Source organism: Saccopteryx bilineata, chromosome 4, assembly GCF_036850765.1.
Source record: "Saccopteryx bilineata isolate mSacBil1 chromosome 4, mSacBil1_pri_phased_curated, whole genome shotgun sequence".
NCBI classification, from domain to species: domain Eukaryota; kingdom Metazoa; phylum Chordata; class Mammalia; order Chiroptera; family Emballonuridae; genus Saccopteryx; species Saccopteryx bilineata.
This window is the reverse complement of record NC_089493.1, coordinates 198701299-198839335: the sequence shown is the minus strand read 5'-3', so window position 1 is coordinate 198839335 and position 138037 is coordinate 198701299. Positions and strand designations below refer to the sequence as shown.

General features: G+C 61.7%; 2 protein-coding genes across 6 annotated transcripts; both read right to left on the bottom strand.

Moving 5' to 3' along the window:
• Nucleotides 1-78523: 78523 nt before the first annotated feature.
• On the bottom strand, nucleotides 78524-98329 carry MICALL2 (MICAL like 2). Of its 4 annotated transcripts, none has more exons than XM_066273518.1 (17): nucleotides 98095-98329; nucleotides 90826-90874; nucleotides 89985-90126; nucleotides 89102-89289; nucleotides 88647-88759; nucleotides 87051-87839; nucleotides 85454-85710; nucleotides 85171-85264; nucleotides 84178-84323; nucleotides 83576-83731; nucleotides 83351-83415; nucleotides 83151-83274; nucleotides 82934-83024; nucleotides 82736-82809; nucleotides 82059-82173; nucleotides 80992-81038; nucleotides 78524-80608 (listed from the first exon to the last, which is right to left on the bottom strand). In XM_066273518.1, the coding sequence occupies exons 1-17, from the start codon at nucleotides 98235-98237 to the stop codon at nucleotides 80532-80534; spliced, it is 2670 nt and encodes an 889-aa protein (XP_066129615.1). In that variant the 5' UTR covers nucleotides 98238-98329; the 3' UTR covers nucleotides 78524-80531. The 4 variants fall into 4 exon arrangements, with proteins under 4 accessions (XP_066129615.1, XP_066129617.1, XP_066129618.1 ...); XM_066273520.1 differs by having other exon boundaries at nucleotides 89985-90054; XM_066273521.1 differs by having other exon boundaries at nucleotides 89985-90157; nucleotides 98095-98234.
• Nucleotides 98330-106304: 7975 nt separating this feature from the next.
• On the bottom strand, nucleotides 106305-132982 carry INTS1 (integrator complex subunit 1). 2 transcript variants are annotated; one of them, XM_066273516.1, is made up of 46 exons: nucleotides 132648-132982; nucleotides 131938-132219; nucleotides 131039-131235; nucleotides 130763-130900; nucleotides 130297-130456; nucleotides 130037-130142; nucleotides 129633-129819; nucleotides 129402-129547; nucleotides 129174-129315; nucleotides 128160-128336; nucleotides 126237-126345; nucleotides 125968-126088; nucleotides 124623-124700; nucleotides 123932-124089; nucleotides 123395-123491; nucleotides 122776-122867; nucleotides 122521-122581; nucleotides 121412-121609; nucleotides 120947-121076; nucleotides 120527-120706; nucleotides 120304-120453; nucleotides 119720-120004; nucleotides 118836-119003; nucleotides 118634-118745; nucleotides 117929-118090; nucleotides 117334-117480; nucleotides 116869-116967; nucleotides 116546-116670; nucleotides 115158-115412; nucleotides 114532-114691; nucleotides 114112-114252; nucleotides 113628-113802; nucleotides 113431-113554; nucleotides 112534-112664; nucleotides 111902-111989; nucleotides 111586-111812; nucleotides 111349-111472; nucleotides 110308-110441; nucleotides 109765-109957; nucleotides 108824-108951; nucleotides 108524-108636; nucleotides 107743-107856; nucleotides 107421-107491; nucleotides 106936-107027; nucleotides 106736-106845; nucleotides 106305-106646 (listed from the first exon to the last, which is right to left on the bottom strand). In XM_066273516.1, exons 1-46 carry the CDS (start codon nucleotides 132703-132705, stop codon nucleotides 106531-106533), a joined length of 6561 nt encoding a protein of 2186 aa, XP_066129613.1. In that variant the 5' UTR covers nucleotides 132706-132982; the 3' UTR covers nucleotides 106305-106530. The 2 variants fall into 2 exon arrangements, with proteins under 2 accessions (XP_066129613.1, XP_066129614.1); XM_066273517.1 differs by lacking the exons at nucleotides 130297-130456; nucleotides 130763-130900; nucleotides 131039-131235; nucleotides 131938-132219; nucleotides 132648-132982 and having other exon boundaries at nucleotides 130031-130139.
• Between the last annotated feature and the right edge of the window lie 5055 nt (nucleotides 132983-138037).

Genomic DNA, 138037 nt, shown 5'->3' with positions numbered 1-138037 from the left:
GCCCATTCCTTTTTTCTATTTTGAATTCTGTTAACTGACAATTTAACCTAAAAATCCTCTGTATTTCCAGCTTGTACAGCTGTAAATAGAGACTGACAGTTTATTTTCACGTCCCCGGCTTGAGGGGGTGGCGCGGGGTGGGGGGGAACCCATTTGAAATAAATACTTGCGGGTCCCTGACAGACTCCAGACGGCCGTCGACGCCGGCTGGCAATCTCGGGGACCTGTCACACTCCGTGATCGGTCTTTTTTACAAACACAAACGCCGCTGATTTCTTATCAAATGTAAAACCGGCCCGGGCTCTTTCTTAAATGGTTACCACGAGCATGAAATTGACATTGTGAATCACATGTGACATGGGCTTGTCTGCGCTGTAATTGATCGGTGCTTAGGAGCGGGCTGCTCGGCGCCCCCCACCCGGCCCCGCCCCCCACCCGCTGCCCGTCCGCCCACCCGCTGCCCGCCAGCCCCTGGCCCCCCAGTCCTGGCCCCACGTTTGGGTGTTTGTGGGAGAGGACTCCGAAAGAAATGCTCGATCGGTGTACCTTATGGTCTCACTCCACGAGCCTCCAAGGTGTCAATTCCAATTTCCACGGCTTCATCATTACGCACATCAAGCAGCTTTAATTGGCTGCTACAGAAATTTATCCTCCAAAAGGGGTGGGGGGTGGAAGCAGAGGAGGGAGCTCCGAGGACGGGAATTGGTGACAGTAATGAGATTTTTGGAAGCCGCAGAGCCGTCCCTGAGGTTGGCAGGGAGGAGAGGAGAGGCTGGCATGCGCGCCGGGTGGCGTTGGTGTCGGGTGGCGTTGGTGTTGACGCTGGCGGGGTGTGGGTGTCACGCAGCCCGACGCAAACACGCAGCCCCGTTCCAGGAACAGCCGCGGCTTCCCCCGCCTGGTCGCCACAGTTACTGTGGGCCGCAGCCCCGGGCCCCTCCCCCCACCCTAGGGTTTGCGCAGCTGGAGGTCCCCGTTCCCAGTCTCTGGGTGCTGATTGCTTTTCCAGAAATCACATGTTTTACAGGAGGGGAAACTGAGGCGGGGCGGTTTCACCAGCAGGGCTTCCTCCTCTGAGACTTTGCGGGCAATGATCACGGGGCCCCTCTGCTGGGAGTGACCTCCACCCGAGCCCAGCCTCCCTCTCTCCTCACCCCAGGGGCTGCCCGCCCCTTTGTCTGGTAGGGGCAGCCTCCCTGAGGCTGGTCTGGAAACCAGGATTGGTTTTTCAGGCCATGGATTTTTCTGGGCCTCCTGGGGAGAGCAAGTCAGGGAAGACACAGAGCGAAGGCCCCGCAGGGCCCTCCCCGCCCAGAGCTCAGCTGGCACTGCCCAGCCGGGGCTCACTCAGCCTCTGACCCCACGGCTGGGCCCACGTGGGCCCCTGGGCCCCTGCACCGCCCCCGCTGAAGGCACCCACACTCGCCTCCTCAGGGCCCGCGTGTGGTCCAGCGGCTCCCTGGGCGAGCGTATTTATGTCTCTGTTTTTCCGTTTGGATTTTGTGAATGATGAAATAATGATACTGAATTACACGCACAGCGGCTGTGCCTCGCAGCAGGCACGCCGGGCCTCCTGGCTCACGGCCACACGGCCCTCCTCCCCGGCTCTGCACACGCAGCTGGAGTGCCGCCTGGCTCCAGAGGGGGAGGCTGAGGCCCAGCGCCCAGCAGACCAGTCCCCGGGTCGGGCGCGGATGCTCAGGGTGCCTGGAGCGTCTTCAGAAATCCACTTTGGGGAGCAGTGGCTGAAAGACCCCCCCAGGCACCCCTGGATGGAAGAGCCACAGCCCTCCCGACCGCCTGGTTTGTTTCTCTTATGGGCGTTGCCATGGATACACTGCAATGGAGTGTGTTTCCCCTTTTTGCCTTGGCCCCTAGGAAGCTCAAAGTGAAACCACAGCCCGTCTAACTTTGCAGCCGGCAGGCGTGCACTTCTGAATGCTGACCTGACCTCTAGCCTGTCTCCACAGTCGCTCAGTAGAGCTCTGTGTCTTTTCCTTACTGTTTCAAATCCTCAGGGGAGTGACCTGACCCAAGTTAGTGAAGGCTAGAGCACCCCTGGGCAGAGCTGGTGTTGGGGGGCCTCTGTGAGGGGTATGTGCCCATCCCCTCCTTCCTCTTCTTAGTTGCTAGACGCCCACACTGTGGGCTCTCTATGGAGCCTATCAGGGGCTGGCACCAGGGTGGGTGCTTTGACAAGGGGAGACATTGGGTGTTGCTGGTGTCGGGCAGAAGGAGGCGTGGAAGGGAGGCTCTCGGGAAGGGGTGACCTCTCTGGTGGTATCACTCCGGGTGGCTCCCAGGGAAACTGAGGGGTGAGTAAGTTCAGAGTCAGCAAACACGTCTCATTTATTTTGCCATTTTTGATGGAGAACGGCATCCTCGAGCTCTGTGTTAAGAAGGATCTCGCCCTGGCCAGTTGGCTCAGTGGTAGAGCGTTGGCCTGGCGTGCAGGAGTCCCGGGTTCGATTCCCAGCCAGGGCACACAGGAGAAGCACACATCTGCTTCTCCACCCCTCCTCTTCTCTGTCTCTCTCTTCCCCTCCCGCAGCCAAGGCTCCATTGGAGCCAAGTTGGCCCAGGCACTGAGGATGGCTCTGTGGCCTCTGCCTTAGGCACTAGAATGACTCTGGTTGCAACGGAGCAACACCCCAGATGGGCAGAGCATCGCCCCCTGGTGGGCATGCCGGGTGGATCCCGGTAGGGCGTATGCGGGAGTCTGTCTGACTGCCTCTCTGTTTCCAACTTCAGAAAAATACAAAAAAAAAAAAAAAAAAAAAAAAAAGGATCCCGTGTCCTGTGTGTGAGAGAGAGATGTGCTCGATCGGGGCTGTCTGTGAGGGGGGCGGTGGCTCCAGCCTCAGGACCCGTGGGAGGGACCATTCCACCCAGTTGCTCCAGTCCCTGTCCCGCGTGATCTCCTGGGGTACCTCATGTCAGGGGGCTCACAGGTGAGACTAGCCTGTCCGTACCTCACCACTGAATGTCCACGGGAGGACTTCCGCGTCCGGGCAGAGAAGGGAGGCGATGCACCTGTGGAGCTGGCAGCCGGGCCCTGCCCAGCGAGCTTTCCCGGCCTGGCCAGTGTGGCCACGGAGCGGCGGCCGGGGCCGGGTCAGCCCTGGGTGGAGCAGCCGTCCCAGAGATGCTGTATCTTTTCTGGGCCGCCAGACTGGCTCCTCCACCTCTCAGGGTCTTGGCGTCTTCCAAACACAGTTTCTGCCTGTCCCGAGGCTCAAACTTGGGGGGCAGGTGCAGGACTTGGCAGAGCCTGTGAGTGATCCCTTGCTCTCCTGGTGGAGGCAGAGGCCAGAGAGGGGCAGCCTCGCCCACTGCTGCAGAGCGAGAGCCTCCTGGGTGGGCGAGGGGGACAGTGGGCCCCCTGGGTGCGGGCACCAGGGCTGGGCAGGGCAGCTGCCCCCTGGATAAACCAGTCCTGGGCGGCCAGGCCTCTCTGACCTCCTGCTCTTTCCTCTTTTTCTCCCCACCCTTCAACAGCATGACCTACTTATGAGATCAGGGCTGGCGTGCGTGCAGAAAACGTCCCGCCCCTCCTTCCATGACTGTGGAAACTGAGGCACAGGGAGCCAGGCTCGGGTGCTGAGCCCACTTCCCGGCTCCCTACCTGCCCTGCACGTGGCCCCTTCCCTCTACAGGTGCCGGCTGCCCACGAGGCCTGGAGACGCCCAGGTCCTCTGCTGGGCGGTGGGCTGCCTCACGCTCAGACCCAAGTGGCAGGGTCCTCGGGTGGCTGGGCCGGGCCGCCCTCTGCTCCCTGCAGAGCCATCCTGGGATGGGCAAGGCCCGATGGCATCTCTGAGTACACAGGGAAAGGGAGGGGAAAGCCAAAACTTGAGGGTATATGAACTGTGAAATTAAATCGAAATACTCAAATAAGGAGTCACATAACAACATAGCAAAGATGTTTACCAGGGCTTGAAGTTAAATACAGATTTTTTTTCATAAACGCAAACACAAAATGCAATAAAGTTCTGTGGGATGTTAAATATAATTTACAGCAGAAAGAATGCTCCCGCCCTCATCAACCTGCACTCTCCGGTGCTGGGAAGCCTGGTCCCGCGGGCCGCATGGCTGGGCCTGGCACAGGTTGGCCAGGCATCCCCAGGGGGCCCACCGGGAGGGATGCCGGCCCAGAGACTGGAGGTGGGTGGTGCCGGTGGGTCTGGAGCTGGCTGGAGCTTTCAAATTTGTCCTACACTGGCCCTGGCCGGTTGGCTTAGCGGTAGAGCGTCGGCCTGGCGTTCAGGAGTCCCGGGTTCGATTCCCGGCCAGGGCACATAGGAGAAGCGCCCATTTGCTTCTCCACCCCTCCCCCTCTCCTTCCTCTCTGTCTCTCTCTTCCCCTCCCGCAGCCAAGGCTCCATTGGAGCAAGGATGGCCCGGGCGCTGGGGATGGCTCCTTGGCCTCTGCCCCAGGCGCTAGAGTGGCTCTGGTCGCGGCAGAGCGACCCCCCCGGAGGAGCAGAGCATCGCCCCCTGGTGGGCAGAGCGTCACCCCCTGGTGGGCGTGCCAGGTGGATCCCGGTCGGGCGCATGCGGGAGTCTGTCTGACTGTCTCTCCCCGTTTCCAGCTTCAGAAAAAAAAAAAAAAATTAAAAAATTAAAAATTAAAAAAAATTTGTCCTGCACTTGGACACTGTGGTGAGACTCAGATTGGACCCAAGTCTGGGGAGGAATCATCTGCAAACAGAAAAGCAGGCAGTGAGTGGCCACCCAGGTGCTGACCAGGTCCTGGCCCTGCCTGGTTGGCCCCTCCCATCCCCATGGCCAGGTACAATACAGGTACTGGAGAACTCCCCACCTGGAGATAAGTCCAGTGCACTCTTTCCGCTTCCCTCCCCCGGTCAAAGCCGTTAGAGGAAGCTAGCCCTTGGTAGTCATTTACACCGTAGTAAGAATGAGCTCCTTTGTTGTACCCCCTTCCCGAGGACAGTTGCCTTGTCTCTGTCTGTGGAGTGTGAAAGAGGAGACTTTGTTGACCCTGGAAATGCACTGGTCAGGAGGGCTTAGAAAGGAGGAGGCAGCACACACTTCAGTCTGGGAAGAGCCCTTGGTATTGGAGTTCTTGGCTGGGAAGATCAGTCCAGAGCAGCAACCCCACTGGCCAGAATCGTAGCCTGCATATCTGGGTGTGTGTGTGGGGGTGTTTGTGTGTCTTTGTGAATATAAGTACACCTGTGTATCACTTGGTTGTGTCCTGGGCAGCCATGGACCCTGCCTGCTGAGCCGTGAGGCGGCTGCCTGCCTGCAGGGGCCGGAGCACATGGGCTGGAGAAGGGACACCTTCCCCTGGCACCCTGCACTGGGGACACTACACCAAGAGTGGGGCGTAGTCTCCCACCCCAGGGTGCCCCGTCTGCCCAGGAGCCTCGGCATAAGGGTTTTGGCTCATGGGGTAGGGAACCTTTGTGGTCAGTTCAGTGTGACCTGGAGGCTCTGCCTCTCCCCCAGGCCAGCCTTGGGCAAGAATCTTGAACACTACAGCTGAGGCTGCCCCTACCTGGGTGTGTAGGTAGGTGGGTGGGTCGGTGGGAAGGGTCCCTGGTCATCAGCAGTGTGACCATACCTGTTCCCACACTGAGCTGTCCGCCCAGGTGGCTTTGCCATCAGCACCTCCTCCAGCCCCACTGTGGGGTGAGGTGTGCCCTCCTCCCACCTGGCAGAGGGCACTGGAGGGCCAGTCGTGCATGGGCTGCCTGCCACTGACCACCACCCCTCCACTCCAAGCCTGCCTCCAAGGGCAAGCAGGTAGGCGTGCATCCCTCCACCCACTTACCAACTTGTACTGAGTGACCACAACATGCCAGGCCCCGAGCTGGGGAGCTGGGGGCTGGGAGCACAGGACCAGACACGGGCCCTGCCCTCTGGGAGGTGGGGCAGGGAGGCGGTCACAGCCAGTGTGGCCAATCGATGTCTGTCCTCATCAGCCAGGTCCCGGGGAAGGGCTCGGGCCCAAGATGGGCCACCTGGGTCCCTGGGCGTGGGGAGATCTCTGGGGCAGCCACCCCGCCCCTCGCAGTGTCCTGCCCTCCGCTGTCTGTCCCAGGACCCCGCTCTCAGCCTGCCTACGAGCTGCCCAGTCACTATTAAATTCGCAGGCCTGTGGCTGTTTCCCCAGAACCCAGCCACCCTAATTTATGGGCTGCTGCTGTGGGGGTGTTTTCTCTACAAACAGGATGGATGTGAGAAGAACAACAACGCCCCAGAACCACACTTAATGGGTGGGTCGCTGGCTCGTTAGCGCTGAATAATCGGGCTTCAACCACACCGACAGGAAACAAAAATAAACAGACACAAGCCGCTGGCTCCGGGACAGGCTTCCCGTCCACGCGGGGCTGGGCACACTCAGCACCCAGGGTCCCGGGTCCCGATGTGGCAGGGGCTCGAGCTCGCCTCCCCCCCCCCTTTGCCCCAGACCCGGGCGCCTCTGCCGGGCACCCACCTCAGGAAAGGTCACTGGAGGTGGCCCTTCCTGGGGACAAGCCCCCCAGCCCCTCCCAGGGAGGAAACCCTTTGTGTGGAACCGAAGTCCTGCTCGGTAATTTAAGCTTGCTTCCTCCTGCTCTGGGCCTCAGAAAAGACGGAGAGCAGCTGGTCACCTCTCTCCCTAATAAATCCCAACCGAGCGCCCTGCCAGGGACAGACCCGCCCGCCACACGGGCCCAGAGAAGGGCCAGCTCTCCATCGGCCCTGGGCTCTGGAAGTCGGGAGGGGAGATCCCAATGGGGACCCCGAGGGCCTGCCACCCCCACCCCCACTAGCTGCAGCCTTTGTGCGGGGGCGGGGCCACGCCGCACTGGGGTGTGGGTGGGGGGCCACGCCGCACGGGCCGGAGGGTCGGGGGTCAGGGTGGGAGGGGGCGCGGCATCGAGTCCTTTGTGCGGCCAAGTTCCAGGAGCATTGTGTACGGGGCCGAAGTTTAGCTCACAATTTGGGATTAGAGCAAATCCGAGTGTTTTTCTGCATGCCTGCCCGCTCCCGGGCGCCCAGAGCCTGCTGGGTAACTGCCTATTATCCGCCGGTTCCACTCCAGTGCCCTCCCCAATAAAACTTTTCATATCCTTATAAACGAACTCGATTGCCGTGTTATAAACATTTACACTGTGCTAACAGATCATCTCCGCACATCAGAATTGGCTAAATTCCCTTTTCCAGATGAATATATTGAAGGAGATTAGAGATATGATAGCTTTTCAGATTGCTGAACCCAGAGAAATTAGTTTAGTGAGCATTTACAGAGGCTAAATTGGAACCATTAAATAGTGGATTAAATTGATGGCACTTTCATTGTCTGTCCTTCGGTACCGCTGTAAAATCAATTAGCCGTCACCAGCCCATTCTCCATACAGCGGAGGTTGTCATCTTCCCTGGAAGCTGATGCAAAACCTCCCGGTGGCGGCCCGTGGCCGTGGCGAGGGGTGTGAAACACACCTAGTAAAGTGGCTCAGCGTGAAACAGGCTGCGGGAGGGGCCGCCCGCCACCTCGCTCCTCCGTGGGCTCTCCCTAGCGGTTTTGAGGGCTTTGAGCAGCAGGTAGGTCCCCCTCGGAGGCGGCAGGGACCCTGTTCTCTGCCAGAGGGTGGCGCCCTGGACGTCTGACCAAGGGTGGCCCATGTCTGCAGAGAGGCAGCAGCAGGCACGGAGAATGCCGGGATGAGGGGGGTGGGCACCAGGGTTGGTCTGGGGACCGACTGTGAGTGAGTCTTGCCCTCACAGCCCTGGGCAGGGAGCAGGGACTGAACTGTCAGCCACAGCGCGAGGGCTTTATATATATATATATATATATATATATATATATATATATATATATATATATATATATTTTTTTTTTTCTGAAGCTGGAAACGGGGAGAGACAGTCAGACAGACTCCCGCATGCGCCCGACCGGGATCCACCCGGCACGCCCACCAGGGGCGACGCTCTGCCCACCAGGGGGCGATGCTCTGCTGCGACCAGAGCCACTCCAGCGCCCGGGGCAGAGGCCAAGGAGCCATCCCCAGCGCCCGGGCCATCTTTGCTCCAGTGGAGCCTCAGCTGCGGGAGGGGAAGAGAGAGACAGAGAGGAAGGAGAGGGGGAGGGGTGGAGAAGCAGATGGGCGCTTCTCCTGTGTGCCCTGGCCGGGAATCGAACCCGGGACCTCTGCACGCCAGGCCGACGCTCCACCACTGAACCAACCGGCCAGGGCCACACAGCGCGAGGGCTCTGAGCGTGAGAGCCTGTTGAATCATCCTCATCCCCACAGCCCCGGGAGGCATTTCACAAAGGAGGAAACTGAGGCTCACTCAGCCAACTAGCTGCCTGGAGCAGCCGTCCTGGGCTGAGGACCTTGGGCCATGCTGAGTTCTGGAGGGAGAATGGGCCAGCCCCACTGAAGGGTGCCCCCCTGGAGTGACCCCCAGGACACAGAGGCAAGGTCTGGGGGGGGATCTGCTTGCTGTGGGACGGTCCACAGCGAGGAGCGCCTGGGGGAAGAGGGGCAGGGAGCACTCTGTCTTGCACAAGAGCTCGGGTCAGGGGATCCACCTCACCTTGTCCTGGTGTGGAAGTGGGCCCCCGGGGAGGGAGGGAGTCGCATGCTGGTGGCCGGGCGGGCGCTCCTGGCCCAATCCTGGGTGATAGACTGGGTATGTGGCCAGTCCAGTTTGACTTAGCTGGTGTCGATGCATCGTCCTGGGCCCCACACAAGCCAGGGGCTGAGGGGCCAGAAGGAACCCACCCCAAACACACTCTGCTCACACCTACAAGCAGGAGGACAGGGAGTAGGCGGCGGGCCGGGGGGTGGGCTGTGAGGCGTCACACCCCAACACAGCGCCTGGGAGGCGTCTCAGGCTGAGGACTCCGTCTGCTGGGGCACAGCTGGGACTGAGTGCTGGGTCCTACCCAGGATTCTATGGCGACCTTCGCCCTGCTGAGCACTGTGTCGGGGACCCTTAGCTAGTAGGTCACCTCCTTCAGGGAAGCTGCTCTGACCCTTCAACCGCCTCCATCGGGTCCAGAGCCCCTCTCCTGCCTCCCACGGGCTGTTGGGCTTCCCCATGTCATGGCGGTTGTAATGCTGGGTAGAAGGCGCTGTCTTCAGGGAGCCTGCCTCCCCATCCACTCTGGACCCTGGGAGATGGGGGATGAGTCCAGCTGGGCTGATGCCCTGGCCACCAGGCAGGTCAATGAGAACATGAAAGGTGGGGAGCCCCCCGAAGAGCCTTGTCTTTCCTTCACCCAAGCCCAGGAGAGGGGGAGAGGGGAAGGAGCTGCCCCGGACAGCAGAGGCGTGGTGCAGCAGTGGGCTCCTGCCTGCTCAGGCCAGAGCCCTTCCACAGACATCCCCACAGCACCCGGCAGTCTCTATAGCGCGTTCCCTCCTTCCTGTCAGCCGGGAGGGCCGGCCGCTCCGTGTGTAGATGAGGCAGCAGGGGCGGCTGGGGGGTGGGCCGGGTCACAGCAGGGCAGAGGGGCTGGGCTTCCACCCCGGGACTCAGTTACCCCTCTAGCCACACATGTGGGGGCCCCGACCTGGCCTGGCCCCAGCTAGGCCCCAAGGTGTGCTGGCCATTGGAACCGTGCCCAGCAAGGAGGCCGGTGGACGAACCCTTCTGTGCAACTTGGAGAGGACCCAGGTGCGGCCAAGACAGACACGAGTCCTACAGACACGAGCAGGGCACCTCCGGGCTGGGCGGGGCCTCCCCTGAGGTCTGTGGATGTGCGTGGGGGCCACAGGGGCTAAGAATGTGGAGCAGACAGGTGGGGGAACCTCCTAGCTGTCCCCACCCCTGGGTGAGACGCCCCTTAGCTGTCTCCTTCAGAGGGTGAGGAGGACACACCGCTGGGTGGGGTGCTGAGTGGCCCGTCCTGGGAAGGGAGCGAGCCCTGTTGGGGAGGGGGAAACAGAAGGAGCTCAGCCTGGAGCTGCCTGGGAGATGGGGTGCCAGGTGACACCCCCTTGCACCGTGCTGGGCACACAGTCTCCAGACGCTTGCTCCTAGCCCCTGCGGGGACACGGCACCCTCCTTGTCCTCACCTTGCTGACCCCTGACCTCTGGCTGCTCTGAGAACTGGCAGCCCTCAGGCTGGTCAAGAGGCCCCTGTTACACCAGATTAGCACCCCCCCCAAAAAAAAAACATGTGGCAAACTTCATCTGAGCCCAGCAGGTGGGCGGGAGGCCTCAGGACAGAGAAGCCCCAGACAGCTGGGGAGGGGCTGTGGGGGGCACTGCACGGGTCAGGTGACACGCTGGCGTGGAGACAGTGGCTCTGGAGTCCGTGGGAATCCCGGTCGGAGGCCCCTCTGGAAGGCAGGAACTCCCCCCCAGGCCGGGTGGTCCCTAGGAGTTTACAGACCCCTGCTTCTGCGATGATCCCTGTTTACAGACCCCTGCTTCTGCGATGACCCCTGAGGCCCAGGAAAGGACTTCTTGTCCCATTTTACGAGGCCCAGCTGAGGGGGCAGTGTGCCCAGGTCTGAGACAACAACCAGCGGCCCCTCTGGGGTCCGAACCCCAGGTGCTGGTTTGAACTGTCCACCCTCAGGCCACACCTCACTTTGCAGATGGTCACTCGGGAAGCTGGTGTCAGCAGAGCCAAGGCCTCGCGGCTCCTTGCGGGGCCCCTGCAGGCCCTCCACACCCGAGCCCATGCCTGTGTCCAGGCAGCCGCCCTGGCCTGGACAGATAAGGTTTCTGGCCAGCTGGGGGGGTGGGTGCCCTGCGGTCAGGTGCAGGAGTCGGGGAGGGTGGGGGAGGGTGACAGAGGCAAGTGAGAAGGCCGGCTACAGGAAGTTCTCACGAATAAATTGGGTGACCGGGCTGCCCGGGGCCACCTGCCTGCCGGCCACTGACAACTATTATTTAGAGTAGTTGGCCGTCAAAGCACATGGGGCCCAGGGACACGGGTAAGGTCCTGCCTGGGGCGGGCACTGGGGTCCTTGTGCTTGGAGCTCCTGCCTGCACAGTGGGCTCCATCTCTGGGGACACCCAGAGCTTCCAGGCCAGGGTCTGGGGTCCCTCAGTTCACTCCCACGGAATGGGGGGCTGGCCCAGCAGTCTGGAAGGAGGACCCTGCAGGATCCCAGCAGGGTTGTCTGGGCTCTGCCCCTCCCCCTCCCCCAGGGCCGCTGGGACCAGAGCGAGCCAGGATCCGGCCGTCCAGCGAAGATGAGAATACAAGGTGTGTTGTGGTTGTCACGCTTGTCACAGAGGCAGTTTCATGCTGGGGAGGGGACAGGGACGCGGGGTCCTTTCATCACCTGGGCCTCCGGCTCCCCGCCCTGGACAGCACTCATCGGGCCGTGATGAACGGCTTTGGTTCAGAGACCAGGGAGAGACCAGACGGAGGCTCAGACGCCGGGTGGAGAGAGAGCTGCCCCCTTGAAGGGCCACTAGCCCGTCCGGGTGTCTCCCTGTCCAGGCCGTGGGCCTCTGCCCCTGCAGCGGACGTGCAGGAATAACACGGGAGAGGGCTGTCAGGACACGTTCTATTTTATCTTTTTTTTTTTTTATTTTTTACAGAGACAGAGAGAGAGAGTTAGAGAGGGATAGACAGGGACAGACAGACAGGAACGGAGAGAGAGATGAGAAGCATCAATCATCAGTTTTTCATTGTGACACAGTTGTTCATTGATTGTTTTCTCATATGTGCCTTGACCACAGGCTTTCAGCAGAATGAGTAACCCCTGGCTAGAGACAGCAACCTTGGGTCCAAGCTGGTGAGCTTTTTGCTCAAACCAGATGAACCTGCGCTCAAGCTGGAGACCTCGGGGTCTCGAACCTGGGTCTTCCGCATCCCAGTCCAACGCTCTATCCACTGCGCCACCGCCTGGTCAGGCAGGACACGTTCTAGAGCTCTGTCTGGACTGAGGGGAGGAGACCCTGGCTGGGCCAGGCTGGCCCCACCCACCGGCCGAGCGAACAGGCCACCAGGGCTGAAGCTGGTCCCGGGGTGGCAGACCTGGGCAGTGCCCTGAGGCTTCGGGCAGCCCCCCCCCCCTAGGTGGACATGTCCTGGGTGGAGCAGGGACAGGGGTTGAGGAAGCACCCTCCCTGCCTGTGGGGTCACACCCAGAGGTCTGTCTGCACGGCTCCTTCTTCCTCTCGTCAGCAAGACATTTATGTCTGGTGGCCAGGCTCCAGGACAAGCCCTAAGGAATCCAGTGTCTCCAAGGACCTCCCCACAAGACACTCCTCAGTTTTATTTCTTACCCCTTGGAGATAAAATATCCGTAACATTTACCATTTAACCACTTGTAAGTGGCATTAAGCACGTCCACACTGTACCATCGCCACCAGCCACCTCCGGAACGCTCTCGTCCTCCCACCCTGAGCCTGTCCCCGTCAACCCTCTACTCCCCACCCCACCCCCAGCCCCTGGCACGCCCCCTACTTCCTGGCTCTGTGACTCTGGCTCCTCCAGGGACCTCACAGAAGTGGAGTCATACAGCGTTTGTCCTTCTGTGTCTTGTTTCTGTCCTTGAACACAGTGCCCTCAAGGTTCGTTCATGTTGTGGCATGTGTCAGAATCTCCTTTCTCTTTAAGGCTGGATATACTTATCAATGAAAAAGAGAAAAATAGTAACTTCATCCCGGAGAAACCCAACGGGCCTCAGCAAATGGTCAAGTTAACGTCGCCTGTGGTGGGACAGACATCCCCGGTTCCCCCGATGAGAGGCCCTGGGAAGACACAGCGTCACTTCTGTGATGCTCCTGCCCAAATGTAACTCGTCACGAGGAAGCCCCACGAAGCCAAGTCAGGGCAAAATAACTGCATCTTCTGCAAAGTACCTGCCCAGCAACGTCGATGTTGTGAGAGACAAAGATAGAGAAGCTTTCCAGGGGTGCAGGTAGCTAAGGATGTGTGACAATTAAATGCAATGTGAGGTCCTTCCTCCCATTCTTCCTCCCTCCCTCCCTCCCTCCCTCCCCCCCCTCCCTCCCTCCCTCCCTTCCTCTCTTCTTTCCTTCCTTCCTCTCCTTTCCTTCCTTCCTTCCTTCTTTCTTTCCTTCTTTCTCTCCATCCACCTATCCATCCATCCATCTACCATCCACTCATCCATGCATCCATCCAACCATCCAATTATCCACCTACCACTCATCCAACTACCCAACCAATTAGCCATCCATCCATCTGTCTATCCATCCATTCACCCATCCATTCATTCATCTACACACCACCCTTCCAACCACCCATCCATCCACTCATCCACTCGTCTATCCACCGTTTCTCAAGCAACTTCAATGCAGGGCGTTGTGCTAGTTCATTGTTCAGTGATGAGCAAAACAGACAAAGTTCCTGACCTCACAGAGCTCGTAGGCCAACGGGGGAGAAAAGTCAGCATGTATTAAATGGATTAAATATGAAGGGCAGGGCTAAGTATGATGGGGTGCAGCTGAAGAGGGAGGGCGGTCAGTCTAGATGTGACGGGTGAGGCAGGGACGGGCGTATGGGATCTGGGGAGGGTGTCCCAGGCGGAGGGAACAGCGAAGGCCAGGGGGCTGTGAAGAGCGCATGATGTTCATAGAGCAGGAGGAGGCCAGTGTGCTGCCGGGATGGGTCAGTAGGATGGTTCTGTAGGATGGGTCTGTAGGATGGGTCCATAGGGCCGGGATGGGTCTGTAGGATGGGTCTGTAGGGCTGGATGGGTCTGTAGGATGGGTCCATAGGGCCGGGATGGGTCTGTAGGATGGGTCTGTAGGGCCGGGATAGGTCTGTAGGATGGGTCCATAGGGCCGGGATGGGTCTGTAGGATGGGTCCATAGGGCCGGGATGGGTCTGTAGGATGGGTCTGTAGGGCCGGGATGGGTCAGTAGGATGGGTCTGTAGGATGGGTCTGTAGGATGGGTCTGTAGGATGGGTCCATAGGGCCGGGATGGGTCTGTAGGATGGGTCCGTAGGGCCGGGATGGGTCTGTAGGATGGGTCCGTAGGGCCGGGATGGGTCTGTAGGATGGGTCCGTAGGGCCGGGATGGGTCTGTAGGATGGGTCCGTAGGGCTGGGATGGGTCTGTAGGATGGGTCCGTAGGGCCGGGATGGGTCTGTAGGATGGGTCCGTAGGGCCGGGATGGGTCTGTAGGATGGGTCCGTAGGGCCGGGATGGGTCTGTAGGATGGGTCCGTAGGGCCGGGATGGGTCTGTAGGATGGGTCCGTAGGGGTGGGATGGGTCTGTAGGATGGGTCCGTAGGGCCGGGATGGGTCTGTAGGATGGGTCCGTAGGGCCGGGATGGGTCTGTAGGATGGGTCTGTAGGCCGGGATGGGTCAGTAGGATGGGTCAGTAGGGCCGGGATGGGTCAGTAGGATGGGTCTGTAGGATGGGTCTGTAGGGCCGGGATGGGTCAGTAGGATGGGTCAGTAGGGCCGGGATGGGTCAGTAGGATGGGTCAGTAGGATGGGTCTGTAGGCCGGGATGGGTCTGTAGGATGGGTCCGTAGGGCCGGGATGGGTCCATAGGGCTGGGATGGGTCTGTAGGATGGGTCCGTAGGGCCGAGATGGGTCAGTAGGATGGGTCTGTAGGGCCGGGATGGGTCAGTAGGATGGGTCTGTAGGATGGGTCTGTAGGGCCGGGATGGGTCTGTAGGATGGGTCAGTAGGGCTGGGATGGGTCTGTAGGATGGGTCAGTAGGCCGGGATGGGTCCATAGGGCCGGAATGGGTCTGTAGGCCGGGATGGGTCTGTAGGATGAGTCTGTAGGCCGGGATGGGTCTGTAGGCCAGGTTGCGTCCATAGGGCCGGAATGGGTCTGTAGGGCTGGATGGGTCTGTAGGATGGGTCTGTAGGGCTGGGATGGGTCTGTAGGATGAGTCAGTAGGATGGGTCTGTAGGCCGGGATGGGTCTGTAGGGCTGGATGGGTCTGTAGGATGGGTCTGTAGGGCTGGGATGGGTCTGTAGGATGGGTCAGTAGGATGGGTCTGTAGGATGGGTCAGTAGGGCTGGGATGGGTCTGTAGGATGGGTCTGTAGGATGGGTCAGTAGGGCCAGAATGGGTCTGTAGGCCAGGATGGGTCTGTAGGATGAGTCTATAGGATGGGTCAGTAGGGCTGGGATGGGTCTGTAGGATGGGTCTGTAGGATGGGTCAGTAGGGCCAGAATGGGTCTGTAGCGCCGGGATGGGTCTGTAGGCCAGGTTGGGTCCATAGGGCCGGAATGGGTCTGTAGGGCTGGATGGGTCTGTAGGATGGGTCTGTAAGGCTGGGATGGGTCTGTAGGATGGGTCAGTAGGATGGGTCTGTAGGCCGGGATGGGTCAGTAGGGCCAGGATGGGTCAGTAGGATGGGTCAGTAGGATGGGTCAGTAGGATAGGTCTGTAGGCTGGGATGGGTCAGTAGGATGGGTCAGTAGGATGGGTCTGTAGGCCGGGATGGGTCTGTAGGATGGGTCTGTAGGGCCGGGATGGGTTCATAGGGCCGGAATGGGTCTGTAGGCCGGGATGGATCTGTAGGCCAGGTTGGGTCCATAGGGCCAGAATGAGTCCATAGGGCCGGGATGGGTCTGTAGGGCCCAACAGGTCTGGTGAGAAGTGTGAACCATCTTCTAAGCTTAGTGGGAAATGTTGGAAGATTTCCATCCTGGGCGTGATTCACAATGTGCGCCGTGTCTGAAGGAACCCAGGGACGGGGCCCAGTGAGGAGGGTGCTGGAGCTAAGTGTGGGGGTTGCGGGTGAGCCCAGGAGGGGGGACAGGTAGAGCTGTCAGGCATCAGAGAGAGGGAGGGTGGGAGGGAGCCATGCCAGAGCAGCTCCCCAGTTTCTGGCCCAGGTGGCCAGATGACAGTTGGCACGGGAGTGAGGGCCAACACAGAGGGGTGTCAGGGCCTGAGTCAGATCAGCTGGTCTGCAGGAGGCCAGGTGCCCAACGCAGGTCAGGTGGAGGCGGTGGGCCACTAGTTGCAGATGCATTTCTGTGAAAAGGGGGGTGCAGATACAGACAGAAGGTCAGCCCACAGGTGGCCCCAGTGCCCTCCCTAGCTCCATCTGACCCAGGCTCATAGGTCGAGTCGAAGTGAGCTGGGTGGTATTTGATGGGGACCAACGGGAGAGTTGAATGCTGATATCAGGGGGCTGCACACTGCTTCGCAGACAAGCCCTTGATACTGGGATATCCCGGTTCATGGAGACACAGCGAGACGGGGCCCCGATTGCCGGGCAGCCCCGGAAAGTGCTGAAGGAGTGAACAAAGCCCAGTGGAAGTGCTCGGCGCTGTGCCCAGTAATGCCACCTGGGATGCTCTTCTGAGGAGGTCATCCGAAACATGGGGAGGGTGACAGCCCGAAGATATCCACAGCAACATCATTTTTAACGACACGCACACATGGAGGCAGTGGAAATGTCTGACAGGCGGGGAGTAGCTTGGTAAACTGCAGTACACACAGGGCAGGGCACAGTCGGCAGTCATTCAAGTGACCGTGAGGAGATGGGTGGCAGTCTGTGACACACCCACACTGACGTGGAGCGAGGCCGTCAGGCGTAGTGAAGGGTGGGAGGATGTCAACCCGGGCAGCGGCCCCGGGACCGCGTGGTGGTGGCGATGAGTTGGAGAGGGACTGTTTTCTGGCTTTTCTGTAAACTACTGTTATCACATTAGTAATATAGACCACTTAATAAACAGAGTGCATTGCCAGATGGTGGAATTATGGGTGTTTTGTTTCCTCTTGGAGCTTTCTTGGACTTTCCAGATGTTCAGGCCTGTGGTTGGAGGGGAGGTGGGCAGGCCGAGGAGTAATGGAGTGACTGGGGCAATTCCACCTCTCGTGGGGGCATTGCCTCCAGATGGCTGTCCAGGTGGAGGAGCAGATGTGCCCACAGGACCCCGAGGGTGGAGTCCCCATCGCCCAGCAGGAGTCACGGGCTACCCTGTGACTGGAAGGGTGCAGGAAGGGTTCTCAGCTGGGATGAAAGGGGTAACTGGTGTCAGGGTGCAGGAAGGGTTCTCAGCTAGGATGAAAGGGATTACTGGTGTCCAGGGGCTGCCAGGTGCAGCCTTGGGGCACGGGAGGTTAATTAGAGGTTGTTCAGTGCCTACTCTGTGCCCAGTTTTACCTGTTTCACTTCACTTAAGCCTCTGGCAATCCTGTGGAAAGCAAGCTTATAATTCAGAGGGGGAAATAGAGGTTCAGAGACATCGAGTAATATCTCCAGAGTCATACAGTTGGTAGCAGGTGAGCACCACAGGAATGGTTTTCCTGGGATTGTGTAGTCTACACCTTGCACCACCGTCCAGAACCCGCATTGGGATTCAAATCCAGGTCGAACTGAGCTTGGAGTCTGGGCTTTCCCATGTGGCCTCAGGCTCTGTTCTAGAACCATGAGGTTCACAAGATGGGAAGAAGTTGTCCTGGTCATCAGGGAATTCAGAGACTAGAAAGAGAGAAGACGAGAATGACAACCATGAAAATAATAGTGATGGTGAAGATGATGATGATGGTGGTGATGGTGGTGGTGATGGTGATGATGGTGATGGTGATGATGGTGGTGATGGTGATGGTGAAGATGATGGTGATGGTGATGGTGATGATGGTGGTGATGGTGAAGATGATGGTGATGATGATGGTGATGGTGATGATGGTGGTGATGGTGATGGTGAAGATGGTGGTGATGGTGATGGTGAAGATGATGGTGATGATGATGATGATGGTGGTGGTGGTGATAGTGAAGATGGTGGTGATGGTGATGATGGTGATGATGGTGGTGATGGTGGTGATGATGGTGATGGTGGTGATGGTGATGGTAATGATGGTGGTGATGGTGAAGATGGTGATGATGATGGTGGTGGTGATGGTAATGGTGGTGATGGTGATGATCGTGGTGATGATGGTGATGGTGATGATGGTGGTGATGGTGATGGTGATGGTGATGATGGTGGTGATGGTGATGGTGGTGATGGTGATGGTGGTGATGGTGATGATGGTGATGATGGTGGTGATGGTGATGATGGTGATGGTAATGATGGTGGTGACGGTGGTGATGGTGATGATGATGGTAATGGTGGTGATGGTGATAATGGTGGTGATGATGATGGTGGTGATGGTGATGGTAATGATGGTGGTGATGGTGGTGATGATGGTGATGGTGGTGATGGTGGTGATGGTGATGGTAATGATGGTGGTGAGGATGGTGATGGTGATGATGATGGTAATGGTGGTGATGGTGATGATGGTGATGATGGTGGTGATGATGATGGTGATGGTGATGATGGTGGTGATGGTGATGGTGATGGTGGTGATGGTGATGGTGGTGATGGTGATGATGGTGATGATGGTGGTGATGGTGATGATGGTGATGGTAATGATGGTGGTGATGGTGGTGATGGTGAAGATGGTGATGATGATGGTGGTGATGGTGATGATGGTGGTGATGGTGGTGATGATGATGGTGGTGATGATGATGATGATGGTGGTAATGATGGTGATGATGATGGTGGTGATGATGATGGTGGTGATGGTGGTGATGATGGTGATGGTGATGATGGTGGTGATGGTGATGGTGATGGTGATGATGGTGGTGATGGTGGTGATGGTGATGGTGGTGATGGTGATGATGGTGATGATGGTGGTGATGGTGATGATGGTGATGGTAATGATGGTGGTTATGGTGGTGATGGTGAAGATGGTGATGATGGTGATGGTAATGATGGTGATGATGGTGATGATGGTGGTGATGGTGGTGATGATGATGGTGGTGATGATGATGATGATGGTGGTAATGATGGTGATGATGATGAAGGTGATGATGATGGTGACAATAATTATAATTTATTCAGTGCTCTCTATGCACCAGACACTGTACTAAGTCTTTCAGATAAACTATTTGGGTGATGGCTACTATCCTGCCTTGGCTGTTCACCTAGCAAAGGGTAGGACTGATATTTTAACCCAAGCCTATGAGGTTAAAGTGCCTGGGTTGGGCCAAGGCCCACAGGAGGCTAGATGTAAGGGGTAGGACCAGGTTCTGTGCAGTGGGAGCCTGCTCGCCCACCCACAGAAGGAGAGGAGAGCCCACTGGGCAGAGCTGACCCACACCGGTGCGGGTAGGCAGCAGCAGAAGGCACAAAAGGAGCTGGGCAGAGACCCTGGGGTGCGAAAGACTGCATCCGGGTGGGGCCACCTCCTCCCAGTTCCTGTGCTGCAGACAGAAGATATCCTCTGTGTCTTTGATGCACTGACACCTCGGGGCCCTGCTGGCTGGGGAGTAACCGCCCTCCCAGGACAAGCTGGCCCTAGAGACAGTGGACGTCCCCTGTGAGCACTCCTGTCATGTGCAAACCCACAGACGTCCCCTGTGAGTTCACCTGTCATGTGCAAACCCAGCCACCTCCCCCATCAGGCCCTCACACCCCTGGGACTGGTCTGTTCCTGACGCCACCCACCCAGAGCCAGGTATCACGCAACTAGCGACCACCCTTAGCCCATTGTACCCCTAAGCCTGCTGCACCAGGACAACCTCAGTGCAGGCCCTGGGCCACGCCCGCCGCTCCTCCACCTCCTGACCTGCCCAGCTGGCGACGCCCGTGTGGCCCTGCGTGGCCCAGCACGCCCCTCCTCTGGGGGCACGTGACTGCGTGGCCCAGCATGCCCCTCCTCCGGGGGCACGTGACCAGTGGCCCAGCATGCCCCTCCTCCGGGGGCACGTGTCCAGTGGCCCAGCATGCCCCTCCTCCGGGGGCACGTGACCAGTGGCCCAGCATGCCCCTCCTCCGGGGGCACGTGACCAGTGGCCCAGCATGCCCCTCCTCCGGGGGCACGTGACCAGTGGCCCAGCATGCCCCTCCTCCGGGGGCACGTGACCAGTGGCCCAGCATGCCCCTCCTCCGGGGGCACGTGACCAGTGGCCCAGCATGCCCCTCCTCCGGGGGCACGTGACCAGTGGCCCAGCATGCCCCTCCTCCGGGGGCACGTGACCAGTGGCCCAGCATGCCCCTCCTCCGGGGGCACGTGACCAGTGGCCCAGCATGCCCCTCCTCCGGGGGCACGTGACCAGTGGCCCAGCATGCCCCTCCTCCGGAGGCACGTGACCAGCACACCGCCTTGTCAAGGCGGCAGTTTGCGTGTCTGTCTTACCTCCCTGAGTAAGACAGACCTCGGTACAGATGTCAGGGTGGCAGGGGGGGCCCGAGACGCAGGCCTGGCTTCTGGCTCATCACGGAGGTGCTGGAGTCGGTCAAGATTAGGTGCACAAGCATCACCGGGGGCCACTGTGGTCTGTGGGGGCGGGTAGGTATTGGGGCGGGGTGGGGAGACCCAGTCTTCTGGCCTCTGCTTCTCTCCTGCGCTGGGCAGCCGGGCGGCTGGGCGGCTGGGTGGACGCTGCCCGTCTCTGGGCCTCCTCTGGGACGAGGGCAGAAGGACCGTGTTATGAGATCTGGGCCGGGAGACGGCCGCCCGAGCCAAGCTGGCGAGGGCTGCTGAGCGGAGGGCCAGGTCGTGCCCGAGGCCTCGCCCACCCTCACCCCCTGCCCAGTGACGCCACCGCCTTGGCCAGGACCTGCTTGGCAGGGCCCACTGTCAGACCTGGGGTGAGTGGGCCAAGGGCAGTAGCTGGAACTGGGCTGTGGCGCACGGGGGCCCCCTCTGTCCGGGCTGGCAGGGCCCCCGGCCGCGCCGCCTCCTCCCTGCGCCGGCTGGTGCCGCGTCTGGCCCCGGCCCAGCTCCTCTTCATCTGGACTCCGCACTCTCGGTCCAGTGGGCTGTCTCCCCGGTTGTGTCAACCCCTGAGCGCACGGCCGGCCGCGGCCGACCCAGTCCGCCCGACATTAAAACCTCTCTCCCGTAATTGGCAATTTTGTCATATTTATTCACAACAGATCGGATTGTCAGGAGCTCGCTGGGGCTCTCCGGAGGCCCGCCGTGAAATCAGTTTGAAATGGCGTGTCAGGTTTTCTCTCCCCGCTGAAGCGACCATCTGGCTGTTGGACCGGCGGCTGGGCTGATACACTGACCCGGAGAATCACGGCTAAGCCGCGCCCGGGGGCCTGCACGCTGGCGGGCCCGCCCCTCCGGCCGCTCCTGGCTTTCCTCCTGAGCTCTGGGAGCCAGGCTGCTGGGAGAGGTCGGGGCTGGGCTGGGGTGGGCGAGGGGCAGGAGGCTAAGCGCGTCCAGGGGCACCGGGATGGCCTATCCACGCTCGCCAGGGTGGGCGCCTTCCCAGCAGCCCCGCCCCACCCCCCACCCCCAGGCAGACAGAGCTGAGGGTAGCCGGCCCAGAGAGAGAAGCCCCTACCCCACCAGACCCTCTGCCTGGGTGCCAGTTTCCACTGGCTCCGGTGTGCGTGGACACGTGTGATCCTGAGCACACGTGCACGTACCAGCCGTGTGGCTGCCGTGCCAGGTGTGCGAGCACAGGGGGTAGAGACACATCGCTGTGGCAGACACACACCCCCCCCCCCCCGGGTCAGTAGTTTAACCGACAAAGAGTAGCTTTGTGATCATGTCCAACTTCTATCCCGGTTGGCGGGGTCTCTGCTCCACGCCCCCTTCCAGCTCCTGGCCATTTCCTGTGGTTGTGTGAATGGCCTGGACCCACCTAGACGTGTGAATACCAAGAACACTTTCACTGGAGCTGGGAAGAGGGGGCAGGGGAGCCCAAAGAGCAGACCAGGCAGTGCCCAGGCATCAACCAAGCAGAGGCAGGCACCACAGTGTTCTTGCTTAAAAATATATATACTATTTCAAAAACCAAATGGGTCCACATCACACCTGTTAGGATGGCTCTTATTTTAAAAAAAAAAAAGGAGCCTGACCTGTGGTGGCGCAGTGGGATAAGGCGCTGACCTGGAACGCTGAGGTTGCCGGTTCGAAGCCCTGGGCTTGCCTGGTCGAGGTGCATGTGGGAGTTGATGCTTCCTGCTCCTCCCCTTTCTCTCTCTCTCTCTCTCCCTTCTCTAAAAATCAATAAATAAAATATTAAAAAAAAAAAAAAAAAAAAAAAAAAAAAAAAAAAAGAAAATTAATAAAAAAAAAAAAAAAAAAGGAGAACGGCCCTGGCCGGAGAGCTCGGTTGGTTGGAGCGTCGTCCCAAAGCAGGGAGGTGCTGGTTCCACCTCGTCAGGGCACATGCAGGAGCAGATGCTCCTGTCTCTCTCCTGTTTGCTCTCTCCCTCTCTCTCACATCAATAAAGCGAACATTAAAAAAAAAAATTTTTTTTTTTAAACAAAGAACAGGCAATAACAACTGCGTCAGCGAGGATGTGCAGGAACGGGAAGCCGGTGTCCTTGTTAGTGGGAGGACAGGGTGGTACAGCCACAGTGTGGAGGGTCCTCAAGAATGAGACACAGACTTAGTGTCTGACCCAGCAATCCCACTGCCGGTCTGCGCCCCACGGAGCCGGAAGCAGGGCTCAGGTGCCCACACACCCACGCTCACAGCAGCACGGTCCTCAGCAGCCGACAGGGGGACACAGCCCCGTGCCCACCGATGAGCAAGTGGGTGCACATACTGCGGCCCCTCCAGACAACGGAATATTATTCAGCCTTAAAAAGAAAGGGAACTCTTGCCTGACCTGTGGTGGCGCAGTGGATAAAGCGTCGACCTGGAAATACTGAGGTCGCCGGTTCGAAACCCTGGGCTTGCCTGGTCAAGGCACATATGGGAGTTGATGCTTCCTGCTCCTCCCCCCTTCTCTCTCTGTCTCTCTCCTCTCTCTCCCTCTCTCCTTTCTAAAATGAATAAATTAAAAAAAAATTAAAAAGAAAGGGAACTCTAACACCCAAAATACGAGTAAACCTTGAGGAGCTTGTTGTGCTCAGTGAAATAAGCCAGACACGGAAGGACAAACACTGTCTGATTCCACTTGTATGAGGGACCTAGGACTGTCACAGCCACCGAGACGGGAAGTCGAGGGAGGGTGTCGGGGCTGGGGGAGGGTCGTTTCATGGGGACAGGGTCTCGGCTTGGGAAGCTAGGAAGCTCTGGAGACTGACGATGGCGCTGGCTGCACTACAGCGAGCGTAAGCGCGCTCACCGCCGCGGAACGGGGCACTTAGAAGTAAACGAGCGAGGTGTAAATTTTATGTTCGGGGTGTGTGGTTACAGTAAAAACTCAGGTAGGACCAGGAGCGCTGGGAGGATGGGACTGTGGCAAGGCAGACTCACCCTCCTTTTGGGGACCAGGGGGGTGCTTCTTTCCAGGAAGAGGGAACAGGGCTGTGAGCCGGGGAGACCTGACCTTCAGGCCAGAGCCACACACTGGGCCGGGACTTAGGGACTGGGGCTGGCTGGAGCAGGGTGAGCCTGCTGGGGACACCTGGCGGTCTTTAACGCTGACAGCCACATCAGGAATGCCTGTTAGGCAGGGGCAGCGAGAAATTGATTGGTTTTAGAGCAAAGACCAAAAGCCAGGCGCTCAGGAGGTTGTGGGAAAGGCGGGGCAGGTCTGGTTACCCTGCCGTCTCATGTGTGTCTGTCCGTCTGTCCTCTGGAGGAACTGGAATCGGGAGAGTCCAGGAGGCCCCTCCTGTCCTTTAAGGTCACCTGCTGGTCTTCAGGGAAACCCTGGGTGCACAGAGGTCTTCTGTCAGAGGTCTAGTCTGAACGCTGGTCTGGGCCTGTCTCAGGACCCATGTGGAGACCAGCGTGGACCTCCTTCTGTCCCCACCTCCTGTCCGGCCAGAGCAGGGGCTGGGTTGTTGCCAAGGGGAACTGTCTTTGCCTCTCATCCGCCCCCATCCTCCAGAGAGACCAAGTGATGTTGTCAGCCACGCCGGGGCTATAGTCTCAAAGTCTCTCTTCACTGACCAGAGAGCACTGGGCAGCTAAGTGCGTTGTCTCATGAGCGGAGAGCCCAGCCCCCAGGGGAGACTACCGCCCCCTGGCCCTGCTGGAGTGGACCGGACGTCTGCTCCGAAGCCACCACGACAGACAGGGACCCCCAGCCCGTGCACGGCCAGCATGGTGTCATCAGGTGGCCCCTCTGCCCGCGGCCTGGCTGCTGGTCCGTCCAGCGCCAGCCGGCTGCATGCGTGAGCTGTGGGGAGGCCCTGGCGAGAGCAGGGTGGGGCCCAGCTCGGTCCCCGCTGTGTCATCACGCTAAGCGGGAGTTTGCGTGTGTGGAGCTCGAGCCGGCTTTGCTATTTTCCTAAGGATTAGGAGTAGCAGAGGCTGTTTATAGCACACGGCCCCGGCTGAGATGGCGCCCAGGCGAGGGCCCCCCACGCGGGCCCAAGGGGCTGGGCAGGGGCCCTGACACCAGGTAGGGAGTCAGGCTGGCCTGGGGAGTGGGCGTGCCTGGAATCAGGCCTGGCCCTGGGACACTGCCTCCTGCTGGGCCTGAGCCTCAGGGAGCCCCTGCTCTCCCTTAGGGTCATGGGGGGGGGCATTAGTCCTCAAAGTGGGGACCATTCGTGTGGCAGGTGGCATGTCCCCCGTGAGCGGCCACACAGTCTGCTCGCTCCTTCCGACCTTCGATAACAAGCTGCTGTGACGGTGCCACCAGTCCTAGTAGGCAGGATGGGCACGGACGTGTCTTTCTGGGAGCCCAGCCGCTGTGCCCGCTCTGCTTTGCTCAGCCCAGGGGGCAGCAGTGTTTGGACCCTGCATCGCTGCAGGCCAAGGCCACCTGGTCTGTAGGAAGCGTTCAAAAAGGGTCGTGAGCAGGGTTGTCAGCGTGTAGAAGGGGCCCCTCAGTGAACACCCTAAGGAGGCGCTGGCCCCCCACCCCCCACTGAGACTGATCCCCCATAAGCCCAGAGGCAGCCTGGAGCCATCCCCTGGTGGGTGAGGTGTCAGTAAAGGGCTGAGGGGTGAAGGGAGGTTGAAGGTTGTGGAGGTGAGATATGAGGGACCTGGCAGGGACCCTGGGCAGAAAGGACAGAGGAGCAGCCCCAGAATAGGGCCGAATTGGGGCAACAGCTGCAGGTGCAGGAAGGTGGTCGCCTGCCTCTACCACTTCAGTTCTGCCCGCGTGGGGATGAGGGCCCACCTGGTTCTCTTGGGGAGCTGCGTGAACTCGGGTCAGTCAAGGATGGTGGAATAAAGCTGAGTGTAAGGTAGTGAGCTGCCTGTCACTGGGGGTGTGCAAGCCAGAGGTCTAAGAGAAGATTCCTACTCTGCATGTTAGAGTGGACATGCCAGACCTCAGCAGTGTCCCCTGGGGGCCTGCCTGCCCAGCTGAGCATAGCACTAAGGTGGGTGCAAGAAGGCAGGGGTCTTGTCCCCACAGACCCCACCCAAAAGGATAACCAGCAAGTTGGAAGACCCAGCTGGGCTCTTCACTCCTGCTTGGCCTGGGGCTCCCTTGTCTTCATCCCCCAGCCGCCCCATAATCCAGCCGCCCCTCCCGTCCAGCCTGATATCAACCCAGTTCAGCTCCAATCACAAGCAGACACCATAACCCCCTACAGGTCGGGACGTGACTACGCAGAGGACAAGAGGACGGCCAAACCACTCGAAGAACCCCTGCCCCACCCTTCCTGCCTGCCCTCCACTGCCCCACCTCCCCACAGCCAGCCTGGGCCCTGGGGTCCCCTGTACTCCGAACCCCATCAGCCCCCACTCTGGGCAATCCAGGGCCTCTTGTCCCAGCGGGAAGGAAGGGGAAGCCAGGGAGGCACAGAGCCCACAGGCCGCCAGGACGCCCCTGGACACGGCCCCCGGGTGTGTGATGCAGAGCCCGCGGCTGCACCCGTCCAAAGGCTGATCTTTCCGGGCTCGGCCCTCTGCTTCTGACGATGCCAAGCGGGCTGCTTGAAACCGGCGGGTGGGGCGTCCACACCCCAGAAACCGACAAACACGACATCGTCACCCATCTCGCTTCAGTCTCGGCAAGCGTGCCCGCTGCTGTGCCCGCCCATATTCCGGGTGAGGAGACCCAGGCCCAGAGGGGAGCAGGGTCCTGGAACCCCCAGCCCAGCCTTGCAGGACAGAGAGGTGGACGTGGAGCCTTGCTCCCGTCAGCAGGACACAGGGCAGACAGGGCGTGGGTGGTGCCCGGACGTTCCTCGGGCCAGAGCTGCCCACGGCGCCCGCCTTGCCCAGGGCACCCTCGTCGCTCACCGGCCCCGACAGGTGTGCGACCCTCCCCCCCCCCCCCGCGCTCCGCCGGCCCGTAAATCTGCCCGCTAATCTTTCACCGTCGCGGCCTCTCGTGGGGCGTAATGGATGGGCCCCGGCCTCGCCGGCTGCTGGGAAATCACTCAGCGGCCAGACAAGCCCTAAATCTGACGCAGGGAGTGTTGAAAGGAGGAATGTCTGTTTTCATAACCTACCTCAGTTACAATAAATATTTAAAACGCGCATTAACATCCTCTCTCTGCACAATCGGCCTCTGTGGCCCTGGCCGGCAGATTTAATTAGCTCCGGCTTCCCCTGCCGCCGCGCTCACCCGTGGACCCGAGGCCCTGTTTTCCTAAACTCCCTGGCCGCCAGAAATACGGCCTCTCCAGCGGGGGCCGACACAGGGCCTTTGTCTGGCTGCGCTTCCCTCCGAGTGCCCCTGAGCAGGGCGGGCAGGCGGGCCTGGCGGGTCTCCGGGCCCTGGGGTGCACGTGAATAGGGAGGGGGCAGTCTTGGGGTCCTGGCTGCCTGGCCTGTGGGTGAGTGCTGGCCAGAGCCCCAGATGCCCCCCAGTCCCAGAGGGGAGGGAAGATGAGGGCAACTCAGGAACAAAGGCGGAGAGACATGCTCCTGGTAGGAGGCAGTGTCCTGGGAGCCAGGCCGGCCCCAGCAGGTGGCCTGGTGCCCTGCCCTCTCCTCTTCCTGCTGTGTGTACAGCTGACAGGTCTGCCACCCGGTGGGAGCTCCTCACTTGGGCCCCAACACCCTCTGCGCGGCTCAGCTTAGCTCACAGAGGCATCTGGGCAGGTGGACTGACTGCGGAAAAGCCTGGATGCAGGAAAGATGGAGGATGGGCCGGTTTGGGGGGGCAGGGGGGAGGGTGCTGGCCGTGGTTCTAGAGGCCTCGGAAGTGGATGAGACGGTCTGAACTGTCTCCTGTAAGAGAATGGAGATGAGAAGTGGATGGAGGGGTCAGTCAGGGTGGAATGGAGGAAAGCCAGGTGTTCTCCCTGGAGGAGGAGGCTGAGGTGATCCCCACTCGACCAGCCCTCTGTTCACTGGCTCCTCGGGGGGCCTTTCCATGGCTTAAGGCTTGCTCAGCCACCAGTTGGTGCAGGATGGGTTATGTTTTCCACGCCGAATATGAGGCCACCTCACATCTGGCACCTCAGGGTCTAAGTGACGGATGTTTTGAGACAGGAGAGGTTGGCTGGGGACCCCAGGCTGAGGTGGAACTCGGGCTGGGGTTAGGGCTCCTGGCAGCTCATCAAAGGGGCCAGGGCCTGATTCCCTCACCTAACAAGGGGGAAACTGAGGCTGAGAGAGGGCAAGCCCTGGCTCAGGGAGGCCCAGTGCAGCTGTGGCTGTCGAGGGTTGAATTAAGTCCCCAGAAGACACCCCAAGTCTGATCCCTGGTTTCTATCCACGTGACCATATTTGGAAACAAGGTCTTTGCTGATACAATCAGGTGTAGACAAGGTCACACAGGGTCAGGGTGTCCTCATCAGAAGAAAGACATGTGATGGTGGAGGCAGACATTGGAGCGAGGGGGCCACCAGGGGCTGGAGGAGGCAGGAAGAACCCTCCACACCGCTGGTCCAGGCTTGTGGCCCCAGAGAGGAGAGAACGGACTTCCGTCGCTCTGAGTCACCCAGTGGGTGGTGCCTTGTTCCGGCCGTGCCAGGAGGCTGGTTCAGTCAGGCCTGGGGTGCTGGTCCCAGTCCCCTCTCCTCGCCTCTTGTCCCCACGGTGCCATCTTCCCGGGGTGGGCAGCATGTCCGGCAGCACCCGCTTCTGGGGCTCTCAGCCTGTGGACTGGGCACCATGAGCACCCACGCCTGGCCCCACTGCCCAGCTCGTCCAGATGGCCCTGCGGTCCAGGTAGGGACAGCATTCCAGTCCTCCCTGGGGCTGCACGGCCCCAGACCTGGGCCCAGGGAAGCACAAAGGTTGTCCAGGTCACCTGGCTTCCGTAGTGCAGCCCAGCTGGCCTGCGGCCGCTGCCCCCTCCAGTCCAGGGCCAGAGGGTTTGACCAGCACGTGAGGGGCCTCCCCTCCCTGGGCTCCTTGGGCACTCCTTTCTGTCGCCCTGGGTTGACATCACACCATCCCTCTCTCTGCAACATCAGAGAGGACAGACAGGCCGGGTTCCGGTCCAGATGAGGCCCTTGATGGCTGTAAATGTCAGGGCAAGCCCTTTGCTACCAAACTCAGCCCCCTCTCTCCACGCAGGTCACTGGGGGTCTGAGTAGGTAGCCTTGGCCTGCTCACAGCATGAAGGCCAGTCCTGAGGTGGGCCCAGGGGCAGCCACAGTGCCTGTCTGTCCCCTGCAGCTGGAAGTCCCGGACCTCCCTGGCCATGTGCTGTCCATCAGAGAGGGAGAGTGACCTCACGCCTGCTGGCAGACGCATGTGGGATGGGAGATATTGTTGGGCTACGTTTTATTTATTTATTTTTTATTTTTTTATTATTTTGTGTGTGTGTGTGTGTATTTTTCCGAAGCTGGAAACGGGGAGGCAGTCAGACTCCTGCATGCGCCCAACCGGGATCCACCCGGCATGCCCACCAGGGGGCGATGCTCTGCCCATCTGGGGCATCGCTCTGCTGCAATCAGAGCCATTCTAGCGCCTGAGGCAGAGGCCACAGAGCCATCCTCAGCGCCCAGGCCAACTTTGCTCCAATGGAGCCTCGGCTGCAGCTGCGGGAGGGGAAGAGAGAGACAGAGAGGAAGGAGAGGGGGAGGGGTGGAGAAGCAGATGGGCGCTTCCCCTGTGTGCCCTGGCCGGGAATCAAACCCAGGACTCCTGCACGCCAGGCCGATGCTCTACCACTGAGCCAACCTGCCAGGGCTTGGGCTATGTTTTAAAACCACCAGACCTGAAGGATCCAGAAGGATCACCTGGGCTGGGAGCAGGCAGGGGCGGTGAGACCAGAGTCTGGGAGCCTGTTGGCTCTGCTCCTCCTAGCAGACAGAACTGGCCTTTGCTAGAGCAGTCGAGTGTGGGTCGGGGACAGGAGCACCCTGCAGGCAGTGGGCAGGGCCAGGCGGGACTGGGCCCCGCGGTCAGCAAGCAGCGGTCCCTTGGAACAGGAGAGGTCCGAGGGCTTCCTCGAGCAGGGGAACGTTGTCAGGGGCTGAGAAGACTGGACTCTACCGGGGGCAGATCTGCACAGACCCCTTGGGCGGTCTGGACGCCAGGCCCCTGCTGTCTGCCCGTGGATCGGCCCCCCGCGGATGCGTGCGTGTGGGCGCCTGCGTGGGCCCGACAGCCGGCGCTGTGCCGGCGCCCAGCCAGCTCCCCGCTCCCACCCGCGCGTGCCTGTTTATGAAACGGAGGGTAAGTGTTTAATTAGTCGCCTAATTGCCTGGGTAATTGGGAGACGTACTCAGCTCTCCAAGTAATCAGTCGGAACAGGCCTCGAAAATATCTGGCCCAATATTCATTAGTGTGGTTCAATCGTTAAACAGTTACGTGTTTGGTTCCCGACAAGGCCCAGCAAACAGCTGCGCGCTGCAGCCGCCCGCCAGCTCCGGCTGGGCAGGCGGCCCCGCGCACACAGACAGATAGCCGCCCGCGCCCAGGCGCTGCGCGGCCAGGGGCTGCACCTCCCCGGCCTCGGCCCACCCCCTGGCCTGCCCTGCGTCTCCCTGGAGCCCAAGCAGCTCCTCGGGTCAGCACGGCCACCGCCCCCTGCCCTTTCACCCCCAGAGAGCGGCTCCCTGCGCAGTCGCGTTGGGCTGAGTGCCTGGTGCTGGCAGGGGTGGAGGTGGGGACTTCTGGCCCTGCAAAAAACAGCTGTGGTTCATCAGGGTTACCCCCCACCACTATGCACAGCCCTGCAAGGGGAGGACTATAAATGTGCCCATTTTACAGATGGGGAGAGAGGCCGGAAGAGCAAAGCCACCTAGAGCCAGGTGTCCCCAGATCAGCCACTCTTGGGCCTAAGCCCACCTATTCCCACTCAATCACTCAGGTTCTCCGCAACTGACCAGTGGGCGCCTTCCCCTTGCTAGGGTCTATGCAGGGGCTGGGCACAACCGGCCCTGGCAACTTCCTCCCGGGTCCTGTGAGGAGGGAAGTGGTGCTGGGAGGGACCTGAGGGAGGAGTCAGAGTCGACCAGGTGGAGAGGGGAGGGAAAAGCGCTTCCAGTGAGTGGAACAGCGAGTGCAGAGTCCCCGAGGCTGGAGCGGCAGCTATGGGGTGGGCAGGCAGGTGGGCCCAGCCAGCGGTGCCACAGAGTCCTTGACTTCCTCCTGAGAGTTGCGAGAGGACCCGGGGCGGCATCATGGGGCTGACGCATGATGCTGTCTGGTGGACGTTTTAAAAGACCCTCTGTAAGGAGAATGGGCAGGGGTTCGAGGGGGAGCCAACACCAATGCAGGTGTCCAGGTGAGAGGTGGGGGCGCTGTGGACCAGGGAGGGCCACCATGCACCCCTCCACGCCCAGGCTATACCCTTGTCTGTCCTGCCCTGGGCGCTGGAGGGGAGCTGACTTCACCCAGCGGCCCCTGGGCTCTGGTCGGGGGGAGGGGGGATGAGAGAGTTGAAGGTGTGTGTCTCCTCCTCCGAAGGCCACGCCCCTTCCTCCCGCACTCATCTGAACAGTGAGGGTGAAAATAGCCCCCACTGACGGTGGGGAGGGGGCTGTGAGGACAGGAGCTGAGACCCTGGGCGGGGTTGAGAAGGGGGTGACGATGAACAGCCTGTCAGTGGGCCCTGGTGACTACCCAGCCGGGCCTGGGTCTTAGCAAACATCCCAGCCACCTTTTTATTTTTTTATTTTTTTTTATAATGGAGGTAGAATTCATACAACATGAAATGAACCACTAACCGTTTTACAGTAAACAACCGGCGGCACTGAGCACGTCTGCAGTGTTGTCCGACCACCTCCTCTGTCTGCTTTCTCAACCTCGCTCCCCTCAAAGGAGAACCCACACCCGCTGGACGCCACTTCCCTCTTCGCTCGCTGCCCTGCCCCCCAGCCCCGGCCACGCCCCAGCCCCGGCCACGCCCCCAGCCCCGGCCACGCCCACCTGCTTCTGTCTCTGTGGGTTTGCCCATCCCGGACACTTTTAGTGAGAGTGGAATCACACGGCCTGTGGCCTTTTGGGTCTGGCTTCTCTCACTCAGCGCCACCTCCTCCAGGTCCACCCGCGTCACAGTGAGCGTTGGAGCCTCGCTCCTCCATACGGCCGCGGGCATTCCCGCGTGCAGGGGACCAGCCGTCTTTGGAAGCAGGTGTTTTAATGTTCATTTTACAGACGTAGAAACTAAGCATCAGAAACTTTTGTCTCCTGAGCTGAGGGTGTCAGGTTGTAAAATGGTGCGAGTGGTGCGACCCAGCTAAGGGCTGGGTCTCTCCCCATCTCTGTCTCTCTCTGACAGTTTTTTCCATCTTTACTTAAAACTTAGCTATTTTGTATATCATGGCTTTTTTCATTTGTTCCCATTGATTTTTTTTAACTTAAAAAACTTCAATGTAAAAAAAATGTAATTAAACTTTTTTTTTTTTTTGCATTTTTCCGAAGCTGGAAACGGGGAGGCAGTCAGACAGACTCCCGCATGCGCCCGACCGGGATCCACTCGGCATGCCCACCAGGGGGTGATGCTCTGCCCGTCTGAGGTGTTGCTCCATTGCAACTGGAGCCATTCTAGTGCCTAAAGCGGAGGCCATGGAGCCGTCCTCAGTGCCCAGGCCAACTTTGCTCCAGTGGAGCCTTGGCTGCAGGAGGGGAAGAGAGAGACAGAGAGGAAGGAGAGGGGGAGGGGTGGAGAAGCAGATGGATGCTTCTCCTGTGTGCCCTGGCTGGGAATCAAACCCGGGACTCTTGCATGCCAGGCCGACCGGCCAGGGCCTGTAATTAAACTTTTAATGTTTGAGATGTTTGTCGATTCACATGCAGCCACAGAAAATGCCATCACAAATCTTTCTGCCCTGTTTCCCTCGGTGGGGACGTCCTGCAAACTCTAATGTCATACACAGAGCAGCCGGGACGTTGGCACTGACGCTTGTGGACGGTGTTGGCATAAGGACCTTGCTGCCGCTGTTGGGCAACCACCGCTGTGTCTCCCTCGCGGTGTTCAGGATGGTATGAGATACATTCTGCTCACACGTGTTATAAACTCCAGCACACCCTTATCATTTGTGTCAGTCAATTACCATTAAAGTAGATTTAGATAATGATAAAATATCACCTGTTCACCCACATTCAGATTTCAGTGCTTTTCACACACGCGCGTGCACACACACACACACACACACACACCCAGGTAGAGTCGTGTCACATCCTTCCACCTGAAGGATGTCCTTGAACACCTCCCCCTGTGCAGAGCTCCTGGTGCTGAACCCTTGCAGCTTCTGTGCGTCTGAAAACATCTTTGTCTCCCATTCCATCCTGACAGGTGTTTTTTGCAGAGATAGGATTCTAGATTGACGGGGTTTCCGGTACCTTCAAGATGTTGCTCCACTGCCTTCTTGCTTCATTGTTTCCGGGAGAAATCTGCTATCTTTCTCATCTTTGTCCCTATGTGTGTCTTTTTTTCCCCCTCTGGATGCTTTGAAGATTGTTTTTCTCTTTCTTCATCACAGCTTTTTAAGCAGTTTCATTGTGATGTGCCTGTTGTGGTTTCATTTACGTGTCTTACACTTGGGGTATGTTGTTGAGCTTTTATCTATGAGTTTATAGTTTTCATCAAACCTGGTAAACTTTCAGCCAAACTTTTTTTTTTTTTTTGTATTTTTCTGAAGCTGGAAACGGGGAGAGACAGTCAGACAGACTCCCGCATGCGCCCGACCAGGATCCACCCAGCACGCCCACCATGGGGGCGACGCTCTGCCCACCAGGGGGCGATGCTCTGCCCCTCCAGGGGGTCGCTCTGTCGCGACCAGAGCCACTCTAGCGCCTGGGGCAGAGGCCAAGGAGCCATCCCCAGCGCCTGGGCCATCTTTGCTCCAATGGAGCCTTGGCTGCGGGAGGGGAAGAGAGAGACAGAGAGGAAGGAGAGGGGGAGGGGTGGAGAAGCAGATGGGCGCTTCTCCTGTGTGCCCTGGCCAGGAATCGAACCCGGGACCCCTGCATGCCAGGCTGATGCTCCACCACCGAGCCAACCGTCCAGGGCCTCAGCCAAACTTCTTAAAATAGTTTTCTTCTCCCCCACTTCCCGTCAGGAACTCCGAGCATGCATCTATGAGGCCACTAGAAGTTGTCTCACGGATAATCGATGATATATATATATTTTTTTAATTACCAAAACGTGCTTGTTCTCGCTGTTTTTCTCTAGAAGCTCTGGGTAGCTTCTAGAACTAATGCCTTCAAACTGGCAGTCCTCGTGCGCCGGCTGTCGGGCCCACGCACGCGCCCACACGCACGCATCCGCGGGGGGCCGGTCCACGGGCAGACAGCAGGGGCCTGGCGTCCAGACCGCCCAAGGGGTCTGTGCAGATCTGCCCCCGGTAGAGTCCAGTCTTCTCAGCCCCTGACAACGTTCCCCTGCTCGAGGAAGCCCTCGGACCTCTCCTGTTCCAAGGGACCGCTGCTTGCTGACCGCGGGGCCCAGTCCCGCCTGGCCCTGCCCACTGCCTGCAGGGTGCTCCTGTCCCCAACCCACACTCGACTGCTCTAGCAAAGGCCAGTTCTGTCTGCTAGGAGGAGCAGAGCCAACAGGCTCTGTTCTTCGATCATGGATCTAAGCTGCCGTGAATGCCATCTGGTGCGTTTCCCGTATGAAGCATAGTTTTCGAGTCTAAAATGCCCGTCTGGGTCTTTTGCAATGTTTTTCACGTCTCAACTTTTCAAACTCAGGACGTATAGTTCCAATGACTGGTTCGCTGAGTTTGTCTTCTTCTTCTGTTGAATGACATGCGGGTCAGTTACCCTCACCGCGGGTCATGCTTCTCTTGTTCTTTTAATGTCTGATGACCTCCGACTGGATGCCAGACATTGTGCATTTTTGCCTCGTTGGTTGCTGGGTATTTTGTCGTCCCGTCAAGACGCCTGATCTGTATTTTGGGATGCGGTTCAGTTCCCAGGAAGCAGTTTGAACCTTTCCAGTCTTGCAGTTAGTGACTGTGTGCATTCTGGGGCATTTCTTGGTCCAGAGAGAAGTTTTCCCAGTACCAAGGCCAGACCGTCCTGAATATTCCTTCCAAGGCCCCGTGAGTGATGAGTTTTCCATCATGAGTCTGACTGTAGGGAAAGGCTTTCTCCCGGCCGAGGGTGAGAACTGGGCATGGTCCTCGTATCTGTTCGGATGGTTCTTTCCCAGGTCTCAGATGACCCCCCACCTGCATGCAGTAGTCAGAACTCTCCTGAATACTCGCCAGGGACCCTCTGCAGGTCTCCGGAGGCCTTGCTCCCTGGACAGGTCTCTTCTCCCGGGGTGCACTGTCCTCAGATTCCACCTGGGTCTTCCGGTCTCAGCTCTGTCTCAGGGAGTATGCAGCCCACCCCTGGACTCTCCCGTCCGCCTCTCGGTCTGGAAACTCTCTCAACGGCAGGACTCCCTCTCATCTCCTCCGTCTCTCAGGAATCTCTGTCCCTCACAACCTGATAGCCCGTGTCTTGAAAGCCATTGTTTCTTATAGTTTGTCTGTTTGTTTGTTTGTTTGTTTTTTGTATTTTTCTGAAGCTGGAAATGGGGAGAGACAGTCAGACAGAATCCCGCATGCGCCCGACTGGGATCCACCTGGCACGCCCACCATGGGGAGATGCTCTGCCCCTCAGGGGCGTCGCTCTGCCGCAACCAGAGCCACTCTAGCGCCTGGGGCAGAGGCCAAGGAGCCATCCCCAGCGCCCGGGCCATCTTTGCTCCAATGGAGCCTTGGCTGCGGGAGGGGAAGAGAGAGACAGAGAGGAAGGAGAGGGGGAGGGGTGGAGAAGCAAATGGGCGCTTCTCCTATGTGCTCTGGCCGGGAATCAAACCCGGGTCCCCCACACGCCAGGCCGATGCTCTACCGCTGAGCCAGCCAGCCAGGGCTGTTTGTTTGTTTTTTAATAATTGTTTCAGATGGAAAGTTGCACCTAATCCTTGTTACTTTGTCTCGGATGGAAGTGGAAATCCTCAGACAGGTTTTGGAGCCTCAGGGTACACTTACCGCCGCAGGAAAACCAGAGCCCAAAACACATGCTGGTGATGACATCTGAGCCCCTGGATCGTGCCATGCCTGATGCCCGGATCTATCCCAGACAGTTCAGCTCTAGGAGACAACAAACTCCCGCTTTTGTCTGAGCCGGTCAGGCGGGGCTTCCTGCCCCTTGATCCAGGAAGCAAGTGCAAGGCCAGGCAGGGCTGGGACAGGTGTGGAGCTTGGGGGGTGTTTTGTGCTTTTGAAAACCCATCCCGAGTCCTCCCCACAGGCTGGCCCGCGTCAGCCCTCTCTCCTGCCCCGGTCCCCTGCCCCAGCCTGCAGGCGGCCGGCTCATTCCCACCCGAGGGCCTTTGCCCAGCGTGCCAGCTGCCGGGGCCACTTTCCCTCAGTTATCTCGTCTCGGGGCATCTCAGACCCCAGGCAGGGCTGAGTACAGCAAGTTAGCACCGTTCCCCTCCTGGGGACCTTATGCCAGGGAGGGAACCGAAGAGAGGAGAGGAGAGGGGTGGGGTGGGCTGCTCAGAAACCCCTGCAGCCCCAGAGTGTCCCACCTGCCCAGGGCAGGGCAGTGGGGGGGGGGACACGGTGCCCAGACCTCCAAACTGTTCTCCCCTCCCAGCAGAGAGGATCGGGTGCGGGGAGGGAGGAGAAATAATTACTTCTCAGCCTCTAACCTTTCCGGCAAGTGACTTGGTAATAAATAATCCTCACGTCCCTCCAGTACGATCCATCAGCAGGTGCTCCTAATTACTTTAGACTCACTTTGAAGCTGCTTGCAGCCCCACTTTCAAATAAATAAAAAATTAACACGGAGCTGGGGCAGGGACCCCAGAGGTCTGCCTGGGCCAGGCCGGGGTTATGTCCCCGGGAGCCCCCTGCTCGGCCGCCAGGCCGAAGCCCCCAGCAGGGAAGGGAGGAGCCACCCGTCGTGTCACTGACCCTGAACTCAGGACCCACCTGCTGTGCCTTTGCTGGGGGGTGAGGGGGGTGCAGGCCACGGCCTGGGCCTTCCTGTGGTCCTGGGGCACTGTCGTCTCGGGCTCAGGCCCCGGGCCTAGCATGCTTCCTTCCTACCCGCCTGCTCGCCTGAGGCCCCCCCCCTCCAGGCTTCCATCGTGTCTTCCTAAATAATCCAGGGTGAAGAGGTAACCCCTAAATGTTCTTACAGCTCTGGCATCGAGCCCTTGCCCATGGGGGCCTGACCGTCCCTCTGTGCTGGCCTGGGGACCCCAGTGCCCGTGCTGGGTCGGCCTGGCCGCCCAGCCCTTGCCGGTCCCGGCTGCGATGGCGGGTAGGGGGGCCTTCTCTGGCCGTGGCCAGATAGTAGATGGAGAGGCAGGGGCACCGGGCAGTCCCCTCACGCTGTGAGTCTGTCCTGCGCTGAGGGACTGAGGGGACCCCACCTGCGTGACCCACCCACCCCCGCTGGACATGCGCGGACTGACTGGGGGGCTACAGTCCTGGCCTCGTGCACCACAGGCTGCCCGCTGTGGATGGAGAGAGGGCCAGGGAAAGTGCCCGTCAGGCGGCTGAGGATGCTGGGCCGGGTGGGAGGGTGCTCCCACTGGGAGGTGTGGCCAGGGGGCTGGGCCAGTGGGGAACAGGGAGGTGACCCCACCACTCACCTCCTCTGGGTGTCGTGGTCCCGAGGGCCCGTAGAGGGGGTGCCAAGTGGCCAGGGGATGTGGAGGGTGGTGGGGGGCGTACGGGGCGTGAGGGGTCCCTCCGCCAGACCCTCTGCGGGAGAATTAATCAAAGGCATCTCCCTCTGCCACCACCGAGCGATTTCTGCTGACCTCACCAGGCCGATTAATATTTAATTAGCCTTCAGGAGGGAGGGAGAGCACTTATTAACCGTCCACGTCAATCTGTCAGTGCTGGCCTGGGACGGACCACGTGCTGGAGAGGAGGGAGGGTGGTGACCACGCCCGGGCTCCTGAGGCCTCCTGGGCTGGGAGCCGTCACCACCGCCGCCTCCTCCACCCAGACGGGCCCGACCACCGGGGATGGTGTGTCTGGGTGGCACTGAGCCTGCAGAGGGGTGGGGAAGGGCAGAGAGGGTGCCCGTCCCGGCAGGGCCGTCCTGGGGCACCGTTCACGGGTCTGCTTCCAGCCGGGCTCCCTGCTGTTTGACCCGGCCTGGTGCTGACCCGTAGGGGAGGGAACCTGGGGGCCCAGGGTGTAGGGGTGGCTCCACGCCGAGGTCAGAGAGGCTGGGGATTGGGCCAGGCAGGAAGTGCTCGCTGCCAGCCCAAGTGCACGCCCTGGACGGCCACCTCTCAGCCCCGGCTCGAGGCGACCCTCTGGGGACCTGGCCGGGTCTCACCGGAAGCCAGGGAGGCAAGTGCTCCGTGCAGTCTCCTGGTCTTTCTGTTCGATAACGGATTCTGAGAGCTCAAAAGCTGGGCAAGCCGCTTGAAGCCTGTGTGTGGAGTGAGCCACCACCTAGCACCCAGCCACCCTGGCAGACACCGGTCCTAGGTGAGCTCTGGAGCAAGGGCCACACAGGCGGGTGGCGGATGGAAGTGGCGGTCAGCTGGCTCATGAGGGTGGCCACCATGGCCTGTGGCGCCCTCCAGCCTGGTCCCTGCCCACCTTTGCTGCCAAACCCTCGCCAGGCCCCACCCTCACTGTTCACTCCTTAAAAGCCTCAGGACCTTTGCACCTGCTGTGTCTCCACTGAAAGAGTGAGCATATCTGTCTGGTCCTCAGCACGTTCTGGGCAGGCAGGCAGGACTGTAGGTGGAGGAGGGGACCCCAAGATCCTGAAGGGTGACAATCAGGTGGGGCAGGGACACCAGGATGACAGGCAAGGGGGATGCCCGGTTCCCCTCTCTTCCAGCTGGCTCCCCCAAACCTCTCCTGAGTTCAGAGCCAGGCGTATGGGCCAGCTCTGCAAGGACCCCTCTCCCCCACGTCGGCAGGCGGTGATGAAATTTTTAAATAAGGCAAAAAAAAAAAAAAAATTAAAACTCCCCCGAGTTTTATTAAGTAGGGATGCAGTTATGTAATTACAAACTGCCTTAATTAAAACCTGCCCTCAGAAACACTGGTGGGCGGCCCGGCAGGGAAGGATGGCCGCGGCAGAGCGGCTTCCTCGCCCCGAGCCTCGGTTTCCCCAGCCGTAAAGGCAGGACGATGACACTCGCAGCCGACCCGGGAGGGCTGTGGGAATGTGAGACCCAAGAGGGTTCATGTGCTCAGAGAGGCAAAGGGCCCCTCCTGAGTCACACAGCAGCAACCAGCAGGGCTGAACTGGACCCTGGGGAACATGGGGGTTTCTTCCAGGTTGGACCCACTCGGGGTGGCTGCAGAGGGTACCGCACCAAGAATGCAGCAGGGCCACCACCACCGGTCAGTGTGGGAGCTGGGGCCACAGAACTTTCCGATGCAGCCACGCCTGCCTGAGACGGTGGTGCCGGTGGAGCTGGGCCTCCCAGGGTGAGCTGGCTCATTTCCTGAAGGGCGGTCCCAGGGAGGACGCACCCGGTGGTGGACACGGCAGGGCAGGCGCTCGGGGTCTGGGCTCAGTTTCCCCGTCTGTCCAGGGGCCGCCTAGGTTGCTGTAGGTTCAGCGTGAGAACCTACAGCAGGTGTCCTCTCCTGGGGACGCGCCTGCCACCCCTCAGCTCAGCCCCTCAAGGCCGGGGGGTCTCGGGACCCCAGCCCCAGCCCCAAACCTACCCTCCTTCGTTCCGGCTGACGCCCCTGCGGCTCATAAACCCCCGAGCTTTGATCTGTCCTCGTTCCGTCCCTGCCGGAAGAGACGGGGCTCCTCCCAGCTCGGCCCACCCCGCTGCCTCCATTAACCTCTGCACCCTGGCCAGAAGGGGGGGGTGTCAGTGTCCGCCGTTCCCAAGGGGGGACTTGAGGGCCAGTCTGGGAGCAGAGGCTGTGGGGGGGAGCAGGAGACTGCCCCCAGGGCACCCCCCCAAGTGGCCGTCCTGAAGAGCCCAGGCCGTTGGGTACCTGGAGCCAGAAGTCAGAGCGTGTGACCACTGGCAGCCTCAGTCTGGCCCCAGGTCTGTCTTCTAGCCCAGGGTCAGTGGTGGCCTGTTACCCCCCCCCCCCCGCCCCCAGCAGGGGTGACGTTCCTGCGGTCTGAGAGCCTCCCCTGCCCCCGGGGGGTGCTTGGGTGGGAGCCACGAGGGGGTCCATTTCCCACCCACCTCCTGTGACCCCCCCACTGCCTCTTCCGGTCCTGAACACCCCCCTTCAGGGCCGTCTCATCCCAGGCTGCCCGAGAGCAGCACCCCCTCTGGGGCCTCATTACCTGCTCCTGCTGGGGGGCTCCTCATGCTGGCGCACCCCCTCCAGGGTCCTGCCCTTGTCCTCCCCTCTCGCATCCGGTCCCTCGATTCTTTTATTTATTTTATTTTTTACAGAGACAGAGAGTGAGTCAGAGAGAGGGATAGACAGGGACAGACAGACAGGAATGGAGAGAGATGAGAAGCATCAATCATTAGTTTTTCATTGCGCGTTGCAACACCTTAGTTGTTCATTGATTGCTTTCTCATATGTGCCTTGACCGTGGGCCTTCAGCAGACCAAGTGACCCCCTGCTTGAGCCAGAGACCTTGGGTCCAAGCTGGTGAGCTTTGCTCAAACCAGATGAGTCTGCACTCAAGCTGGTGACCTCGGGGTCTCGAACCTGGGTCCTTCCGCATCCCAGTCCGACGCTCTATCCACTGCGCCACCTCCTGGTCAGGCCCGGTCCCTCGATTATGTGCAGCGATGGGCCCTTCCCTTCCCTCCCTCTTCTCATGGTGGTCCTCACGCTGGCCACAGGGGTGTTTCTCATCGCCCCTGCAAGGGTATAGGCCTCACACTCTGGTCACAGCAGCAGGATCACCCCCTGGTTCACTTGGTTCTGTGCCCTGAGCACACACTGTCCACCAAGACCCCACACCCACCACCCACCAGCAACCCGACACCATTAGCCCCCATCCCTGCCGACCCACAGTGGCCGGTTGGCTGGACAAGGGGCAGGAGGTTTTCATGGGCTTCCCACTCCCTGTGTGGCCCCGGTGGGCACGTCACCTCTGCCATCCCCACAGCGTCTGCCAATGATGGGACCATCGTTCACTCCCAAGGCGGACGGGAGGACGCACGTGGGGCTTCCCCGTGCCCTGTTCCTGGGCCCACAGCGCACAGGTACACATGAGCACAGTCAACAGCTCACCTCCTGGAACCCGGGGTCTGGAGGGGCCAACAGACGAGGAAGCAGTGGGCACCGTTGGCATTACATCAGGGATGTGTGTGGAGCTGGGAGCAGAGGTGTGAGGGTCGAGCCGTGGCGTCTGGGGACGGTTGCTCACAGGGAGCCACAGCAGGGGTGTAGGCTCGGAGCCGGGCGGGAATTCCACGTGAGAGAGCCTGGTGCTCGGTGACGGGGCAGGAGGGACAGGAGGCAGGGTCACGGCAGGTGCAGGGCGTGGGACGGCTGGGGATCTCTCCTCTAAAGAAAGTCCCGCTGGCTGCCAGGAGGCCGGGGGAGCAGAGGGGACGAGGGGACGAGGGGACGAGGGGCTCCCAGTTTCAAGCTGCACCTTCCTGCCGTGCCGTGTCCAGTGTGGACAGTGTGGCCCTGGCCAGGCCTCTGTCCCAGCTCACATGGGCTCTGCCCTGCAGACCTGAGGAGTCCTGTCCCTGGCTTCGCCTCTGCGGTGCTGTGTGACTGTGGGCAAGGCCCTGCCCTCTCTGGGCTCTGGCCCCAGCTGGGCCCCCTGTGGGCTGGTGCTGAGAACTCCATGGAAACGGCAGCTCCGCCCGCCTTCTCAGCGGGGTGTCAGAGCCTCCTAACTGGAGGGGACTGCAGCCCCCTCGTCCTCCACCCACCACGACCCTCCGTCTGCCATCGACACATTTCCTTCCCCGAAACGATGCATGTTTTCCCCGTCGGTTTACAAATAACTTAAATTTTACTGTTTTCTTTCCCTAATGAATTCCCTGCAACGTGTTACAAGCTCCCCGGTAATGACCGCGGAGCGGCGGCCGGCAGCTCTGGCCTGGGCGGCCTCCTCCGAGGCGGCTGACTCAGCTCGCGCGCGCCCGGCCTTGTTTAGTGCGGCTGGTGGGAATCCATTATATCGACAGCCTCCATTTGCGCGATTCCTGCATCAGGGTTTCGTGCTCAAACCGCGTCTGAAGAGCTTGGCTGACCCCGATTACCTCGTTAATTGTGCTTAAAAATCCAGATTAGTCCAGAGGCAGAGTCCGCCGCGCCGGGAAGGGGCCTTGCTGGGCCTGGCAGGCAGTCGATGGCCCCGTCTCTGCACGGAGTGGAGGGAGACCCTGTCCAGGGTTGGGGGCCGGGGGCCTGGGCCAGGGGTGAGGGGGACACAGGGCCGGTGCTGCAGTGTCAGCTGCACCACACTCCTCAGCCAGCACTGCTTGTATGACCCCATTTCACAGGTGAGAAAGCTGAGGCCGGCGGTCAGCAAGTGGCTGAGTGTGGGTGAAGCCCAGGCAGCCAGAGCCCCGTCCACCTGCTGCAGCCCCTCCCTGCGGATTCCGGGGTGTTCACCCACAGTGGGGGGGTCGTCGACCTGGAGAGCAGTCCACCCCATGTAGCGTCCTGTGGGCTGAGCGAGGACCCTGGGGTCCGGCTGAGCCAGGTCCAGGGCCTGGGTCCTCCCTGTGACCTGCGTAGACACGTGCCAGCCCCTCTCTGAGCCTCAGTTTCCCCATCTGGACGATGGAGTCCTGGCACAGAGCTGGCAGGTCTGTTGTGCATCTTGGAGATAATGCTCAAAGGTGATGTTCCCCTGCTCTACCCCCTGCTGCTCAGGGCCCGGGGAGGCGGGCAGTGGGGGCCGTGAGGGGCTACACCCCTGTTTCACACCACAGGGCGTCCATCCTCACAGCAATACAGGGCTGAACCGTCCGTTGTGTGGAGGGACCCTGTCTTGTTAACTCCACTCACCAGCTAATGTTTCCAACTGGGGGCTATTATGAATATGCTGCAGTGAACACGCGTGTGCAGATCTTTGTTTTTTTTTTAGCAATGTATTTTTTAAATTATTTATTTATTTACTTTTTTAGATTTTATTTATTCATTTTTATTAGAGAGAGAGGGGAGAGAGAGAGAGAGAAGGGGGAGGAGCAGGAAGCATCAACTCCCCTATGTGCCTTGACCAGGCAAGCCCAGGGTTTTGAACCGGCGACCTCAGCATTCCAGGTTGACGCTTTATCCACTGCGCCACCACAGGTCAGGCCGCGTGTGCAGATCTTTGTGTGGACCCGTGTTTTCCTTTCTCTGGGGCGTGTACCGGGAGGGGCATGGCTGGGTCACCCGGTGGCTCTACGTTGAACCCTTTGAGAAGCCCCCACAGCAGCTGCTCACCAGCTCACCTCTCCCCCAGCAGCGCCCGCGGCTTTCGGCTGGTCCACGCCCTCGCCAGCGCACGTCCCCTGGTTTATTTCAGCCGTCCTCGTGGGTGTGGGGTGGCATCTCGCTGTGGCTGTGATCCGTGCTACCCACGAGGGAATGGGGCGTCTTCCCAGGGGCACATTGGCCGTTTGTATAATCTCTTCTTTGGAAAAAATGTCTGCTGACGTCCTAGGCTCATTTTAAAAACTGTGTTGTCTTTTCGTTTCTATTTTGTAGCTACTGGTCCCTTTTCAGATCTCTGGCTCGCAGAAATTTCCTCCCAGTTTGTGGGTCGTCTCTGCACTTTCTCCGTGGTGTCCTTTTGAAACACAAAAGTTTTACATTTTGATGACCTTCGTGTTATCTGTTTTCTTCCTTCGCTGCTTGTGCTCTTGGTGCCATAGCTGAGAAACCACTGTCTCTAGCCAGTCCTGCAGATTTGCTCCCGTATTTTCTTTTAAGAGTGTTACAGTGTTAACTGTTACATTTAGGTGGTAATACAGTTTGAGCTCATGTTTCTTAAGTTTTGATACAAATGGAGCTAATGTTTCTCTCATCATGTAGATAGAGACCCCACTTTTTTTTTTTACAGAAGATTGTATGTATGTATGTATGTATTTATTTATTTATTTTTACAGAGACAGAGAGAGAGTCAGAGAGAGGGATAGATAGGGACAGACAGACAGGAACAGAGAGAGATGAGAAGCATCAATCATCAGTTTTTCGTTGCGACACCTTAGTTGTTCATTGATTGCTTTCTCATATGTGCCTTGACCGCGGGCCTTCAGCAGACCAAGTAACCCTTTGCTCGAGCCAGTGACCCTGGGTCCAAGCTGGTGAGCTTTTTGCTCAAGCCAGATGAGCCTGCGCTCAAGCTGGCGACCTCGGGATCTTGAACCTGGGTCCTTCCGCATCCCAGTCCGACGCTCTATCCACTGCGCCACCGCCTGGTCAGGTAGGACCCCACTTTTTTATGTGGGTATCCATCCAGCTGTCCTGGCTCTATTTGTTGAAAACAGATGGTCTTGGCCCCTTGTCCAAACTCAGTGGACACTGGATACGAGGGTTTATTCCTGCACCGTAATTCTGGCTCGTTGGTTTCTATGTCCATACTGATGCCCCGGCCACTGTCTTAAGTCCTGTCCCCTTGCAATACATTTTCAAGCCACGACGCACGAGTCCTGCAACTTTGTTCTTTTTTGTCAAGACTGCTTTGGCTGTTTGGGGCCCCTTGCATTTCCATGCGAATTTTAAGATGACCTCTCCCGGGGTTTCCTCGCAACATGGCGTCTGGCTCCCCCCTGAGCAAGTAACCTGGAGAACAGGGGAGGGGCTGCCGTGACCGTAGGACCCAGCCCCAGAACCCACGCGCCACCTCTCTTGCCACAGTGTCTTCCCTGGAGGCAGGTCACCAAGTGCAGCCATGCTCAGGGGAAGGGACTTCATCTCCACCTTTCTGTGGACCTGGTTTTTTTTTTTTCATTTTTCTGAAGCTGGAAACGGGGAGGCAGTCAGACAGACTCCCGCATGCGCCCGACCGGGATCCACCCGGCCCGCCCACCAGGGAGCGATGCTCTGCCCCTCCGGGACGTCGCTCTGCCGCGACCAGAGCCACTCTAGCGCCTGAGGCAGAGGCCAAGGAGCCATCCCCAGTGCCCGGGCCATCTTTGCTCCAATGGAGCCTCGGCTGCGGGAGGGGAAGAGAGAGACAGAGAGGAAGGAGAGGGGGAGGGGTGGAGAAGCAGACGGGCGCTTCTCCTGTGTGCCCTGGCCGGGAATCGAACCCGGGACTCCTGCACACCAGGCCGATGCTCTACCGCTGAGCCAACCAGCCAGGGCCTGTGGACCTGTTTTAAAGCCACCGCAGCAGGCAGCTTTAGGAGGGACCGTGACAACACCATGGCAACTGGAGTCCCCAGCCTCCCTGTTCCAGGCCCTCGGTCCAAAACGCCCAGGCCCAGCAGCTGGAGGAGCAGGAGGGGCCGGAGCGTGGGGACAGAGCGTGGCCTCGGCTGTGCTGGGGTGCCCACCTCTGGCCAGGCTAGTCCAGAGCAGCGAGCAGCTCAACCCCTGGGCTCAGGGCCACCACGTGTTACCAGAGCTACAGCCGTTCACCTTCACACGTGCTCACGGCCCTGGACAGTTTGCAAAGTCCACCGTGTGCCACTGTGGCGACATCCCCATTTCCGTCTAGATGAGCAGCTGAGGCCAAGACGGGGCCCATGCTCTGTCCACGGTTCCACGCGTCACATGGGGCGGCCCCAGGCCCCTGAGGGCTTCTAGCACACTGAGCGGCCTAGACGTCAAGGACGAAGAGTGGGCCTATTGCGGCCTCTGGTCCCTCCTTACAGAGCTCTGAGCCCCTCAGCTCTGCAGTCCCCCAAACGGGCAGCAGTGAGTTTGCCTCTGCACCCCAGAGACCCAAAACCTCTTAGGATTCCCAGAGGAACCCCCCAAATGCCCAACCCACAGTTCTCCCTCACGTTTGTAACCCGAGTTTCAAGTGGGTTCTGACAGCCCTGCCCGCCCCGCTCCCAACTTCCTGGGCCCGTTAATTAAATGGAGGGCTCTGGGCGTCCACCCTCGCCTGGCCGTGGCCTCTGGGGCTGGACCCTGTCTTCGTGCAGAGCAGGAGCTTCTCTGCCAGGAAGCCCCCCTCCCCGAGTTATTTACTTTCCTTAATAACCTTTTATGAGGGCCTCGCCGCGGCCTTCGGGAGCACGGAGGAGCGGCTCCGAGGTCATCCTCAGATGTCATGTGATGAACGTGAAGTCGGGCACGGGCGGGTTAGGCAGCAGCCTCCTCCCCCCAGCTGCTCCGGCCGCCAGCACCCCCAGCTCAGGTGAGACAGTGCCGGCCGGCCGGTGTCACCAACTCCTCCCCACTCTCCACCGTATGTCCGCTGTGGCTATCGCACCCACCAGCAGCACCACCACCACTGGCAGCTTCTAACACATGGCTACCACCTGCCTCTGAGCTGCGTGCCTGGACGTTAAAATTTGATCCATTTCTATCTAATCAATCAACATCGGTCAATTTTATTAATTCTACCAGCCATCTATTGGCGTCGAAGTACGGTTGACACGCCCTGGCGTGCTCCCACTCGGAGCACGCGGCTTGATGAGTCATGACCACTGTGTACACGCGTGAAACGTGGCACGCGGGCAGGATGGGACCGGGCGGCAGGCAGCTCAGGCCACCTGGGCTCCCCAAGTGCCCAACATGTGACCAGGGTTCAGAACCAGGTGTGCTGTGTGTGCGAGATGCACATCGGGGTTCAAGACTTTGTCTTGATAAAAACACACACACACACATACACACACACCAAAAAGGTAGACTGCCTCCCTAAGGATGTCCACAGTGATTACATGTTAAAGGTGACGGAGCTGCCGGGGGTGAGCACGGCATGGCCCGGGTGTGCCGTTTCCCAGCGGGACTCTCCGATTTCACCACCGAGAGAGCTTCCTGTGCTGTCCTGTCCACAGGCACCCCGCCCGCCCCAACCCCTCGTTTAGTGAAGACGATGCTTGGGAAAGACAGCTTGTTCGGGTAGCTGGACTTTCTCCTACGTCCAGCGCTCTTCACCCTAATCCTCTAATAAAAATACTGAAACTAAACAGGACACGCGTGTCGGGTGACTGGGTCGCTGGGGTCTGTGACTCTGTCCCGGTGCAAGAGACCTCAATAGTTTGTCAGTCTGTCTGCAAGAGACTTTGCTAAGAGCGCTGGAAAAACGCTCAGGGCAGCCCTGGGTTTCCTGACCCGCCGTTCCCTCATCTTGTCCCTCGCTCCGTGTCCAGGCCCTGCAGCCACCGGGGAGCCCGTGGCCAGGACACCTGCCCGACTGGAGGGGCTCCTCTCTGTGAGGCCCCGCCTGGCAGGGGGCACACTTCCCGCTTCCAGGCTAGAAGCTGACCCCATGGTTCCCGTCAGACGTTGCCACTGGTCTCCCTCTTCTCGAGACCCTCCCTGCAGTCCTCAGCATGAGGCGGGGTCGTCCCATCACACTAAAGGACCAGAGAGGTGCAAGCACTTTCCTGGGCCTGCTCAGCCTTCGAGGGGCAGTGCATGCCGCCCTCCCGGTTCCTGGCCACCTGGTGGCCACCTCGGGCACCCCTGTCCCACCCTGCGCGCCTGCTGACCCACCACACTGGTCCTGCTTCCTGCCCGTGTGCAGCTATGCCCCCCCCCAAGAAGAGCCACCCCCAGCTATTTACCATAGACTCATTTAAGTTGGTTAATTTTTAATAATGTTGAAATTTTCCTGTGAATAATTCAAGTAAATTATTTATTAAAGTGCAGGATAAAGGGATCAGGAGAATTACCAGTCGACAGTGTTACCTGCAGTGCAGGCAGGGTGGGTGTGAGGCCGGGGCAGCCTGGGGGCCCCCCCAAGAGCTCTCTCAGGGTTGACAGGTGGCGCAGGGATGCATGCCCTCCAACCTGCTCAGAACCCCTCAGCCCCACTGACCACCCAGACGCCTGGTCCTGCCGCTCAGAGCCCCTCGGCCCCCACTGACCACCCAGATGCCTGGTCCTGCCGGGCAGTGGCCCTCGGCCCCCACTGACCACCCAGACGCCTGGTCCAGCCGCTCAGAGCCTCTCGGCCCCCGCTGACCACCCAGATGCCTGGTCCTGCCGTTCAGTGGCCCTCGGCCCCCACTGACCACCCAGACGCCTGGTCCTGCCGCTCAGAGCCCTTCAGCCCCCACTGACCACCCAGACGCCTGGTCCTGCCACTCAGTGGCCCTCAGCCCCCGCTGACCACCCAGACGCCTGGTCCAGCCGCTCAGAGCCTCTCGGCCCCCGCTGACCACCCAGACGCCTGGTCCTGCCGCTCAGTGGCCCTCGGCCCCCACTGACCACTCAGATGCCTGGTCCTGCCGTTCAGTGGCCCTCGGCCCCCACTGACCACCCAGACGCCTGGTCCTGCCGCTCAGAGCCCCTCGGCCCCCACTGACCACCCAGACGCCTGGTCCTGCCGTGCCGTGACCCTCGGCCCCCACTGACCACCCAGACGCCTGGTTCTGCCGCTCAGTGGCCCTCGGCCCCCACTGACCACCCAGACGCCTGGTCCTGCCGCTCAGTGGCCCTCGGCCCCCACTGACCACCCAGATGCCTGGTCCTGCCGCTCAGTGGCCGCAGCTTTTCCCCGGAGCCCCCCTGGCCACCCCAGCCCCTGGAATCTGTTCCTAGCCGCCAGAGGGGACTCTCTGTGCGCAGACTGGATCGTGACACCTCAAGGTAATCCCCACAGCAATGACTTGCGTTGCTTTTAGGATGAGAATTCAGGGAGCCCGGTGAGCCCCTCGGGTCTGGTGGCCTTGCCCCCCCCACACACACAGGTCACCCCAGCCCTGTGCCCACCATTCGGGGAAGGACAGGGTTTCATTGGACCGAACCTGCCCACACCAGGCCAGGGCCGCGTTTTCTCACTTCTGCCCAGCCCCCGCGGGGGGTTCTGGGGTGTGCAGGGCGGAGGCGCCCACAGAGCTGCCTGGACATCTGAAGAGACACCCCCCCCCAATCCAGTGGCTGCAGCCCTGTGTCCGAGAGCTGCCCACACTGCTCTTTCCCTTACACACCTCTGCCATCTGCAGCACCGTCAGCTCCTCCCCTCCTCGGCGGTCACCCACTGGACCGCCTCGGCCTCCTTAGCCATCCCTCCGTTCAAGGCTTCAGCTTGCCAGGACTGTTCGGAAAGGTAACACAGTCGAGTCCCTCTGCTGCTCCACCCCAGGGCTCCCCAGGGCTCCCGGGGTGAAGGCAGGTGTGTTCTTGAGGGACCGACCAGGCTATCTCGGGAGGTCCAGGGTGCCGGGCAGCAGAGCGTCCATCCACCTGCTGAGGTCGGGGGGGCGCTCAGAGAGCCACCGTGAGCTCACAGGCTGCTCCATGCGGTTGTCCAGGCCCCAGGGCCTCGGTCCAGTGAGGGGACGGTGCGCTCATGTCCCCGGGCAGCTCTGAACCTCAGATGCCACAGCTGGTAAGTGAGGATAGGCCCCTGCCCATCTGGGAGCAGCACCCACTCGGGTCTCACTCCGGGAGGGTGCGTTGAGCACCTCCAGAGAGAAGGGCTGTCGGGGCATTGAGTCAGCGGTCAGGCTGGATGGAGCCAGACCACAGGGCTGCATGCTGACTCCACCACCTGCTGACCGGGCCTCTCTGGGTGCCCTCAGTGTCCCCATCTGTGAACAGGGGGTAGCAATGCCTGCCTGCTTGTGTGGGGCTATATGCTGTAACGACCACAACAAGAACGGAGCCCCAGCATGGTCACTGCTGCAGCTGAGCCCAGGCTCAGGCTCACATGGAGGGTCCAGGGCTCCCGGTGTGGGGCTCGCTGTGGGCCCCCGGGCAGTGTCCACGGAGACACCGGAGATACCTTTGGGCTTGATCAGTAGAGGTCCCGCTGACCTGGGACTGAAGGCGGGGCTGGAGGGGGCAGAGCTCCCTGAGACCCACCAGAAAGAAACCATTCTCTGCCTCCTCGCAGGGTGCAGACAATGATCAAACAGCTGGAATCCAGGGTGCTGGACGCTTTGCCGCTTTTCCTCATTGAATTTTCACCCACCCGAGGAGGAAGGCGCCACTAGAGACTGGGACACTGAGGTCGGAGCGGTTAGGGACCCGCCTGAGCTCACACAGCGGTTAGGGACCCGCCTGAGCTCACACAGCCAGCGCTGACTTGAGTAGGTTTGGGGGCAGCCTGCAGTGGCCAGAGGGAAGCTCTCGGGGTGTCAAGGAGGCTCTGACCCCGATAGGGGCTGATGCCAGTCACAGAAGCGTCCCCCACTCGCATCACTGAGGCCCCCTACCTCCCCACTCCAGCTCCCTAACGGCATAGAGTATGGGGGAAACACAGCAGGCCCCCCCCTTTAAAGAAACATCCCTATTTAATCAAGGAGTGCTGGTGTTTGCAAACGGCTACCACCAATAAATGAACAAACAAGTGCTGGCGAGGGTGTGGAGGGAAGGGAACCGGTGTGTGCTTTTGTTGGGAATGCAGACCGGTGCAGCCACTGTGCACGGCATGGAGACGCCTCAAAAAAATTAAAGCTGGAACTGCTCAACTGCTTTATGACCGGGTGACTCCTCTGCTGGGAATACATCGAAAGAAACCCAGAACACTAATTCGAAAGACTAGACGCACCCGTATGTTCACTGCAGTGTTGTTTACAGTAGCCAAGATCCAGAAACAGCCCAGGTAGGTGAGTGGATACAAAAAGCTGTGGTGCATTAACACAGTGGAATACTACTCGGCCTTGAAAAAGAAGGAGAGCTTATCCTTGGCAACAGCATGGCTGGACCTGGCGAGCATTATGCGAAGTGAAAGGAGCCAGGCAGGGAAAGACAAGTACTGTATCATCTCACTGATGTGTGGAGTCTAGTGAACAAAATGAGCTAACAAGCAAAACAGAGACAGACTTGTAGACAGACAGCTGGCTGACAGCTGTCAGAGGGAGGGGGCTGGGGGCTGCAGGGAAGCCAAGAGGGGAGGAGGAGGAGGCCCTGGCTGGTTGGCTCAGTGGTAGAGCATCGGCCTGGCGTGCAGGAGTCCCGGGTTCGATTCCCGGCCAGGGCACACAGGGGAGGCACCCATCTGCTTCTCCACCCCTCCCCTCTCCTTCCTCTCTGTCTCTCTCTTCCCCTCCTGCAGCCGAGGCTCCATTGGAGCAAAGTTGGCCCGGGCACTGAGGATGGCTCCATGGCCTCTGCCTCAGGCGCTAGAATGGCTCTGGATGCAACAGAGCGATGCCCCAGATGGGCAGAGCATCATTCCCTGGTGGGCGTGCCGGGTGGATCCCGGTCGGGCGCATGTGGGAGTCTGTCTGCCTTCCTGCTTCTCCAGAAAAATACAAAAAAAAGAGGAGTGGAGGAGGGAAGGGCACCAGAGGGGGACGCGGTCTGGCTAGGTGGGGATGGGGCATGGGCGGAGGAGGTGGGAGGGCTCCTTCTTCACCGGCAGAGGCAGGGAATGAGAATGAGATAGCCCCGCTGACTCCTCTCTTTCCCTGGACGGTCAGCAGTGTGTTGGGCCCCCCAAAGCTGGGTGAATCGTCCTCACTGGAGTTTCCTCGGGAAGAAGTGTGGCCAGGCTGAGCTGTGTGGTGCCGCGGGGGCCTGAGCCCCGGGGCTGTGATCACCCCGCCGCCTCCCAGCACTCTGTTCTCAGGGCTCCCTCCCAGCAGCCCTACTTCCTGTCTGCCTGCACCAGGACCGGCCAGGGGCCAACCTTGACCCCCACTGTGGCCTGGCCTCTCAGGGTCATCCTGGGGCTGGAGCCCTGATACAAACCTTTTCTCCCTTCTGTGCCCTGTGTCAGGATTGCTGGGTCCCAGAGAAGCCAGGAGGCCGCCTCTGCCGCTGGGCCCCCGCCCCTGCCCCCACGCCAGCCCTCCGTCCTGCCTCCACAGCAGCGTCCAAGTCACACACACAGGCTGCAGATTCTGCCCCCAAACCCGGCCAAGGCCTGTGCGGACCCTTCCAACACACACGCGGCGGGCTTTATTAAACGTCCTTGTTAATTGCACAAGTTAACGCACGAACACACCGGAGTGAGTTTTACACAAATCCCAGACACCGTGTCATTTCCCTCGTAAACTCTTCAGTATACAAATGAGGCTCTGACAACCTGCAGCGGAAACAATGCTGGTGTCCCCTGCGGTCCCCTGTGTGTGTGTGTGTGGGGGGGGTCGTGCACCCTGTCCTCTCACTGCGTCCCGTCACCAAGATCCCCGGGGGCTGCCCCCGCGGTGTGGACGCTGCGCTGACCGCCGCTGTGCTGGGGGCTGTGTGGTTTTTGGATCATTCTCCCAGGGAAGTTCCCAGACCCTGGACTCCACAATCAAAGCTCCCACCCCCAAATGGCTTTCCAAGAAGACATAAACACTGTCAGAACCTCATAAATCACCATGGGTGGGGGCGCCCTCAGTGGTGACTGTGGGGGAAGGTGGCTTGGAGGGTGGGGGCTGCTCTTGGTGGCCCCACTGCCTGGCCCCGGGGCGGCTGGGCATGTCCTTCAGACCCCACTGCATCAGCCTCCGGGTCTGTGGGTCCGTCCGCTGGACGCGGTCTGTGTCGCTGTGCCCATGCCCCAGGAGGCCTCCTGTCCCTGCGCCTCAGGGGAAGCCAACCCCAGAACCCAGAGGGACGCAGTCCCTGTTCTGTGACTGCACCCTCTGGAGGAACTTGGGAGGGGGTGGGCACAGGGCATGGGGTAGGTATCCATCTCTGGGGTGGGGCACAGGGCATGAGATATAGGTACCCTCCCAGGGCAGGAAGGTATTTGCATTAAACCCAGGCAGGAAAGCTGAGATCTCAACCTGGAGACCCACAGACCTCACCTCTTTCCACCTGTTCCTTTCCCAGCTCGGAGAGGGAATGTGATTTGCCCAAGGACACACAGCATCTCTTGCAAAGCTCAGAGCCATACTCATCCCTTCAGGGTTCTGCCCGTTTCCTGGATAACGAGGCTTCCCCCTGACCAGCGTGCCCACCCAACAGCAGCGCTATTATTCCCTGACACCTCGGGGGGCCAGCACCTGGCCAGGCCACCACCTGCGTGAGCCTTGCCTGGGCAGGTGCTCAAAGCGTCCCTGTTTCACAGACCAGCAAACCGAGGCTTGGCTCGGCCAGGCTCCCGCAGGGCACCCAGCCAGCGGCACCTGCCAGGGGCGGGAGGGTGGGCTTGGGGGCTCCCCTGCCCGGGTGTGAGCTGGGATTCCTGTTTGTTTGTTGATACCCTGCCCGCCTGGGTGGGTTCCAGAGAAGGCCCAGATGGGACAAAACACTCCGGGTGGAGGGAAATCGGGGGCGGGGGCGGCAGATGGATGGCACCGCCCCCTGGGGGGTCCAGGGGAGAGAAGGCGGGCGGGCGGGGTGGGCCCTGCAGCCCCCCAGCGCTCTCCCCGAAGCCCGCCCCCCGCAGGCGCAACCCCAGGTGCGCGGCGCGGCCGGTGGCTCCAGCTGTCAGTCGGGCGGTGAATTACACGCTGTAAGAAGGTGTTGACAGGAGCAGCTGGACGCGAGCGAGCGGGTGATGAAAAGAAGCAAATTCGCTGCGATTTCGGGCGCGGGGCCTCGGGAGCGGCGGGGGGCGCCCCCTGGCGGCGGCGCGCGGCACTGCCCCCCACCTTGCCCACGCGTGCAATCCCATTTCACCCGCAAGGACGCGGAGGCCGCAGCCCCGGGAAGGGGGCCTGCGAGAGTCGTGGGGCGGTGGGGGACGAGCACTTGCAGGCTGCGAGGAGGGGGCCCGGCCGCTGGCTTCCCTTCTCTGGGCTGCAGTCTGGTCACTTGTCCACCTGCAGGGTGAGGTCCATTTTGCAGGGCCAGACTTGGCACCCTGGGAGCAGCGAGAAGGCCTTGGTAGAGAGCTGAAATGTGGGTGTGGCTGGGGAGGGGAGGCCTCAGGTCCGGCAGAGACTGCCTGGCTTCCTGGACCCTTCCCCGTTGTTCCTGCTCCCGGATGTGGGGCTCTGGGGATAGAGCCGGAAGACCCACCACCCTCACGGCCAGGCCCCCCACGCAGAGACCCAGTCTCAGGGGTGGAACTTGCAGAGGTAAGTGGGGAAGCCTCCAGTGTTTCAGAGGGAGAGCTCATTGCTTCCTCCCCCCAGAGACAGAGACAGATGGAGACAGAGAGACAGTGGCCGGGAGAGACAGAGACACAGGGAGATGCAAAGAGAAGCTTGGAGCGTCCAGTGGACAGAGAGGGCGAGGAGGGACAGGCACGTGACTGCACCTGCCTGCAAGGGAGGCTGGGAAGTGTGGTCTCGCTGGGCGCCCAGGAGGAGGCCCGGTTTTTGCTGTAAGAGGTCAGTTCGAGACGTTCCAAGTCTGACCAATGGGACAGGACACAACCAGGGCCCAGGAAGAAATGCCAGGTGCTCGGTCACCAACACCTCGCGACCCCACCTCAGTCCCAGCAGGGCGGCTGCCACCAAAAAGAAGTCCCCAGAAAACATGCGTTGGTGAAATGGGAACCCTTGTCCATATAAAATGGCGCAGCTGCTGTGGCAACAGTGGAGACGGTGTGGCGGTTCCTCAGATAATCAAACCTGGGACGACCACGTGACCCAGCCCTGCCAGTCCAGGTATCCGCCCAACGGAATTGAAATCAGGGCCTTGAAGAGACACTTACTTACACACCCGTGTTCACGGCACCATTATTCAGAGTAGCCACCAGGTTGAAGCAAAGCAACCCAGCTGTCCATGGATGGATGAATAGTTAAGCAAAACATGGCCCATCCTCCACACGATGGAATATTCTTCAGCCCTAAAAACAGGAAGGACTAGCCTGACCTGTGGTGGCACAGTGGATAAAGCATCAACCTGGGAACACTGAGGTTGCCGGTTCAAAACCCTGGCTTGCCTCAAGGCACATATGGGAGCTGATGTTTCCTGCTCCTCCCCTTTCTCTCTCTCTCTCTCTCTTTCTCTCTCTCCCCCCCCCAAAATGAATGAATGAATAAATAAATAAATAAATAAATAAATAAAACAGGAAGGACACCCTGAGCCGCAAACCAGGGACGAGCCTCGAGGACGTTGTGCTGAGTGAGATCAGCCCGTCACAGAGGGACGGACGCTGACTCCACTCCTGTGCGGACGCTGCAGAGACAGATTCGTGAGCAGAAAGAAGACGGTGGGCGCCAGGGGCTGGGGGAGGGGAGTGGACAGTCAAGGTTTTAACGGAGACAGTTTCCATTTGGGAAGACGAGAAAGTTCCGGATGGATGCTGGTGACAGTTGCACAACAGTGCGAATGTGCTTAATGTCACTGAACTGTGCACTTGAAGAAATCTCTGGTTGGATGACGTCATTATGCCCCCTTCTTCCACCCAGGGCCACGCCACCCGTCCTGGCCACGCCTCCCGGGTCGGTCCCCTCCTGCTGCCGTAACACATTGCCCTCAAATCAGTAACTTAAACAACAACCTATTTTCTTTTATTTATTTATTTATTATTATTTTTTTTCTGAAGCTGGAAACAGGGAGGCAGTCAGACAGACTCCCGCATGCGCCCGACCAGGATCCACCCGGCACGCCCACCAGGGGGCGACGCTCTGCCCATCCAGGGCAATGCTCTGTCACGACCAGAGCCATTCTAGCGCCTGAGGCAGAGGCCACAGAGCCATCCCCAGCGCCCGGGCCATCTTTGCTCCAATGGAGCCTCGGCTGCGGGAGAGGAAGAGAGAGACAGAGAGGAAGGAGAGAGGGAGGGGTGGAGAAGCAGATGGGCGCCTCTCCTGTGTGCCCTGGCCGGGAATTGAACCTGGGACTCCTGCACGCCAGGCCGATGCTCTACCACTGAGCCAACCGGCCAGGGCCAACATCCTATTTTCTTACATTACGGACGTAAGAACAGAGCTGGCTCCTTCCAGAGGCTCCAGGGGACAGTCTGTCCTCGTGTCTTTTCCAGAGTCCACAGGTCACCTGCATTTCTTGGCTCGTGGCCCCTTCCTCCCTCTTCAAAGCCAGCAGTATCGTGTCTTCTTGCCTCTGTGACCACCTGTCTCCCTGTAAAGACCCTGGTCCTACGTCAGCCCCCCCCAATAGTCGCAACAGCCTTCTGTACTCACAGAGGCACCCCCTTTTGGTCGTGTAGGGCGACCTATTCACAGGTTCTGGGAATTAGGACAGGGGTATCTTGGGGGGCCATTATTCAGCCGCCACACCTGGGTTTGGCCTCAGAATCTTTCTTACCTCTGTGGTCCAGGAAGAACAAGAGACAGAATTGGCCCGTGTGCTGGTCCAGCATCGTGGCAACTATGTCCCTTGATGTAAAATGAAACATTACCAGGAGCTATGAGTCGAGCAAGGGTCTGCAGGCGAAACTTTGTCTGTTCTCGTATACACGGAGTTTTCTAATTTTTTTTTTTTTTTTTTTTTTATTTCTGAAGCTGGAAATGGGGAGAGACAGTCAGACAGACTCCTGCATGCGCCTGACCGGGATCCACCCGGCACGCCCACCAGGGGGCGACGGTCTGCCCACCAGGGGGCGATGCTCTGCCCCTCTGGGGCGTCGCTCTGCCATGACCAGAGCCACTCCAGTGCCTGGGGCAGAGGCCAAGGAGCCATCCCCAGCGCCCGGGCCATCTTTGCTCCAATGGAGCCTTGGCTGCAGGAGGGGAAGAGAGAGACAGAGAGGAAGGAGGGGGTGGGGGTGGAGAAGCAAATGGGCGCTTCTCCTGTGTGCCCTGGCCGGGAATCGAACCCGGGTCCCCCGCACGCCAGGCCGACGCTCTACCGCTGAGCCAACCGGTCAGGGCTGAGTTTTCTAATTTTTACAATGAACATGTACTCTTACAATTAGATAGAGGATAGGTAGAATGATAGGTAGGCAGATAGCTAGATATAGATTTAGATATAGATGACATAGATATAGATAAGTGGATAGATGATAAGTGGATAGATAGATGATGGATGGATGGATGAATGGATGGATAAACAGATGATGGATGGATGGACAGAGAGTAGGTAGGTTTTCTCGGGAGACGCCGGGACACTGGCTGCAGCAGCAGGCTCCATGGGGGCTCAGGTAACCCCTGCAGGGGTGAAGGTGGGGGTACACGTACAGTTAGTGCCCTGCTAGTGGGTCGAAGAGGCAGTGGGGAGAGAAAGGGGTGACCTCTGTGTGCCTGGAGGCCCGCAGGGGCGGCTGAAGGGGACCAAGCAGGAGGAAGGGAGTGGATGGAGGTAGGAGCCAGGCAGGGCGGGGCTCAGTGCGACGGGGGCTCCCCACAAAGCCCAGGATGGAAGGGGGCAGCCTCAGAAAGCACCAGGAAGCCACCAGGGCACTGGGCAGGTCCTTCCCACCGTGTCTGTCTTGATGCTCCCGGCACCTGCGGAGGCATGCGTGGTGACCCTCGCCGCGAGCCCGGGGGCTGTGTGACCGCTCCATCTCACCCAGCTGGACCGAGCCGGCAGTGCCCTGAGCTCTCACCAGATGGGGGCCCAGGCGCGGAGGGACAGGCCACTCCCGAGAGCTGGCCCCGGGGGCCAGAAAGGCAGGTGTGGGGCAGCCCTGCCAGGGCTGGTGGCTGGCAACCAGCCCCAGAATCCAGGGCGGCACCATGCCCGCGGCCACGGTGCCTCCGTTTGTCAGGAATTCAATTAGGTGGGAGAGCCGTTATTAATTTTATGGGCTGTGCTGGTCCGGAGGCTGCGCTGGGGGCGGAATCCGGGGTCAGCCCGCAGAGGGGCACGAAGCCCTCGTGGAGATATTAATGAGATGCCTCTAGGTGCAAATAATAGTTTAATAGGTGCGACTTCACGGGGCGCCGCCTCCCCGGCCACCCCACACCTCCCCGCCTTGTCAGAAGAAGTCATTAGTGTACGAACACTCGCTTTGACACTTTAATAAAGTGTCAGCCGTCACCGATTTGGTATTTAATAAAATAATATTAAATATTTATTACGTTCTTTGTATGTACTGTATTTAAAAAACACACGTGTCCCACACTCCTCACCCCCTGTTGGCTCCCCCAAGGTTCCGATCCCGGGGGACCCCTCATTCCCCCCTCTCAGAAACCCCAGCGTGGCTGAGAAGAGGCTGCTGACAAGGAGATGTGTGAGGAAGAGTGGGGGAGGGGCCCGGGAGGGGTGTGGCCGGGAAGCACCCGCTCAGGTGAGGGAAGAAGGCAGGGGTGGGGCGCTCTGCAGACACCAGCAGGTTCGAAGGCGTTGTTTCTCCGCCTTCCTGTCATTGGGGGGGGGGGGGGGCCGGGACTTATCCAAAAGCCCCATCATCTCCCTCGAACCCGTTTGCAAAATGGCCACTGAGGCCCCTGCTGAGCCAGCCAGTGTGGACAGCAGGTGTTGAGGGCAGTGGAAATGGGACGGCTTCATAGACCCAAAGTGTCCAGAGACCTCAGAATACCTCCAACCTCTACCCTGGTGACCAACGGGCAGGTCCTGAGGACCTGGGGTTTGGGGATCACGCTGTCTGTTCCACGTGTGGTAGAAAGCAGAAAGACCCCCCCATTCCGCCGACCGCACCACCCCAGAACCCCCTCCAGCTAAAGCCTTGATATTCCTCCGCCCCCATACCCACACTCCCACCACAACTATTGAATACAAAAGCATTTTTTCTGATTACAAAAGTAACCCCAGGGAGGTCCAGAAAGGGGAAGGTGGGTGATGTCAGGTGAACCACATCTAGGAAGAAGCCCCAGCCATGTCCAGCAGAAAGCATCGAGCAGGGCAGGAGGGCCGCGTGGTAGCCAGGACAGCCACCAGGACCCACCGTGGGGAGCCACAGGTCCGTGCGCTTGACCAGGAAGCTCAGGACCTCAGGGGCAGCACACACGCCCAGGACAAGGCATGCTCTCAGCCTGTGTGCACCTGAAACGTGGCCAGGAGCAGACTCAGCTGCACCGTTCACGGCGGCCAGAAACAGAAACACCCAAGTGCCCGGCGTCGGAGTTCTACGCAGCAAGGAAGAGGCTCGCCCCACTGAGCGCGTTAGTGTTGATGGAAAGGAGCTGGACGTCACAGTGGGAGCCGCTGGACGGGACGTGCTGGGACAGGCAGGGTGAACGGCTTCCTCCCCCTCCTCTGCTGTGCTGGCCAGGAGCCCCTCCTCAGAGCCGTCCTGGGGGCTGCCCCCCAGCTGGGAGTCCCCAGCTCCCTCCGCAGGCCCCAGACCCAGCGGCCTCCTCAGGCATCACCCCGCCCTGGCAGCGTCGGCTGAGAGGGCAGGTGGACCCTGCGGCGGGTCACCCGCAGAGAAGGGTCCTTGTCTGTGTTCAACTCTCCCATCCCACTGTGACCCACGCCCACCCTCAGCGGGACTCCTCTGTCCCATCGCCAGACCAGACGGACGGTCCCCTCCCAAAGGCCCCAGCGCCAGCCCCTTTCCCAGCCGGCCGTAGCCCGCCGCTGACCGGGGGCCCCGCCTGGGACCTCTGCTGTGCTGGACCTGCTGCCTCTAGGGCTGGACCAGACCTCCCTGGGGTTTAAGGCTGACCCACGGCCACTCCGGGCCACGCCAGAGCCTGAGGCCAAACCACAGAACAGTCACAGCCCTCCTGTCTTTATTTTGCATCTTGATATTCTATTCATCGTAGATTTTTCTGTGTTAATTTTGAATATTTTTAAGTATCGGACTAAACTAACTTGATCTTGGTGGCTGAGTGCGTGCCCCCCCGCCCAGTTCCCCAACATCCATGCCCTGCTAACTCAGGTTGGTCAGCGCTGGAAGCCCAGCTGGAGGCCTGGAGTTGAGGCTCAAGCCCAAGGCCGCTGTCCCCAGCCGGCCGCTGTCCCCAGCCGGCCGCTGTGGGTGAGGACAGCCCCTAGCACACACACGCTGTGTTGTTAACATTGGGCTGTGCCCCCTCATTGTCCGTCTAGGTGGCAAGGGCGGGCAAGCTCTCTTCTGGCCCGACAGGGCAGGGGTCTGGCTCAGAGGTGCAGCTCCGGGGCCTGAACAGACCCCTCCTCACAGGGGGATGTGAGCCTAGCTGGAGATTTTCCCACAATGCCCTGCGGCCCGAGACGCAGCCAGTCGCCGTGCAGAGCCCCCACTCCGTTGTGCCCCCACATCCCTCCTGCTGTCCCCGCGGCCCAGGGCACAGCTAAGGCAAGAGTGAGCGGGTGACCCTGTCTGACCCGAGGGGTCTCTGAGACCACTGCTCTGCCTCCCCCACCCCTGTGCTGGGGGCGGGGCTGCCAGGGTCCAGCCCCAGCCTGTTGTCCCGAAACCCCCAGGACCGCGTTTCCCCCTTCTGTCTCTGCACTGCACCCCCAGGCCCCCAACCCGTGCTCAGACCCGCCCTGAAGGAGCCACCTCCTGGGCACTGGCGGTAGGAGACAAGGTGACATTGCCTCCACCAGCCAGCGGGGGTCAGGGGCGAGGACCATCCCGCCTGAAGCCCACGTGCTGGCGTCAGCCTGGGACTTCCGACACCTGCCTGAGGTGAGGACTGTCAGGGTCCCGGGGCCACCCCAGCCACCCTGCTCTCTGGAGCTTCTCTCTCAGCTTCCAGGCTGTACCAGATAACTCCTCCTGTGCTGGGGGAGCCGGTCCCCAGGGCCACCCTCTTGCCACTGGGATGTCCCTGAGCCCCATTGCCGGGCAACCGCCCGGTGCAACCAGAGCAACCACCATCCCGGTCCCAAAGCCCTGTGTTTCCACTGCGTCGGCGCCTCTGGGCCCCAGGGGCCAGGACCCACGGCCCAGGGCAGTGCCGGCCTCCTGCCCATCACCCGGGGCAGGCAGGGGTGGACGCTCAGTGTCTCCCAGCCTGGCAGCTGGATGTGCACGCTGGTGTCCAGTAGAGGCCCAATGGTGGGCACCCTTCCCCTGTCCATAGGCAGGTGTGACCCCAAGGGCCTTGTGGAGTCCGGCCCAACTCTCAGGCCCTTAGTTGACCGTCAGCCCAGCAAGAGGTGACTTCTGTGTGGCCTTGGGCCTCCCTGCCGGTGACAGTCCCCAGCTCTGCCATCGTCTGGGTGGGCTGGGTGACGGGGGCTTTGCACACCGCAGTGTCCCTGTCTGGTGCCCTCGGCCTGCGGCCCCGGAAGCCCTGTGTGCACAGTCCGGTCGCATCAAAATTAGTTGCAAAGAGCAATTAGCACTTCATTACTAATCAATGAGGAAACCAATTTACACTCGGGGGTTTGGCCTGTGACAGGGAGGGCAGTGGTGCCAGGGGCAGAGAGAATTCCAGAAGTGACCGGGCAGGCGCTGGGGCCCCCCACCCCCCACCCCCGTGCTCCCACAGGGGCGGGCGGGCGTGCAGGCGGGCGTGTGGGCGCACCTGCAAAGGAAGGGAGGGAGGGAGGAATGAGAGGAGCTCTCCCCTGGCGCCCGGAGATGGGATAGCGAGGCTGCCCTTGCTGCGGTGGGACAGGGACCCCGCTGCCCTCACAGGCAGGTCCGAGTGGCTCCCCGGGAGGGTCCTACATCGAGGGGGAGGAGCCTGCTCCTGAAGTGTTGGTGGGCGGCTGAGGGATCCAACCCACTGCTTCTCCCTTTTTTTTTTTTTTTGTATTTTTCTGAAGCTAGAAATGGGGAGAGACAGTCAGACAGACTCCCACATGCGCCCAACAGGGATCCACCCGGCACGCCCACCAGGGGGCGATGCTCTGCCCCTCCGGGACGTCACTCTGCCGCGACCAGAGCCACTCTAGCGCCTGGGGCAGAGGCCAAGGAGCCATCCCCAGCGCCTGGGCCATCTTTGCTCCAATGGAGCCTTGGCTGCGGGAGGGGAAGAGAGAGACAGAGATGAAGGAGAGGGGGAGGGGTGGAGAAGCAGATGGGCGCTTCTCCTGTGTGCCCTGGCCGGGAATCAAACCCGGGACTTCCACATGCAGGCCGATGCTCTACCACTGAGCCAACCGGCCAGGGCTGCTTCTCCCTTAATGAGCATACGAGCCACGTGTCACTCTTCACACAGGTGTCCTTCTGCCCCCACTGGGCCGGAGTGTGGCCTCCTGGCTCCGCGCACAGCGATCCTGCAGGCACCGCGGTGGCCCTTACCTCCCCTCCCCACCGCCCTGTAGGCGTCTCTGGTTAGCAGCCCCTTTCCTGGCTCCTGGCAGACAGAGACTGGCAGGCAGGTGAGGCCTCTGTGGTTTGGGTCAGTCAAGGAGGGCTCCCTGGAGGAGGAGGGGCACAAGTCAGAGGACTCTTCTCCCTTCCTGCCCTCAGACCAGCTGCACCCTCAGGCCCTCTTCTGCTGTAAGGCTTAGCTCAGGTTACCAGGGAGCCTGCTCCAGCCCGCCCCCACTCCACTGTCCTCTCACCCGTCGGAGGTGTCACTGGTCAGAGGTACAGAGCGCTAGCCATACATTGGGTACTCGGTATGTAGGGAGTGACCCTGGGCAGGCAGGGCAGAGGCCAAGAAGAGACCCATGATGAACAGTTAAGATGGCCTCAGAGGGTGGTCAATGTGCTCAGTCCGTGTGTCCCAGGCGTGGGGACGTCCCAGGTGGTTAACGAGGCCCCAGGGTGGGAATATCTGGAGGGAGAGCTCTCCTGGCAAAAGGAACAGCTGTGCAAAGGCCCTGAGGTGGGACAGGAGTGAACGGAGAGAATGAGTCAAAGCGGGAGGAGGGTCAGAGTTGAGAAGGGAGGGCGGGGAGGTTGGCCCAGACAGGGGTCTGCATTTTATTCTGGGTTCTTCAGCAAGAGACAGAGGATGTGGCCTGGGGTGCTTGGGAGGGAACGGGGACAGGGAGCATAAGGAGGGGAGGTCCTGAGGGCAGCTGGGGCCCAGCTGGGGCCCAGGTGGGTGGAATGGGGAGTGGCCGTGCTATCGGGTTCTCAGCGCCCCTGCCCGCGGCTGGCAGGTGGAAGGGGACCCCCAGCTGAGGCCACACAGCACCTCTCGGGTTCCACCCAGGACACGCCCCCCCTCCCGGGCCCCCCCCGCTTGCACCCGCCACCCTCACCGTGAGATTGAATTTACAACGGACACCAACACATTTAAATCCATTTATTGCAAAATTACTTTTCAATAATTACATCACCGTGCCGACTGTGTTGCTTTAATGAAATTAGCATGAGGGATATTAGAGAGAGTATAAAATTATGAGAAATATTGAAACACCCCTTTCCCGTCTGCCTTCATGAGGTCCCACAGCTTAACTGGGAACCAGGGGAGCATCACGGGCGAGGCTGGGAGGCGGGCGGCGCACCGACTGTCGGATAAATTAATTATAACGATTATTGTGGCTTCCCATTATCAGGATGAAATTTCCCCCCACTAGAGCCTATTAGGAGAAAAGGAGACCCCAGCCAGCCAGTGGTCCCCCCCCATCCTCTGAGGTCACAGCATGGAGGAGGCAGGAGGGTCGCATGGACTTCAGGGTCAGGCAGGTCAGGGTTCAAGTCTTGGCCCCGCTGTGTGTCTTCAGCGAAGCCACTTAACTTCTCTGAGCCTGTTAAAAACTGCACCGTCTGGCCCTGGCCGGTTGGCTCAGTGGTAGAGCGTCGGCCTGGCGTGCGGGGGACCTGGGTTCGATTCTCAGCCAGGACACATAGGAGAAGCGCCCATTTGCTTCTCCACCTCCCCCCCTCCTTCCTCTCTGTCTCTCTCTTCCCCTCCCACAGACAAGGCTCCATTGGAGCAAAGATGGCCCAGGCGCTGGGGATGGCTCCTTGGCCTCTGCCCCAGGCGCTAGAGTGGCTCTGGTCCAGCAGAGCGTCGCCCCCTGGTGGGCAGAGCATCGCCCCTGGTGGGCGTGCCGGGTGGATCCGGTCGGGCGCATGCGGGAGTCTGTCTGACTGTCTCTCCCCATTTCCAGCTTCAGAAAAAATAAAAATAAAAAAATAAAATAAAATTTAAAAAACTGCACCGTCGTCTGAGGCTCTGTCACAAGCCGGAGTCTGCTCTCAGCTCCCACAGGCAGGCCCAAAACAGGCAGCCTTCAAGGGGAGTCCTCCTGGCTCACCTCCAGCGCAGGTTCTGCGCATACTCAAGGGGAGGGGACCTCTGGGGCCCAAGGTCACTCAGCAAGGGAGGGTGGAGCCAGAACCCAGCCCCGCTCTGTCCACCCGAGCCCTCCACGCCCCTCCCTTCTCCCCAGGTGGACGTCTGTCTCGGGGAGGGGGTGGAGAAGGCCCTTGCTTGTAGAAACAGAGATGCTCAGAGGTGGAAATCGTTGGGTGAGGTGGTAGGCCATGAGGGGAGGGGGAACCCAGGCCCCAAGAGCCTTGGAAGCCACGCCCAGGTCTGGAAACCACCGCGGGGGAGAGCCGGAGTGGGCTGGGCCATCAGGAGCCTCCACTGTCACGGACGGACGGACGCTGTCCAGCGGGGACAGGCGGCTCAGTGGCAGCATTCTCATACCACCTCGCTAAGACCAGTTCCGAGCATGGCCTCCTCTGTGGAAGAGGGTGGGGGCCCTGCCGGTGACAGCCAGCGCTGTCCCTGCCCGCGATGGCGACGGGTGGGCCTCCAACAGCCACGTGACCGGCTCTGCTGTGTATGGATTCTAACCACCGGATGTGCACGTTCTGAGGGGCTCGGGGTCCTACCTGCACCCCAGGGAGAGGCAGGTTAATAGACGCAGCTGTGTGCTCCCCGCCCACCTGGGAATCCCCCAGGGTTGGTCGTAAACTACTCTTTACCAGATTAGTGGATGAACAGTCTTCCTCTCTCAGCTGGACACCCCCAAGCCTGGGAGGTGGGCGAAGGGGCTTACAGAGCAGGTGGTCAAGGTGCAGCTAGGCTCCGTCGGGGTCCACCTCTCACACGTGGTTCTGCTCAGGAGGGTCGCAGGCCAGAGGACCCTGAGAGCCCTGTGCTAGGGGCTACTGAGAGTATCCTTTAATGCACAGTTTTTAATATCAATGAGTTTATGTTTTTTTTTAATTTTTAAAAATTTTTTTATTGATTGATTTTAGAGAAAGGAGAGAGAGCAGGGGAGGAGTGGGAAGCATCAACTCATAATAGTTACTTCTCGTATGTGCCTTGACCGGGCAAGCCTAGGGTTTCGAACCGGTGACCTCAGCATTTCAGGTCGACACTTTATCCACTGCGCCACCTCAGGTCAGGCTATATATTTTTTCTTTTGCCTGTGATTTTAGGATTCTGTGCAAGAAAGGACAGCCAAATCTATGTCACAGAGGTTTTCCCCTATGTTTTCTTTTAAGAGCTTTACAGTTTCTCCGTTATTTTTAGGTCTTCGACCCGATTTGAGTTACATTTGTGTATGGTGTGAGGTGGGGCTCCAGCTTCACTCCTCTGAGTGTGGACGGACGTCCCAGCTGTCCCTGCACCACAGCTGAGAAGACTGTCTTTTCCCTGTTAGATGGCCTTGGCACCACAGCGGTTTTGATTTGCTATTTAAGTGTCATTTTAAGTTTTTTTTAAAAAATCAAAAATTTGAATTATTTAGCCTGAATTTTACTCTTCACCTTGCGTTGTGCAAAGTCAGTTTTAAATGCAGATTAAAGGACACTCACCTCGCATGCAGAACCACCCCGTCACACGATGCATATGTCCTGTTGTATGTCACGTGTATTTTCTTCGTATGGGGACAGTGACCGCACTTCCCAAGGATGGCTGCCATTCCACACGCTCTGTCCAAACCACCCTCCTCAAAGGTGGAGTCCACGTCCCTCCCCTGAACCCGAGTGGATGTCAATGACTGCCTCCACCAGCAGCAGAAGGGACTCACTCCCAAGGGCAGGGCATGAAAACCCCACACTGCCCCACGTTCTCTTGAGATGCTTGCTGCTGGAGTCCAGCTTACCGTGGTGCGAGGAGGCCCCTCAGCGGCCCACATGGACCTCAGCGGACGGTTCCACCGGCTCCCAGCACAGCCATACACATGGACAGGCTAGCTACAGGCTGAACCGACCACACAGCCCCCCACACCTTCCAGGGCAAAGTAAACGTGTTGTTGTTGGGGGCCACTGAGTTTTGGGGTGGTTTGTTATACAGCATTTGACGGCTGACGACTGATGTTCCGAGGGCTGGACCTGGTCCCTCCAGCATTGCAACTGTGGATGCACTGCTGTCCAGACATGACAGTTGGACCAGGAAGAAATGAGCAGACTCAGGGTGCTCAGGAGTAGGGTGCAGATGGTGGGGACTGGACAGGGGGCAAGGGGCAATCCTGGAGGGCTGCATGCTGAGCTGGGGAACACTGAGAGAGGACCAGACGGGGAGGAGGCATCTGGGGTTCGCTTTGGGGCACCCCCGGGAGCCGCCACCCGGTCGTCTGGTCGAGGGGACGTGGCGAGTCAGCATAACTGAAGTCATCTGTGTGGGCAAGACCTGGTCCCTTCCAGGCGACGATGGGCTGAACAGTGTTCCCTCCCCCAAATTCAAGTCCTCACCCCTGAAACCTGACCAAGTGTGACTGCATTTAGAAGTAGAGTCCTTGCAGATGTAACCATTGGGGAGGCCCATCCTGCCACCTGGGGCCTGGATCCCTCTGCGTGTCACAGCGTGTCCTCGCCCTCCTCCTCGCCCTCCTCCTCCTCGCCCTCTACCCCGCACGTGGCACATCAGGTGGTCCGCTGAGCACCAGCGGTTTCCATGGGCCGACTATCATTGATGGGAGCACCTGCTATGTGCTTCTCACATGCTTCAAACATAACCGCAAACTTCTATTCATCCTACAAAGCCCAGCCCGGGAGTCACTTCTTCCAGGAAGGCTTCCCTGCTGCAACTCCCAAAGAAAGGGGAAGACACCCCACCCTTTGTGAACTAAGTTCTTTCAGCATCCTCTTGTTTACCTCTAGACAACAGGACAGAGCAACGCGAGGTCTTCCCAAGAAGCTGTGGGCACGGAGAATCTTGTGCATCTCTGTACCCCAGCACCTGACACAGGGACTTGCAGGCAGTAGGTGCTTAATAAATATTTGTTGAATGAATGCGTGGACAGATGTTTGCTCTAGTGGGTTTGGGCTGAGTGTCTCTGAGTTTGCTCTTAAGGAGACAAACAAGTTCTCATTTTGCTAAATACAAGGAAAATGTGGCCAGCTATGGGCACCTGCTGTCCACCAGAGTCTAAGGGGAGGAAATCCAGGAGGTCTTCCAGGAGGAGGGGGGGGGGACATCTGAGACCACTCTTTGAAGTATAGATAGGTTTACTTTGCCCAAGATGTGTAAAAGGGATGACCTTCCAGAAAGGAGTGAGGTGGTGGGGGACAAGACTGGAGAAGGAGACATGGGGGGCTGCCCAGCTGGACCCCGGGCGGACCCACCCTGAAAGGTGCCACATTCAGAATCTGCTTGCTGTACCTCATACTGCAGTACTGGCTCTCCCACAGGTCCCCACCCTGGAAACCCTAGAGGATCCATGAGGTATGAGTGTGGATGATGGGGCCCTCTGGACCAGCTGCCAGTCACCCCAGATGTGCCTGCTCCCCAGCATGCACCTGGACTGTCCCTGCTGTCAACTAGATGTCCCCAAACTCTCCTGTGACCTCTGGAGACACTGCTCCAGCTTCTCATCTGTTCACCAAAGGGTCACACCTAAGACTTCCTGACTCCCCTCTGACTTACCCTCCCCCCAATTTCCCCCCAACGGCAGGCTTGCCCCTTACTGTACCCCTCACCACCACCATCATCCCAGGCCCTGGCAGCCTCTGTGCAAGCTGACCCTGACATTGGTCTGACCAGTGTCATTTGGGGTCCAGGAAACTTCAGCCAGGCAGAGCCAGGCCAGGCGGCCAGGTGGCGGGAGGCAGCAGCCCTGCCTGGTGACAGGTGACATCCCTGCTTCCTCCTCGGGGCTGTTTGTTTTTGTAACCAATTTAATATTTAAGAACCGGCCAGCCACCGCTGGCCACCGCTGAGCTCTCGGGCTCCCCCTTCCTTTGTCTCCGGGCTCCCCTCCGCCCCTCGCACCTCCTTTGACAAACCCTGTGCATCTGATGGAAAATTCATTAGTCTAGTTCCTGCCCCCTCCCTCCCGCCACCCCCCACCCCCCCGCGTTCCCAGGCAGCCCCGCGCCTGGCGTGTCAGCCTCTCCATCCTGATTATCTGGAGACGCCAATTTCAAAGAGACATCTTAATAGTGATGTCAACGAATTAATTAGATGTGTTAATGAGCTAAAAGCAACCCAAATTAAATTAATGCAGTAATAAGCACAGACAGCAAAATTAGCTCCAATTTCTCTAAATGATTCTGAACTGTACACAACACCTCATCTCGCTAGAACATCACCATCCCCCAAAGCTAATCAAGAACCCGGCGCAATTAACTGCTTAATTACAAACAGGCGCGCGCACGGGGCAAGGCGCGCAAGCGCACACTCTCGCGCGCAAGCGCGCGCGCGGGCCAGAAATTCGGCGCCGGGAAGGATTTAGCTTGTGCCAGCTTGTGGGGGGCGGCGTGGGGGCGCCCCCCCCAATAGCATAGCTCCTCAGCAACACCAAGTCACCGCTCATGGTTCCAGACCCCCGATGGAGGGCAGGCAGAGGGGCCCGGTTGGTTCAGTGTTGGGTCTATGTGATGTGGACAGTGTGGGATGGCTGGACCAGTCCAGGCAGCGAGCTCCTGGAAGCCTGGGCATCCGCCTGGGTGGGGGCTGGGGGTGGGGGCGCTGGTCTAGGTGACCAAAGAGCAGGAGCAAGGGGGCAGCCCCGGAAGCACAGAGAGGCGGGGGCAGGGAGTGCTGAGTTGTTTATTGCTTGCATCAGAATCTGAGTTGCAAGTGAAGAGCTAATTGTCCAGCCGGTTGATTTCCCACCGGGCAGAGAGAGCTGCTAATAGCTTCGTGAGAGGCTCAGGTATCTGATTAGCTGTAATTGCTGCTGGAGACAGGAGAGGGTTGAGGACTGAGTGTGGGGGTGGGTGCAAAGGGAGGGTGGCGTGGTGGGGAAGGGGTCCCCGGCCTGAGTGCATGAATGCAGAGGAGGTGGAGGGCCGGGTGGGCCAGGGTGGAGGGGACCAGTCAGGGGCAGAGAAGGAGGGACTGTGATCAGAGGCAGGGAGGGAGAAAGCGGGTTGGAGGAGAAGGGGGGCAGTCACACACTCCACACCACACCCCACCCCATCCCACCCCCCGTGTGGGTCAGGATCCAGGAGTGGCAGGATCCCCCAAAGTGACTCCACCGCCCGGCCCATCTGTAAACAGGAGCATGACCCAGAGCCAGGTGCGAGGAGCAGGCCCCGGAGCTGTTTACAGTTGGTGCCAGCAGACAGGGGCTGCGGCAGCTGCCCTGTGGGCACGGGGCCAGTGCGCAGTGAGGCTGGGACGCCCCCCTTCTCCCACCTTTTACAGTGATGAACTCGGGCTCCCAAATCAAGGATGCTTTTTTTGTTGTTCGTTTCAGACTCAGCTGATGGGTTTGGGGAGAGAAGTAAGGAACTGATGATGAATTGGGCTGCTCTGGGCCAGCCTCCTGGGGCAGCTAGCCCCATGAACAGTGGCAGGGGGCAGGGGTCTCCAGAAGGACCACGGGTTGGGGTCGGGGGCTGCCAAGCCCACCCTCTTGCCACCTGCAGGAGTGCCCGCCACCTCTCTCCTTCCTCCCTCCCGCCTCCGTGTGCATTTCCCATCATGCACATGCTCGTCCGTCCGTTTGTTTCTCAGCGTATTGATTCATTTCATACCATCCATGCTGCCTCATAACTACTGGCCACAAGCTACCGTCCGGGTGGGTCCCACCGGTGGGTCCCACCCAAGCCCCCCGGGGCCGCGAGCTGACCAGCTCTTGTGTGCTATGACAGGAGGGCTGACAGCCCAGTGACATGTGCACTGGTAGTGTCAGCACAGGGTGTAAGGGCAGTTGGGGCCTGCGATGTTCTGTGGCAGGAAAGCTAGGGGCTGCCTGAGGGTCCAGGGAGGCTGGTGGGAGCCATACCACGGCCCCCGGGGCAGGCAGCCCACGTGGACCACAGAATCCTGCAGGGGGAGGGGGTGGGAGGCTGCTGACCAGACCCCCACCCTGGGGTTCTGGGGACCCGCCCGCCACTCCGCCCCAAATACCAGAGCCAGTCTTCAACCTGCAGAGTGGGGCAACGACAGCTGTGCTTCTAAGGGACGGGCTCAGGGTCCCCAGGACGAGATGGGACCTGCTGCCTCCCAAAGCCACCACAGCCACCGGCCGATGGAGGGGTGGGTGTCACGCAGGGCTCAGGAAGGCAGGGCCATGCCCTGTCCCAGGTGGGGAGTGTGAGGCTGGGGGCCGGGCCGACATCGTCCGGGGTCACACGGGCCCAGCTCGCGCTCCTCAAATGCCGCCGGCCACCTTCGGACATAGTTGTAGGGTTTTATTTCCCAGTAGGAAAAAGAGAGGCTTGTTTTGCTCAGTCGAGCGCTCCCTGCAATGAGCTTTCCACTCCCTGAGCAGGGGTGAGTCCCAGGGGCCGTAGGGTGGGACGGGGGGGTGGGCAGGGCTGTGGGGCTGGCAGGTGACTCACCTGAGCAGTCCCTAGGGCTGCCCGCCTGGACACCAGGCATCCCCCACACTCTCGTCCATCAGGGGGTTGGAAGGGGCAGGCACACAGGCCTTCCTTGGTCCCCATCCTCTGACCTGGGGCAGCGAGGGAGCTGGAGGTGTCTGCAGAAGGGAGAGCCCAGCCTGGTAAACACACACAGGCAGGTGCATGCACGTGGACGGCTGGCAGGAGGCAGGCGGGCCTTGGGGAGCCAGGCCGTCACACCTGAAGGCCGCCCAAACTCCCACAGCCCACGCCAATTAGGGACTCACTTTACATTATTTTAATTTGTCTCTGGGGCCTTGAAAGGAAAGTCATGCGATTATTGTTATTATTATTTTGGCTGGAAACTTGGGCAGCCAATATATGATTTACATATAATTGAATCCCGCGGAGACTGTTTCTTTTAAACAATTGTGTTTTCTCCCCAACCAGGGGGCCGCCTGCCCCCCTAACTGTACTTCTGAGCCCCTGATGCCAAAACCTCCCCGGAGGAGGAGAAGGGAACCCTCTGGACCACCCAGGCCACCTTCTCCATGGGGCCCAGGGGCCTTTGGAATCCGTCTGCTGTGGGGTTCCTCTCTGCACCACCCTCGCTGCACCACTGGCTCGCTGTGTAACCTGGAGCAAGTTGCCTAACCTCTCTGATCCTCCGTTCCTCGACTGTGACAGCCTCTGACTCCAAGGGCTGGCCCGAGGTCTAAAAGGGGTCATGCCTGGACAGTCGTCAGCGCGGTGCCCGTGTGGAGTGTCCTGCCCGGAGGACACGGTCCCCGGCCCCCCTGCGGCGTTCGTTTTAATCGGGTTTGGGAAGACACACAGATTGGAGCCGGGTGTCATGAAGGAACACGCGTGTTTGTGTAATACTCAGTCCTAGACGCAGAAGGCCGCACACGTGCCAGGCCACGCGGGGGAAGCTGCAGGGCTGGTCAGGGAGGGGAAGCGTGGACCAGAGCCTGCCTTGTGGCTCCGTGGGAGGTGACAGGTGAGGCAGGGCGAGCAGCAGATTCGGGACTGGCTGCTTGGATCATTTCAGCGGGCTCTGGGGCCCAGGTCAGTCCCTAGCTGTCTGGCACCCGGCTCTGGGTGACAAGGGCTAGGTAGGGGACAGTGGCCCAGAGTGGGAGAGCCCACCAAGGGGGGGCGGGGTGTGGACTCCGGGCTGGTGAGTTTGCATCTGAAAGGTGTACTTCTGGGCAAATGGTTTCCTATCTCTAGGACTCAGCTGACCCTGGGAGGGCAGTCCCAGCAGGTCAGCAGGGCCCCAGAGGTCAGGGCGGGCACCAGCACACGGACAGTTAGAAAACAGAGCTAATACAAGGGAACAAAACAATGCCAGTTACCTGGAGGGCACTGACCCCTGCCCGTGGGTGCTCAGCACCCTCTCCGCCTGCTGGGCCAATTCCACAGTCTCCCTGAGTGTGGATGGGGACTGTGAGGCCCAGAGGGGGCCCTTTAGGAGGGGGACTGCTGTAGCATATTGTAGGAGCTTCCTGCGGCCACTGCAACCTAACACCACAGACTGGGTGACTTGAAACAATAGAATGTATCGTGTCACGGTTTTGGAGGCCAGAGTCCTGGATCAAGGTGTCGTGGGGCCGGCTTGAGGGGGGTAGGGGAGCCCTCGCCGGGTGGGCTTCTGATGCGTCTGCATCCTCAGGGCTGGCTCGTGCACCTGTCCACCTCCATCCGCACACGACCTGCTCCTCCTGGACAAGGACGCCAGCCCTGGATCAGGGTCACCCCAGTGACCTCATCTTAGCCGATTTCTTCTGTAAAGACCCTATTTCCAAATCAGGTCACATTCACAGGTACTGAATGTTAAGGACTTCGGCATAACTTTTGGGGTACGCAAATCAACCCCATGGCGTATATCTCAGTAAAGGTATTTATTTATTTATTTATTTATGTATGTATGTATGTATGTATGTATTTTTCTGAAGCTGGAAACGGGGAGAGACAGTCAGACAGACTCCCGCATGCACCCGACCGGGATCTACCTGGCACGCCCACCAGGGGGCAACGCTCTGCCCCTCGGGGGCGTCGCTCTGCCGCGACCAGAGCCACTCTAGCGCCTGGGGCAGAGGCCAAGGAGCCATCCCCAGCACCCGGGCCATCTTTGCTCCAATGGAGCCTTGGCTGCGGGAGGGGAAGAGAGAGACAGAGAGGAAGGAGGAGGTGGGGGGTGGAGGAGCAAATGGGCGCTTCTCCTATGTGCCCTGGCTGGGAATCGAACCCGGGTCCCCCGTGCACCAGACCGACGCTCTACCGCTGGGCCAACCGGCCAGGGCTGGTATTTATTATTTTTAAGTTTTAAGCAACAACGTATACAAAGAAAGAGGAAATATACACACACCACTTGCCGGAGGCCCTGAGCCAGAATCCTCCCAGAGTGAGCGCACAGAGGAGACGGGAGGCCCTGCTCCGGGGTGTAGGGGGCCTTTGCCACCCTTGACACCACGATAATCGAACAATGTCTGTGCGAACCACAGAAGTAATAGTAACACGCCCCTGGCCCGTGGCCCTGCCCCCCCTCCTAGCCTCTTCCCCCCCACCCCTGGCGTCCACTGCCCAGGCAGGCCGGTCACGTGCCAACATCCCCTACTTGTAGCAACCTGTCACGCGCACAACCTCTTTGCACCCAAAATGTTCTCCGATCTATGTAACTGCCGTTGATACGGGGCCGCTAGATAGCAATATCTTTTGTTTGTGTGTCAGGGTTCTGCGGAATCTAATTAAGGCGTGTTCTCCGCGCATCCGGGGTGTTGGAACAATTCCGCGGAGCAGATGATGCGGGCTGTTGACCTGCCCAGATCACTGTGCTCACTGAGGGCGGCGGAGGCGACGCAACCACGCCCCTGCCAGCTGCGCCCCTGCACGGTGGCAGCTGCGTCACTCTGGCGTGGATCATAGCAGCCACGCTCTGTATGTGCCTCTGTGGGTCCGTATGTATGCACATGTCTGCACACACATGCGCGAGCGAGGCCTCCCTGGACGGGCGCCTGCTGTGTCTGTGCCTCCCTACACGTAAGTGCTGGGGGAGGGGGGGCTGGCACAATGGCCCGTTGCGCAGACGGGGAAGCTGAGGCCCCTGGCGTCCTGGGAGCGGGCGTGTGTGTTCTCGTGGGAGTTCCGGCAGCCTCCGAGCTGCCATCGGGCAGCAGTAAACCCACATCTGGGATTGGCCGGACCTTGGCTTAGCCCCGGGCAGTTAATGGCACACACAGCCTGCAGTCCATCCTCTGGAGCAACTAGGGAATCCAGGCTCCAGAGGTCAGGGCTTTTGCCCACAAAGCACAGAGGGCTGGTACACAGCTGGCCCTTCCTGACCCTGCAGGCTACAGCATGACTCCCTTTTGAGGGACTCCCATGAGCTCTGATGGGACCAAGAGGGCAAGGCCGGGAATGTCCTTCAGTCTGAGGGCAATTCTTGGACCCCTGAATCTGGGGTTCTAACCCCACATGCAGGTGACCTTGGCAAGTACCCACTGCTCTCTGCCCGAGTTACTCCCCCTGGAAAGCCCAGCAGGCAGGGTTGGTGAGAGCATCACAGCCCTAAGTTCCTGACCCCAGAGGGCACCCAGGAGGTGCGGTGGCTCGAGCTGCCGTCATCACTCTGCTGTCCTCACAGCTCCGGGGTCAGCAACTCCTCTGCCCTGGGGGTTGGGGGGCTGTGCTCTGCAGTGTGCATGGTGTGGGACAGTGCGCACCCCAGCTCAGGGCCTGCCTGCCCAGCAGAGCTGCCAAGTAGAGGGGCACGCTCCAGGCTGGGGACGTGCTGTGAGCTGGGGAGGGGGCTGGACCCAGACCCTAAGTACACAGACTCTTGAGTGCCCTGAACAGAGAAAACCAGAGGCCAGGTCTGCTGAGGGCCAGGTGGGGGAAGGCTCCAGGCCCCGGGCTGCAGGTTGGAGGAGGCATGTGGGCAGAGACATGGTGAGGGCTAAGGCCTCAGACATCTGACCCAGGATTCGGGGAGTGGGGGTAGAAGGGGTTGGGTTAGGGACCAGAGTGACCGTGCTTGTGCAGGACCGCGCCCATGTGTGCATGTGTGGAATGGACACGCAGGTATGAGCTTAGGTGTGCATGCAATCGGGTGCACACGGAGCCAGTGTGCACCCCATGTCTGCTTTGCACACGAAGGACCAGCCCCGCGCACCCAACCGGGCTTCGCCGCCTGCTCAGTTTAGGAAACGCCGCAGCGACACCTGCCGTCCACGCGCCAGGCTGCACCGAGGGCTCGCGCCCAATCGCGAGGCCCCGCCCCCGCCCCAGGCCCCGCCCCCACGAACGGCCACGCCCGCCGCCAGGCCACGCCCCTCCTGTGTGGGGTCGACCCAGGAGGCCGGCCCGGCGACCCTGACCCAGGAGTGGCTCCGAGAGGCTTGCAGCCCGTACTCAGCTTTAGGGGTCCTGGCTGAAAAGTGGGGACGACTTCGAGGACTACGGGGAGTACAAGAAGCACACTCATTGTGTCGTATAGCCCTGCCCTTCCATGGCCCATCGACGGATGAGCAAACCGGGGCCCAGAAGGTGAGCCACCTGCCCAATTCTCCAGCAGGAGCGGCAGAGCGGGCTTTGACCCTGGCAGCCTGGGTGCCGAGTGTGCACTCAGCACCGACCTCCAACCCCTGATAAACGGGGAGGCCTTTTTTCACTATGTTATCTGCAAGTATAAATCCATTGAGCCCTCCCTCCCCGTCTCACACTTGGGGGGCAGAGCCCTGCCTGTATTCCATGTGACAGGGCAGGACTCACCCAGTTATCCGAGTGTCACCCTCCCTGATGTGGCAGGAATTGGGGGTGGAGGGAGAGGCTGTTAACATTTCAGAGCAGGCAGAAGTGAGAAGTGAGGAGTGGGGTGGGCAGAGGGTCACCTCCTGGACAGGCCTGGGAGGCAGGCCCCATGGCAGCTGCTGGGTAGCCTTCAGCCCGGCCTTGACCCCCAGTGGCACCTCATTTTCCCAGCTGTACAATGGGGTGCAGGCACAGGGAGCTAGAATAGGTATTTGCTCGACTTCCGTCCCAGCCCCTCTAGACGGGGCAGGGTTGCAGGAATCCATGAAGGACTGAGCCGGTCCTTGGGGAACTGGGGTCCGGTGGTCTGTGGCTGCACCCAGCACCCCCTGGGGACCCTCCTGGCTCCCCTGGTTGTCACTGATGGGACGTGTGAGCACCTCTGTTGAGCACTGCCCACATCTCCTGCCCTGACCCAGGCCCCCCAGCCCCACCCCAAGGGAGAGGCATCTTGGAGGGAAAGGGGCTGCCAGACACGATGTCACAGAAAACCATATAACAGAGATCCATTTACCCAGCGAGATTAAACAGAGCTGAACATTGTGCTCTATTTTAATCAGAACTCTCGAACGCGCTCTGCCTCTTCTTGTAAATAAACATTTGACGTTAGAATCGTTTAGATTTGCAGAGAAGTGGCGGAGACGGCACAGAGAGATACCGTGCACCTGGCACACTACCCTGCTGCTAACATCCTTGTTCTGGGCACTTGTCAACCAGCCAGACGTGATGCTGAAGGATTCCTGGTGACTCATCTCCACGTGTGGTCCAACTTCCTCAGTTTCCCCAGTGACCTTTTCTGCTCTGGGGTCTCACCCAGGACACTTCCTCACCTATCTCCTTGGGCCACTCTGCTCTGTGACCCGCCTGGCCTGGATGACCTGGGGAGGGATTGAGCAGTACTAGTCAGCTGTTTTTGTGGAATGCTCACAACTTTGGTTTGTCTGGTTGAAACGTTTTGTAACTAAACATTTAAGAAAACACAAGCCCAGGCCCTGGCCGGTTGGCTCAGCGGTAGAGCATCGGCCTGGCGTGCGGGGGACCTGGGTTCGATTCCCGGCCAGGGCACATAGGAGAAGCACTCATTTGCTTCTCCACCCCCTCCCTTCTTCCTCTCTGTCTCTCTCTTCCCCTCCCGCAGCCAAAGCTCCATTGGAGCAAAGATGGCCCAGGTGCTGGGGATGGCTCCTTGGCCTCTGCCCCAGGCGCTAGAGTGGCTCTGGTTGTGGCAGAGCGAGGCCCCGGAGGGGCAGAGCGTCGCCCCCTGGTGGGCAGAGCGTCGCCCCTGGTGGGCGTGCCAGGTGGATCCCGGTCGGGCGCATGCGGGAGTCTGTCCGACTGTCTCCCCGTTTCCAGCTTCAGAAAAATACAAAAAAAAAAAAAAAAAAGAAAAGAAAACACAAGCCCAGTTTGACCGTGTCATCCCAGCCCAACATCCTGCAAAGGCTCCAGGAGCCCTGAGGATCAAGTCCAAAGTCCTTAACCAAGCCCACAAAGATGGACCACAAAAATGCTGCCCTCTGACACTGCCCAAGGCCTGGCCAATCCCTGAGGTCCAGTCCTCTGACCTCACACAAGACCCGAAGCCTTCCCTGCCGCCCTGTCTGGCCCCTAGACCAGGACCCCAGCGGCAAAATATTGCAGGTCCAGTGTTGGGAGGGGTGGGTCACCATTGTGTGTGCCCCCCTGGTCATCGCCTGTTCTGGTTCACTAAGACCTCCGAACCCCCAGGTCAGGGTCCTGGGGCCACCTGGGATGCAGACGTCACTCTCCCATTTCACAGATGGGAAAACCAAGGCTGCCCAGGAGAGAGAGGGGTCTGCCCTGGACTTCAGTCTCCATCTCCTAGACCAGTGCTCTAGCACACTGCCCTCCTAGCCCTGGTTTCTCCGCTATAAAATATTACAGGAACCGAGAATCCACCCTCAGGGTCCGGCTGGACAGAAGAGACCGTCGGGCCCTTATGTTCTGGTTCCTGTTTCGTTTCTTCCCTGTGCCCCCCCCCCCCCAAGCCTTGTTCTGTTGGGCCACAGTGGCCTCCTCCCTGTCTCCCTACCAGGCCGACCTGCTCCAGGGCCCACAGGACCCTGATGTGGAATAGCATGCATTGCTCGCTGCTCCTTGGTGGGCCCACAGCAGGGAAACCAGGCCCAGGGAACAGGGATCTCTGGGGGGAGGGGAGACAGGGACAGCTTATTCGTCATGTCCTCTTGGCCTCTCTTGTAGAAGCACACGCAGTGGGATGCCCATGGTCTCTGACCCCAAAGGCTGGCTGGCCCGGGGTGTCCTGAGGACCAGCTGCACCAGGCCTGTCCACCTCTGGCTTGGTAAATGTCCCCCCACCTGTCATGGGACTGGCAGGGAAATGGGGGGACAAGGAAGGGACAGGGGAGGCAGCCAGCAGTTTTCAGAGTCTACCCAGCATCAGACCAAAGGGAAACTGAGGCCCAGAGAACAGGTCAGACCCCGTTCAGACCCTTCAGAAGCTTGGGACAAGCTGCTGGGACTAGCTTTTGGGGCCCCTACCTCCTTGGCCAGGTATATACAGGTAGGTGGGCAGGTGTGTGGCTCACCTGGTGGGCAGGTGTCCCAGAGCACAATGGAGTGTTTTGGTAGGAGAGCTTAGCCAAGCTTCCAGTCAGAGCTAAAGGCCCTGGGCAACCAGGTGGGCCAACCACCCGGCTTCGAGAAAGGGAAACTGAGGCACAGAGAGGGCCTGACCCTCGCCTGCTCCAGTGCCCCTGGGTGCCTACATCGCCACCCACCCCTAGCCTCGGTGACAGAAAGAAACCTGGGCCGGGGGCCACACCCCACCCTGGCCTCGTCCTGCCCCCGCCCCCCCAGGGAGCAGTTTACCTTTCAGAGCCCGTCCAAGATGTTAATTAAGATAAATCTACCTCAATTTTGAGATTCTCTTATCATGTAATTTATCAAAATTATGTTAATTATTTCTGTAGGGCAGCAAAATTATTACCTCTTTTGTGTCTGATTTGTATTAATATTCATAATTTAATAATTCAGCATCCTGGCCATCTGGTCGGGGAGCAGGCTCCTATCCCTCCCTCGGTCCCAGCCAAAGAGTCCCCACCACCCTGCGGGGTGTCCTCAGGGCCCGGCCGCCCAGCCCGGTGCCTGTCCACCGTCCAGGCCAGTGGACGCTGCCCTCGCCTGGGCCCTGGCCCCCCAGCGGCCCCAGGTGGCCGACCCCGCAGGGTCTGCGCCTACGGATCCACGCACAGGGTCGGCCGCACACTCTCCACCCCTGCTTGGCAGGTGAGCCAAGCTGAATTGACATTTTCCACACTTTGTGAGTTTTACACTGTAATTTGACATAATTAATGCCTACATTACTGCTGATAATTTAGCTAGTTAATTAAACTCGGAGGAGATAATTAAGGAAAGGCTACTGCTTGGATTGCTAATTGTTTTGTCATTATTTCAGGGGGCCGACAGCTGCCGGCTGAGTCATCCTGTTTTGTCAGCTGACGGGTCATGTGACACGGGGGTCCCTGGAGCCCCCCACTTCCAGGGGAGGGAGGCACGCAGCCGGCTACCTGGCTGCCGCCTGGAGCCCTGCCAAGGGCTGGGGGCTGGTCCAGCCCCTCGCCCCTCTCCCCTCCTGCTCCTTTCTGCTGTGACAGCCCCCCTCACTGCTGTGGCCTCTGGGGCCCTCTGACCAGAGCTCTGGCCGGGCGTCACATAAAGTTCCGCCTAAGCAAGCTGGAGGAGGAGGGGACCCCCCCATCCCACATCCGGGCCCAAGGGATGACCTCTGATAACACCTGGCCTCCGGAGTGGTCAGATATGAGGCCACCCAGGACCGCCGGGGCCACAGGAAGCTGGTGGGGACGGGAAGGATGCTCCCAGGAGCTTCCAGGGAGAAGACGGCCCTGCCCCTTGATCTCCCACGGGCCACGTTGCAGGCGGGACAGCCACACGTGGGCAGCAGCAGCTGTGTCGGGTGGAGGACACTGTCCCGTCCGTCATCGACCACCCAGCCGACCCACGCCTGTCCTCAAGGTCTCCCTGGCAATCTGCTGTCTGCCAGTGGGCCACCCTTCGTCCCTCTAGCTCTGAGGGGGCTGCCTGTGTCAGTGGTCACCTCTGCCCTGTCTGAGCCCTCACTGGCCCTTCTGCCTGCCCATCACTGCCTCCAGTTTGTGCCTGTCCCTCCCAGTGAGTGCATCAACAGACTCCGCACTGCTCCCCGGCCCCGGCCCCCAGCCACCCTGGCCCGTGCAGGGACAGGTCACCACACCAGCCAGCCTTGGGCCCACACCCTCACACGAATCCAATCACCCGCTTCCAGAAAGTTCTCCCTTGTAAATGAACGAGAATAGAAATGGCCCATGTGGAAGCACAATGATGTTAAAATCACTGATTGAGTTTTACACAAACACCGGAGAACAAACGAAAGGCCTTAGCTTTTTAATTTAAGAAAAGAGGGAATATGATAGAATTTCAATTTGTGAGGAGATGAGATGTTCCCGACACGGTGGTTTCAATGGCATTACATGCGATCGCACTTTGTCAAGTGTCGGCGTGCCGCGGCGGGCGGTGCGCTTGCGGTCTCTTCTCCGTTTGCAGCGCAAAGGCCGCACTACATCCACGCTCCATCCGCTCCACGGCGCACAGCGGGCACCTGGGGGCCTCCTTCAGGCGGTCTGGGCCGACAGACAGGCTCGCAGGGCCGGCTGCGGCCACCTGGACGCGGCCTCTGCGTAGGGGTCCCCGGGCAGGAGGGCCGCAGGAGTCAGAGCTCTAGACTCGTTGGGTGAGTGGGAACCCCACAGCCTCAGGGGGAGGGAGGCTCCAGGCTGCAGGAGACAGATCTTCTTCCACTTGTGGGGTGACTGTGGCTCTCACCATGAGCCCAGTTGCACGGAATCCCTCACCTAGGGAGCCCCCAAATGGGGCAGCAGAGCCCCCCAAGGGAGAGGAGTTGAGGTTCTGCCAAGGACACAAATCCAGGACCTGTGACCCTGGACACTCCCGTGACTCAGTTTCCCCTTTTTTCAAAGGGACAGAGCACCGCTTATGACCGCGTTTCCGTGAAGGGCCTGCTTCCTGCGTGGCTGCCCCTCCACCTTCCACCCGTGAACCCCTTTCTGCTGCAGCTGCCCTGGCCCCCCCAGCCCCCCTGAACTTCCACACAGCCAGGCCTTGGTCCACGGGTTCCCTCTGCCCTGAATGTCCTTCAGTTCAGGCCGCAGACAGACCCTCAAGACATGAGGAGTGCTGTCCAGGGAAGAGCTCTCCCTAATGTCCCCTACCCCCACGGCCACTGGTAACATTGGTTTTTCTGAGAGAACGGCCCGGGCACGTACGGAGCATCTCCTGGCAAGTTCTGGGGGTACCCAGGGTAGGCGGGGCCTGGGCTGCCTCCACCAGATTGGGATGGCACAGGGGTGAGGCCAGACCACACCTGTGCACCAGCGGCCACTCCGTTGGTCCGCCCAACCCCCCCTGCTCTGCCCTGGGGCTGAATGGATATCACAGGCCCTGGTTAACTCCGGTGACCCCCAAGGACTCATGCATGCCCCGCCATGACAGTTTCGTATGGGGTCCCCAGGCGCTGGCTCTCGTGAAGACGGGGGACATCCTGCCAGTGACTCAGGGCTGAGGGGTCTCCTTTACTGAGCACCAGGGTGCCCACGTGGCACCCCAGGGGGCCTCTGAAGTCGCAGGGAGCTCCTCCTCCCTGCTGAGGCCACCAGCGCCCTGCGTGCAGTTCCTCCTCCCAGGGCCCAGGTCACGGAGCCCGAGCCGCAGAGAGGGGCACGTGGCCCGCACCTGAGTGCAGCTGGCAAGGGCCCTGCCTTCCCCTGCTCCTGGGAAGTCGCTAAGTGCCCACCTCAGACATCCTGGCCAGGCCCAGCGCAGGCCAGCACCTGCCCAAGGCCACGGGCACATCCACATGTTGCCGCAGGGCTGCAGGCAAGTGGGAGACAGAGCCCAGGCCATGCGGTCAGTTTCTTTCTTTTTTTTTTTTTTGTATTTTTCTGAAGCTGGAAACGGGGATAAACAGTCAGACAGACTCCCGCATGCGCCCGACCGGGATCCACCCGGCACGTCCACCAGGGCGTCGCTCTGCCGCGACCAGAGCCACTCTAGCGCCTGGGGCAGAGGCCAAGGAGCCATCCCCAGTGCCCGGGCCATCCTTGCTCCAATGGAGCCTTGGCTGCGGGAGGGGAAGAGAGAGACAGAGAGGAAGGGGGTGGGAGGGGTGGAGAAGCAGATGGGCGCTTCTCCTGTGTGCCCTGGCCGGGAATCGAACCTGGGACTTCCGCACGCCAGGCCGACCGGCCAGGGCCCGGTCGGTTTCTTTATTGAGGCCCTTGGACCCCACCCACAGAGGGTGGCCCAGGTCTGCCCACAGTGCCCGCCCTGCTCAGCCCACGGGCCAGCATCCTACAGCCAGGCAGGGAGCTCATTCGGGGGCCTTGCTTTTGCCCTTTGCAGACCAGATCTTGGACAGGCGGAACTTGGACTTCTTCCTCTGGAGGCCTGGAGGAGGAGGGACACAGAGGACACTTGCCCACCTCTGGACCACTGCCCCCTGCCAGGAATGTCCTCCTTCCCACCCATCAGAGCCCAACCTGGGCCCTCAGAGCCTGTTGGCAACCAGGCCCAGCAGAGGCCCAGACCCTCCGCCCTCCCCAGGGGAACCGCCTGGACCCCTGCCTTTAGAGCACCCACTGGACTGGGCACTCCTGACAAGGGCTCCCCTCACCCCGACTAGGTGGTCACAGCTGTTTCCCAAACCCCTCAGCTGATGGGGAACTCACTCCCCTCAGGTGAGCCCACTGGTCCTGCACTGCAGCTGCCAGAGGTACCCGCTCCCCAGGAGGCCCGACCCCCCCCAAGGGCAGCCCCCCGTCCCCAGTTACCCAGCCTCTGGATCATGCTCTCGAGCACCTCGTCCTCCTCTTGCTCCCTGAAACGAGACGGGGCCGTAAGAATAGCGTGTCTGGGGGGAGGAGAGCCCTCAGGCAGCCTCACACCTCAGCCCCGCGCCTACCGATAAGTCACACCTTGGCACTGCCCTCTCTCTTCCCGGGCCGGTCTCTGCCCTCTGGGGGCCCAGATTCTCATCAGTGACATGACAGGAAGGGATAGGGACATCCTGGGCCAAGGGCCCCTCAAACTCACAGTGATACGTTTGAGTCTTGGCCTTGACCTGGCCAGGACCCTTGTCTAGATATGGGGACAGGAAAGCTCTGTGGGGACAGTCACGAGGTTGGTGGCCCAGTGCAGGAGACATATGTATGTAGAACAGGAATAAAATGTAAAATTCTGTCCTTCCGCCGCACTGTAAGTGCTAGGTCAGGGGTCCCCAAACTACGGCCCACGGGCCACATGCGGCCCCCTGAGGCCATTTATCCGGCCCTCGCAGCACTTCCGGAAGGGGCACCTCTTTCATTGGTGGTCAGTGAGAGGAGCATAGTTCCCATTGAAATACTGGTCAGTTTGTTGATTTAAATTTACTTGTTCTTTATTTTAAATATTGTATTTGTTCCCGTTTTGTTTTTTTACTTTAAAATATGTGCAGTGTGCATGGGGATTTGTTCATAGTTTTTTTTTATAGTCCGGCCCTCCAATGGTCTGAGGGACAGTGAACTGGCCCCCTGTGTAAAAAGTTTGGGGACCCCTGTGCTAGGTGGTTACATGTGCCTGGTGGCCGCCATTGCGAACAGCTCTGGCCAGAGAGCATTTCCTTCACTGTGGACAGTGCTAGCAGCCAGTGCTGACCCTGAGAGTCAGGGGGTGCGGGGCTGTGGGGGCTTTGTGGGCGGTGGCCCCCCATACACAGGCCGCCTGGACAGAGCCTGCCCTCAGGGCTATTTGTGAAATGCACCTGGTGGATCTCACTGATCAGGCTCCAAGATTCTGAGCTCAAAGCGTCCCCTCACCTGGGAGAGGCTGTGCTCCCCGCCCCACCTGAGCCCCGCCCCACCTGAGCCGGTCCTCATCCAGGCAGTCGACGATGTCGCTGCGGTCGTTGACCGTGCTCAGGTACTGGGTCAGCAAGTCCTGTTCCCGCTGCTGGTCCTGGGGTGACTTCAGACCCTCTGTAGGGACGTCTGTCATCAGCACCCCACCCTGCTCAGAACAGTGTCCCTACTCCTCCACTGGAGGAGGGTAGGGTCTTGGGTGCATGTGGGGCGGAGGGTGTGGCCAGACTGTATGAATGAATGAAGGCAAGACCAACCACATCAAAGCCTGGGTGTTGCTGGCCCCTCCCTGGGTCACCTGACCATCCTCACAAATCTGCAGAGATGCGGACAGTGGCTCAGGACAGAGGGGATGAGGCCAGGACCCCGGTGCTCAGCCACGCCGCCCCCACACCACACTGACCCCACCCACTACCTGAACCTCACGCGGATTCACTCGCCGCAGCAGCTGGGAACTAGTGCCCCTCTCTGCAGGGGGTGAAACGACCAAAGACGCACAGCCCAGGAGTGGAGGAGCCGAGATTCGACCGCGGGCTCGAGATGTGTGCCCTGAACAGGACTCGTCGGCTCTCCCATGGGTGACCCCCCAGGCAGCCAGCAGGGCGGCGCTCTGGAAGCCCACCTGCTGGGCTGACCCCCCCTTCCCTGCTGGCCTGGGCTCCAGGCAGGTGGGACGCACCGGGCACGGTGATCAGCTGGCGCAGCTCCCCCAAAATGTCCTGCTGCTGCTCCTCCAGGCGCTGGTCCCTGGCCCTGCCAACAGGACAGGTGAGAGGCCGCGGGCCGGCCAGGGAGGCGGGCCTTCGGGGGCGTGGCCTCCCGCCGGGGCGCGGCCTCCCATCGGGGCGTGGCCTCCCGCCGGGGCGTGGCCTCTCACTTGTACATCAGCTCCGACTCCAGGCGCAGCAGCTGCTGCTTCTCGTGAATGAGCCGGAACCAGTCCACCATGAGCGCGTCCTCGGAGTCGTCTGCAAGGGGAGCCGGGCTGGGCTTGAGGCCGGGCAGAGCGCTGTGGGTGGCCCCAGGGTAGGGTAGGGCTGGCTGCGGCCAGGGCAGGGCAGGGCAGGGGCCTTTGCGGGGAGGGCGAGGCTCACCCCCTTCGGCCGCCCGCAGCTGCTTCTCCAGGTCCACGCCCCTGAGCTCCAGAGCGTCCAGCTGCCGCTCGATCTGCAGCAACTGCCTCTGCATCTCCTCCTGCAGCACGTAGTCGGGGTGCAGCTGCAGACAAAGGGGTGGTGAGGGGCGATCCATGCCCCGGGGGGCTGGGCTCCCGGCCCACAGCCAGCCTACTCACCCTGACGGGAGAGGTCACTGCCTTGCCAGGTGGAGCAGGGACATCGGCCGGGCCCAAGGGCTTCTCTGCAGAAGGGACGGGATGAGTGTCCTGGACCGGGTTCACCAGGCCCAAGGTGACTGGGCGTGTCCTAGCAGGGGGTCTGAGGTGCCTTCCTCTGCACCCTCTGCACTGCAGCAGAAGCGGAGATAGTGTCCCAAGCGGAGATAGTGTCCCTGCGCTGACCTGGTTTGTCCTGAGGGGAGGGCTTCTTCTCCTCCTCCTTCCAGCTCCTGGCCGGGGCTTCCTGCTGCAAGGGTCTGGACTGAAGCCAGTCCCCAGAAACGTCCAAGCTGGCCGGGATGGCCAGCTTCCTGCGGGGGGCCGGGGAGGGGGCCTGGGCTGCCCGCGGGTGAGAGACAGAGCCACATGTCAGGCCCGGAAACTCCCCACCGCCCCCCTGAGCTGGGGCCACCCACTGAGCACCACAGCTTCCCTGGCCAGCAGGGGGTCCGCCCCACAGCCCTGTGCTCATGTGCTGCCCAGCTGGCCACCTGCACAGAGGGGACAAAACCCTCAGCACAGGAAGTGGGGCGTAGATGTGGATGCCGGGGCCACCGAGTGCTGGGAACAGTCACGCACATGTACACACCCATGCACTCACACAACATGCGCACGCCTACTGCCCACCCAGGACCCCTGGCCCTCCTTTTCCCTGGAGGGGTGGCCCCACAGGACCCATTTCCCTGACAACTGCCCCTGGAGGACATAACTGCCTAGACCCATGTTCCCTGACGGGGGAGGGGGGCAGGTGCGTATCAGGACCCTGGTTTCTTGCTGTGAACTACCTGAGAGGCTGGGCTGGGGGCCAGCTGGGCCAGGCGTTCTGTCAGGCCGCACGGGGGTCAGGGTGATGTAGATGCCCCCCTCGGAGCCCCCGGGGGCCTTCTGGGGCACATGCCGCAGGACCCGTGGCTCTGTCAGCTCCGAGGTCCTGGACAGAAGGCAGGAGGTCAGCAGAGGGAGGGGTGGGTGGCTCCCTCACCCCCACACAGGCAAACGTGAAGCCAACACGCTGGCCAAAGGGAAGGCAGGGCTGTGTGGGGTACCCCGAGGCCGACGCACCTGTGTCTGTGACACTCCCAGCACAGGTGTGTGTTTACACAGGCACCCCCTCTGCAGGTGTGGGCGTGTGCTCAGGGGTCATATCTGATGCCCACACAGCACAGGCATCCTCCCAGGCCAGGAGCCCCCTGTGCACATGCCGCCCGCCGCCCACCTGTGCACGCATGCCTCCGCAGTGCACACATGCTGGGTCCACACGCCCAGCTGCCGCGTCTGTGGGAGGCGCTCTCCCTCCCATCCTGAGCTCTCTGTGGGGAACTGCCTCTTCCTGTTGCCAAGCCATTGGGCGGGTGAGGGTCCCAGCACGCTCCAGGGTCAGGCCCACTGAGCGTGCTCTTGTCCCTCGGCCACCGCAGCTGGTTCACACGAGAGAGGACTCCAGGGGCCCCGACGGACCCACCCCAGCCTCCCGCCTTCCTGACTTTTCAAATGTACGAAGAGAACACGGATCTGTGCCACTCAGGCTGGTGTGACTGTGCCGTCACTCAGGCAGTGTGAGCTGGTGACTGCTGCCTCAGTGGCAATGTTCTGATGTGCCCACATCTCTGCTTGCAGTGTGTTGCTCAGTCAATGATGTATATGCTGCCTTTCACCTGAGAGCATTTGTTGAGCACCTACTATGCACCAGACCCCGCACAGCCCTGGGACACAGCCCACAGGCAATGGAGCAGGTCCAGGCGCACGCGCCCCAGAGCCCAGCCCTGTCCACCCCTCACCTCTCAACAGGGTTCTTCTTCTCCACGGGCTTCAGGCGGCCCCTCCACCCTGCTGGCCCGTCCTCCTGGCCTTCCTTGGGGCTGGCACTCGGGCCTGGGTGGAGGGCAGGGAGACGGTCATATTGGGCCTAGAGGAATCACACTGCCTCTCTGGGCCTCAACCTCCCCTGCTGCCACACAGGTGAGAGTGTGTCCAGCCCTGTGGATGCTGACTGTCCATGCATCTATGGGCCACCTCTTGTACCCTGTACCCCTTCCTCGCCCCACCGGAGGGGGCTCTTACCCTTGGTCAGCGGAGCCTCTGGCTTCTGCATGGAGCTAGCACCTGCCCTGCCGACCCCCGAGGATACAGCCGAGCTCTTCCTGCCCGCCTGGGGCGACGTGGATGCCTTCCAGGGGGTGCCCACACTCAGGGGGGCCGGCGGCTCCGTCTTTGCAGGGGGGCTAAGGGCCCGGGGAGGCCCCGACTGTGGCAGCTTGGCGGACGGACTTGCCTGTGGCCCATCAGTTTTGGAAAGGCAACTTGAGGTAGGGGAGGGCCTGTGGGTACGAGAGCGGGCGTCAGTCACAGGTAGATCCAGGAGTCCCTCACACCACGACCCTCCTCCTAAGGGAGGACAGACAGGCCATCTGAGGAGGAGAGACAGGCCATGAACATCCACTTCAGGACTGGAATATGTCTGCCTGACTTACTCTCTTGTTTACTGCTGGCGTGGGATAAGGTTTAAATGCCCCCCAAACACACCATATATCAGGCGTCCCCAAACTACAGCCCCCGGGCCACATGTGGCCCCCTGAGGCCATTTGGCCCCCCGCTGCACTCCCGGAAGGGGCACCTCTTTCATTGGTGGTCAATGAGAGGAGCACTGTATGTGGCGGCCCTCCAATGGTCTAAGGGACAGTGAACTGGCCCCCTGTATAAAAAGTTTGGGAACCTCTGATATAGGGGGTGTGCAGGGGAAGGCCACACCCCAGTCCCTCGCTCCTCCACCTGCACTGAGACGTGGACGGGCCTGGGTCTGCCTAGCTCGCTGTCCTGGTCCCGCGGCCTCCCTGGGAGCCCCGGGGCAGCAGCAGCTGACCCAGTGGCGGTTGGGCAGCTCTGCGTAGATAAGGGGCAGCATGAGACAGTGGGCACAGCGTTCTCTGCCACCCTGAGTGCAGTCTTCTCATACCAGACAGGAAGGCAGACAGACAGACATAGCGGGAGATGACATTTGACAACAGAGGCACAGAGGGGGGACAGAGCCACGAGCCTAGGACGCCTGGGGCCAGCAGAAACAGGAAGACGCAGGACGGACCAGCCCCTGAGAGCCCTGGGGGGGCAGTGTGGCCCTCCTGGCCTCCCGGCTGTGAGGAAAGCAGTGTCTTTGGGTCGGCCCACCAGTCAGGGGTGCTTTGTCCCAGCAGCCCAGGACACTGACACAACCCTCCTTCATCCGTGACAGCCGTGTCCAGTGTGCAGAAGGCACAGGCCGGGCTGGGACGTGGGCAGGGGCGGCTCAGAGCCCCATTCGGGTCAGACAGGTGAGACCTGGGCCACTGCAGCCTCTGCTTCCTCGTGTTAGACAGGTGTCCTCAGCAGGACTGTGTACCACACGGAGACCCCGGGTGGCTGTGTGGCTATACCTGTGCCCCCCCCCCAGCATGCATACGGCGGCTTTGCAGTGGTAACTGTGTATCCCTCCAAGCAGTGGGTGCTGCCCTCCAAGCACTCCGGTTCCCCTGTCACATTCTCCCATTTCCCACACAAGGAAACTGAGGCTGAAGGTGAAACCCCGCCACAGGGCCAAGCGGGGCAAAGCCCCAGCCATCCGACTCCTCTGGCCGCTGGGAACCCCAGTGGGCGGGTAGGGGCACCCCAGTCCTCTCCCACTCACCTGCCAGGCACCTGGGTACCAGCCGCCCCGAGCCCCGGAAGGGCCTTCCGGAGACAGCTCAGTGCTTGTTCCCTGCTGCCAGCCCCAGAGGGCGTATCTGCTGCAGCCTGGGCCCTGCTGGCCAGCCCAGTGCTGGGGGCAGCTCCGGGCGTCTGCAGGAACCTCTCCTGGGCCTGCTGTGTCCTGGAGGCAGACGGAGTCCAGGCCGGGGCGTCCACTGGGCCTGGGGATGCTGGGCTCGAAGAGAGCTTGATCTGGGGGGCTGACACTCGGGGGTTGGCCCAGCCTTGTGGTGTGGCCGGGCAAGGGTCCGGGGCACTCGGAGCCACAGCAGGACGGGGAGTGCCTGCCGCCGTGTCCTGTGCTGGCGATGACCACCCTGTAGGGGAGCTGTTGGTCACACGCATGCTGGCTTTGCCACCCACGGGGCCTGGTGAGAGCCTGGGCCCAGCTGGGCTCCCCGAGGGGACACGAGATGGGGTGGTGGCTGGAGGGTGAGCTGCAGCAGGAACAAAGCCTTTGGCTGTCGAGTTGTCCACTGTGAGCTCCCAGGCTGCAGGCCTGGCCTCTGGCCCTGCACCTCTCTGCCCGTGCGCCTCCTGAGCCGTCCGGGGGGTGCTGGGGGGCTTGGAGTCTGTGGGGGCAGCCCCTGGCTGTCTGGGGGCCAGGCCCCGCAGCATGGGGCTTGCAGCTGGGGCTGAGTGGTGGTGGCTGGAACAGACGAAGGTGCCCGGCTCCCCCGTGGCCCTGTAGGTGCCCGAGCGCAGTGTGCTGGAGCACTGCTTACACCTGGGGGGGGCAGAGGACACGGGGGGGGGCCCAGCTAACGCCATGCGTGCTGGAGCACTGCTTACACCTGGGGGGGGCAGAGGACACGGGGGGGGGCCCAGCTGACGCCATGCGTGCTGGAGCACTGCTTACACCTGGGGGGGGCAGAGGACACGGGGGGGGGGCCCAGCTGACGCCATGCGTGCTGGAGCACTGCTTACACCTGGGGGGGCAGAGGACACGGGGGGGGGCCCCAGCTGACGCCATGCGTGCTGGAGCACTGCTTACACCTGGGGGGGCAGAGGACACGGGGGGGGGGCCCAGCTGACGCCATGCGTGCTGGAGCACTGCTTACACCTGGGGGGGCAGAGGACACGGGGGGGGGCCCAGCTGACGCCATGCGTGCTGGAGCACTGCTTACACCTGGGGGGGGGCAGAGGACACGGGGGGGGCCCAGCTGACGCCATGCATGCTGGAGCACTGCTTACACCTGGGGGGGTAGAGGACACGGGGGGGGGCCCAGCTGACGCCATGCGTGCTGGAGCACTGCTTACACCTGGGGGGGCAGAGGACACGGGGGGGCCCAGCTGACGCCATGCGTGCTGGAGCACTGCTTACACCTGGGGGGGGCAGAGGACACGGGGGGGGGGGGCCCAGCTGACGTCATGCTTTCCGGAGAACACACTCGGGCATTCCGGTGCCTGTTCACTCCACAAAGCCCCTCTCATGGCCACTCTGACACACGCTACACCAGGGACGGTTGCACCGTGTCCGTGTGCTCACACACATGCGCACATGCTCACGCACACGCACACACGCAGGCCCTACCTGAAGCAGCTCCGGTGGTACAGCTTCCCGTCCGCCAGGTGTCGCTGCACCAGGTGCACGTGCTGGCCGCAGACCCCGCAGGTGCTGGCAGAGCTGCCCCCTGAGGCCGGACCCTTGTGTGTGGGGGGGTGACAGCTGACGGTTCTGAGCTCCCGCTCGGGCCCTGCCTGCCCCCCGTATAGCTGTCCCCTCAGCCCGCGGGACGTACCCACTTTACAGACCGGATAACCGAGACCCCAGAGCAGCAGCCAGGCCTCACGCCCGGGCCAGCTGGACGCCAAGTTCAGGGTCTCCATCCTGGCCCAAGGGGATGGGGTTGGATGCCTGGCTTTTGGGGGTCTTGAGGAGCCCCACCCGGGTACTGGGGGTCAGGGTCCCACGCAGTCCAACAGCCCCGCTTGGTGGGAACCAGTGGAAAACCCCAGACCAGAGGGAGGGCAGAGTTGGGCACTTACAGCCTTCAGCAGGGGGCCCTTTGCATCCCTGTCCTTCTGCTGGACAATGGCGTTTGTGCTGACCGGAGACAGCGGCTGCCCCCGGGCTGGGGTGGGCAAGGGCCTCGCCAGCTGGGGTGGGGCCTTCTTCCCAGTGGGTTCCTCGTCGGAATCCGATGAGGGCCTCTTAATGCCGGCCATGCCCCCAACTGGCATGAGACACAGGGTCCGGGGTCTGGCCCAGCTCCCACCCTGGCTCTCAGTTTCCTGGGCCACCCCCGTCCAAGTCCCCTGAAGGCGCAGGTGCCCAGCCAGGTGCCAGGGATGGGGGGGCAGTTCCTGCTGGTGGGGGAGGGGCAGCCCCAGCAAGCAGCCAACGCCCACCCCAGCCTGACCCCAGCCGGGGCCTGGCCTCACCCACGGCCTCCTCTCCCTCCCTCTGAGACCCTGATCTGGGGTCAGGAAAAGGGACTTTTTCTGTTTCTTTACAAAGTGGAGCTCTAAAGGCCGGGCTGGCCCTGAGCCCAGAGCAATTCCGGGGATTTCTAAGGCCTGGATGAGGGATGTGGGGGCAGGGCACGGAGCAGCAGGGGCGAGAACAGTCCCAGCGCCTGTCTCTCCCTACCCACCAGGGCCCAATGTCAGGACCAGATGGGGGGACGTGGGGAGCTGGGCCTCCAGCCTGTGGGAATCAGCCCCCTGAGGCAGGACCGCTGGGCGCCGACCCCAGGGGTGCAGACAGGGAAACCGAGGCCCAGGGAGGGGGAGGGAAGGCGGGAGTGGGGACAGCTGAGCCTGCCCTGAGCTGGGGTGTGTGGAAGAACCAGCCCCCGGCCCCCCCGGGAGGGAGCCGCAGCCCGGGGAGCCGCCCACGCCCACCGGGCAGCGCGGGGACGCCACTCACTGGGGGAGCGTCCGTGGAAGTAGTTGTAGTACTGAGACACGTAGGTCAGGATGCTCAGCCGGTCGGGCACCTTCAGAGACACCATATCCTCGGCGTCCAGCAGGGCCGGGATGCCCAGCTGCTCCTCCGCCACCCGGAAGGCCTTGGGGAGGGGCAGGTCAGCAGGCCGCGGGCTGGGGGACCCTCCTCCTCCTCACCCGGGTGGGGAGACGGAGGCAAGACCCCCACTAGGAGCCCAGGGGAGTCTGTGCTCAGGGTCCCAGTTCAGCCTCACGACCTCCCTGGGCCCCAGTCTGCCCAGTGCACACAATGGGGATCATATCCTGACCACGCAGGACTCCAGGAGCTTGGGAGCCGGTCCCCATGGGCTCCTGATAAACGTCAGCTGAGGCCCGGCCAGCACCCAGGGCGAGTGGGGGCACACGGACCACAGGGCGGTCTCTGTCCTCCGCTGGGACATGGAGCCTACTTTGTAGCAAGGAGACAGGCTGGCCGGTCCAGGAAAGGCCCACGGCATGGACAGCAGCAGCGTGTGCAGGACCCTGGCGGCCAGGGCTAAGTGTGTGGGTTGGGGAGATGGTTCCCCGGGGGGTGAGGAGTGGCCCAAGGCCCACCCAGGACCCACCCGTCTCCGGCCTGCTCTGCCTTGGGCGGGAAGGAGGGTGCAGCCGCCCCCGCCCTGCCGAGAGGAAGGGGACCAGCTGGGCCTGGCCGCAGAGTAGAGGCCATTTCTGGGCAGCTGGGAACACCAGGCTCAGGCTGTGGAGCTCGGGGGCGAGTCCGGACGCCCTCCACAGCTCCCGGGGACCCAGCGGGGGTCAGGGCAAACACAGGGACTCACCAGATGGTTGTTCTCATAAATGTTTTCCTTCCTGAGAGCGTCGAAGTTTCTGGGGGATGAAAACACAAGTGTGCAAAGAAGCTCAGACCCCCCAGGTCACTCTGCCCAGCGGGGACACCGAGACGCGTGTGTGGTTCTCCTGTGAAGGAATGTGGTCACAGGGGCCTCAGAGGGCTCGCTGGCTGGCACACTGGGGCACTGGTGGCTGTCACACCCACCGCCCAGCTCTGAGCGCTGCTCCTGCCCCCGCCAGCACACAGCTCAGAGGGCAGCCTCCAAACCCCAGGAAGCCCATGGGTCTGGTGTGGCACAGGACACTGATGTCCCGGGGGTGAGGACAGGGGTGGACACGGGAGGCTCCCAGGCCAGGAGCCCCGCCACCTCCCCCCACCCTGGTCCACAATCATCCACTGGATTTCTCTGGCACCTCCCATGATACCCACTCACTTGGAGCTCATGCCCCACATGCTGTCAATGCCTTCCTCTCATGGATGAGGAAACAGGCACAGAGAGGCTGGGTGACTTGGCTGAGATCACACAGCAGGGAAGTCCAAAGCCAGGCGATGGCCCCAGAATCCAGGCCTTTGAGGTTTGACCACTTGGGGCGTGACAGTAAGTGCCTACCAGGTGGCTCAGCCTCCTCCTGGGGGGGCAGACCCTCATCCCCATGCTGAGAGTATTAGAGCCCCGCCTCACGCACACACACTTGACAACAGGGTGCAGGACAACCTGGACACAGGGGTCCCACCGCCAGCTCCAGGCGGCCCGGGCCCCGTGTACCCCCAGAACGATGTTCTGAACAGGAAGCACATACAGAGGGCTGGCTCAAAACCCATCTGTCTGTCTGTCTGTCCGTGTTGCTGTCTGTGGGGCCCAGGCAGCACCCTTGCCGCTTCAGCATGAGCTGGATTGTTCTGGAAGCCTCACGGCAGGGGAGAGGGCTCGGGAGAGAGCGCGTCTGACTCCTCCAGGCCAGGCTGTTGACCCCGGGGGAGCCCTCCCTTCTCACAGGGCCCCAGCGTCCCCGTGTGAGAGGACATCAAAGCCCCTGGTGGTGAATTTGAGGGTCCTCAAGGCTGGGCAGGTTTCAAGCGGAGGGGCACCTGAGACCCTGCGGCCAGCTGGCCTGGGACCCCATCACCACCCTGGACGACCGATTATACTGATGAGGAGACTGAGGCCGGGCCCCAGGGTGGGAATGGGAGAGGCGGGGGCTGCGTTCGCCCGTGACCCCCTAGAGGCCTCGCCGTTCATCAACCTGCCCCGCTCTCCCGGAAACCACCCCGTTTCCGCTCGGACCACCTCCCAGGTAACGTGTTCCAGATGCTAAGACCACCCCACGAGCACAGAGGGTGCTTTTGTGTGCAGGACAAAACGGTGGACAGATTTGTCTCTGGGTGGACAGATGACCAAAAGGAGTGGGAAGGGTGGGGGGAGGTGCACCCGCATTCCACCCTGGCTTTGTCCCATCGATGTCCACTGGCGTGTAAAGTGTGGGTCTCCACCCGCCACCTCAGGGGGCTCTCAGCCACGCTGTCCTCAGTGCCTGGGGCTCGGGGCCCCTCCCTGCCCCCACCCCATCCCTTTGAAAGCTCAATCTCTTTTGCAGACCTGCCCGGGGTCACTGACGGCCTGTGTGTCCTCAGTGTGATGCCCCCGTGGCGGAAGGGCAGGAAAACAAGCTCTGTTTTATCTCCAAACAAACGAGAGGAGGCTCCCCCCCACTCTCGGTCCCCCCGGGCGAGGGATTGGGTGGCCAGTTGTCCTGTGGGGCCCTCTCTTCCCCCAGGCCCAGCGTGAGTGCCTCAGAGCTCCAGGCAGGTCATGGCACCCACGAGGCGTGCCAGCCCCCAGGGAGCAGGATCAGAGGGGGCTGCAGAAATGTCCTTCCACTCAAGTTCAAGGACCCACACCCCTCAGGACCAGTGCTCCCTAGGCGCTGAAGACCTCCCTGCTAAGCCTGACCACCCTGGCCAGTCCCTCCCAGACCAGGCTCCCCACATATCCTGGAGTGGACACTCATCTGCCTGTGGCCAGAGCACACATCTCTCCCAGCATGGGGTTCCGGGCTAACACCAGGTCAGGGCTGCCTCCCCAGTCTCTTCAGATAGCCCCAGGGGGAGCTCCTGCTGGCCTCGGGACATCCCGCCAGACCAGCTTTCTGCCGGCCAGGGGATCTCTGCTAGGCTGCCAAGTCCCCCCTCAAAAGATGCTAGAGTCCTCACCGCACCTTTCACCTCAGAAAGTGACCCGATTTAGAAACAGGGTCTTTACAGAGAGAATCGACTAAACATGAAGTCCCTGGGGTGGGCCCTGACCCAAAACGTCTGTGTTTTCATTGAAAGAGAAATTGGGACGGGACACGCACACAGGGTGACCACGGCGCCCGGGAGGGCCTGGCCAGCCAACGGCTGCCGTCAAAGCTCCCGGTCTGCGGCAGTCTGTCCAGCAGGCTGGTGAACGAACACCCCACCCGGCTTTGGCGAGTCCTCGGGAGGCGGCGGCTTGCATGTGAGGCCCTGCTGGACCACCAGGTTCTGGTGCTCTGAGGTGCTGGTCACGGTCAGGCACACAGCCGGCGCTCCACAAAGGCTGGCCGAGAGCGTGCGGTCATGGCGTTCACCTATTCCTTCACCGTGGGCTGGCAAGGGGGCGACATGTCCTACAGGGGCTCCCTGGGCCTCTGTCTGCCGAGTGCCCCCTCCATGTGCCTAGCCCCGCACCACCCCCTGGCCGGCCTCCTGCGGTGGCCACAGCTGACCAGGGCGGTTGACTTCAGACTGTTCAGCCAGCCTCCTACCCCCCAGTGCCTGGGGGCTCCAGGGAATGTGTGCCCCTCCAAATTCCTGGAGAGCTGACCTCATGCTGTTTATTTCCTGGAACAAAATGCAGCTGTGGGGGAGGGGGGAGGTGCTGGGGGGGCAGCCAGAAGGAAGAGCCATTCGCTGAACTTGCTCCAGGCACCTCCATCCAGCACATCTGGAGTTAATCCTGCCTTGCAGGGGGGCAGAGAGGAGAGGGCAGGACAGAAGGACAGAGAGACAGAGCTGAGGCAGAGACAGACGGCAGGAGAGGTGGAGGGGAGAGGGAGAGACAGAAGGACAGAGAGACAGAGCTGAGGCAGAGACAGACGGCAGGAGAGGTGGAGGGGAGAGGGAGAGACAGAAGGACAGAGAGACAGAGCTGAGGCAGAGACAGACGGCAGGAGAGGTGGAGGGGAGAGGGAGAGACAGACAGAAGGAGAGAGACAGAGGTGAGGCAGAGACAGACGGCAGGGGAGCAGAGGGGAGAGGGAGAGACAGACAGAAGGACAGAGAGACAGAGCTGAGGCAGAGACAGGCGGCAGGAGAGGTGGAGGGGATGGACAGAAGACAGGAAGGAGAAGCCCCACAGCAGAGGTGGGGAGAGTCGGGGACCGTCCCCAAGGTGGACACCTCAAACAGACCTCAGGAGACGTGGACCTGACCCGGGGTCTGAGGCCCCCACCTGGTGAGGGGCCTTGTGGATGGGCACTGAGGCACCTCAGCGGGCTGCCCGCCCACCTACAGGCCTCCCCAGGCCGGCACTGACCCACTGACTCTGACTCCTCAGCCCAGAGTCCGGCCCAGCCCACAAGGGTCTGTCCTGGGCTTTCACGGTGGCCTGGAGTGGGGGCTCCTGGCTCTCCCCGAGGAGGGGGGCCTGCAGCCCCTCCCAGGTCCATCCTGGAGGTTCTGGCCGGAAGGCTGGGCAGCAGGCCCTTAGGCAGGGGAACAGAAGGCCTCTGTCCCCAGGCAGCTTCCTGCTGACCTCACATGGTGATGGTGGGGGGAGGGCCTGGCCCAGGAAGGGAAATAATGCTCCCTCTAAACCGCTGGGTGGGGACCTCGGGGAGTGAGTCTCCCCTGAGCCCCAAAAGCGGGTGTGTCTAGACTAATGGTCAAGCAGCCGCCCCTGCTTCTGGCCCTGGGCCCTGACATCCTCCGGAGCAGGGAAGGACCGGGTCACCCCACCATGGGACTGGGGGTGTGGGGAACCAGCGAGTGTGCAGCTGCTTCCTATGTCCCGCCCGGGCCAGCCGTCCACCCGGCTACAAATGGCCCGGCCTTGGTGGCCCCCTTCCTCAGCCGGCCCTGGACAGAGCGCTCTGCCTGCTGTTGGGAAGGGCTCCTGCCCCTACACCAAGCTGGCCTGTGCCCCTTCTCCTGCCTCTCTCCTGGAAACCTCCTCCCTCCTGGTCAGGCCCCAAGCAAAGGAGCCACTCCAGCCCGAGAGGTTTACTGCCCTGGGCCGCTTCTATTGGGCGGTGACTGCACTCAGCTAGCCACTCCCGGGCCTCACTGGGGTGGGCACAGCTGGCTGACCTCCCTGCTAGGCAGTGCTGGGTGAGCCTGTCTCGACAGCTGAGGTTCACCCACACCTCCCAGGATCCCCGAGGAGCCACCAAAGCGGGCCACACGGCCTCCTGGAGCGAGGCCGCATGGGAGCTCCTCCTGGAACTGGGCGGGCAGGCAGAACCAGCGATCTGCGTCAGGCGGCTGTCCCCACCTGGCTGGCTGAGCGCCCAGCGGCTCCTCACTGCGCTCCCCCTCTGCCAGAGACCTAGAGGAAACACTTCCCATATCACAGGAAGGACTGAGACGAGACAGGGGAAGGGGCCACAGAGACAGGATGTCCACCTTCCCGCTGCTACAGGGTCTTCACCGGACGGGGGGCGGTGTGGGGTGGTCTCACCCTACACTGTCCTCCTTCACAGCACCCTCCTCTTCCGGTACCTCTGGGGGCCAGTGGGGCAGCTCAAGAGTTCAGGGCGAGACACCCCCCTCCCGGCCACCAGCTTGCCCAGAGGCACTGCGGAACCAGAGCCGGCGGGGTGGGGGGGTGGGGGTTAAGGCACAGGCACAACAAAAGTCTCAGGCACGAAACACGTGTGTGCTCACACTCACTCCATCGGCCAGTCTCTACGGAGCCCCCACTGAACCACCACACACAGAAATGCACTGGTGTCCCGGGCCTGCCCTAACAAATGACCACACACCGGGCAGCTAAACACAACACAGCTTTATCCCTCACTGTCCGGAGGCCAGACATCCACAAGGTGTCGGTGGGGCACACGCCCTCCAGAGGCTCTGGGCCAGATTCTGTTCCTTGTCCCTCCCAGCTTCTGGCATCTCCTGGAGGTCCTTAGCTTGTGTAGCCAGCTCCCTCCAACATCTGCCTCCGTGGTCACATGGCCTCCTCCTCCTCTTTCTCCCTTCTGACTCGCACCTGCACGGCCTCAACTTCACGATAACTCCTGCCGTATCTGCTGAGCCCCAAGTGCAAGCCCTTATCTGTAGACCTCCAACTATGTGCTGATATCTACTGAGCACCTGTCACGGACTAGACACCGTTTCAGGCACTGGGGACACCCAGCAGTAAACAGAACAAACAGACACCCCCCTACCCTTCTGGAGCTGAAAGTCCAGTGGGCAGATGGATAACAGCCAAGTCAGAGGTAAGATAATTCGATGCCACGTGAACCTGGGACCAGGCGGGCAGCCTCCCCGTCCTCCCCGTCCCGGCCCTCACCCCTCTCGGAAGCTGCCTTGAGCTTTCATTCATTTATGGTTTGCTCTCGGTCTCTGTGGCTGAAATGTCACTCCCTCAGGCAGTGTGCTGTGCCGAGTACACAGCAGGCACTCAATAACGCTCAGGCTGCCAGCTCATGCACACGCCCACGTGTGTGCTCACAGGCAGGGCATGCTGGGACAGGCGCACACACAGACACGCAGACACTGAGCCTCTAACCCCAGCACAGCTGGGAGCAGATGGACCCTCTTGGGGCTCAGAAAGGCCCCCAAATCTCCAGCTACCTCTGTGCCATCGCCCTGAGGCTGCTGAGCCTGCAGGCTGACGGCACCATCTTGCCCTCCAATCACAGGCTTCTGAGGCTGTCCCCGCTGGGCCCTCAGCCAGCTTTATCTAGGACCCTACCCTGCCAGGCACCCTGGTGGGGCTCAGCCTTCCAACCTCTGCTCCCGGTCCCTCTCCCAGTCTCCACATCCCCAACCCCCCTGGGGTCAAAGCTCAGCTTCGGGTGTGCAATGTTTCAGAAGCACATTCCACCCCCACATCTTCGCCTCCAAGATTGACCAGGCACCGCCCTGGGCTGGGGCAGCAGAGGCTACTTGCCCCAGTGCCACATAAGACCCCCCATGAGGGTCCACAAATACATCTCAGCTCCTCGGGAGAGAAGAGGAACTACATGTAGGTCCCTTTCTGAAAAGTAGCTTCGCCAGAGAGCACGGCGCCCAGGGAGAGACAGGCCCTGGGGTCGCAGAGGATTCTGGGTGCAGGGCAGGACCCCCTGCTACCAGCCCCGACTCTGCCTGACGTGCTCTGTGACCTGAACGGGGGCGTCTCCTCCATGAGCCTCAGTTTCCTTGTCGGTAGTGTGAGCACCCCGAGGGCAACACCTATGGCCTCTGGCCTCTCCCGGCCCGAGATCTCCCTGCAAACACACTCCACCTGGCCCTGACTCCAGCCTGGACTTCTCTCAGGAGACAGCTTTAAACATCATGCTTTTTCAGAAGGCACCTGAGCTGCAGGTGGGTGGCCTTCCTAGGAAGCCCCTCCTGAGCTTCTGTCCACCCAGCCCAGGTACCCCACCACCACCACCACCACCTTGTCCCTTTGCCCCTCGAGAGCTGTCGCAGCAAGCCGAGTCCCGGTCAGAGCCGAAGTGTTTGCTGAGTGAATAACTGACGGAGTGGGTTCAGAGTGGGGTCAACATTTGGCAACAAGGCAGGGTCCAGCTTCTCAGACATGAATCCTAGACAGTCCTCAGGAGCGATGACCTGGCCCCTCCCCTGCCCACCTCCCACAGCTCCCAGGGGAGGGGTGCGCCTCCACTCCATCCCCTGTCACCCTAAGGTCGTGGGGGGGGGTAGCCAGCATCCTGTTCTGCGTTGGCCCCTCTCAGTGCCCCTGAGCTGCGCTCCTAAAGGTGCCTGACAAGCGGGGGAGGGGCAGACCACACACAAAGCCCCGAGTGGCACCCCCCACCCCGCCACCGTTGAGCTGGTGGGGAGGCTCCAGGGAGACGGCGCGGGAGGGGCTCTGTGACCCGAGCCGGGGACGCGAGCCTGATTCACGGCCTGACTAAGCCAGCGGGGCTGCCGGACGTCCCGGCTCCGGCCCAGCTGCTCTTGGTGGACGAGCAAGCTGCTGAGGCCCCGCGGCCGGCTTCCAGGGCGCCGGCGCAGGTCCCGCGGGGTCGAGCGGGCGCGGGCAGCGCGGGGCACTCACATGAGGTCCGGCCGGTGGCGGTGCAGGATGGCGCAGAAGGCCAGGCCGTCGCGGAACGACGTGGTCATGTTGCTGATGCTCACGTCCCGGTAGCCCTCGCACTGCTGCCGGCACCACTGCTGCAGCGCCTTGATGGCGGCCATGCGGGCAGCGCCTCCGGCGGGACGAGGAGCCACCGCCGAGCAGCCCGCGGGACAGCAGCCGGCGGGAGTGCCGCCCGAGTCCGCCGGGCCGCCCGCCCCGCCCCCTCGCGGGCCCGCCCCTCCAGGCCCCGCCCCCGGGCCCGCACCGGCTCTGGTCTCGACCAGGCCCCGCCTCGCTGCCAAGCCCCGCCCCTTAGACATGGGCCCCGCCCCTCCTGGTCAAGGCCCTGCCCGCCCACCAAGGCCGGCGGGTCCCGGCCTCCGTGGCTCCCGGGGACGGGGGTTGACATCTGGATTGTCCTTTTCAGTGCTCCCTACACACTACCGACAGCACCCTCATGGCGAAGTGGAAGATATGGCCTCTCTTTCCAGACGGGGAAACTGAGGCTTGCCTGGGTCACATGCCTGGGAAATGAGGAAATGACGGAGCCTGGCTGGCCTGCCTGTGGCCTCCCTGGAACGCTCACCCCCACCGCGCACCCAGTACTGCAGCAACGCCCTGGGAAGGGACTTTACTACTGGGATTCTCCTGCCCACGTAGGGTGACAGGCAAGATGGGGCTAACTCCTCCCCATTCACAGAAGAGGCACCTGAGGCTGGGACAGGGCTCCCCACGCCCCCTGGGAATCTACCCTCCTGGAGCCCGGCTATTCGGGCTGCTTCCAGTGCACGAGACCCTCCTGGGGTCACGGTGATCTATCTGCTGTTTCCCAGTTTCTCACACGGGTATCTAAGGAAATGCACCTCTCCAGGGCCCTCAATTATAGGGGCGGCTCCCAACACATTCTTCTCACGGAACCTTGTCTGTGGCCACGTGGACAGGCAGCAGGAAACACTGACAACCAGAAATGTGAGATGACCCCACCCACCTGGTGGCCCAGCCGCAGGGCTTGTTCAGACAAAGCTCGCAAGGAGGAAGGTAGGTGTTTTCCCAGAACAGCCCCTGACAGGACCGGGGGCTTCTCTGTGCTGAAAGAAGCAGAACCTGAGGCCATCCAGCTCAGAGCCAGCACACAGCATTCCAAGTCTTTCCTGCGGCTGGGCCCTGAGGTGTGGACACCCAACAGCACAACAGTATGAGGCCTGGGTATATAGATGAGCTCCCCGTCTCAAGGGGCATGCAAGCAGGTGCTTGACAGGGAGCCCCCTGTGACCTGGGATGCTCGCTGGCCATGGCTGCTGCTCACCCCTGCTGGGGTCCCTGGCATGAGGACAAAGGGCAACGTGAACCAGTTCTGCCGGACTGCTGGCTGGTCCTGGAACAGGAACCAGCTGGATTTTCTTGACTCCAGGGTAGTGGTCAGGACAGGGTTCGACCTTTTTGGCTGAGAAAGCCATGAACGCCACATATTTTAAAATGTAATTCCGTGAGAGCCATACGAGGACCCATGTACCTTACGCATTATCCAATAAAAATTTGTTTTCCCGGAGGACAGCTGTGATTGGCTCCAGCCACCCGCAACCATGAACATGAGCGGTAGGAAATGAATGGTTTGTAATCCATGAGAATGTTTTATATATTTTTTTTTTTTAAATATTTTTTTGCATTTTCTTTTGCATTTTTCTGAAGCTGGAAACAGGGAGAGATAGTCAGACAGACTCCCGCATGCGCCCGACCGGGATCCACCCGGCACGCCCACCATGGGGCGACGCTCTGCCCACCAGGGGGTGATGCTCTGCCCATCCTGGGCGTCACCGTGTTGCGACCAGAGCCACTGTAGCGCCTGAGGCAGAGGCCACAGAGCCATCCCCAGCGCCCGGGCCATCTTTGCTCCAATGGAGCCTTGGCTACGGGAGGGGAAGAGAGAGACAGAGAGGAAGGTACGGCGGAGGGGTGGAGAAGCAAATGGGCGCTTCTCCTGTGTGCCCTGGCCAGGAATCGAACCCGGGTCCTCCGCACGCTAGGCCGACGCTCTACCCCTGAGCCAACCGGCCAGGGCCGAGAATGTTTTATATTTTTAACGTTATTATTATTATTTTTATTAAAGATTTGTCTGCGAGCCAGATGCAGCCATCGAAAGAGCCACATCTGGCTCGCGAGCCATAGGTTCCTGACCCCTGGGTTAAGAGAACTACATAGAAAAGCTGATGAGGAAGGAAGGGGCCAAGATGTCAGTCACTACGGATCCAATCTGGGGACAGTGACTTGGGAGGCAGCATTTGTGGTGCTGTCCCCACCAGCACCTCAAACACAGCACCTCCTTCTGTCGGTCCTGCTCCTCTCCAGCCCCCAAACCAGGGCACCCCCTCTCCACCCCCTTCTGCCCTCCCCTGCTAGGTCAGTGTCATCTCGCCCCTGACCACTGTGCCAGTCTCTCTAGGCTCTGTCCTGCCCTCCAACTGCCATGGATGGTCCCCCCCCCTCCCCAGCAGCGAGGGACAAGCCCTATCCTGCCGGGCCTGCACCACACGCTGAATAAAGTCCGGGACCTTATCAGGCCTTCCAGCCTTTATCGCCCCCGCCACTCCCTGGCCTCACCCTCCCCGCCCTCCCCGTGCCTGGCCTGCTCCTCCTGCCCTCAGTCTCCTGGCCCTCGAGACCCCAAACCCACCCCGCCCACAGCCAGCCCCCACGGTCCCTGCCAGGTTTTCGGGACAACAGCCTAGTGCACTCCTTGCCTCCTCTCCTCTCACCACCGGTCCTGCAGGACAATGCTCCCTGTTCCCTTCCACACCACCTCCTCACCCTCTCCCTGAGATGAGCCTGGACTTGTACAGGAGCCTTTTAACTGCGCTCTGCTCCTGCCTGGCCACCGACTCGACAGTAAACACCAAGTCTTGAACAACAGGAATGAGAGTGTGACACCCTGCTCCATCCCCTCCCATGACCACCCTTCTCACACAGTGAAAGCACAGTCCTTATCAGGGGCCCTCCGACCCCCTTTTCAGTCCTGACCTCTCCCACCTCCTCTCCTGTGACCCGGGCCACAGACACCCTCGTGTCCCTGCCTCAGGACCTTTGCACTTGCTCTTTTCTCTGCCCGGTCCCAATTTTCCAGCCTCCCTTCCATGTAGGTGGGGGCCATGTGGCTGAGTTCCTGCCAATGGGGGTGACATGTGCACCTCCGGAATCTACGTTCCCAGTCCACTGGCTGGATGCAAAGGACCCGTGGGACAACAGGGCCAGAGATGGAGGAGCTGGGGCACTGCAGGGTCCGGTGGAGGCTACCACTGCACAGGGACAGCTGTATTCATGTTCACAGTCAGAGGGCCTCTCACTTAGGCCCTGGCATTTCGGGAGGGTGGCCCCAGGGCCGACCTGTGGAGGGAAATTCAGCTTCCCGCCTGGCCTACAGCGATCGATCGATCAATCAATCGTGGTTGTAGGAGGCAGACGCGCAGAAGAGGGGTCAAGGAATGTCCCTCCTCCCCCGGTTCCCAAGGCCACGACCATAGAGCCCAACGTCGGGCCTGCAGACTCAGAAAGGAGAGGGGTCTGCAAGCTGTGACACCCCCATGTTAAAGGGGCCGCCCATTAATTAATTAGGCCCCATGGATAACACGCGCTGCCTCGGGTATATTAATAGCATATTTATACGGTGTGCTGTGGATAGTATACATTCTCACAAATAATTCACGACCCCACTCCCTGCCCCCGCCCCCTCCTCCCCCCGGCTCCGGGACAGCTTGGCTGGTCAGAGCTTCGCTGGGCCTTACGGCTGCTTCCAACGGCCAAATTTTACATTTCATTATAAATGGCTTTGCCGGGCATGTCGGCAACTTTTACATTTCCATCCACTTTATTATTAATGGCTTTCCTGAACTGTGGCAGCCCGTCGCCGCACACAACGCATTATAAATATTTGATCCGGCATCTATCGCCTGCCATTTATCATTTATAACGGGTTACAAAAACATTATAAAACATTTACCGGCCATTTATAGATCATTTCTGGCTACCACGACGATGTGTTATAAATACATTATTAATCCTCACACCGTTATAGGAACCCCCTTGTAATGGGGCCCGACCCTCGAGTTCCTGGTAAACAGCGTGCAGGGCTGGCGGGGTGGCCAGGGGGCAGGACCAGGGCGAGCAGGGCCCGGCCTTGCCTCTGGTCGCTGTGTGTCCTTGGCCAGATGCAGCACCTCTCTGTTCGCTACAGGTCAGTGACAGCTGCCCTTCACTGAGCACGTCCTTGTTTCCCACCAAGCCTTGCAGTCTCCTCCAGGCCAGACTTTATCCCAGGAGGGCACAGGTGAGAAACCAGGGCTGTGGGCCCACCACCCACGCCTGATGGATGATGAGATTCAAGTTCTCACCTAGAAAACTCCTTTTCACTAAGACCCACTTGACATTCCACCTTCTCGGAACAAACGGCCCTCCCGGTCTGCCCAGCGCATGGCTGTGCTGTGAGATCCAACCTCAGGTCCCCGGGGGCCGGCCTGGGCCAGGCCCCTGGGGACAGGCTCTGGACCAGGCCCTGGGGACAGGCTCTGGACGGGGCAGTGCTCGGAGGTGAGAGGACTGGACTTCTTGCTTGGCCTGTTCTCTCCAGAGGCCCTGAGGGAGGCCTCAAGCCACACCCTCTCTGTCAAGTCACCTGAAATGACCCCACCTCTGTCTGTCCTGGCCTAACTGGGCCAGAGCTGTAGAGCCGCTCTGAGGAAGGACGTGGGGTGGGGGTGGGATCGGTCCTGGACCCGGACCCTGTGAAGCTTGACCCTGTGCGACCTTGGACAACTGTCGCCTCCTCCCTGACATGGGCCATCGGCCAGCCCTCCCAGGATGAATGCGGGGGCACTGGCCCTCGGGCGTCCTCCTGGGGAGAGACTTGGGACCCCAGGGCACTAGCTACTGGCCGTCTAGCTGACCTGATTGAAGGTCAGGGCCCACCCCTTCCCATAACTGCAAATGAAAGCAGAGGTATTTGTTAGGAGGCTGTGAGGAAGCAGGTGAGCTCATCACCATGGAAATGCCTCGCCTGGCCCCACCTCTTCCCACCTGGGGAAGGAAGCAGTTACCGGCCCTTGCACCCCTCCTGGACTTAGCCAGCACCCGGATTGCAGGGCCTGGGGCTGGACCCCTGTGGAGCCCCGGGCCCACTGGCTCCCTGTGACGCAGAGCTCATGACCACACCACGCTCACCACTGGAACGTGCTGATTCCACAGCAGATGGGCAGGAGCTACCCTCGGGTCCTGTTGAGTGTCCTCTCCCCGTGGCTGGCCCCTGGGCCCAGTGGCTCTGTGGGAAGTGGCCATGGGCGAGGAGCTCAGAGGGCTGAGAGGGAGGCCAGGAGCATGGACCACCGCCAGACTGTGGCCACTGGTCCGTCCTGGGGACGGTGCCATCACCCCGACCCACTCACCTCTGCTGTCACACTCCTTCCCCTGCACCCCACCCAGCAGACCACTGGTCTGTCCTGGGGACGGTGCCATCACCCCGGCCCACTCACCTCTGCTGTCACACTCCTTCCCCTGCACCCCACCCAGCAGAGACCACTGGTCTGCTCAGCACCGGTTCAGGGGCCGTGCGCCAGGGGCCTGGTTTGTGTCTGCCATGGCCGTCTGTCCCCACCACCTGCCCGCCCTGGCAGGGATTGAGCAAGGATGCCACAGCTCAGATGGGTGGTAGGGGACACAGCGCCTCTACAGGAGAGGGAAACCGAGGCCCAGAGAGGTGAGCCCAGGTGGGCACACCCCGCCCATCTGCCTCACCAGCTTCCTGACAACCTCCGGGATGTGGGGAGCAGCCCCGGGTAGCCTGGGTGGAGGGGTGGGGGAGCAGGCTGACAGGAGCCGAGCCCCTGGCCTCTCTCCCGCTCCCACCGGGATCCAAAGCTCTGGGCTCCCGAGACAGGGCCCCCCTCACCCGCTCGCTCGCTCCCCTCCCCGGGCCGGGCCGGGCAGCTGCCCCTCCAGTGTGCGGTGAGCGACCAGCAGTGACGTGAGAACACACAGAATCCAGTGGCAAGGAGGCCCCTGACCAAGGGGTGCAGGAAGCCTTCCTGGAGGAGGTGTCCTGGGAGTTGAGAGCTGAGCACGACTGAGGGCTGGATGGCTGGGAGGTGAGTCAGGAGGGCTTGCGGAAAGCTCCCGTGCTGGGTCTGGGGTTCGGAGGAGCTGCGGCAGGGTGCTGAGGGAGAAGGGCTGGGAGCGGAAGGGTCTGGCATTTGCTCGGCGACCCCCTCTCAGCAGCCAAGCCGACCCTGGTCTGTGAGGGTAGAGACCCCCGTTCAGGCCTGGGAGGCCACCTGGGTCTGAGGCGGGTGCCGGGCAGGGAGCAGGGATGGGCCACGGCAAACCGACACCCCTGCTGTTTGTCGGGACCGGGGAGGGTCTTGTTCTTCAAGTCCCCCATGTCCCCCACATCCCCACGCTCATGCACACCCGCTCCCCGGGGCTTGGGAGGCAGGCGCTCAGCACCTCCTGGCCTCTTGGCTTTCTCTCTGGACAGCTGCAGCCCAGGCCTGGGCTGGGTGCAAGTGGTTGGTGGTTGGGTCGGCTCAGCTCTGCCCAGAACTGGCTGGAGAACTGGGCCTGTCACTCCACCTTCTTGGGCCTCGGTTTCCTCGTGTGTGAGAGGGGACAGTGTAAGGAACACCTCCCACAGCAGCTTGGACGCGCACACACACCTGCACACCGGCCCCAACCTGCTGCTGGCACCAGATGCGGCTCACACCCTGGCCAGAGAAACCCCTCTGGCCACTCTCACAGCCAAGGCGCCTTGACAGGCAAACGTGGGTTCTTCCCACCCAGGAGCCCGGCTCCGGCCTGTCCATCAGCTCCAGGAGCCGCACTCCCAGCCCAACACAGAGACGCACCCCCCACCTGCCGGTGGCTCTGGGGCCCTGGGGGAGGCACTTGGCAGCATGTGGGTGTCCCAGTGGCCGTTTCCCAAGCCTGGTGAGTGGTGCAGGGGGAGGGGGGTTGTGTAACTGATGTGACGCAAGGGGGGCTTCCTGGGCACGGCGGTTCCTGGCAGCCAGGCTTGGGGCCTGCTGGGCAGGGCAAGGATGCCACACACATGGCACCCAGGCTGGGCAGCAGGAAGGGCCTCTTCCCCGTGCCTCGAGCCTAACCTTCTTTGGGTTAGGGTGTCAGGGCTGAGCCACAACCCCCAGTGGCCATGTTCTGTGTCAGGCTCTGTGGGTCACACCACAGGGCCAAGAGACAACCCACTCGGGACAGAGCAGCCCTGGCACAGGAACGATGTGGACATTGAGGAAGTGCTGCCCAGGCCAAGGCTGTGGCCGACATGCCGGGAGCTCTGGGGAGGGCGCAGGGGTGCCCTGACGGGGGACTAAGCGAAGCCCACTCCGGCTTGGGAGGTGCCTGCAGGCGTCACCAGGGGCCTCTGGGGTGGGGGTGGGGGGAGACCATTTCCTCCCCTTCCCAGGGCCAGGCTCACATGGCCTGGGTGTGGCCAGGAGGGTATGGCCAGAAGGGGTCCAGCCTCATGCCACCTAGCCCGGGTCCATTCTCAGCCACCATGCCCCGGGTGGCCCCATCTGAGCTGAGAGGGTGGCAGGTGCCCAGGAACCAGCAGGCAGCACCCGAGCCCTGGAAGCCCCTGGGGGAGAGGGCACAGGGTCCGCTCACTGCTGGGCTAGTGGGCAGTCTGCGGGCAGTAGGACAGGTGATGTCTGTGTCAGGAGGACCTCCTGGCTGCTGTGCGTGTGGACAGGGTGGGACACCTTACCCACAGTGACGGCAAGGGGCCAACCCAGAGGTGCTAGTGCCTCCCTGCCAGGTGCCCCGGGCCAAGTTCTGGGCAGAGACCCCCACCAGTCCCCTGCCCTGTAGTGGACGGGCACTGCTCCAGGGCTTTGTCAGTCAGTGACATTTGGAGGTGGGCCCGTTGGTCCTCGCTCCCTGACCCCCAGCAGGCCCACCCACCTTGCCCGACGAGGCCTTGTGGCCTCTACTCAAAGGGGCCACGCCTGTGGGCAGAGGACTCGGGGCCGGGAGCAGCCGGGACTGTCGCAGCAGGAAGGGGCTCTGGTCTCCAGATGGACACCCACCCGCACACACCCACCCGGAAGCAGGCTGGCCAGACCGGCCCCTGGGGTAACCAGCTCCCAGGCGTCTCGGGGCACAAACACCAGCAGCCAAGATGTGTGAGCTCAGAATGTTTCATTTAGGACCAACCCCTCCCCATGGAGCAGCCCCCTCCCGGCTGCCGGCTGGAGCACTGGCCCGGCTGAGTGCTGCCCTGCCCAGCCTTGGGCGGCTCGCCCCCCACTCCCCACAGGAGACCGCCAGTGAACCAGAGGCCCCGGGGCTTGGCCTGCGGGACCCCAGTGGATGAGCCGAGGGCCCGGGGCTGGTGTGCGGTCGGCTACGGCCGGTTCACATCACTGCCTCCATGTGCAGGATCCTCAGGGCCTCGGAGATCTGAGCACTGGTGTCCACCTGGCCGTACATGCCCACCAGGAAGGCCCGGTGCAGCAGCACAGCCGCGTGCTCTGTGGGGGAGACGGCTCAGACGGGGCCTCAGGGCCGAGGCCTCCCTGGGGGACCACCAGGCGCCTGGGCGGGGTGGGTGGGGGCTCACCCTGGCAGAGGAGGGTGTACTCGGGCAGGTTCCTGAGGGCCGTCTGTACCACCTCGAAGTCCCGGCTGCCCAGACAGTACATGAACGTGGGCAAGAAGTCGGCTGCGATGCTGGAAAAGGCATGTGCTCGGTGGGCACCCCCCCATGCCCGAGACTCCGCCCTAGAGCCTGCGGCCGCCCTGCCACACGCGGGGGCTCACCTGGGGTTGTTCTGGATGGAGCGCAGGGCCAGGCTGAAGGCCAGGTTGCGGCACGCCTCCTCCGCGGAGCTCATGAGCCGCTGCAGGTTGGTCTGCAGGGTGGGGTAGGAGTTGGGGTGTGACCAGGGTGGCCTGCCATCTAGGGCACAAGCATCTCAGCCTCCTGACAGCTGGCACAACTCTGTTGAGGGCAGGGAACCCCATCCCCAAAGCCCCCTCCTCTCCCCTGTCCCTGGACGGTTCCGGGACCTCAGACCCGTGAGCAGGATGCACTCCGTCAGCAAGTTCCGGCCCAGAGCCAAGTGGAGGCCCGGCCTGGCCCATGTGCTGGACTCAGCGCACGTGGAGGGCTGGCTCAGACCCACACTGCGCCCACCCCATGGGCTCCCCCACACGGGCCTCCCCACCCGGGCCTCTGGGACGCGTCACAGGCACGGCGCCTAGCCCGCAGCCAGAGAAGGCCTCCGTGCGAGGCACCCCCTCACCGAGAAGAAGCCCAGGATCTCGGGTCGTCTCCGGGACATCTCATCAATGTCGCTCAGGACCTCCAGCAGGTCTAAGGCGGGCAGAGGGGCACGTGAGGGCCAGACCACAGCCACTGGCCTCAGGGGTGAACTTCTGTCCCCCAAGAAACCCACGGGTAGGGGGTGCAGTCCTGGGGCTCGGCCTGCTCCCCAGTGTCCCCGGCCTGAGTCCCACCCCCACCTCCGGCCCTCGGCCCCCATGGGGAACAGCCCTGGGCCCTGGGGGCCCACTCCTCTGCTGCCCCTGCAGTGACAGCCCATGGGCCCCGGCTCCCAAACTCACCCTCAACGGTCTGGCCCCGGGAGAGCCTCTTCATGTAGGGGGCCATTTCAGCCGCAGTCAGAGGGGTGAAGAGGGAGACACTGACCAGGGGCAGGGAGCCAGCCGAGCTCTCGTCTGCAAGACAGGAACCAGTGTTGAGATGCAGACAGACGGCTGTGTGTGTGTGTGGGGGGTGATCAGGCCACCTCAACACCAAGACGCTGGGATCCATGGGTGCAATCCAGCTCGTCCTCGCCCACGGCCCCAGATCACACAGGACTCCAGAAGGCATGGCTGCTGCCCCAGGCTGAGCGGGGCGCCTGGTGCCCTGTGGCGCTTGTTAAGTGTGAAAAAGGAGCCATGGGGAGCACCTGTCACCCGCAGTCCCTTCCTGTGTCACCGGGCACAGTGCAGGCACTCAGCAGAGACACCTGAGTGCTGAACACTACTAAGTGCTTCCAAGGGACACCGAGAGCCACACAACACCCACAACTCGGCAGCACCTGCAGGGCCCCTGGTCACTCCTAACCCCCTAGCCGCTCGCTGGGCATGCCAGAGCACCAATGACCCTGCCTGTGTGGGCTGGGTCACCATCAGGCAGGAGGGGCCACAGAGTGGAGACAAAAACAGGACAGAGCGGGACTTGGCCAGCTTCACGGAGGGGTAGGGCGCTGTGTGCTCACACGGGCACCACGCCACTCAGTGCTGCCTGCACGTGACCCCAACCCGCGGCCAGCAACGCCCAGGGACCCGAGACGGCAGACCTGCAGCCCCTCCCCCAGAGCCCCCGCAGCCCACTCACCCTCGCCCTCCTCGTCCAGGCCTTGGTCCGCTCGACCGTCCCTGCTGGGCAGGCTCAGCCCCGCGAGGAGGGACTTGAGCATCACCAGGTCACTGCTGTCGAAGGATAGGTCACTGGGGAGAGCACAGACGGACTGTGAGGGCACCGGTCCAGGTGAAGGGCGGGTGGGGTGGGGGTGGTGAGGTGGGGCGAGGGAGGCCTGGACACTCAGGAGGCAGCCGGCTCAGAACAGGTGGTGACCCTGGCCGCGGTCGCGGAGCGCCAGGCCAAGCCGCGCTCTGGAGACACGCGCACACTCACTGGAGCGCATCGGAGTGCTTCTGCAGGAAGGCAATGGCTGCGGGGGCGTTGCAGGCGATGTACTTGTGGGTGAACTGCACGAACTTGCTGAGGAAGGGGGCCAGGTGGCGGGAGGACTTCCTGTAGTTCTGCAAGGGGCAGCGTGCGTCGTGGAGCGCTCAGAGTGCAATGCGCCCGTCCAGCCACACGGCCGCCTGAGGCCCTCACCCCAGGGACTCAGCACCACCAGTGCCCATCACCTGCTGGCCACTGGGCATGATGTTAAGGGTCCCAGAGGGTCAGAAAGGGCCTTGTCCTTCATGACCCCCATGAAGACAGCGAAGCCCACTGGAACCCGTGCCACGCAGCACAGGCTTGGCAAAGGCATAGCCGCTGCAGAGGGCAGTCCTGAACCCTGCCTGGGTTTTGAAGAACCTGGGGTCTTCCCAGGGTGAGAGCTGGTACCCAGAGCAGGTCAAGGGGCTCTGCTCTCCTGCAGGGGTCCCCCAGGAGCCCTCACACCAACGGCCGGCGGTGGGTGCAGCGGGACAAGCTGAACGGGGAGTGGTTTCAGAGTGACGGGCGGCTGGCGGGAGAGGGGGCGGGAGGGCGCGGGCCTCACCACCAGCGGAGACGGCACCCACCAGCAGCAGGCGGATGAAGGAGGGCAGGGTCGGGGCAGATGTGGAGACAGAGGCAGAGGCAGGGCGGCACCCACCAGCAGCAGGCGGAGGAAGGAGAGCAGGGGCAGAGGTGGAGGTGGAGGGCAGGGGCGGGGCAGGGGCGGAGGTGGAGGGCAGGGTCAGGCAGAGGCAGAGGCGGAGACAGAGGCAGGACCCAGGCGGAGGTAGAGGGTAGGGGCGGGGCAGGGGCGGAGGTGGAGGGCAGGGGCGGGGCAGAGGCGGAGGCGGAGGACAGGGGCGGAGACAGAGGCAGGACCGGGGCGGCGGGGCGGCACCCACCAGCAGCAGGCGGATGAAGGAGAGCAGGCAGTCCCACAGCGCCCCCTGGTGCTCGCTCTGGAACACCTGCGGCTGCAGCAGCTCCAGCACCCCCAGCACGTGCTGGAAGAAGGTCAGGTGGTTCTGCTGCCGGAACTCCTGGAAGTTGAGGTGGGTGCGGCCGTGCAGGAGCGCCGCGATCATGGGCAGGTGCCTGGAGACAGGACGAGCGCCCGGCGGGCCTGAGTGCCCCGCGCGAAGACACGCTGCAGCTGGCTGAAACTCCCAACCCCGTGGGCGGGTCCGGGCCTCCTGCCACCCCTGGTCCTAGGTCTGGAGGAGGCATGACGCACTGCCCGCCCTCTCTGAGGTCCCTGGTCTCTGCCACCGAGGCCAGCGGCTGGCCTGTGCACCTTTCTATCGGCTGTCAGCTCACACAGGTTCTGGCATGGCCAGCTGGGGTGCTGGCAGGGCCGAATGCCCCCTAGAGAGCCCACTTGGGGTGGGGTAGGAGGCCTCTACCAGGAGCTGTGCTCCCAGAAGCCCTGGAGCGGTGGGCAGTACCTGAGCAGCAGGATGGGGTGGGCCACAGCCAGCTTCCGACAAGCCATGTTGGCGTCGGCCACGCGGCTCTCGGCCGCCCGGGAGTCGCTGGTGTCAGCGAGGAGGGTGATGAAACGGTGCGTGAGGACGTCCAGCTGGAAGAAAGGGGTCAGAGGCTGGGCCGCCACAGCCTTCACGCCACACCTGCCCGCCCAGAGCCTGCTGTCGCCTTGAAGGGGCTGCAACAGCACAGTGGGCCGTGGACTGGTCTCTGGGGCCACAATCCCTGCCCCCCAGGACCGGGCAGGGCCACGCAGTGACCAGAGAAATCCCCCAACACTCTCTGGCACTCCTGCAGGTCCCAGGCCGCAGCCCAGTTTCCAAAGTCACACGCGCAATATCTGTGAGTCGACTCCCACACACGACAGCAGCTCTAACTTCTGTCCAGATGCCCCAATGAGCCGGGAAGCACGACCAGGCATGTGAGACAACAGGGACACCCAGGAACAGGGGACAGCAAGCCCCACGCTGCATGAGAACACAGGTGCAGGGCCCAGACCTGCCACCCCAGCCAGGAGGAGCGGAGGCAGCTGCCCCCGCAGGGCCCACCGGAAGTGGGAGACGAGTAGGCAAGCCACGCAAAGGAGTGTACCCCCCACACTGTGGCACGTGTGCGTCTCCATGGAAGTACTCTTGAGTGACCGGTGCCCACCCAGGGGGCACAGTGGGCAAGCTGGTCAACAGATGTCCAGACAGTGCAAGCTAAGGTGCGGAGAGAGCAGCTGGGGACAGGAGCCCGGGGAAGCACGTGGGGGCTTTCTGGGTGGTGGACACGCTCACTGCTGTGGGTGTGTGAGGGCACCACGCAGCTCCTGTGCTGGTGGTGGGGACACAGGAAGACACCGCTCGCCTCTGCTCTGCACTCAGAGGGCTTTATAAGGAGAAAAGCCATTTCCGAAACCCTCCGCGAGGTTGGACAGGTGACAGGGCCGTGCACCGCTTCCCAGTTCGGGCTCCACCTCAGATGCGGGGACAGGAGCGGTGCGCAGTGCTGAGCCTCACCTTGCAGATGCTGCTGGCAGAGGCGCCCGCGCCGTGCAGCAGGCCCTCGGGCGCGAGCACGCGGAGCTCCGGCAGCTGCAGGTAGAGCTGCACCAGCAGGTCCTGGCAGCACTGGCCCAGAACGCTGGAAGAGATGGGCGCGGTGCTGGGGAGGGATGGCCGGGAGCGGGGCCCAGGCACGTGGGGGTGCCCACCCTGGGCAGAGGGTCTCCGGGCCCTGCCCGTGGGCGCCCTCACCTGTCGCCCCACTGCTGGATGCAGGCCGTCAGGTGGGCCGTCACCTTCCGCACGCTGTCGCCATCGCCGCGGCAGCAGCAGAGCAGCAGGGGCAGCCGCGCCTGGAGGAGGCTGCCTGCTGCAGCGTCCCCGTCCTGGCCCCGGGCCTCCGCCTCCGCCAGGATCAGCTCCACCAGGCCCAGGAGCTCGGGGGCCTGGACGCGCAGCACCAGCTCCTCCCGCCGCTTCTGCAACAGGCCCACCCGTCAGCCGGCCCCGGGGGCGGGCGGCTTGCAGGCGCCCCCCACCCTGCGGGCAGGTGCACCCCGAGTCCTGCCTGAGGGGTGCGCTGGTCCCGCCCTTGCCAGATGCGAGGCACGTGGATGCAGGCCCAGAGGAAGTCCAGAGAGGCTGAAGGGTCAAACCTGGGAGGAAGCAAGGAGCCCGGCTGTTTCTGGGCAGAGGGGAGAGCGCGGTGTGGGGCAGACGGCGGGAGGCTCCCTGCGGGGACACGGCTAGGACACAGACACTCCCCAGGAGCTCGCTAGTGAAGGACCCAGGCCCACAGGTAGAGAACACGGGTGGCCCGCCCTGCCTGACCGCCCCCTACTGTACGCAACTCTGCCCACCCCCCAGGCTGGCCAGCGACACAGAGGATCATTGGCACCCCTGCAACACACTTAGAGGAGAGCTGCTGACCTCATCTGAGGACAGGGGACAATTCCACATCCCAGCTGCCGTCTATCCAGGTGTGCTCTACACCCTGAGGAGGTGATGCCCCCCAAAGGGCCCCTTTTCCAGAGCAACGGGGCAGCAAGGACCAGCAGGAAGAGCCCCGGTGGGCAGCCAGTGGGCAGCCAGGGAGAGTGCCAGTGGGCTCAGGTGCTGGGTCAGACGCCCGTGACCCTCCGTGCCGCCGTCCCTGCTGGGCTCCCGAGCTGTGCCGGGCGGGGGGAGGCCAGCACTCACCTGTGCTCCCGGTTCTTGCCCAGCAGGACGCGGGTGCACTGGTGCAGCGTGGACCAGTTGGACTGGTGCGTGAGGAGGGCCAGGAGGTAGGGCCGGAAGGAGGGCACCTGGGGGCCGGGCTGGCCTTTGCCCTGGGGACGAAGAAGCCCGGATGGCCCCTGGTCCAGCCAGAGGAAGCAGAGGGACGGGAGGGAGACCGAGCTCCCGCCCAAGGAGCAGCAGCGGCCCCTATACCAGGCCCGGCAGCCACCCCTCAGGTGACCAAGGAGCTGAGCTGAACCGACTCCTCGGAGACCAGCAAAAACGACAGAACCAACCCAGGCTCACGGCCCCCTGCCCCCACCCCCGCATTACCCTGCGGGTCCTCCAGTGTTTCCTGCGGACAGGCGGGCACCTCCAAGGGCCCCAGCCCCTCCCTGCAGGGCCTGGCCCCTCTCGTTGGGGTGCCAGGCCCCAACCTCAGCCCGTAAGCCACGGCACCTCCAGTGCCCTTTGGAGAGGACCTGGACCCAAAAGAACCGGCCCCACTCCCAGCTGGGGGCCCCAGCAACCAGGTCTCATTGGTTGGTGCGACTGGCTCATAGAGGGGACATGGGGCCCATGTGGGTGGGTGAGAATCAGGCCCAGGGCTCTTTATTGATTTTTGATTTTTAGAGAGAGGGGAGAGAGAGAGAGAGAAAGGGGAGAGCAGGAAGCATCAACTCCCATATGTGCCTTGACCAGGCAAGCCCAAGGTTTCGAACCGGCAACCTCAGTGTTCCAGGTCAACGCTTTATCCCACTACACCACCACAGGTCAGGCCCCAGGGCTCTTTAGTAGACACCGGACCTCAGAATGGCCAGGGTCACTGGAGGCCGTGCCCACTGGAGGCCAAGCCCTCAGGCGCACATCACCCACCTTGCTCCGTGAGAACAGGAGCCTCTGCTGCAGATCCGGGCAGCTGCTGATCACCTCGGGGTCCAGCATCTCCAGCCAGTCCACCAGGAGCCCCGAGCAAGGCCCCAGCCGCATGGCCTCCAGGCTGAAGAGGAGGGGAGGGCTCAGAGACGCCAGCCAGGGCCGCCCACGGGCTGGCTACTGCCTCGCCAGCTCACCTGCTGCTGTCAGCGTCCTGCTTCCCTGCAGGCGGGGGCTCCTCCTTGTCCTGCAGCAGCAAGGCGCTCACCACTGCGATGGGCCTGGAGGCCGGGAAGGCCGAGGCCGCAGAGAAGAGTGCGGTCAGCAGCTCCTCCAGGTACGGCGACCTCACCTCCATCAGACCCCGCAGGACTGTGGGAGGGACACAGGGCTGTGAGTGGAGCCTCAGCTCGGGGATAGACCCCAGAGAGACAGCCCCCATCCTGTGCTAACTGTGCCCCGTGTGCCCTGACCCTGGCCAGCTAGCAGGTGGCAGCTCGCAGGGTGGCGGCCTCCAGGTGAAAGGAGACCATGGGTCAGCTGGTCAACACCAGGCCCAAGTCCCCTCAGCAGAGCCCAGGCGAGGGCTGGGGGAGCCACAAGGTGAGGCTCACAGGGCCGAAGTGGGACCTCTCTGCTGGGTGGCGGGTTGGGGTCTCCACAGGCCTGGGTCCCAGGTACCTTTGCCGACAAGTTCAGGCTCCACACCACACTTCTCCCCAGACCTGAGGGTGGCGACAAGGGCCCGGACACTGGAGCTGACCACCTCCATGTCCCCCTGGAACGCCAAGGCGTCTGCCAGGTGCAGGAACCCACTCCGCACTGTAAGGACACATCTGTGTGACCAGCCGGCCTGGCCTCGGCCTCTCCTCACTCCTGCCAGGCTGGCCTTTCCAGAAGGCCCCCAAACTGCCCACGCCCCTCAGTTCCCACCTGAACTTTCCTCCCTGGGAAACTCCCCCAGGCCCTAACCCCGCACCACTTGGCCACGTCCACATGGATGCCAGTCCAGGGCCCGCAGACCCCGCCGGCCGTCACTGCCTAGGCAGACGCTGGAGCCCCAGCACGGGGGCGGCCCATCTCTGCCACACCCACCCTCACCGTCACTGACGCGGCGCTGCGCGGAGTACTGGGTGGCGAACAGCTTGAGCTGAGCCTGCAGGGGCCCGGCCTCCATGCCGGGGTTGTCCAGCCATTGCAGCGCCTGCATGAGCACTTTGAGGAACAGCGAGGAGAAGCCGGTGTCCTGGGGCACGCAGCGCTGTGGGGACAACCGCAGCACGTGGCTACACTGGCACAGAGGACCCTGCCGGAGGCGGTGGCCCAGGCACGTTGTCACGTCGCCTCTCCACAATGCTCCCCCAGTGCTGCGGAACCTCAGACGTCCCCTGAACACCACCGCAGCGAGGCACAACTGCCGTCTGCAACTTACCTTCACGAGGTCAGTGGAGGGGGCACGCACACACACACACACACACACACACACACACACACACACGGAGAACCACAGTGACAAGACACACTCGCACACACACCTGAGCAGGGAGGCGACTCGGCTAACTCTGCCCGTCCAGCTGGCAGACCCACAAAGGACCCACCCGCCCCCGCTGGCTGCGCAGCTTCCACAGTGAGGGGCGGGGCCCAGGAGGGGAGGGGCCAGGAAGGGCAGCGGCCGCCCCCCACCGCAGGGAGAAGCCCCGCCCTCCCGCGTGGACCGACACACCCACCTGGTACTGGCGGAGCAGGCGCAGCAGTGGGCAGGCCAGGAAGTGGCTGCGCTGCATGGACACCACCAGGGCCCCGCCGTGCGGGGAGTTCAGCAGGGTGGCCAGGGCCTGTAGCAGGCGCACTGCGAAGCCCGTCACCTCTGGGCTCCCCTGGCGCACTCGTGCCAGCTCCTGGCCCAGGGCCTGCTGTAGCGCCAGGGCCACAGGGCGGGCGCTGGAGCTCTGCCACCGCGGGCCCGGGTTCAGCGGGAAGACCTGAGCAGAAGGGCCATGGTCAACACGAGCCCGGCACAGAGGGGGCCCTTGGCCCTCTCGCCCTGCACCTGTCACCACCACGACCCCTCAGCATCCCTGTAAGGCTCTCCTCCATTCAGAAGGGGCGTGCCCAGGACTGAGGGCCCCAGCGTGGCAGTGAGAGCACAGCCAGCCCAAACCCTGCCACCTCGCCCGCCATCCACAGAACCGTCTGCGGTGGCATGTGCGACTGTGGACAAGTGGTACAAGCACTCTGCAACGAACATGGCTGCGTGTGGAAGGGGAGACGTGAGTGGACACGGAACCATAGGCCACGGGGCTCCACACACACGTGTCCAGAAGAGGTGAAGCACAGGGGAAGGAAGCAGAGTGGGGGTGGCTGCGGAGTGAGCGCGGAGGGGGCGGGGCTGCCAGGGCAACGCCGCAGACTACGCTCAACCAGAGGCTGCTGCACAGCTAGCTCTACTGTGCCGAAACCCCGACTCTCCACGCTGGTGGATGCCGTGGGCAACGCCGCAGGCTACGCTCAACCAGAGGCTGCTGCACAGCTCTACTGTGCCGAAACCCCGACTCTCCACGCTGGTGGATGCCGTGGGCAACGCCGCAGGCTACGCTCAACCAGAGGCTGCTGCACAGCTCTACTGTGCCGAAACCCCGACTCTCCACGCTGGTGGATGCCGCGTAGGGCGGAGTCACTTCTCAAGGACAATGTGAAAGGCACACCTGTCAGCAGACTGGCCACGCTTGGGAGGACTGTGTGTGTGATACGCAGGCTCGCCTGGGCACGAGGGCATGAGCCCTGTGGAGCCAGGCCGCAGACGTTGGGCCACTGATGCTGGGCTCATGATGGGAGCCACAGCACCTCTGGGCCTGCTGATGACACTGAGCGTCTTACAAGCACCGTGAGGCGGACACTGTTCTGAGCCTGATTTCACAGAGGCAGAGACTGAGGCACGGAGAGAGTAAGTGGCTCATCAGGGTCGAAACTGAGGGCAGAAGCCAGTTCAACAGAGCCCCCCCGCTCAACCTCAGTGTGAGGTCTCAAGTAAAACCCGGCTCCAGGAAGGAGGAACGGGACAGCTGGCAGACACCTAGCTTCAGCAGACGGCCATCCCAGGAAACAGTGGCTGTACCTGCAGCAACATGCTGGCCAAATCATCCTCCGGGCCAAGCACCCGCACCTGAGTCACGGCCCGGATCCGGCCCTGGCCCGGTGCTGGCTCCGGGCTGCTTTTGGGTTTTGGCACCTCCACACTGTCTGCAGAGAAAGGGAACAGGTGTCAGCTGAAACGTCCCCGGCCAGCCCAGCAAGGGTCATGCCAAGGCCAGGCTCATCAGAGGCCCACCACCCAGAGAGAGGTGCCAGCGAGCAGGCGTGCAGGGCCGTGGGGCAGAAGCACAGACACTGGCCAGCAGCACCATTCCCACTGGGTCTGGGGACAGGCCAGGCTGGTACCTCGCCGAGGGGGCAGAGAAGCCGTGAGCAGGGAGTGGAAAGTCTGGCCTCCGGACGCGCCTCGCTCGTGCTGGACCTCGACCAGGTGAGCCATGTAGTCTGTGAGACAGCAGCTGGAGGTGAGCACCTGGCCCAGCGGGAGCAGGGCTCTGTGGAGACCTCAGAAGCCACCTGCTGGAACCCTCAGTGGGGCAGGTCGTGCCGAGCAAGCACCCCCACCCCCAAAAGCGTGCTGACACCTGGGCTGGCTTAGACGGGCAGTGAGGGCCTGGCCTAGACGGGCAGTGCGGGCCTGGCCTAGACGGGCAGTGCGGGCCTGGCCTCTCCTGACACCTCAGCTCCCTTCCACCCCCTGCCAGAGCTCCAGCCGCCCTCCCCTTTGCCCTCTCAGCCCCCAACCCCCACAACTGCACACACCAGGTCCCGGGGTGCTGATGACCAGCACGGGGACCCCCCTGGCCTTACTCTTGTCCATGATGTTCTGCTCCAGGGTCTGGGGGTCGTGGGCCACCGCCTGGTCCAGGTACTGTAGGAGCTTGCTCATGCTGGACACGGGGATGCCAAACGACTGCACAAACAGCAGCAGCTGCTGCGGCTCCAGGTCCTGCAGGGCTGAGGCCAAAGGCACTCAGTGGGTGCCATGGCAACCCGGGCCCCGCCCCAGAGCAACGCCAGGGGCAGCCAGCTCCCGGAAAGGCTCACTCCAGGACTGTGTGCACCCCGCAGCTCCTCTCCTCTGGCTCCACCCCCTGGAGCCACCCAGCTCCCCACCACTGCCAGAGTCCAGACTCCACAGAGCGTATGCTCCGCCACGCTTAACAGGGCCACACCACCGCTCACCGAACCGCCTCTGCAGCGGCCCTGCCCTGCCCAGGCACCGCCCAACAGGACGTCCTACCCTCTCTAAGGTCCCAGTCCTTGTGTGGAATGACTGCTCACGCCAAGCCCTCAGCCACACAGCTGAGGTAAGGACTTGGGGACAGGGCATTCTCCTGGGCTACATGGGCCAGGTCCACCCTCAGCCCGACCCTCCCCGCAGCCCAGCCCAGCCCGGCCGTACCCGCGTCCACCAGCCGAGGGACCTCGGAGCGGATCATGCGCAGCTTCAGCCAGTCGGGCAGCAGCAGTGCCTCCTCGGACGTGTCCACTAGGAAGGCTGTGGGCAGGGGTTTCTTCTCCGGGAACCAGATGTCCAGCAGAGCCTGGAACTCACCGTCGCCAGCTTCAGGAGAGAGAACAGGGTAAGCGGCAGGGACGGCTCCCCAGGGCCTTTCTAAACCTCTCCGTCCGAGGAGCCCCAGGACCCACACATGACTGAGAGGCAGGCTGGAGAAAGCAGTGTGCATCCTCGTCCCACCTGTGGGAGCAGAGGCTTTGTGAGAACGTGGAGTCAACCCTGAGCAGCCTGTGTGAATCCGAGAGTCTCACTGGCCGGGCCGAGCGCAAGGAGGTGGAGACGCAGGGGCAGTGTCCCGGGCACGGCCGCGGGCACCTCTGATGACGGAGCAGTGTGCGGCCGGGCAGTGAGGAGCCAGGCTGTGGATTTGAGCAGCTCACCAGCTTTGGAGGTCCCCCACATGGAGGGGGTCAGGACTTCCCCCAGAACCCCGTCCTGCCCCCCACAGACAGGGAAGTTCCTCATCTGTCTCCACTCCAGGGCCCCCCCTGCATACAGGGAAGGTGGGCCAGGCTCCTCCCGTGAGAAGCAGCAAGCCCTCCTGGACAGACCCCAGCACCGCCCCTTCCACGCCCGCAGGCTCCTCACCACGGGGCGGCCCCAGTGTCAGGAGGATGACCATGGCGTGGACCACCAGGATGTGCATGGTGGCCGTCTCCCCACTGGTCCAGCGAAGGAAGACCTGGTCCTGTGACTCCGACTGTGAGGAGAGAAGGAGGTGACAGGCCGGATGAGAGCTCCTTGGGCGGGTGGGCGGGACTCCGTGGGCGGGGGCACCGGGGGGCCTTACCCAGCTGTACACCTCCTCCCCCTCCTTGCTCTTGCGCATGCGCTGGACGTAGCGGGAGAAGATGGAGAGCAGCGCGGCCAGCACGGCGTCGGACTCGGCGCTGCAGGAGCGCTTGGAGAAGAGGTGGGACATGATGGTGGAGCGCTCCACGATGAGCCGGGCCACGTCCTGGGGGCGAGCACGGCGTCAGGGCCTCCTCCCAGCTGCCCGCACATCACGCGGCCAACCAGGAGCAGGACCATAGCGGCCTGTGCGTGCCCGTGCCAGGAGGGCGCTCTGCACAGGGTCTTCAGACACACAGGGACACATGTCTCCCTGGAGAGGATGCGGCCCTGCTGGTGCATGGTGTCGCCGCATGCCCAGCAAGAAGAGGGCCCACTGACACCATCCTGCAAGCGGCAGGAGTGTGCCCCCTCTGGACGCAGAGGGGAAGGCCTGCACCTCGGTCCTCCACCTGCAGCAAAGGCTCTGCCAGCCAGGGATGGGGATGGGGGTGGGGCCCTCCAGTGCCCTGTGCTGCGCAGGCCGCCATTGACCCCATCCCTCCACAGGGACCACTCGGGCACCGAGCCACAGCGGCCGATGGGAAAGCAGGTAGAGAAGTCGGCCAGAAAAGGGCGGGCGAGGAGAAAACGGGCACGTACTGAGTCCAGCTGCTGTCCCCAGAAGGAGCAGCAGCACAGAATACCTGGGCATGGCCAAGCCCCTCCCAGGGCTCAGAGTGACAAAGGCAGGCAGGCGCTGGGGACCGCAATGCCCAGTCCAGCACCTCTGGGCCCCTGGTTCTCCCACCCTTGACGCCCGCTCTGGAGGGAAGGGCAGCAAGGAGGTGCCGGGAGCTCAGAGCCCCCACCCCAGGGCAGCCCCGCCGGCCCCGCCCTCACCAGGGCCAGGTCGCTGTGCTGGCCCTGCTCCTGCACGGGCGTGTGCTGGGACAGGTAGACCAGGTAGGCGCTGATGGTCTGCGGGTCGGTCTCCATGTGGATGGCCTGCTGCAGTGCCAGGGCGGTGGCGGAGCAGACGCTGTGGAACAGGGGCAGCCGGGGCAGGTCGCGCAGCAGCCACTGGTAGCCCGGCAGCGTCTCCGCCTCCCGCGAGTCCTCCTCCGCCGGGGGCTCCTTCTCCTCCCTGTCCCGCAGGCCACCCTCCGACAGCACCAGGGACAGGCCCTGCAAGCAGACACACGGCTGAGCCGGACCCGCACGCCACACTCCGCCGTGCACCCCGATGGGGAAGGACGGGCCCCAGGGCCCGGGGAGCACGCGGCGGCTGGGTGCAGAGCTGCCAGCGCCAGAAGGAGGCAGCTGCGGCACACGCGTCTCCAGGGGCCCGGGTCTGGAAAGGGTCACTAGTACTGGTCCTTGGTGCGTGAAACCAGCCGGGAAAAGCGCTGTAGGCTGAGACAGCACCCGACTAGGAGAGCTGTGCCGGGGTATTGTGCAGGGGCAGTGCCGGCTTCCACGCTCACCTTCATGGCCAGCACGCGGGAGGCCACCTGGGAGGAGCCCAGGCGCCGCAGGAAGTAGTCCAGCACCTCGCACGTGGTCTGCTCGTCGGCCTTGGGGCCCAGCAGGAGGTCCTGCAGGCGTCCCAGGAGCTGCCGCTGCTTCTGCTGCCTCTGCAGAGACGAGAGGACCTCAGGGGGGGGGGCCGGCAGGGTGAGGGCGGGGGCGGGGAGGGGGGGCACCGACCTGCCGCTTCTTGGCCTTCTGCTCCTTGCTCCCGCCCTCCTCCTCCTCCTCCCCAGAGGTGGCGTCGTCAGCAGCGTCGTGCAGCAGGAACTCACACAGGCACTGCACGGGCAGCACGTCCAGGGAGCCCTCGCTGGCCTGCACCAGGTCAGCCAGCCAGGGCATGGACTGCGACGAGGCCTGGCACGGGACAGCTGCACTCAGTTCCTTCCGCATCAGACCCACCTCCTCCCCATCCTCAGCCCGCGGTGCCCGCACCCCACGGCACCGGTCCTGTCCATCCGCTGTCACTGGGGCAAGGTCCCTGTGACCCTCCCACCTGGTGCCGTCTTCTAGCTACAGTCTCGTTGAACGCCAGGGCGCGGATGCCCCTGGAAGGTGAGCGCCCGCCCCCCATCGCTGCACCCCAACAGGACTCACCTGCCTCTGGATGATGTTGAGCAGGAAGTCCGGGTTTCGGCTCCGACACAGCAGGTGTCCCAGGCGGAGGGACTGGTTGAGGCTTTTCACTTGGTCCAGGATGTGAGGGGGTGGCCTCCGAGGGGGCCCTCTGAAAGTCCCAGAGGACACGGACTGTGTCAGAAGCCGCGGGAACAGCAGAGGTGAGGGAGGGCCGGGAACTGCCTGCTGACCCTGAGGGGCTCTCTGGGAACTGCCTGCTGACCCCCTGAGGGGCTCTCCCCCCGCCCAGTGGCCCAGGGTCCCCTCCTCCCACGCCTGCTGCTGTCTACACTCAGCCCCACCTGCGGCCGGCTCCACGAGGACCGGGATGGTGACCTGTCTCAGGGGCTGTCCTTCCTGCTGTCCCCTCACCCCATCCCACCCCAGGCTCAGTATCCCCAAGGTGAGGATTCCAAGTAGCCAAGAACACGGTGCAGCTCGTACTGGGGGTCCAGGCTGGTGAGCTGAGACAGGAGGAGGCTGCTGCTCTCGGTGATGGTCTGCTTGGTGGACGCAGCAGCCAGGTGCCCCTCGAATGCCAGGATCTCCTGCTTCTCCCGCTGGGAGATCTGCAGCTCCCGGTTCAGCATCTCCGTGCGGGTCTCCTCGTCCGTCAGGGTGCACGGCGGGTAGGAGTAGTTACTGGGGCCAGACAGGGAGGAGCTGGTTGCCATGCTATTAGAGGCCTCAGGGGCACCCCCGCCTGGCGCCCAGCTTCAGCTGTCAGGGCACACTGGGAGCCCTGGCGGGGCCATTAAGATCAGACCTCTGTGAGGGACCCCATGCCCGGCTGCCCGCTCTCCTTGCACTGGACAGTGTGCTGGCCACCTGAAGACCAGGCCTGACAGTGTCTGAATCCTGGACCCAGAGCTGTAGCCCAGGACATCCACGCTGGAACCCCTTGCCACAGGCAGACTCGCCACTTCCAGAGGCATGAGCCCCTTCTCTCCCGCACCCTGCAGTTTCATCCATCCTTCTCTGGTGTCCGCACGTCTCGGGTCTGTCCTCAGGCCAGTAAGTCTACTGTCAGCCCCCGGCCAGCCCTTCGAGGTGGGATGGAGCTGCGTGTCTCCAGCGGGGCACAGGTGACACAGAGGTGACACAGCCTCAGCACGTGCAGACACAGGCCCACGGGCACCAGCACCGCTCTCTGGGCTCACTCAGGAGCCAGCGAGGCGCGTCACACCAGCCTTGTGCCGGCCGTGCAGAGGTGGGTCACCTGTCACTGCTCCAGGCGGGTCCCCACCTGCTTCTGTGACACCACCTTGTCCCTGCCTGCCACCCCTGCCTGGTTCCCGATTACTCCGCTGTGTCTCCTCGTCACACCACCCATCAGTCTGACACGAGAGCCACCCAGGATGGGCCCTGCAGCCTTGGTGCCCCCCCCCCAGCAAGGGGAAGAGAGTAAAGCTCTGAAGACCCGAGTTCAGAAGTTCAAGCCCACGATAATGGGGACCCAGGGGGCTGAGACGAGAGCCACCCAGAGCCTGGCCTGCGCTCCACCCCCCGGGGCGGACCAGGTGTCCTGTCTCAGCGGAGGGCCAGCGACATACTTGGTCATCACCATCTCCATGAGCATCTTCAGCGTGGGGTACTCCTCCCAGGCGGCCAGGCCTAGGGGGCCAGGAGACAGCAGGTGGCAGAGGACCCAGTGCCCCACCCGGCCGCCCGCCAGCACCCAGGCCCTCTTCCCGCCTCGTTACCCAGTCCCAGTCAGGCTCCACTCCAATCCCAACAAGCAAGACATCCCAAAGGCAGAGGGGCCAGCGCCCCGCCAAGATGACCGGTGCTGGCCTGAGGCGGCTCACCGATGTTCTCCGGGTTGAACGCAGCGACAACCAGCAGGAGGGGCCACGCCTTCCAGTAGAGGGTGGAGATGGCGAGGTTGGGAGGCTGGTACCTGAGACAAGGGTGTGGACAGCTGAGCGGCAGCCACACTGAGGGACTGGATGGGCCTCGGCCCCTGCCAGGGCAGCGGCACGACTCAACACCTGACCAACCCGGCAAGGGCCTTAAAGGCTGCGCAACCCTATGAGTCTAATGAAAACACTGACTCTCAAACTTGGAGGGGAGCACAGGGGAATTCTCTCCCAACAGAGTCGAGAATAAAGCACAGGCTCGTCACTGTAGAAACAAGTGTGCGTGTTAACAAATGCAGGAAACGAGAGTCTACGAGACCCGAGAGGAGAGGACGAGGAGGGACGCAGACACCCGGAGGACGGCAGGAGGGCAGGCCTCGGGCATCCCCGGGCAGGTGCCCCACAGCGTCTGCGGCAGGCCGAGAGCCTGCCCGTGGAGGGAGCGGCCGTGGACCGTGAGCCTCAGTGGAGCAGGAGGAGCCCCCGGGAGTCTGACACAAGACCCCGTGCCGGCGCGGGGCCCTTCTCTTACCCCGGGGCCGGTGCCGCGCGGGGCCCCTGCTCTTACCCCGGGGGCAGCTGGATGTTCTCCGGGTGGTGGTAGGTACACAGGTTCAGGACGGCGTCAAGCAGCTGCACCCTCTCCACCTTCAGCACTTCCACATCTGAAACACAAGGTCCAGGGCCCGCTCAGTGGACACCGAGGTGCAGGATGCCAGGGAGGGGGAGGCAGGGCCTTGCTCTCCAGAGCGGGGGAGGGGCAGGACTGACAGAGGCACCAGGCAGGACATGCAATGCGACCAGCACAGCCCAGCGAGGGCATTGGAAGCAGCCGCTGAGCCGGCCCAGGGGAACGGAGGCCTGTTTTCACTCGGTGGCACTTGAGCTGGTCTAGAGAGCGAGCAGTGCGGCCAGGGGCAGCGGCACAGTGGGCACGGGGACGTGGATGTGAGGGTGTTTTCACTCGGTGGCACTTGAGCTGGTGTAGAGAGTGAGCGGTGCTGTCAGGGACAGCGGCACAGCAGGCATGGGGACGTGGACGTGAGGGTGCATGGCGTGGCCGGATGCCACCCGCCAGGCCAGACAAAGCCCCCAGGGACCTTACCGTCCGCCTGCACGGCCGCAGCTCGCTTCACGAGGTGGTCAGCGAGCTCCATGGCGTCCGCAGGGCCGAGCGGGAGCTCCCGGGACAGCCCGATGACCAGGATGCGCATCAGTGTGTCCTCTAGGATGGGCACCTCAGAGCACAGGCGGAGGAAGAAGCTGGGGACAGATCCGGAAGAGGCTGGGCTCAGCAGGGCCAGCGCAGGCCTGCCGGTGACTCCCTGTGCCAAGTGCCACAGGTCAGAGAACGCGGCCACCACCCACCCTCTCCCCAGGTGGCTTGTTGCCGATGCCTCTGCGGACGAGGCTTGGCCACCCTAGGGAGAAACATGGAAGGTACCCAGCCCTCAGGGCTCGGAGTCGGGGTTAGACAGGTCCGTCCCCCCCGTCCCCCGAGATGCCGAACTGTGACGCGAGGAGAGGGAGAAGGACCCGGAGGCAGGTGCACAGCGCGGGTAGCCCTGGGCTGAGGGGAGGCAGGGCCACGACTCTGGCCAAGGCAGACGGATGTGTGTGCAGCTGTGTGGAAGCAAGAGCGGGCAGTGAGTCTGGGGTCACCAGGGAGTCGTGCTGGGAAGACCCACTGGCAGGAGCTCGGCCTCTGGGCGTGAAGGCGACACACCCAGGGTTTGCGAGGTGGAACGGGCAGTGTGGCCCCTTCCTGGAGCTGACCCCCGCCCCACCCTGCTCACTTGCGGTCACTCTCGGGCGGCCAGTTGTCCCACTTGTAGTAGGTCTCCGGCTGCTCTGTGAAGAGGACCTTGTGGAGGCTGTGGGAGGAGGCGGGCGTCAGGGTGGGGTGCCCGGGAGGAGACGGGGCGTCAGGGTGGGGTGCCCGGGAGGAGGCGGGGCGTCAGGGTGGAGTGCCCAGGGCAGACACGTCTTCCACAGGCTCAGAAACTGCGTGCTCAGAGGACGACCCGTTTCCTACAGCCTGAGAATCCAGGGCACCCCACGAGCCTCCAGCAAACCCCCAACAAGGCTGCAGGGCTGGCAGACGACAAGATGGTGTTTACAAAGTCCCAGCCCAGACAGACAGATGCCACCTTCACCCCCATCCGGGGAAGGCTCTGTCCGGGGTTGTGACAGCGCACAGGATGACCCCTGTGTCATGTGACACAAAGGACTACTGCTGTCCACTGGCTCCTCTGAGTCGAGCAGTGGTAGTCAACCTGGTCCCTACTGCCCACTAGGGGGCGTTCCAGCTTTCATGGTGGGTGATAGCGGAGCAACCAAAGTATAAAAAAAAAATTTAGCCTGACCAGTCCGTGGCACAGTGAATAGAGTGTCAGACTGGAATGCAGAAGACCCAGGTTTGAGACCCCGAGGTCGCCAGCTTGAGCGTGGGCTCATCTAGTTTGAGCTAAAAAGCTCACCAGCTTGGACCCAAGGTCGCTGGCTCGAGCAAGGGGTTACTCGGTCTGCTGAAGGCCCGCGGTCAAGGCACATGTGAGAAAGCAATCAATGAACAAACTAAGGTATAGCAACGAAAAACTAATAATGATTGATGCTTCTCATCTCTCTCCGTTCCTGTCTGTCCCTGTCTATCCCTCTCTCTGACTCTCTCTCTGTCTCTGTAAAAAAAAAAAAAAAAAAAAAAAGAAAAAGATTTAACTATAGTAAGTTGTTTTATAAAGATTTATTCTGCCAAAAAAAAAAAAAAAAGATTTATTCTGCCAAACTTAGCAAAAATCCGACATAAAATACTTGGTAAGTAACTATTATTATATGCTTTAACTTGCTGTAACTCTGCTTTGTAAATTTTATAAAGCAAAGTTACTTCTCTACTTTATAAATCGCCATGACTGCGGAACTGGTGGGCGGTTTAGAAAATGTTACTACTAACAGAGGTACAGAAGTGGCCGGTAGGTATATAAAGGTTGACGACCCCTGGTCTAGAGGCTGGTGTCAGCCAGTGCCCAGACCCAAGGGGACAGGCTTCTGCATGGCGAGCCTTGTCCCTCATCAGCAGTGAGCCCCGGGCAGGGAAGTGGCCCCGCCTCTCCCAGGGCCAGCCAAGCAGCGCCCCGGCCATACCAGTGCACGTAGTCCTTGGGGGCGAGTTTGCTGATGGAGGGGACGACAGTGTGCAGCCACCAGACTGCGTCCCGCTGGATAGCAGCAATCTGGTTCTGGAAGGAGCGCAGCACCTCGAGGTCTGAAAGGGTCAACAACGCCTCTCAGGGTCGAGCTCAGGCGGGCACAGGGAGGGGGGCCAGGGCCTTGGGAGGGGGCCTGCAGCCACGGGAGCCCCCCGCTGCCTGGCCCGGGCCCCCGAGCAGGGTCAAGCCCGGCCCACTCCTTACTCTTCTTCTCCCCTTTGTCCCAGGCGATGCCGGCCTCCTTCACCTGGGCCGTGATGCCCAGCATCATGGACACGGCCAGCACGTCGGTGATGTGCACCACGAACCGCTCCTGCAAGCCCAGCACAGCCCGGTGAGGGTCTCACCCAGGCCCCAGCACACACACAGAGGGACAGGACGCCGGGCCAGTACGATGCCCAGGGACCCCCGCCAGGCCCCCAGCACACACGCAGAGGGACAGAACGCCGGGCCAGTACGATGCCCAGGGACCCCCGCCAGGCCCCCAGCACACACGCAGAGGGACAGGACGCCGGGCCAGTACGATGCCCAGGGACCCCCGCCAGGCCCCCAGCACACACGCAGAGGGACAGGACGCCGGACCAGTACGATGCCCAGGGACCCCCGCCAGGCCCCAGCACACACGCAGAGGGACAGGACGCCAGGCCAGTACGATGCCCAGGGACCCCCGCCAGGCCCCAGCACACACGCAGAGGGACAGGACGCCGGACCAGTACGATGCCCAGGGACCCCCGCCAAGCCCCAGCACACACACAGAGGGACAGGACGCCGGACCAGTATGATGCCCAGGGACCCCCGCCAGGCCCCCAGCACACATGCAGAGGGACAGGACGCCAGGCCAGTACGATGCCCAGGGACCCCCGCGCTAGTTGAGAGGGCCAGTAGGAGCAGGTCTTGGGACCAAGAGCATGCTAGCAGCAAGGCCAGGTCAGGCCACGGGAAGGTTCACCCAACAGAGCTGGACAAAGGTGCTGCCCCCAGAGAGCACGCCCACACAGGGCCGTATCTTCCACAATCTGCCCGACTCCACCATCTGAGCACTACCTCCCCCCACCTGTCCCTCCCCCTGAAAGCGACTGGAGTAGACTGCCTGGTTCCGTGCAGTCTGCATCACCCTGGTTCCCTGCTCACTGTCCCCTGGGCTCCCCGGCCCGCCGGCTACCACTCTGTCCCCACCTCCACACCCAGCCAAGAGGCTGCTGATGCCCCTGGGGGCATCTGGCCAACTCCCCACAGGTCCTCCCACAGGATGGACCCCATGCTGTGTTCTGAAACAGGCTACCCCGCACGTGGGCACCCACCACTTAGCCCAACGCATTGCCAACTGCTCCAGAGAGGCAGCAAGCAGGAGCAGAGGGGGGCCGCGCTGAGCAGCGGGAGCGGAGGGGGGCTGCGCCGAGCAGCGGGAGCAGCGGGAGCGGAGGGGGGCTGCGCCGAGCAGCGGGAGCGGAGGCAGGAGCGGAGGGGGGCCGCGCAGAGCAGCCGGAGTGGAGGCAAGAGCGGAGGGGGGCCCTGCGCAGAGCAGCGGGAGCAGAGGGGGGCCACGTGCGCAGAGCAGCGGGAGCGGAGGCAGGAGCGGAGGGGGGCCGTGCGCAGAGCAGCGGGAGCAGAGGGGGGCCCACGCAGAGCAGCGGGAGCAGAGGGGGGCCACGTGCGCAGAGCAGCGGGAGCAGAGGGGGGCCCACGCAGAGCAGCGGGAGCAGAGGGGGGCCACGTGCGCAGAGCAGCGGGAGCGGAGGCAGGAGCGGAGGGGGCCACGTGCGCAGAGCAGCGGGAGCAGAGGGGGGCCCACGCAGAGCAGCGGGAGCAGAGGGGGGCCACGTGCGCAGAGCAGCGGGAGCGGAGGCAGGAGCGGAGGGGGCCACGTGCGCAGAGCAGCGGGAGCAGAGGGGGGCCCACGCAGAGCAGCGGGAGCGGAGGCAGGAGCGGAGGGGGGCCACGTGCGCAGAGCAGCGGGAGCAGAGGGGGGCCTCGCAGAGCAGTGGGAGCAGAGGCAGGAGCGGAGGGGGGCCACGTGCGCAGAGCAGCAGGAGCGGAGGGGGGCCGCGCGCCGAGCAGCAGGAGCAGAGGGGGGCCGCGCAGAGCGGCGGGAGCAGAGGGGGGCCGCGCACCGAGCAGCGGGAGCACCTTGAGCTCCATGTCCAGGTGCTGGGGCTCCTTGCGCTCCTGCATCAGCCCGAGGCAGAAGGCCTGGAAGTTGATCTCGTGCTTGGTCTGCTTGATGATCTCCCGCAGCAGGGCCCGCGAGGCCCGCAGATAGTCGTCCTTGTTGGTCAGCAGGTCCTGGAACACCATGGCCAGGAACTGGGGTGCAGAGAGACAGTGCGGGGAGCTCACAACCGGCTCCCGTGCCGTCACAGGCCTGCCATTGGAGCCGTGCTCAGCCCTGCCGGGACACGGCGCCTGCACCTGTTGTCCTGAAGCATAAGCGGGCACATGAGCATGCCCACATAGAGCTGACCGACCCCTTCCCAACAGTGGGCATGAGCCAGCCCGCTCCACACCCCGGGCTCTGAGAGCATCCCTAGGTCTTATTCAGCTCTCCTGGAGGCTGGCCTGTGGGGAGCTAGTCTTCGTTACACCAGAGGACAGATCAGTCAGCAGACACTGGCTGCAGGGCACCATGCTGTAGGGACAAGCATGCTGGCTCAGCCCTGCCACACTCCCAACCTCCAGTCGGACGACTGGTCCACCACCTTTCCTGACACACTGGGCTGCAGGATGAATAACAGCGGCCGTGAGGGCTGCACTGTGCCGACCCTGACATTCTACACACAACTCACTGTTTAAACGCCTGGCTTGTGTTAATAACAGGAGTGCGGCTTTCAGATCTCTTCAAAAAGGACACGAAATACAAGAGACTGAAGGCCCAGTGCCAGGAGGGCTACAGAGACACCAGCAGGGACCCTCTGGAGCTGACTGCAAGTCACACGCAGGGTTCCAAGGGCACTGGGGCACAGCTGCCACCACCACTCCCGCAGCGTTCTCCTACAGCTCACCTCCACCTTCACCTACACACCGGCACTGCAGACGGGGCCACGTGCGCCCGTCCAGCCCTGGCCCGGTGTGGGGCCCCAGGCTCGCGGCACAGCTGCACCGGGCACGGGTCAACGTGGAGCCACCAGGCACCCGGCACCCTACCTTGGGCGCCAGCTCTGAGCTGTGCTGCAGCACCGTGTAGAGGATCTGCATGTTGTTCGGGTTCCGGGCGTTGGAGAGTTCGTTGAAAATCACAAACTTGATGGTGGTGCCCAGGTTGTCCTTGTGCGCGTTCAGCAGCTCCCTGGGGGTGAGCCAAGCACAACGGGCGCTGGCACAAAGAGGCCACCCCTAGGCCACCCCCCGCCGCCGCCCTCCGGCCGGCCGCACCTGATGCAGAGCATGTAGTGGTTGAGGAGGACCTTGGGCTTCAGGCGGATCTTGATCAGGTGGGAGATGACGTCCATGTCCTCGGCGCCGTGCGTGGTGCAGTTCATGCACACGGACATCAGCAGGTCCTGAGCTGGCCGGGTCAGCTGCGGAGAAGCCGGGATCGGCCCGTCAGCCGCACAACCTCGGCCACAGGCGCGGCCCGGGAGGGGCCCCGTGGGCTGCCCTCACCTTGGGGTTCTGCAGCCACATCTCCAGCTTCTGCACCGTCATCAGCCGCACCTCCTTGTACCCGCAGGTGGAGGCGAGCAGCCGCAGCAGGTTCCGGGAGACGTTGTCTATGGGCTGCCGCCGGGTGAGCTGGTCCCGCAGCATGTCCAGCACGTACTCCTCCACACTCTCCGTCAGGTCTTCATACCTAGGCCAGAGGGGGCGAGGAAGGAGGAGGGAGGGAGGGAGGCCGTCCTCACTGGGCCCACCGCCTCCCGTCCACACCCGGGGGCCTCGCTGGCTGGGGACCTAGGCCAGAGGGGCGAGGAAGGAGGAGGGAGGGAGGGAGGCCGTCCTCACGGGGCCCACCGCCTCCCGTCCACACCCGGGGGCCTCGCTGGCTGGGGACCGGGCCGCACGCCTACCTGGGCATGAGCTGGCCCTCCTGCTCGGGGCTCAGCTTCTCCTCGGCGATCAGGAGTTCTGTCTGGCTGTCCTCCTCCTCAGTGAGGGAGGGGTGAGGGCTGCTCCCTGCAGACCAGGGGCCTCGTGAACACATGCACCCGCCCACCCCACCAGCACCTACTGCTCTTATGCTGGGCTCACTGGAGGGAGGTGACCCCAGCCCTCACCGTCTGCTGAAAAGCCCCATTCCCTCCCCAGCCTTGGGCCCAGCTTCTCTCACCAGCACTGAGGTCCCCTCCGCTGCGCCCCGCCTCCCCCTGTAGGAGCATGCTCTTGGGGGGCATCCTGGTATTAAACGCTGTTTGGATGTTGTCCACGAATGCCTTGCAGTGCGGGCTGTCTACCCAGATTCGCTCCCCTAGAGAGTCCTCGATGTATACCTGCTCAGCAGAGAGGCTGATGTCAGACCCCACGGGCAGCTCACTTCTGCCTGCCCTTGGTTGCATGAGGGCTGGGCCATGAGAAGAAGCAGGACAGGTGCTTCCCCAAACTGCCAGTTGCCCACAGCGGGGCTCCCAGGAAGAGCTCTCCAGCGACCCATGCAGAAGACAAGCTCTCCAGGCCCACCCTTTGAAGGAGCTTGCTTCTTTCTCTCCCGTGACCCAGCCATCACCCCTCTTCCATGGCACTCTGCTCATTTCACCTGAGAGCAGCACTCAACTCCAGCTCCCGGTCAGGCCACACACCTTGACAAAGATCTCAGGCCAGTTCTCGTCCTCCTCATATGCAGCCATGAGGAGGTTACAGGCCAGCACAGACACCAGGCTGTTCCCCTTGGCCTTGAAGTTGATGGAGGCATCCCGCCGCAGAAGGCTGCAGAGAGCCTGCAAGAGACGGTGCACATAGCCCAGGGAGCCTCGCCTGCACACGGGGCAGAGCCAGCGTGCTTGGGGAGAAGGGGGGACCTGGGCAGGCGAAGCAGCCCAGGTCCCTGGGCCCGTCTGGCTCTGCCCAGCCCTCACCTCGATGACGCCCTCCGTGGCAAAGATGTTGGGCTTGATCTTGGCCAGGTACATGAGGCTCAGGTAGAGGGTGCTGTCGGGCTTGGCCCGCGTGACCTTCAGCTGCTTCACAGCTCCGCACAGCACGCCCTCGATCCTGTCGTCATTGCCCTCCAGCTCCGCGGCCTCGATCTCGTCCAGCAGCGCTTGCGGCGGGACTGCGGTGCAGAAGGCAGAAGGCCCGTCAGAGCAGGCCACCACAGAGAGGCTGCCCCTCAGGCGCCCCCCGAAGCCACTGGACGCAAAGCACCCATCAGAAACCCAGCAGGCTGGCCGGTTCCAAGGACAGCAGTACTAGCTGAGGTGGGGAGCAGGGACACACAACCCTGAGAGCAGGATCTGGTCCTCAGTCACCATTTATCCTAAGTGCTCAGAACTGAGTCTCTCACAAACACATTAGACGGACAAGTGGATGAAGGAATGAGACATTCCCAGCCTCCAGGATGGCACCCACTCTCTCAGTAGCCCCTCACCCCCACCCCAAGAGGAAAGACAGTGGATAGACAAAGCAAATGCATCTGCATAGCACATTCCAGTGACTCAGCTATGGGCTGCTCTGCCTGACTGACAGGAACCAGCCTCACGGAGATGGCCACCGAGACTCGAGGAGCGATGTGCCTGGTGTCCATGCGCGCTACTGCTATGTGGCTGCAGCCCGTGAGCGCCCAGGCTCTGTCCCGGTTGCATTCCTCACTCTCTCCAAGAATTCAGAAGCACAAATGGGGTAAAGGCTCCTGCCCCACATTCTCCAAGAACCAGCTACACCTGTCGCGCCCAGCCTGGAAGTGGCCTCCATGACCCCCGTGGACAGACAGGATGGGGGGATTCATTGTCAGGGGAAGCCCAGGGACCGACTTTACCTTCAATTGGGACCACAGACGGCTCCTTAATGGAGGGAGAGATAGCGCGTTTTTCTGCCACAGCTGCCTCGGCCAGGCGCCCCAGGGCACTCAGAGGGGGTGTGGAGGACAGTTTGGGGCGCTTGGTGAGAGCGGCTCCCGCCAGCGCAGCAGCAGCAGCATCCCGCTTGCGCTCGGAAGGCAGGCCGGAAGGCGCAGGCTTCAGCAGGGCAGACGCTGTTTTCGAGTCACTGGCCTGACCCTTTGAGCCAAGGGCAATAAAGTCCCCAGGCGGAGGGTGTCCTGCAGAAGGATTGGGGTGGAGAAACGGGCACCTTCACACAGCGGTCCAGGTGAGAAAAGGCGGGGACGCCCTCCGACCTCCCGCTGCCTCGGAGGGGGCTCTCCATCCACAAGGGTGGCAGGACACAAGTCACCCAAAGGTCCCCAGGAGATGGTGACAGTCCCCAAGCGCGAACTGCCAACCCGGCCGCCCCTGCGCACACGTGTCTGAGACGGGCGTCAACACGCTCACTTGACAGAGGAGGACAATCGGGCACAGGGAGGTGGAGTGAGGATCGCGCCCACGGCCTCACAGCGGGACAGTGGCGAGACCGATCCGAGACGAGCAGCCTGCGGGAGGCAGTTCCAGCCGTCCTAACCCTCCCGGGGGGCCCCGCAGACACCCCGACCCTGGAAACCGCCGTCCCGCGCAGGGAGGAGCCGCGCACCTGAAGTCTTGGCCGCAGCGCTGGGCCTGCGCACGGCGGGGGCCTTGGCGCGGTTCATCGCGTCCCCGGCCCGTCGCCGCTCCTCGCTGCAGCGCCGTCGCCTGGGAGAAGACCGGCGCCAGGCGATCGCTCACCAGCTCATTCATTCATTCCTCCCTCGGCCGATCGGGGCCACGAGCCGGGGCTGACAGGGGCCCCGCCGAGCGGAGCGAGTCCGAAGGGGCCTCAAAACCGCCGGGAGGGTCACTATCGCGCAGCGGCGGACCCAGCACAAGCCGCCCAGAAAACCCAGCGACCCGCCGCCGCCACGGCTTCCCCGAAACCGGAAACCGACCTCAACGACCCAACTTCCGGAAGAACCGGAAGCAAAACAGCGCGGCATGAGAGTGCCGGCCTGGAGGCTAGAGGGGCCTCGGCGCCTGCGCGTTGCCTGTAGCGCCCTCTGGCGCCGGGAGGCCGGCGGTGTCTCGCAGTCGCGGATCTCTATTCGGAGAGGTGGGTGGTGCCGTCACCCTCTTTGTGCAGATGCGGCCGACGTTATGTCGTGGCGTACCCAAGGGTGCACGCCAGAAAAGGTGGCATAGGGTTCTAATCCACACGTGCTGGACTTTCAGAGTACTGATCACCCATTTCGGGGTCAAAGGGGAGGTTCTGGGGTCCCCAGGTGAGAAGTAGCAGGGAGCCCAGGGGACACAGCGCAGAAGAGCAGGAGCCCTTCCCTGGGGGAAGGGGGTCTCACGCCATCCTAGGGCTTCAGCAGTCCCGAGACCTCTGGCTGTAGCCCACCTCCCCACCAGGAACAAGGAACCGGGAGCAACAGCCTGGCCTGCGGCCCAGCCCTTTGCCCAGTGACCTCCTTTGGGGGGAAGCCGTGAAGATCCCTGAGAGCTGACAACCAGCATTACAGGGGAGGGATGCCCTGTAGGACTCAGGGACATTCCTAACAGACCAGGTGCTGCGGGGGGGGGGGGGGGGGGGGGGCAATAGGGAAAGGTAAACAAAGCCAAATGGGTCAGAGGTGTGAAACACACTTTATTCAGTAACTGCTGACACTGGGGAAGGCTGAGTTTTAGAGGCAGAAGCAGAGACTCGGGTGAGAACTTAGAGGGTGGTCAGTGTAGATGCCAGTGCTGGCTGGCAGAGGTCCAAGTCAGGTGTCCAGCACCTGGTCTGGTCAGTGGAACCACGCGATGTCCAGCAGCTGCTGCCAAGGGCCAAACCGACCCTTCTGGCAGTTAAGGGAGGAGGAAGCCGCTTATGGACCGGCATGTAGGAAGTGACCACATCTATCTAAAAGTGGAGAAAGTCTGGAAGGAAATGCACCCGAGTGGTTCCCGTGGTTACGGGGCAGGGCAGGCCACGCCAGCCCTCCGCTCTGTGTTTCAGTTTTGCCATCATGGGAATTATTTCCAGTGCAAAAAGAAGATTGCCCTCACCTGGTGGGCTGTCACAGGACCCTTCCTGCCAAGGCTGCTCGGGTCCCAGCCTCCCTTGCCCAGGATGCAGGAGGCAAGGTCCAGGCCTGGCACTGGCCCCAACCTTGGCATGCCCCTCCATTCTCTTCCTCACTCCGCAACCTCCTCCTTGTCCTTCAAAGCCCAGCCTCCCAGCTCCATCCCCTCCTCTGTGAAGTCCTCCGGCTTCCCTCCCTGTCAGGTTAGTGGCTGCTCTCCCGTGAGGTTAGTGGCTGCTCTCCGTAGGCATTTCCTGGGCTCAAGGTCAGTGCTTCCCTGGGACCGTCTGTCTGGCAGACCAAAATCTGAAGAAGCCCAAGATGCTGGGAAACCCTGGTACGGAGGTTGAAAGCCGTGGGGTCAGGTGGACGGATCTTTCCCTCGTGGGATTCTGGGGCGGCAGCAGCCCCAGGCCTCAGATTGCAGCCGGAGCAGCTTTGGAGGACTGTCCTCCCGGAGGCTGCCCTGCCACCTGGGAGCCAGCCTCTGGCCCAGGAAGGAGGGGAAGCAGCGAGGGGCCTCCTCAGCTGCAGTCCACGGGGGACCCAGGGCTCCCTGTGGACGCCGACACAGGTATCTCTGCCCCGGTAACACACCCCACAGACCGGGCAGCCTAAACAGCGGACATGTATGCTCTCGCGGTCCCGCAGGCCTGAGATCGAGGTGTTGCAGGCTCCAGGCGTCCCTGGGCTCGTGGCCGCATCCTCCGTCTCACTCCATCATAGTCTGGCCACCTCCCCGCTGTGTGTCTGTGTGTCTCTTCTCCTGTCTCTTATAAGGGCACGTGTCAGTGGACTTAGACCCTCCCAATCCAGGATGACCTCACCGTGACATCCTTACCTGGTTTATATCCACAAAGATTCTGTCTGTAAATAGGGTCCAGCCTGACCAGGCGGTGGCGCAGTGGATGGAGCGTCGGACTGGGATGCGGAAGGACCCAGGTTCGAGACCCTTAGGTCATGCCAGCCTGAGCGCGGGCTCATCTGGCTTGAGCAAAGCTCGCCAGCTTGGACCCAAGGTCGCTGGCTCCAGCAAGGGGTTCCTCAGTCTGCTGAAGGCCCACGGTCAAGGCACACATGAGAAAGCAATCAATGAACAACTAAAATGTCACAACGAAAAACTGATGACTGATGCTTCTCATCTCTCTCCGTTCCTGTCTGCCTGTCCCTATCTGTCCCTCTCTCTGACTCTCTCTCTGTCCCTGTAAATAAATAAATAAAAATGAAAAAAAAATTATAAATAAATAAATAAATAAATAGGGTCCACTGTGCGGGTCAGAGTGGGCACTGCCGCTCCACACCGAGGACCAGGCCTGCTGGACGGCCGCTGTCCCATCACGGCTCCCGGAACACGCCTGGCGCTCGTCTCAGGGCCTCCGTGCAGGCTGTTTCTGTGTCAGGACCCCCTGGCACCCCATGGCCCAGGGGTCTTTACTAAGTGTGGCCTTCCTCCCTCACCCCCAAAACCATGGCCCCAGCGCCCACTGGGCGTGGCCAGCACCTTAGCACCCTCCTCTAGAAAACCACCACCCCTGGTTGCTGGTACCCACCTCTCTGTGGCTTGCCTCTCTGCCCGATGTAAGCTACCAAATGAGCTGCCGACGGCACATGTACTGCCTGGCTCCTGCTGGATCCAGGGGCCGAGCACCTCGGCAGCAAGTGAGGATCCCCACGGAAACCATACTTGTTACGAGCTGGGTTTGGCCTGGAGGGATGTGTCAGGCATGGCAAATCCAGGTCTCTAACCCTCACAGACCCTGGTCATCTTTGCTGTGACCCTGGAGCTAGGCGAGAACCTGTACCCCCCCACACACACACACCACTACCACCACCGGACCCTGACCTAATGATCACATGGTGGGTACACTCCTATGCTGGGCCCCACTGTGGCACCGCTGAGGGAAGGAGGGGGTCGCTGCAGTGGAGGGCAGCCTGGGGCAGCCAGCAGGGTGGGGGTAGACTGAGACGGGACCTGCCCCAGTCCCGTCCCCCCCCCCTCCGCTCCCCAGGGAGATGGGTGAGCCGGGCAGGTCTGCAGCTGCTGTGGTCTAACTGCCTCTGGGCCAGGAAGCAGCTGCTGCCACTGCATGGCCTGGGTCCCAGAGCTGGGCTTAGACCTGGGCGGTGTCGCCCTGGGCCCAGGTCTCCCTGCTCCAGTCAGGTGTCCCAGACCCAGCCAGGCACCTCGCAGCCCTCAGGACGGAGGTCGATGTGAGATGAGGTACTCTGGGAGCAACCACAGGGAGCCCTGGGCGACTGGTCATCTCCCAACTACCTTGTTCTCTCTATATTTTTTTATCATAATTATTATTTATTTTTTTTTGTATTTTTCTGAAGCTGGAAACAGGGAGAGACAGACAGACTCCCGCATGCGCCCGACCGGGATCCACCCGGCACGCCCACCAGGGGCGACGCTCTGCCCACCAGGGGGCGATGCTCTGCCCCTCCGGGGCATCGCTCTGCCGCAACCAGAGCCACTCTAGCGCCTGGGACAGAGGCCAAGGAGCCATCCCCAGCGCCCGGGCCATCTTTGCTCCAATGGAGCCTTGGCTGCGGGAGGGGAAGAAAGAGACAGAGAGGAAGGAAGAGGGGGTGGAGAAGCAGATGGGCGCTTCTCCTATGTGCCCTGGCCGGGAATCGAACCCGGGTCCCCCGCACGCCAGGCCGACGCTCTACCGCTGAGCCAACCGGCCAGGGCCTGTTCTCTATATTTAAAAACTGCTTCACCCACATTGGAAGCCCCATCAGCCCAGTGACCGTTTCAAACACATGAGTCAGCAGTTACTAGAACTCACATGCCCCTTCCTGGGTGGGATGGTGGGGGGGGGGGGTGATGCTTGGACACCCAACTGGGTTCAAGTGGAGATTTTGAGAGCTTCCTCTGCTGGATGGGTCAGCGCTGGACTCTCTCAGGAGATGCCGCCAGGGCGAGGCCTGAGGCTGACTGGCCACACAGGAGGAGGAGACAGTGCCTGCTCATGGGCCCTGGCAGCCCCCGCCTGAAACTGTCTTTGGGGGGGGGCTGATATCTGAGCCTCCGCTGGGCAGACCCTGGCAGAGGAGCGGAAGCCCCTGCGAGGCAGCCAACCTCTGGCTGGAGGCGGGAAGCGCTTTCCAACAATTGTCTGAAAATAGACCGCGCGGCTCACGAGGAAATGAGTCCCCTGTCACGGGAAGCGGCCGCGGGGGTGGGGGGTTCCAAGGTCCCTGACCAGCTGCCGTGCTGACCTCGGCCTGGGACCACAGTGGGACTGCCGAGGGGGTGACCTGGGTGGGCTTCCTCACAGCACACGCTGGGTCCCCAGAACGCGAGGGCTGAGCAACAGAGCCAGGCGGAGGCTGCACTGCTGTGCAAAATAACGTAGTCCAAAGGATGTCTCTGGTCCCCGTCTGGTTCCTGGCACAGAGCTCCTGGAAACCTTGGCATTTCCTGAGGGCCGGGAGGCCGGGAGCATCTTTTGGTTCACCTTAAAGCGCCCGTGTCTCCCATAGCTGAGGTTAGGCTGATGAGGTGAGGCGAGCAGCTCCCAGATGGAGGCCTGTCCCCCAAGAGGAACCCACCATGATTAGAGGGTTGGTCCTGGGGATGGGCTTCCAGGGAGGGGAGGGGAGGGGAAGGGAGGAGCTGGAGGCTGAGTCCCGGCACCCGTGGGCAACCACGTGATCAGTCGTGCCCACGGAATGAGACTCGGTGAGAACTGGCAGCGAACGGGAGCTTTGAAGAGCCTCCCGGTGGATGGACATGGCGAGGGATTGAGTCCGAGCGCCCTCTCCCCCTCAACCTTGTCCTGTGCCCCTCTTCCATCCTGCAGCTCCTGACCTGGATCCTAAGGACGGACCTTTCCCAAGTTCTGTGACTTGCTCTGTGGTGGCAAATTGTTGAACCCGAGGTGAAGGTCATGGGAACCCCTGGATTTGTACTCAAGTCAGGCAGAAG

Excerpts from the sequence above, each read along its gene's own strand:
- MICALL2 (XM_066273518.1), bottom strand. The coding sequence starts at position 98,237 with ATGGCCGCCATCAAGGCGCTGCAGCAGTGGTGCCGGCAGCAGTGCGAG. Across the intron at positions 85,265-85,453 it reads AGAGGCTCCGCTGACCAAGG|GCCCGAGTGCCAGCCCCAAG; the intron begins GTAAGAGCCCCC and ends CCCTCCACCCAG. Across the intron at positions 83,275-83,350 it reads CAGTGACCTCTCCCGTCAGG|CTGCACCCCGACTACGTGCT; the intron begins GTGAGTAGGCTG and ends CTTTGTCTGCAG.
- INTS1 (XM_066273516.1), bottom strand. The coding sequence starts at position 132,705 with ATGAACCGCGCCAAGGCCCCCGCCGTGCGCAGGCCCAGCGCTGCGGCC. Across the intron at positions 116,968-117,333 it reads GCAGAACATCATGGACAAGA|ACTACATGGCTCACCTGGTC; the intron begins GTAAGGCCAGGG and ends GCTGTCTCACAG. Across the intron at positions 109,958-110,307 it reads CACCCCATCCTGCTGCTCAG|GCACCTGCCCATGATCGCGG; the intron begins GTACTGCCCACC and ends TCCTGTCTCCAG.